At 35.9% G+C, this 144,179-nt stretch overlaps 3 protein-coding genes across 5 annotated transcripts in view; 1 reads left to right on the top strand and 2 right to left on the bottom strand.

The window, feature by feature from the left end:
- Positions 1 to 40,658: 40,658 nt before the first annotated feature.
- LOC149784049 (uncharacterized) lies at positions 40,659 to 100,621 on the bottom strand. Its single transcript, XM_089932136.1, has 6 exons — positions 100,526 to 100,621; positions 91,930 to 92,509; positions 79,887 to 80,045; positions 75,603 to 76,341; positions 71,071 to 71,121; positions 40,659 to 46,902 (listed from the first exon to the last, which is right to left on the bottom strand). Exons 2-6 carry the CDS (start codon positions 92,446 to 92,448, stop codon positions 42,932 to 42,934), a joined length of 5,439 nt encoding a protein of 1,812 aa, XP_089788262.1. The 5' UTR covers positions 92,449 to 92,509; positions 100,526 to 100,621; the 3' UTR covers positions 40,659 to 42,931.
- Positions 68,636 to 116,219, top strand: LOC149784048 (uncharacterized). Of its 3 annotated transcripts, none has more exons than XM_089932138.1 (4): positions 68,636 to 69,011; positions 91,722 to 91,774; positions 107,660 to 107,724; positions 111,194 to 116,219. In XM_089932138.1, the coding sequence occupies exons 3-4, from the start codon at positions 107,701 to 107,703 to the stop codon at positions 113,624 to 113,626; spliced, it is 2,457 nt and encodes an 818-aa protein (XP_089788264.1). In that variant the 5' UTR covers positions 68,636 to 69,011; positions 91,722 to 91,774; positions 107,660 to 107,700; the 3' UTR covers positions 113,627 to 116,219. The 3 variants fall into 3 exon arrangements, with proteins under 3 accessions (XP_089788264.1, XP_089788265.1, XP_089788263.1); XM_089932139.1 differs by having other exon boundaries at positions 68,668 to 68,786; XM_089932137.1 differs by lacking the exons at positions 68,636 to 69,011; positions 91,722 to 91,774 and adding an exon at positions 103,516 to 104,072.
- Positions 116,220 to 136,573: 20,354 nt separating this feature from the next.
- Positions 136,574 to 144,179, bottom strand: part of LOC149784047 (uncharacterized) — a 25,631-nt gene continuing 18,025 nt past the window's right edge. The window contains exon 3 of the mRNA XM_089932140.1: positions 136,574 to 141,592. Within this exon, the coding sequence (XP_089788266.1) occupies positions 139,970 to 141,592 (1,623 nt within the window). The 3' untranslated portion in view covers positions 136,574 to 139,969. The remainder of the gene's footprint in view (positions 141,593 to 144,179) is intronic.

Raw genomic sequence — 144,179 nt, 5'->3', positions numbered from 1 at the left:
CATTGGGGTTTTCATCGAGAAACGATTATTAGATATTTTCAGGAAATCAATCAAGAGTGTAAAAAACAACTAGATCAACTGAATCAATATTTTAACGAACATATTTTTGACATATCAGCGTCATCACGTGAAAAAATCATCACGCGTGTGGAAATATTAAATCAGCTTATATCAGATATGGAATATATTAATAACCGAATAGTTCAGGAGATGCTTAGTCTTTTAAAATCACCTGAAAATTCTGATGCATATAAATGGTTAGAAAAATATAAATTAACAGAAGCCGATGTACCAAATTATAAATTTCCCGGGTATAGTGTAACCGAGTTAAGAAAATCTGTTAGTGATGTCATCGACGAGTTTTTTTCTAAACTACTCGATGCATGGAGAAAATTAATTCCACCTCCAACTGTTCTTAGACATGATAATGATCCACATGGCGGAGGAAGACACGTATCCCCGCGGATCGTTAATATAACACCGACGGTCGCGGTCAATCTGGTTTGTGACGTAATCGATGGCAGCTATCAAATAGATCTCGGAAGATCAAATCAAGCTCAACAAGGATACATCCTATACACGTTCACACCACAAGTTCCCCCTGGAAATTTAATCGTGCAAGAACCAACTAATCCCGTGTATTTGCGGTGTCACAATAATATGTTAACACGAATCAATTTTAAACTCACAGACCACCTTAATCGCTTGATTGACATACGTGAAGAAGAGCTTATAATAAATCTGTATGTAAAGTCGTAAAGACTTTTGTCGTAAAGACTTCCGTCTTAAGGATTTCTGTCGTAGATCTTCAGAATCAAATTCGATCAACTTAAAAAAATATTTTATTATTACTGGCACAAATTTGTGTTTGGTACAAATTAATCGGCCTAGGCAACTAAGGCCTAGGCAACTAAGGCCTAGGCAACTAAGGCCTAGGCAACTAAAAAAGCTAGTCGATGAAAGTAAAATTAAAATTTCTATCACAAAAAAAAATAATATTTATTAATTTTCCTGATTTTACAAATTACTTGATTTTGACTACCAACTACCCCCTCAGAAACATAAAAATGCACGAACTACTTGATTTTGACTACCAACTACCCCCTCAGAAACATAAAAATGCACGAACTACTTGATTTTGACTACCAACTACCCCGTCAAAATCAAGAAAGTTCTAACCTTGTCAAATTGTTCCTAACAAATTTTATTTATTATAAATTAATTTTATTTATTAATAATATTATTTTTACTGAGATTTTTATTTTTTTTTTACTAAAATACAACGAAATTGCTCAATTTTCCTGATTTTGACTACCAACTACCCCGTCAGAAATCAAGTAATTTGTGCATTTTTCTTTGATTTTGACTACCAACTACCCCGTCAGAATCAAGTAATTTGTGCATTTTTCTTGATTTTAGTAAAAAAAAATAAATCCTCAGTAAAAATAAAATTTATAATAAATAAAATTTATAATAAATAAAATTTATAATAAATAAAATTTATTAGGAACAAATTTGACAAGGTTAGAACTTTCTTGATTTTGACTACCAATATACGTGGTCAGCGTTGACTTGGACCCCAGTTACCAAAACTTTCATTTTCATTATCATCAGTAACGAGGTTACCTTGGATCGTTTCACCAACGAAGTTACCTTGGATATTTTCACCAGTAACGAGGTTACCTTGGATCGTTTCATGATCTGACATTATTTTTCTTAATTGTCTTATGCGAGTACTAATCGTTTTCTTTGCCTCATACTCGTGGGATAATAACGACTTAATTCTTTCTACGGCGGTAGAAAGAGGAACGAACTCCTTCACATGATCATCTTCTACGGTAGCTAGCGACTGAAACATTGCCGATTGAATCCGTTTCATGAGCCTGTATTCAGATGATAGTGTGTGTGTCCCCATGGTTTTACGTTCTTGTAAAATCTCAAAGTCAGAAACTATTTTTTCAGGATTAAGTTCATCAGATATATTAATTCCATCTTTTTTTAATTTTTTAATAGCGACAATTACATCATTGATATTTTCATGGTTCATTATATAATATATATAAATCTTTAAAATAAAAAAAAATATCCCAGAATCCCTTCGAGTTCGTCGGGATGTTTCTGGGACAGCACAAACATATAACTTAATTAAGGTACGCTCAGCAAAATCACACCCATAATAATTAATCCAGTGGGTGATACGAAAAATAGGTATCAACAACCAGTCAATATTGTGGTTGTGAATTTGCTGAGCGGAGGGGTTCTTGCGGTTCCCCCCACTATTATAAAAATCGCAATTATGCGCACCACCGACAAATTGTCAGCCATGGGGATTCGATCCTGGACCGCGAGCGCCACAGTCCAATACCATACTGATCGAGCTATCAAACCTTGTTACGAACATATGTTTCGGAAGTTAATATATAGCTAAGGAACCAATATTTACACTAAACAGCGGTTTCTGAATCATAACAGTTTCTGCATTTATAACAGTTTCTGAATAATAGTTTCTGTATTTATAACAGTTTCTGTATTTGTAGCGGTTTCTGTATTTATAACAGTTTCTGCATTTATAACAGTTTCTGAATAATAGTTTCTGTATTTATAACAGTTTCTGTATTTGTAGCTGGTTTCTGTATTTAACAGTTTCTGTATTTGTAGCGGTTTCTGGATAATAACAGTTTCTGCATTTATAACGGTTTCTGTATTTAACAGTTTCTGTATTTGTAGCGGTTTCTGGATAATAACAGTTTCTGTATTTGTAGCAGACCGAAAATCAATAATATAGTGGCATTAATGCACCAGTCAAAGAACTTTCCAGAATTGTAAGTTCAGTGAACACACAACTGCAGGTCAATTACAATGAGTAACGGTTTCTGTTTCACACACAGCTTCCTACGGATCAATAATATTATCATGTGTTGTATGATGGGAAAATATTTAAAAACCATAAATAATACTTATGAGTCTGTTCGTTCGGCACTATACGATGTAATTAGTTAAACTGACTAATTACAATCATAAAAAACCAACCATCTACGAAGAAAACTATATATTACAAAGTAATCTCCCCTTAAATCAAAAATTCAGTAGTGTATGGAGGACCTCTGTGACATAAATTAAAAAAAATTAATTCAATGTGGTGATGATAGTTAATAATGTGGTGATGATAGTTAATAATGTGGTGATGATAGTTATTGATACTGAAATGTAATTTTCTGCTTATATTTTTTCGAGAAAGTAGATCTGGTTATATTATCTGCGACGTATTTTACCACACGCGAGTTAATATCAAAATATGTCGCAGCCGCGTTCATAGACTGAAACATAATTTCTTCACCAGTTTCTATGTTTGTAGAAATTACCGCCCTCTTTCCGATTGTCTTATATCTTCCTGTATTTCCACGTGTATTATTCTCGCTGTAAGAGATAGCTTGTAAATTGGATAAATTATTGTTTTGAGTGTCCCCGTCAATATGATCAATAACAAGACCATCATTGATCACTCCGAAGAAACATTCATACGTAAATCTATGACAGAAATAATGTTTTTTCCCCCCCTCGCATGTGAACCTTAGATAACCAAAATTATTAATACAACCAACTGGTCTCTTCAACTTGCGATGTCTGATGATACCATTAATATTTGATTCATAGTTTGTTATGACAGGATGTGGGACAAATATATTTTGCTCCATTATAATAATATTATATGTTTAAATCATTGTTTGTCTGAAATCTTGATATATAATCTTCCACGGATTTTATAGCGTTTTCACCGCTATTATTTTTTTTGTCATAATATCTTTTAAGTTCTCTGAACCGTTTCCCGCCACACTTTCCACATAATTTTGTCTTTCCTCGCACTCCAATACCACACCGTAGACATGGTATTGGTCCTAGACTTCCTCGTCGTATGTTTTGTGAGTGCATCCAACAATATTCCTTTCTACAGGATTTGTTGCATCGATTTACTGAGCCGATCATCAACCATCTACATTGGGACATTGTATATATATATATAATTTTCTTTATTTAAATATTTGTTTTAGTTATATGAACGAGTTTGAAAGATTATCCCAAACTAGGCCTGTTAAGTATAAATTCAACCTTGACAGATTATCTCAATTGCCAGTACGAGATCTGGTTGATCCGAAAAATAAAAGTTTGATCTCGAAAATTCATGACGCTAAGAAAGAATTTTACACGGATGGTGCATCTCATACATGGTCAACGTTCAAGATTATACGCGCTGACTCCGTCAAGGACGCTGTCACGGACGCTACAATGAATGACAAGCGAGCGGCAACTATCATTAACTACATCGCTGAATACGAGGGCAATCAAAAATATTTATTCAGAGTAAAATTTATTGTATTAACAGAAACAGATAGTTGGATTATCCGTGACAAATATGATCCTGTCCTTGGCAATAATAAAACTATCATATTAAGTAAAAATTCCAGACCGGGTCTATTGACTGGTATTGATAAACCGTATTATGAACGAGCATATCCTGTAACAGCGGTTATTTATGGAATTTATGAGATAAATAAAAAACCTAACGTTGATAAATTAGCGCCGATGAAATTATCATCCTTGACCTTGTCAAGGTTAAATTGTGTAGCTGAACGAGTAATAGAACACTTTACAAACGCGATGCGTGGAAATGGATTAACTGATTTAAGGCGTGAAAAAATAAACTCGTGGGCTGATTCAGTTAGGGATACCGGTGCTACAATAAAAGATGTTGCTGAGTTAGGAAAAATATTAAAATTTCCAATAACCGTAGCAACAATAACGGGAGAAGTACTGTACCAGTCGAAATATAAATCGAAAGGAGCTCCAATAAATATTATCGATCATAACGCACACGCATGGACTAACGCAGTAACAATATTTCCACGTGATCGAACTGTTAGATTTTATCCCACAGAATTATCTGTGGCAGAATTATCTGTGGCAGATATGAGTATGTTTGATTTTATTAACGAAATAAGTAAAACCGATCCTGTATCGGTATGGTTATTCAAAAGTAATGAGGAGGGTGAATTTGATCAGTTTGTCAAACCGAGTGGTGAAATATATCGCACAGAATTCCTCCATGACGAGATGAAAAATCTTGCGACGTTTTTACAGTGCAAGCACGCGGAAAATACTGACAAATTACTAACTAATTGTTTTACCGTTTCATCTGTTGCGGCTCATTTCGCCAGGGAACGAAATTCATGGAAACCAACACGATTTGATTTACTCGAGGACGTACGTGCAAGTTGCGTCGAATATGGACATGGCGGATTATGGAATACCAAATACAATTACAATGATGTTATTTCGGTTGATATGGTTGCATGTTATCCAGGAAGTTTTCTGGGATACGGAGATTGTTCTACGTACTTTGAAAGATTTGGTCACCCTACAAACGAGATGACGCGAGTGGCAATTAATGGACCATTACCTGATTTTGATCTGACTGGATTCGCCTGTATTGAGTCGTTCGAGTTTAACGAAAATCTTCACAAGATTTGTTATGTTTGGTTTGGCAGACATTTTTGTGAAAAACGTTGGGCACCTATAGTTCTGTTGCGATATATGCTAGATTGTATGATACTGACATCGTTGGTGGTCAGTGAGGCAATTATATCATATCATGCACAGACCAAAGTTTGGTTGCCCATGTCAGATTCTGAAGTTATTAGCGAGTTTAAGGACGATATTCCTAATAAACTCAAAACCGCAAAAGATCTCGGTAGAAAAATTATAGGTAAATTTACTCAAGGTGGTGCATATGATTATAAAAGACATCACGCACGATTAATTTTAGATGATGCCGAGTACGATTTTATAATCGCTGATACAACGGCGAAAAATACATTTGTAAATCGAGAAAGTGTTTATTTATCCGACGGAACAAAATTAGGTACGATCGTTAGTTACATAAATGACGTATCCCCGCAATATACTCATCTAAGATCTTCCATGTTGGCTTATGTTTCTATAAATTTATTATCGATGATTAATAGATTTCCTGAGGCCGCAGTCAGAGTCGCAACGGACTCGTTTTATATTTCAAGTAAATATTTAGAACCTGTTATGAAATTTACAAGTAATGATGAACGATGGGGTTCGTGGAGAATAAAAAAGGAACTATTACACAATTATGTAGAATCAGCAGATGTTCCAATGAGAGATGTTTATCGTGAGGGTAATAAAATATCAGAAATGTCGAAGGCACCATCGTTGAGTGATCCAATAACCAGATATAAGACAGTATATCTCAATGGACCTGGTGGATGCGGCAAAACAACTCGAACAATTAATGTTTTTAGAAATTCAGATATAATCGTGCTGACACCCACACATAGACTTGCACGTGAGATGAAACAGCGGCAAGTACAATCGTGTACGTATCATAGTTTCTTCCGATGGCGCGGGGATACATGGACTCCTGAACGAATGGGAGAAAAATATATACCTAAAATAATTATTTGGGACGAGATATGCACGGTGTCATTAGATACATTAAAAATGTTTCTTGATTGGTTGTTGACGAAAAATACCGCTATAATAATGTGTGGCGATCATGGTCAACCTCCGCCTTTTGTTGGACCATCTCCACATGATTGGTTAAAAAATTTCGTTAATTATTACGAAGAAATAGATGATGATCATAGAGCTCTTGATGCAAATTTGAAGGAGTTTAAAAAATTAATCAGATTACAATCAAACAAAATTCAGTGTGAAATATTACGTGGAGTGATCTCAGAGACATCAATGAGTGATTTTTTGAACTCATGGAGACCCACCGATTTGATCGTAGCAAGCAGAAAAATAATCAGAGACGCTTTACAACAACAGTTATTTCAACTACATAAAGAACAATATTCAGAACTACCCGTACCGTTGTGTTATAGACCATCAGATACACGAAAACAGAATATTAATGTTGATATTCCAGGACCCTTGACAGAGTCAAGGAAGCAAAATCTCGTATTAAATGATATTGTCACCGTTGATATCAGTGTGGTCGAAGATGCATTACGCGCTGACAAATCTCCATGGGTGTTGGGATACGCTATGACAATCCACTCGTCTCAGGGATTAACTATTTCTGACACACGAGTCTGGATTGTAGACGATCGCATCGAGTGGTCAAATTTAGTTTATTTAGCGGTATCGAGGGTCAGAAATATATCTCAATTACGTAGAATTATAATTCCTGAAATCGTTGATAAATTTAACATCATCGATGATGATATAATAAGAAAAAAATTAATCGGATACAAACAATCTGACAAAAAAAATAAACGCGACTTTGATCTTGATGTTGAATTTATTATTGAGTTAAAACAGCAGCAGAACAATCATTGCACCAGTTGTAATTGTATAATGTTATGGCGATATTCGAATAATGATTCAAGACAATTTACCGTAGATAGAAAAGATAATAGTCGCGGTCATACACGAGAAAATACCATGTTAACCTGTCTTGAGTGTAATCGACGTCGGGGTGCAGGCACCCTTGGCGCTAGTGCTAGTTAAGTGATCGAAATCACCGAAGTGATCGCGGCGGTAGTTGTGTATCCGCGGGAATTATTTGTAGTTGTTCACGTGTAAATCCACGTTGAGGAGCAGCAGAATCTAATCTGTAGATTGCAGGTCTGGAAACGCCTGCATTTCTTCCAGTGGATCTTGTCACGGTAGATATTTTGTGTGTGGTAACACTCCAAATAGGATCAGTTGCTCTCGCGCTACCACCTTCAAGTTCACCAGGCTCATATAAATATCTGACTGTAACATCACCTAATATTTTTTGTTTTCCAGCATCTTTCCGTTGTGTTGGTATATTTTTTTTTGTGACCGCGCTAATGGGTTTCATGTTGGTTGTTCGTGTGATCTCATTATTTAATGCAGCTATCACGATTGGTAATCTTGCAACCCATTCACGAGATCTTTTATCCTGAATAAATTCCCTCGCGTATTGATATCCAAATAACCGCTCAGCAAGTGTTCGATTAAATCGCTCAACAATTGCTTGATCACGGTGAATTGCAGTATGACCTCGTCGTATTTTGGTATTATGTTGTTTCATCAACGATGATACTGGACCAAGAAATTCTTTACCAGGATCAACCTGTAGCAGCTGTGGCCATCGTAGACCACCTCGTGGTCCGAGTCCTCGTTGATAAATTCGTTCAAACGCATCGGCTACTTCAGATGATGTTTTCGCCGATAGCGGCTCTGCTTCTTTATATCTACTTGCAACATCAACTACGGTTAGCGCGTACTTGTACGTTTTTCCACGCACAGTATCATGCGGTAAAAACAGAATATCAGCTTGATGAACTTCATTAGGAACACTGACATCGAAATACGAGTACTGAATTTGTTTAGGACGTGGTAGATAAATTTGCCATATTGCTTGTTTAGATAACCACGTTTTAGCAGTAGAATGTTTAACCGATGCTGCATCAGCAAGTTTATCAATTGCTGCTTTGCCTCTCCAGTATCCTCTCGGTGAATAATAAATTGATTCCATTATTAATTACCAGCCCCAATCGCTAATTTACCTTTCATCGAGGATCTTACTAACCAATTAGCTAATGATTCTCTAATATTTTTATTTTTTATAGAATTTAATGAATGAATTAATTTTACATCTGCAATATGCCTATCTTGTAGATTTTTACTTTTATAAGCTACATCATGAACATGACAAGCTCGATCAATAGCGTTTATTGGTTCCTCGCCTGGTTTTGGTTGATCTTGATTATCGAGCCTGATATCGAGTCGAGTACCAGGACCGCAATAATTATATCCTGGTAGATGTTTTTCTCCGCTGTATTTAGCCCATGGAGCACCTGGAAACTTTGACATCAAATTAGCAATATCACCACCGTGCTTATTAGGTAAAAATGAAAATTTCTTTCTACCGCATATAGAACATTTTCCACCGTACGCTATTTTTTTGTTTTTTGTTATAACTGTAGCTAAATCAATAGTTGGAGTTTTAACTTTACAGCGTAAACAATATAAATTCATGTTATAATATATATGGATATAATTGATTTCTCAGCAACTCGGCAGCGAGAGCCAGTTAAGCATCATCCTGCGCTACCGAACTCCATCAGAATGATTATCATAGGACCATCTGGATCGGGTAAGACGCAATTATTACTTAATCTGATAATGAGATGGTTGAAATGGGATAAGTTGTATTTAGTAGCACCATCCGTTGATGATCAACGATGTTATGATGTACTTAAAGATTTCAATGAAAACGCGCGATTACTGGATGAAGATACTGATGTTATAGAGTTTATAACCGATATTGATGAAGCACCATCCGTAGATTCCATAGATGGATTTATTAATAATTTAGTTGTATACGACGATGTGATGCTAGATAAACAATCAAATCCAGCCAGAATATTTTCCCGAGGTAGACACAAAAATACAGACGTGATCTATGTTACTCAACGATATACACAAATACCAAAAGTGATCAGAGACAACTGCAACATTTTAGTTGTGTTTAATGGCGTAGACACACACACGTTGCGAAATATTCATCAAACCTGGTGTGGTGGTGACATGGATATAATTAAATTCAAAAATTTCTTCTCACGAGCACAAGCTACCCCACATGGATTTATAACAATAAATTTACATGATCCAAGAACAAGATATCGTGTGGGTATTGATAAAATATTTGGGTAACAGGGGGTGATGATAAAATTAAATTTAATTAAACAGATATCATTAATATAATGAACAACTGTGCGTGGCTGCGTCAAGGAACCACTAACAATTGTAATAAAAAATGCCGTGGAGAATATTGCAAGAAACATAATTATCTTATAAAGAAAAATCCTCATGCTGGTCCACGAAGATGTGTTGGATGTAACAACGGCGTTAGAGGATTATATCAGATTTGCAAAAATTGCGGTGGAGATCGATACAGAAGTTTGATGATATATTATAAACACAGAAAGAACATAAATCCAAAAATAGAAAAACCACCATCAGAACTTGAATATTACTTGAAACATAGAACAAATTCCGAAGATTCAGATGAAGATGATTCAGATGAAGATTCCCATGATTCAGATGATGATTCCCAATATTGATAGCAGCAGAGAGGGGCGTCTACGGTTCTGTTTGGGACAAACAATAATCGTAGACGTGGTAATTGACCTCTATGAGTGGTCACTATTTTTTTTGGTAAAACACAAGGGTGACCATTCCCCTAAGTGGTCTGTTCACCCTCTCTGCTGCTAAGGGTCCGTGACCGTAATGGTGAAAATAAAGGTTAACTCGCCGGATTGGATTCATGCGATGGTCGTCCGAGAGTAATGCGTTGGTACGTCACTGTCTTTTGAATGTATATGTGTAATTTTTCAGTCTTCTTGCGATTCTGAAGCGATAAAAGACTCGTGAGAAAAGTCGAATCGAGCGGTGGGTTGTGGTCACGCTTGCACTCCTTGTGTTCATTTATATTACCAATAAGGTGATTGTCAAAGATTTCGCCGTACGTTATTGATAAAATGTAAATTGATTAACTTCCAGAATTTAAGTGGGGGGGGGGGGACAATGTATAGATTACTGGTGGGGAATGGATGATATTGTTGCCAGATACCCATGCCTGTCAAAGATGGTCATATTTTGGCGGAGTTGTTTTTATGGCCCACAACGGCACAAGTAGAATAATCGTTCAGTGACGTGTGTAATATTGTAGTTTTGTTAGAATTCTCAATACAGTCAAACCCACTTACCTCGACCTCGGTTATGTCGAGAACACGTGTATGTACAGCATTTTGGTCTGGTCCCGAAAAAAATCCTTCTTTGTTATGCTAATTCTTCGCTACTTATCTCAACCCTTGTTAAGTCGATAATCCTTATATCGGGCACAAGTTTCGGTCCGAAATAACCGGTGAACCCGCTTAATTCCACGAAGTGCAACTTTTATTGTCCGTCTCAGAGAAATTTTACAAGAAATGATCGAGCGTTTCCGCTACTACCGGTACCTCGTATCGACAAGGAAGGAAAAAGTTAGTACAAGACGAAATTTTACATGTACAAATGCTAATCAACCAATCTCATCAATGTATGGTTTATCACTTGCATAGATTGGAGAAAATTATGATGTAAACAATACTTTAGAATAAGACAAAGAAAGGAATGCGGTTTAGACCACACATACTAGACAGTGTCACAAGTCAAGCCCACGACAATATACTATATACTTAGCTCCACATAACATCTCGAATTTTAACTTACCTTTTAACTCAATAAATTATCGTGTCAACATCATTAATTGTAGCCAAAATACATAATTCGTTTCACACAATATATTTAAAACAAATTAGATACTTTTGACTGATTTTTTACTGTGATATTTTCTTGAGATCTTGTCAAAAATGTCAGTGAAATATCACTAATATTTTGACCAGACCTTTAAGTAAAAAGATGAAATTTCACTGAAATTTCAGTCACATTTTTACTAGGAATTACTTTTACTATAGGTTGGTAACTTGGAATAGCGCACCGCTCCAAAATTTCAAATTTAAGCTATGCAATCATGTTCTAAAATTCTGCGTATCATATTAAAAAATACCCCACCCATTTCAAATTTGGTGTCCACCAATTTTAAGTTGTAGACTCTGTAAAACACAGTTCCATTTTCTACAATGCGTTATGTTCCCTTATCCCCAGAGTTATATGACAGCAATACATAATTCGATGCACCAACACAATAAGCATAAAATAACCACCCTCATAGTTATGAAAGAATCCCAGTCTTTCCTGTGTGATTCATCTGCAAGTACCTATTCAGTCTTTATTGCTGTCTTAGACAATACTCCAAATAAAGTCATCACATTGTACTAGCAGTCATTTCTCGTTAAATGACATTAGGACTAATTTATTTGAACAGAATCTAAATAAAAGTTATACTATTTTTCTAAATTCTTTGGGAATAGTAAACAAATAATTATATTAAAGTGACACGCTGTTTATCATTTTCGACATGTCCTGGAGCTGTCCTAAATTGAACTGACTCTAGCACTCCTGTGATTGAAACATGTTTCTCAGCATGCAATGCAAAGGCTCAAAGACTATAAGCTTGAAAGATTTTCATGTTCTGATTGTATTGCTCTTCATCAAATGAGATAATGTGATGCAGAAAATAAGTTTCAGAATTGTAAGTCTCTATTATTTCGTATACAAGGTAGAGTTTCTGCAATGTGGATTAACATTTTTACATCTTAATAATGGATGGAAATTCTACCAGTATTTCATCCTAATTAGACGGAATAAACACATTCCATCTAGTAACAGACGGAGTTATGTTGCACATGTTGAGCTATATTCCACCCTAAATCTGCCTAAAAGAGATAAGTGGAATTTTGGATAATTAGGCAGAATACCGGTAAACAGATTCCACATAGAACATGGAATTGACAGATTCCACCAATTAATAGATGCAATAATCTGCATATTTCGGCTATATTCCACCGTGAGTCCACAGTAGTGAAGTGGGACGATTCAGCGTCAATGGGAATTAGCATTAAAAACACCCCTGGGACTGTTTAGCGTCAATAGGAAATTTAACATTACGGAAACCCCTGGGACGATATGGCGTCAAGGGGAATTTAACATGGGAATATGGGACTGTATAGCGTCAAGGGAATTTAAACAGGGTGGGACTGTATAGCGTCAAGGGAATTTAAACAGGGTGGAACTGTATAGAGTCAAGGGAAATTTAACATGGGATTTATTTTTATTTTTTAAATAAAAAAAATAAAAAATAGGGTTGGCAATTGAAAGTAGATCTCTTTTCGAGAAATTGGAGTGGCCCTGAAAAGGGCCTTTGGGTTTCTTCTTCTAACTCCTCCACTTCTTCCACCATCCCCTTATCTTTCCCAAAATTCCTTTCTTCTTCTCCTTCGTGTCTGGCATCCAGTCAGGATGGCCAGAGCTCTGAATTTCTCCTGTATGCTTATCCAGTTATGGTTGAGTTTGTCGAAGTTTTCTTTTCTCTTTCTATTTTCTTCTTCTTTTCTTTCCTTAGACCACTTTTATTTGATGTTCTTCACCTCTTCGGTCAGCACTTTCCTCATTACTTCTTCCGCTTTCTTAAGCTTGTCTAAGCCCCACTTCACAAAAGACCAATCTGCCCATTCTTCAATGTCTTCTAAAAAACACCTTACACTCGTCACATAAACTATGGCTTCTTTCAACTTGCCTACTTTCACATACGATGGGTTAATGAAACCTCTGATTCTCTTCTCCTCATCCTCTATCATTTCTTTCACAATATCGATGGCTAAGTGGAGGCTGGTTACTTGTCTTGAGACGAAGTCTTTTGTCACTGCATGCCTTCATTCATGTTCAAGCCTTTCTGCTACATTCAATCCATCCACCATCCAATACCATCTTCCCATAAGGTTGTTATAAAAAGCTGAAGCTGCTGGCATCTTCTTGTTTGCTTATTCCGTGGAATGGGCTCCAATGACAAACACTGTTAGTTTTATAGTTAAAGTGCGTACGTGAAGGAAAACATCCCCCATAAACATAAAATTTGATATTACCTCGATTATCACTTAAAACGCGCGGACGTGAAGGAAAACATCCCCTACTTTTCTCATTTCATATTATCTACTATCCACATACGTGAAGCAGCAATAAACAAACCCCAAATCTACTATTCACACACGCAAAGCATTAAAATTAAATCCTAATCTACTATCACACAAACCATCTTAAGCTCTTACATAACCCAATAATCTACTATCCACACAAACGTACGTGATCGCTTACAAACAAACAAACACACACACATAAAATGAGTGAGTGTTTATATTCACACTACTCTACATACACACATTGGCAAATCGATTACTATTTCTTTTCTAGAGTATTGGGTAGCCCTGAAAAGGGCTGTTTGTTTTTGAACTCCAGTGACACCTGGTTAATGATGGCACCTTCCAGGCCTGGCACCACATACACATCTTCTTCCCCAGTCTCCTATCACTCTTTTTGTGGGGAGAGCAGAGGCGGGATAAGTGGCTTGAGAACCCCAATCTTCTGTCTCTGGGATTCTGAAATTTCCTCTCTCCTTTTCTTCCTCTTCTTTGTTTCTTCTCTCCTCCTCTTCTTTCTTTCTTCTCTCCTCCTCTTCTTTGTTTCTTCTCTCCTCCTCTTTCATCCTTCCCTCTTCTACTATGGCCTCTGCAGCCAGCTCATTCACTATACGCCTGGCATATTCCAGGTGTACATGAAGTTCAAGCAGTTTAGCTAGTCTGGTGTTCATTCTGGTGGTGTTGATCAATCAACAAGGGTAGCTAGACTGCCGAGCGATTTTTAAATTATACTAAAAGCGCGGACGTGAAGGAAACATTCCCCTGAAACAAAATTGAGTTAGTTAGTTAGTTGGATTATAGTGGTTTTCGTTCTTTTGAACATGTACCACTTTTTTATTCACGCACTGCGTGATTTTTAATTACTCCTGGGGGAAGGAAAAGGAGCCTCATCCCCCAGGCTTTTATGTACTCAAAGAGTACTTTTTAATTTAGCCACTCAGGTGTAGGACTAACTAGTCCTTAACAACCTGACTGAAAGGCTAATAGACATGAGTGGGAATAGTCACACCACACACTCGTGTTTCTTAGTTGGATTGAAATGCCCCAGGTGTCAAACCAAGCAGTATGTGACTCCCGCCACGATTGGTCGGCAGCGATGAGGTCACATTAGGACACCCGGTCTTGTGGCATTGACGAAGTGGCCCGCTTTTTTGATATCATCAATTGCCTTTCCCAGTCCGATATTCCGGTAGACAGAGCCTTCCTTTTATTCCACTCTGTTTAGGTGGTGCAGGTTCATCAGCTTCATCGCCGCTGGATGATGATACTTCCAGGGCCGCTGCCAGCGTGGAAGTTTCAAATTCTTCAGTGTCGTCTGCCAACATTGCCTGGATTTGGCTGAGTATGTTAGTAGAAATAGCTGTGGAAGCTTGATTTAAAAGTTCAGCCAGATGTTGTTTAAGAGACAAGGAGACGGTTAGGAGTATTTTTTTTTTTTTTTTTTTTTTTTTTTTTTTTTTTTTTTTTTTTTTTATTCATCAATTCCTTATTTATTTTGATTCCCTAGCTTATTGGTTTGGAATGAAAACTTGTTTTTATGGTTGTTTGTATGTTATTATGGAGTCCTGTTTTAATTAATTCCTATTTTGCTATTTTAATTTTTTGTGGCCTTAATTGGTTTTTATTATTCGGGGTATGAACGGCTGTGTCAGTTTGTGAACCTACGAGACCTAGCAGGCCGTCATAATTCCCAAACAGTGATTTTGTAATATTCGTCCTTAACTGGTTTTTATTATTCGGGCTATGAACGGCTGTGTCAGTCTGTGAACCCACGAGACCGAGCCGGCCGTCATAATTCCCAAACAGTGATTTGTTATATTTTTAACTGGTCTTTGATTTACTTTCTTAGATTTTTTTGAGTAGATTGGATTCGTGTATAAAACTTATGATATTTTTGAATGTTAGATTAATATTGGGGTTTGTGTTCATCAAGAATTCTGGGTATGTTGTAGGGGATCCAATTTTATGCTGTTTAACTTTAAACTTAGCCCTTTCTTTTTCAAGTGTATGGCAGTTGTTAAAAATATGCTCTATGTCTTCTGGGACCCTGCAGTGGTAGCAGTTAGGGTTATGTGGTTGTGGTCCTATGTACTGTCCGAAGCTGTTAGCCAGCTTGGTTTTGCCCGTGAGTATTCTATTTATGAATTTTTGTTCACTGCCTTTTGTTTTGGGTGGTTTCCTATTTCTACATACTTCTTTAATGATGGTTTTTAGTTTCCTGCCTTGAGTGCTTGTGTTCCATAATTCCTGCCATTTATTATCAATGAGGGTTTTAGATATGCTATTGAGTTCGCATATGCTATAATCTAGGTTGATGTGAGTGGTTTCGTTTAGTTTTTGTTTAGCTGTTATATCTGCCATATCGTTACCTGGTATGTTAATATGGGATGGTATCCACATAAATTCTACTTGTAAGTTATTATTGTTCAGTATTTTTAACAATAAATTGGTTTGCCTAAGATAGTTTTCTCTTGATTTGGTGTTGTTATTAAGTATTGAGTTTATGACGCTTAGCGAGTCACTTATTATTACCGCTTGGGGTTGATATTACCTAGATCATGACCAAACAACGCGCGGACTTAAAAGAAACACTCACTGACTTTTTTTTTTACTACCCATCACTATTCTAAAAAATTTAATTAAATCAATAATATACTATCCACAAACGCAAAGCAGTCAAATCAAACCCAAATATTTACTATCCACGCACGTCAAACAGTAAAAAAAAATCATCATAATCTACTATTCACACAAATGTCCTTGAGCCCTTACAATCACTCACACATATAAACCTATACAATCACACCAGAAATAAGTGAGTGTTTATATTCACACTACTCTACATACACACACTGGCAAATCGATTGTTATTTCTTTTCTAGAGATTGCGGTAGCCCTGAAAAGGGCTGTTTTTTTTTTTTTTTTTCTTTTTTGCTTGCGTCAAGTTGAAGCTACGGCCATCTTTTAGTTTCTAAGAATGCGATGTCCTCTGATGATAGACTTTCTGACGATAGGTCTGCTTCTTCGGAAAGAGAAGAAGAACTCTTTGGTGTCGATACGACAATCGACAAAGCCTCTGTCAGGTTCAAGTTGCTGCTGCTGCTGTTGTTGTTGCTGTTGCTTCTGCCTCTGAAGTCTGTACTTCTCTGTCCATTCTTCTTTCTCCCTGTTCACTTCTTCTCTGAAGAGCTCTTCTATCAGGTCTTCAGTGACTTTTAACATTCTCACATTCTCTATCTCTTCAGGCTTCGGTATCAGACTGTGTCTGACCCTATGCAAATTCACGTAGGCTTCGTTTAGCTTAGCTAGTTTGGAGCACATCTTCGTAGGAGGATGAGTCGACAATGAATGGTTTGACTGGAAACTATCCCGGGTCTTAAAGTCAAAGCGCGGACGTGAAGGAAAACATCCCTACACGGTTTTCGAGTCGGAACGTTTAATGAGTGTCATGAGAGATATAGAGAGAAGTCAAAGCGCATGAATCAAAATTCTTATAGCCAAACAAAAGACCAAGGCATTTATTTTCAAAACACAACATTTTTTTATTCAAAATCACTTAACACTAACAAACAACTCTAACATTTTTAACAATAATCCAACAATATACCATCAAATATTTTTTTCAAATACCAAACATTTTTTCAATTCATACATTATTTTGGACAGGGCTGACAACGTTGTGAATTAAATTGTGATTTCCACTGTTGGAAGTCATTAGGCCATTGATGGACACTACGTTTCCTAGCTTGAGACAAAAGATAAGCATAATGGTCACAAAACCATTGATCTACTTTCACATCGTTTCTAGAAGAAGAACGAGGATCAAACTGAGTCACTAAATCTTCAAAGGAATAGCCCTGACTGCGATGATGCAGAAAATACACGCAATATTGTCCACACACCAAGGAATCTGTGCCTTGTAATTTCACATTATTGAATCAGGTGATCTGAGCATTTCTTCTCATAAAGTTAATGATATCGTCTTCCAAAGGAGGCAATCCATACGAATCGAAATATTCCACACATCCTTCTTGAGGAAAGTAGACGGCTACCCAGTGGGTTCCTGGGAGATGACTGTTGTCCGTGTTGATCACATAAGCTTGATGACCTTGAGGTTTGCGATGAGGGAGTTCATCTTTAGCACAGACGACAGGATTCCAAGAAGCAGTGTACGAGCTGTGGTTCAAAAGGTAATAAAGTTCCCAGGTATCCATGTTTTGTGTGGTTTTTTTCTTCTTCTTCACAGGTAATAATATGTCATCAATTCGATCCTGACTTTTTGCTTGAAAATGTCTGACAAATAAACGTTTCTTCGCTCCGTCTCCCCACTCTGATTCAGGAGAGCTTCGATACGATGGATTTCTTGAGTGGTTAATGGTGGACAAGAATGTTCACGCAAGTCTTTATACCACTGGTGTAACACGACTTCGTCCGAGATGAGACTTCAAGCTTCGTCCAGATACTCGTCCAATTTTTCTTCTTGACTCAGCATCAGGCATTTGTCGTGTTGAATTTGACTGGGATGATCGTTTTGACATCCATAGCAATTTTTCTTGATCAATTCCGTATTTTTTTTGACCAAGTGTTTGGCAAAACAGGAGACTAAATGGGCTTCTTGTTCTGGCCATCTCGACTTCATCATGACAACATCTTCGTCTTTGTCTTTGGATTCTTCCACGGTCTCCTCACATTCCATCTTCAAAGTTTCTCCACTAGGTAAAGAGGGATAACAGTCTTCCACGGCATCTAATAATCTAGAATGACTTCTCTCAAACTGTTGATTTCTATGGTATTGTCAAATTCGGCATACAGTATGACGTTCACTGTCTTGTCCAGTGGCTTTACAAACTGAAGTTCCACACGAATCTGGCCGGATTTCATAGGGTGGAAATGTCCTTCGTCGCTGCCTTGGTCAGGGGTGAAATGGAAAGCCCACAAAGCATAGCCTCCAGCATAATCTTCGTACGTAATGCCGTGACTGGTGTTGGTTCCTAACTGGCTGGTGGCTTCGTACAAGGACAAGTACGATCTCAAGCAATTCATCTGCGTGGGATCAAAGTCCGGTTCGAAAGGTCGGGTACACAAGGTCTTGCCATCGCAACTGACTTCGATTTTCTTCACCAAAAAGTGTTTAAAATCAAAAGGATTTTGATCGAAGTCTCCGTTGAAGGCTTCATTGTCGACCATACCAAAGATTAAACGTTTGGGTAACTGTTCCTGAAACAGATGATCTTCGATCATGGATTGATGGTTAGCGGGAATGGTGAACGTTTTCACTTCCACGCGTCGTATGGGATACTTGGCGGTCGTTCTGCTCAACGTGTTACTGATGTCATTTCCCACTTTAGGTAACACTTCCACGCGTCGTACGTAGAGTTTGGCCTCCTCGATTTTGTTTTTGGGATTGCCGCCAGTAGTAGCATCAGTATCAGCCAACAAATGGAAAGCGGCACTGTTGCGATTCAGTCTCAAGCGAACATTTACATCGTTCAGCAAATATTTCTCTTGCAACCACATGTCCAAATGCAAACGATCCATCAGTTCTAAACTCTTTTTATTTAAGATTTTGGTTCGTCTTTCCTCAAAGCCGTCATTGTCAAATTTTGAAAACTTGTTCGCTTCGTCAGGTTCCCATAGCACACAGGCATTGAGATGAGTATTCTTGGCATCTATTCCGTACGTCAAGAGATTTTCAAGGTAGGCACGGTAAGGGTAGGTATCCATGCTGCTGCTGACCAGTTTGTTATTCAAGTACAAGTCCACTGAGCTGAACAAGGAATGCATGAAATTGTTGACGGGAGCTATATTGTCAGTGCCTTCTATTTCACCATCAGTCGTCTTATCTAGAACTTTGACTTTCAAGTACAAGTAACTGCTATTCAAATCGATGTAATCTTCGGGCTGTCGTTTGATTTCAAACTCGATGGGAGCGGAATCCGTCAAAGAGGAGACGGGGTGAAATTCCACCCATTGGGATTCTTGCATGGTCATCATGGTGGGGGTCATGGCAAACAGGTCCAGTTCTGACTTGGAACAAGCGCAAGACTCTCGGTGCATCATTTTTTGTTCTTTCTCAATAATCGAAAACGTCTAGGTCTCAAACAGTTCTTCTTTTCTTTGCCTTTCTAGCTTTAGAAGTGTGAAGTCTGGTGAAAGGGTGTTTTCTTCGTCGTCTCTTTCTGCCTTGTCCTTGCTGAATGTCTGATTCAGTAGCGTGCAGGGCATTTACAGGTGTTTCTCGTCGGCCCAAAAGGTCTTTACCCGTTTGCAGCAAGACATGTTTGCCTGCCCTCAAGAAAGCTTCTTTGGGGTTTTGTTTGTCGATGATGACATTTTGGAGAAATTCTTTGCCGTGTGTCAATGCCGCATCTTTCAAGGCGTGCAATCCGCGTGTCACCATCGGTTTCAACACCGGAGCCACCGAACGAAAAGCTGATTTTAGCATATCTCCTAAACTGTGTCCTCGCTGTCGAGCAATGCCTCGGTACACTGGATACATGACTTACGAGTCGTGAGAGAACCGTTTTCGAAAATGGAATTTCACCGTGACTTTCCCTTTGGTGAATGGAATATTTTGTCCCAGATCTCCTTTTATAGCAATGTTGACCGTGTCCAAATAAGACTTGCTGACAGGTAAATAATGAGGATGTACAAATTCGCAGTGGACGTGATAAGTGTTTCCACTTTCCTGGTTTTTGTTCGTGGTACTATCCACTTTGAAAGGAATGACACGCAGTAACGGTACGGAGGTGTGTCCCACCACTTTGTACTCCACCACTTCGGAGTACACGAAGATCAAATTCAGTCCCTGGTTCAGTTCTACCGGGAAACGAAAATACCTCGCAAAATGCCCGTTGTTGTCAATGTCTGCGATGCGAATCATTTTGGTATCCTTATCCGTGACCATATTGAGGTCTCCACCCAAAATGTCATACATTTCAGGGCAAAATTTAATACGTATACTTTTTTCCTCACTTTCAAATTTGATTAGTAGACGATGAGATACTTTGTGGTACTCAATGGTGACACGATTTTTTTTTGTCCGGTCAGAACTTTCTCAAATGCTGCATGGAATTTGTCAGCGATTGCCTCCACCAGATGTTGACCACTAAAATAATGGCCTGGGTTAATTTTAAAGTGACAAACGTAAAATGGAGGAGAAGTGTCACTGCTGCTGGGGGATACTGTGTCCTTCGGAAGTAATCTATGTTGATTAGTGGTCATCATGGTTTGCTGCACCGTTTGGTCCAGAATTTCGACGTCAAAAGTGTTTTGAGTTTCAGTGATGTTTTTGATTTGTGTTGGGTAAATCATTTCTACCAAAGCCACTTCCCAATGGGCTTCGTGATCTAATGGGATGGCCTTGGGTAATTTAGCCGTGTAACAGCCCAACGTGTTATGGGGAAACACCTCCATGGACTGTCACTAGGTAAGGTTAAGTAAAATTGGTTTTGGTGACTCATAATTCCAGAGTTCTGTGGCTGTCCGAGGGGTTACTGGACGTCAGAGGCGTGTCTCCACCCAAAATGGGGTTGTTGTTGTTGTTGGAGTGGTGACTGGCACTCTCACTGGACACAAGGTTCCCGTGGTTCCCGTTCGAGGTGAATTTCAGGCAGGGATTGGGAAGCAGGTAACCGATGCAACTGCTCAATAAAATGGTCCACAATTGTTTGTCTCCTTGTTGCAAAATCAGATTGGCGATGGCCGCCCCGATGACACAATACACCACGAAGATTTGGCAGAAAAAGACGATTTGCGTTTTAGGTACACGTTCTCCACACCACACCCACAAGGGTTGTTTCTGTAAATCTTGCAGAGAAGAACTGGGTGAAGGAGTGGTCGACGTAGCTGCGTCTGTGTGAAAGGGCATGATGGTCATTTCTTTTTATAGTCGATGACTTGCGAAGCGTCGATCCAAGAATCAAAACTGGGTGGGTATCCTTTCCAACGTACTTTGACTTCTTTGACACGTCGTTTGCCCACTTTACGGGTTCTGCTTTCGAGAATGCTTTCGATGTCGTACACGTCGTCTTCTTTTTTGGTGACACGTTGTAACTCGGGCAAATAAAACGTTCCTTTGAGTACTTCTCCGTTCATGTCTTCCAATTTATAGACGGCAGGATCACGGCCATGCACTCGTTCAGTGACACGAAACAATTCGGTCGTCCAGTTAGGTAAGTAACCTTTGTCGAAAGTGCGTTTGGTTTTGCCAATGCGTACCCAATCTCCTACGGTCAACACTCCACTTTTCTTGGGGACAGCCCTCGTCGGAGACGTATCAAACAGGCGCTCAAACACCAGCACTTCGTTCTCGGGAGTCACTTCTTGCGGGGCACATCCAATGCTTCGATGGTAAGACTGGTTGTATGCTTGCACCAGGTGCAGTAAGATGTCGATGTACTTTAGAGTGTGGTGATGCGTAAAATATTTCCACATGCGTTCTTTCAAAGTACGTTGAAAACGTTCCACGATGCTGGCTTTGGTTTCAGGATTCTCGGTGGTAAAAAAATGAATGTCACGTTTCTTTAATTCGTTTTGGAAAGCTTGGTTCAGAAATTCGGTACCTTTGTCCGTTTGCCATCGAAGAGGGTGACGACCGCTTTGTTTCAACACTCGTTGCAGGGCTCGCACTAACTCGCTGCTCGATTTGGAAGTCAAGGGCTCGACCCAGGCAAGTTTGGAAAAGACGTCGATGACACAAAACAAATATTTGTAGCCACGATTGTAGTTGGTCAAATGAGAGACATCGGCTAAATCGACTTGCCATTGATGATCGACGCCTTCCACTCGGGTGCGACTTCTGGAAAACTTGCGTCGAATGGGTCTGTGTAAAGTGTAAGTAGCTTGTTCTTGTAACCATCGTTGCACTTGAGGTAAACGGAGACTTTTCAGTCGAGTTTTGGCAGCACGATACAATTTTTGAACTCCTGCGTAACCTGCAGGATGCGAGGGATCGTAGTAAATGCTGGCTAAGACTTTTTTCATTTTTTGTTTGGTTGTGTTAATAAGGCACCCACTCTTGGAAGATACTACTCTTTTTATCCTGGGGTATTTTCTTGGATTGTAATGCTTTGTGTGTGCGACCGGCAATAGGTGTCGAGGAGGAGGAGGAAGATGCCTGAACAGAGGATATCTTTTCTTGTTTCACTTCTGTCTTCACCTTCTTTTTCTCTTCTGATGAAGAAGGGGTGGTCATCATCTTTTTTAATCCATCCAATTCTGGAGGTAGGTGGTGTTGTTATCTTGCGTACTTTTTCTAGTGGAGTTTGAAACCCTTCCTCTTCTTCTTCTTCTCATTTTTCTGTCTTGGTCACTGGTAGTAGTAGTGGTGGTGGCGGTGATGGTGCTGGACTTTTCATCAAGGTCTTAAAATCTTTCAGAGTGGGAAGAGCTGTTTCGTCTAAAGCTTTTTGGTGAAAGAGTTGCAGTCGTTGCAAGAGTTGACCGTACTTTTGCGATTTTTCTGTTTCGGAAAAAATCTTGACGATCCATTAAGGTCTGCAATTCGTGTTGTAACTGGGACATCTCGTTCAAATTGGGATTGGGAGATAAATGCGGGCTGCGTTGTTCTTGCCAACGATGGTATTCCATCCATCGTTTGTAAGGCACTAAAGCTAGTTTTCGTCCTTCCATGGGATGTCAAGGGTCGATTCTGAGATCTTGGGACTCCAGAGGTCCTTTTTATATTGCTCCCATCAGTCCTCCCAACACGGTTCCCAAGACTCCTTTCAGTAAGGGACCTAGCAAGAGGGGTAAAATTCCTCCACGTTGGACCAACATCTTCTTCTTTTGTCGGAGGGGGAATTTCTTTTGAACCATTTGGCGCAGAACGTGACGATGTTTTCCTAAGCATTGTTTCTGGTGTTTGGACAAAGGGATCGTGCCTTTCAACACGTTCGAACAACATTCGCACACGGTATCGATGACCTCTTTGGAGGCCGTTTGAATGAGTTTTTCTCGTATGGGTGGAGAAGCTTTGGACAGGACAGATAACATGTCCCCATGTTTGACTAAACGTGGAGGCAGTCCTTTCCTTTTCTTTCCTTGGGGTTTAGAAGAGGAATGTTTTCTGGAGGGGGACATCTTTGCTTGTGGGTTCCGGGACATTCACCAAACAGACACTAACATCGATGACTTAACACACGCCCTTTTATTTTTTTGGGGGGGACTATCGCTTGGTCATAAAGGTGACAACGTTTTTTCCAAAATCGCCAAGGAATCCTCCCCTTTGTTGACGCCTCTTTTTCTTGGAACGACTGTCTTTTCTTAGGGTAACGTCGATGCTTGGCTAAGCGCTTTCTCGGATGACGAGTCTGCCTTTGTCTCTTTCTTTTTTGACATCTTGGAGGTGACATCTTTTGGAAGTTCACTGATACCCCTACTTGGTCGCAGGTCTTTTTTATACTGGAAGGCGTCGCCACTGATTGTCTTTACGTAGTATCAACTTGAGGACAGGCATGACACGTCGTGTAGGGGTACGCAACGGACTAAATCGAGCCAGTTCTTGCTTGGACAAATCCAGTAAACTTTTTAACATGCCCGATCTCTCTTGGACTTTGATTTTGGAAGCAGGTACTTTGTGATCCGCGGCCACTGCCGCTAAATGGGAAGGTCCTGCCACTGGGGAAGTTCTTGGGGTCATCAACGGAGAAGTTCTTGGTGTGATCAACGTCTCCAAATACTCTTCGGTTCTTGGAGGCCTCAACGGAGAAGTGACTGAACCTGAGGCTACCGGAGACGCAGTCACCGTCGTGGCAGGTCGTGGTTTGCGAGTGTAAGGTTGCTTCCTGGCCGAAGTGCCTCTCTTGCGACTAGTTTTCTTCTGTGGGCTTTTATTTTTCTGGGGACTTTTTCTCTGTTTCTTTTTCTGGGGGCTTTTCTTTTTCCGGGGTGGTGTCTGGTAAGAGGAAGGTCCCGCCACTGGAGAAGTTATTGCAGACACGGGTCTCCTTGGGGACCTGGTCTTTTTCTTTTTCTTTTTCTTCTTGGAGCTTCGCTTGACTTCTTCTTTCTTTGGGAGAACTTTGGGAGCATTAGGATCCCATCTTAAGAGAGAGCGAATGATGACCCTCCTATAGTACCGCTCCCTCCGGGTTTCAAAATGATTTGTTTTTTGGTTTGAGTGTCGATGCGGGGATCGGCCAGTTGGGTCAAAGCGACTTTGTTTCGATCGAAAAAGCGTTTGGTTTGATGAGGAATCTGAATGATTCCTTGGAGTAATTGACGTGCTGTCACCGTGAACCATCGTAAGACTTCTTTGAGACTAGCTTCTAAGACATGAGCCCGTATTTGTGGATTTTTTTCTCGACTGATGCCATACAAGGCACGAATCAATTTGACGGGAAGATGTGATTGAAGGGACGTCATGTTGACACTGTGTGAGACAGACGAAAAGTGCCTGAGGTTTTTATAGATTTTTTTTTTGAGTGAAGTTAAGTCGAAGACGGAGACGTGTACAGGACAGGCCCTCCGTCTTGGCACCAGTGGTGAAACAATTGGGTACGAAATCGCAAATCCTCGGGAGTCGTAGGTTTCAAATCGACGAGTAAATAGGCGTGTGGAGTGTGAGTGGCATCGTCGTACGCCTGAGTCAGCCAAGGCGTCCCTAACTGTTTAGCTAAGACTTGCACTTGCGATTTATCTCGAGGGCTCTTAAACAAGACCACGTAATGCGCATTGAGACTGATGGTGCGATGGGCTTTACTTTGTTGAAACAAATTTTGAGTGATGTAAACGACACTGGCATTACGATGATGCCCTTTGCGCGTGAACCACAGTTTAATTTCTTCTTCGTCTTCTCCTAACATGTCGTCAAAAATGACCAAATGGGTTTGACGGGAGTCAGAGACGATGCCATCGTCTTCTTTAGGAATGCCTTCCACAAACACGATGGAATCGCCTTGACTTTCTCGCAAGAGACTGTACGACGATTGCCACTCTTTGTAACACCACACGATGCGTTGGGGTGGACGATCGATCAAATGATGTTTATGTTCGATCAAACGTTTGACGAATTCGGTTTTGCCTGAACCGCTAGGTCCAGCAATGAGCATGTTAAAGGGATGGCGAAGATACAAAGCCTCCCAACTGGCACGATCTAAGTGTTCGTAGATGACATTGACAGTAGAGGAAGAGGGAGCAGAAGTAGCCATAGTGTTAGGAATGTCACTTGTGACACGAAAAACAAACAAGACAAGAGTTTATAAACTTTTTTTCAGGACACGTTTATTGAATATTTTAAACATGAATACGAAATACAAAAATACATAAATGCCAAAGACTTAAGTACAACGATAAAAGGCACATCGAAATTATCAACGTGGAATAGAAACAAGTGTCTGTACAACAAGTTTTGGGTAAGGTTCTAACCAGTCCTATAGGGGGTAAGGTCACACAAGTGTCCTCCGAAAGGGTCTTTCAGGCATGTTCACGACAGTCTTGTCCTGGGTGATGAGTTCTTCTTCTGGTACCGTCACTAACACAGGTTGAAAAGTGAATTTTTTCCTTGAACAACACTCGTGCATACTGGGCCACTTCTTGGGTCGTCTAATATGTTAATTTTTTTCAAATAAGCAATAGTTGCAATTTTTCTCTGAATTGATTTAAAATTAAATGAGAGAAACTTTGCATCCTTAGTACAAATTTCTCCCGGCATCTCAGCCACTCCAAACTACTTCTATTTGAATTGATTACTTGCATCCATGTTTCTTGCAAGTAGCGTGTTTCTTTTTTGCCCGTTTCAAAAAAGGTTTGTAAACAAACTTCAGTGAATTTTCTTTTTTCAAGTTCATTATTTTAACCTTCTGCTTATCAAAATTGTTGTGAATCAAATGGTGTTTGATTGCATCTTTCCATGATTTTGGAATTCTGTATATTAAGGAAAAGTATTTTAAAAAACTGTCGCATCCAGTTTTTGGTTTTCTTTTCAAAAAGGTATTATATTCCCGTGATCGTCGATTAAATCTTTGAAAATTTCAATGCCGGATTTTTTGAGGATTTGTACTGATATATCATTATAGGTGAAAAAATGAGTATCAAGCCCTCTCCGTTTAGTAACGTCGGCCAAAATTGACGAAGCTAAACACATTTGAAAGATCTTTATGCAAGAGTACTTTCAGTCAAATTTGGTCTTATAACTTTCGATGGTTTTGGAGAGGTCGACTAAAGGTCTTTGTTGCTGAGAAAAGAGGCCATATACTTGTGTCACAATTATGTTTACTATATAGCCTCTGCATTTGTTTTTCACTACTGAACATAGAACAATTTATGAGAGAAAAAAAACAGATATAACTCTTGACGCTTGGCCATAGGTGGGTTTGGTAAGCTTAAAATTGGATGAGTAGTCTTGGATAGGCCCAAGCTTTTCACAACTACCATTTTTCCATCTGGGATAAGTGATCTTTTTGACCGCTGTAAAAGTAATGATTAAACATTTCGCAAAATGAATTAAAAGAAGTCCAAGTAGCTTGTATTTTTTCGAGTAAAGCATAAAGCCATAAAGAGTATGAATATTTTCTCCTATATATCTGCCTTTAATAAAGCATGTTTGATCACTAATTCTGATTAATGTCAGTGTAGATTTAAGTCGATTTGCAATACATGCTGATGCGTGTTTGTATAACACACTATGTTAAAGAAATGGGTCTCCAGATTTTAATAACTGTTTTGGCTTATCCCCTTTAGAAAACCATATTATAGCATCAACTTTCTGATATGATGATAGTTCGCCATTATTATAAGTAAACTTGATCGCTCTTACCATATAATGACCTATATCTCTCTAAAAGACTTTAAAGAACTCGACTGTAAATCCGTCTGATCCTGGACTATTATTATTAGGCATATTGTTATTGTTATTGTTGTTGTAGGGGGTTAACGCCATTTTTCAGCACACGATAGGCTATACATGGCGGCCAGTATTAATGGTGGAGGAAGAACTAGGGAAAACCCCGGAAAGAACCACCGACCCACGAGAAGCTACTGGCAAGCTTTCTCACATACCCACATTGGCGGCATATTGTTAAGACTTGTTGTTGCTTCTGTTAGTGTAATTGGGTTATTGATTGATTTACTTTGTGTACTGTGCAATTTAGGTATGTCTATAAAATTCAATGAAGCTTGAAGATCAAATGGGTCTAAATTATACAAATACAATATTTTATAGTATAATTTAATTCCGTCAAAATTTCTAGCATATTTTAGTGTTATGTTCCATCTTATTTAGCTACATTTGGCATCATCTTACTAGTATAGTGTTTATTTTCAAAAATACAAAAATATTTTAAAACCCTTTCCCCATCTTAAGTCCATTTTGCCCTTCCTTTTTGACACAAATTTCCACTATTGGATCTGAAATTCGGTCATTAGAAATATGTTGGAATAAATTTCATTCACTCACTCACTCTCTTGTCTCGACATGAATCAAATTTCTTTTCTTTTCTGTAAGTTATCAGAGTTTGTATGTAGAACTGAATACATACTTATATCCTTCATATTTACTGTATTTGTTTCTTAAGCGATACTAACTTAGAGTAAAACATACTCTTGTTCACCTGATGTTGTGTGAACATCTATCTTGCCTTTAAACTTGAGCTCCATAAAATGTAGTGAGAAATGTGCCATCATCCGCATCACAGAACCTTAAAGTGAGTGTACTACCACAGTCATAGCTGAACTTATGGCTAAGCCTGAAAAATAATAATAAATAATAATTTTATTATTAAACAAGAGTAGCCGAAAAGAATATCCAGGAATTCAAGATGATACAATTTCTTCTTTGTTATCATACACCTATAGAATCTTACAGGTGAAGTCACTTCCAAAGTCATTGAACTTGTGGATATGATGAGAGAAAGAGAGAAAATATGTTTAATGATTAAACATGAGTACCGTTTATACTAGCAGAAAAACATTTCCATGAATTATGGTTAAGATTATTTCTTTCTTTAATTGCTGATATTTTTCTGTAACAATATTTTTTTTAAATTAGCTGATGTGGCTGTCAGATTGGCACCATTCGCACTTAGGTCCAAACAGTTATCGTAAGAATCATAATATGAAGTTTTGGCAAATGCCCCATGTCAAACCAGAGGAGTAGCTGTAAAAGGATTTGCATGATAGCAATGGTGGCAGTCATACTGGAGATCAAATTGGCACCATTTTCATTTGGGACCAAATATAAGAAGTCTTTTAACGAAAACCCTAATGACCATCCAATTAGAGGAAGTAGCAATAACAAGAGTTTCACTAGTCAGAGTAGTGCTTATATTGAATTTTCAGTTAGGATCAATTCGACCATGGGATGAATGGGTGCTAAACGTTTCATGCCAATCCTCCAAGTAGTTTTGGAGTAATGATAACAAGCTTGTACTGATGGACAGACAACAGATGGACTAAAGACAAAGCACCATCCATAACCTTTTCTGGTCTATGACCAGTATAGCCAAAAACTGGCTTGCTTATGTTAGCTAATCAACATCCTGAAAATTTGGAACTAAACAGTCCGACCAATATGACAACGGAAGAAAAAACTACACAGGAAATATTGGTTGGGATTAAGTCAATATTTAATTGGCCAGAAGTAAATGTTTGCTGAATACAATCTGACTTGAATGCCTTTCAAAAAAATATGCAGTAGATAAACAAACTGACATACATGTACACACATCATATCCATTCAAGCCTTGATTATGCATATATAGATTATAGTATAAAATCAAAGCAGTCAAGCATGCAAAGCACATAAGTGTACCCAATTTCATATTAGAATTTGTATAAATTATCAGGCACTAGTTTTACTTAAGATATATAATTGTTTTGAAACTGAGAGTTTCGATACAAAAAGGCACATAGCTTGGTTGGATTTCGTTAAATAAATTCAATTGGATTGGAGGGAGGCCTAAATTTTAAAAATGAAACATTTAATGGGTGTACAAGTAATAAACTTTATAAATATCCTGAATCCTTTCTACCATTTTTACATGTCAAAATTGTCAGAAATGGTACTATAATGTAAATTCTCAATTTGAGGAGAGATCTTAGAAATAATGAAACTAAGGCATGGCATATATTTTCCCAGAATTTAATTTTCTGAGCCTGAAGCATAAAAAGATCATGAAAAATTGCCACTTTTCTACCAAAAAATCAAAGAGGACAAGACATTTGATGAACACACAAACTGGTTGCTGGTGGTAGGTATCAATAGAGAATAATGGACTTTCTATTTGATGTTATAATTTATGCTAAATTTCCAGAATTTACTTTAAAGTGTCTTTAAAATTCATCTATTCTCTATTGTTGCTGTGTTACAAAGGCATTTTTATATGGTATATTTAAAATTAATCTTGCCATGAATTCAAGATAAAACTACAACAAATTAAATTTCAGCATCAGCACAATGTTACACGTATCAGTCGCTGCAGAATTACTTATTAAAAAGTATTAGTATTTGTACAAGTTCCCAAATATCATACTCTAGTTATCTATCACTTGTCCAGAAAACAAAATCTATAACTCATGGATCTTCAATTCAATAATGAGGGATGAAGCTCATTTATTAAATCTGATAAACAGCCAACCAATAAATCGGGTCCACCAAATAATGGGGTCCACCAATAAATGGGGTCCACCAAATAATGGGGTCCAACAAATAGAAAAATATCACATCCCTGCTTTAATTATTCTCCCTTTACTGACTGTCACAATAGGTGAGTTAAAGTTTCAAAATTTAGAAGAAAACAAAATCCATAATTCAAGTCCCAGGAGGCCAAGTGGTTTATGGGGCTTGCCTTTATATATCACTCACACAAAATAACCTGTCCCCATGTATAACGATCAACCAAAAAATGGAGTTAAACTCAACCAAAAAATAGAAATCCAACTTTATTTTAATTAAAGTCTACAATTGTCCAGCTTTCTTGATTTTCAGCATAATTTTGAGTTCAGTGTTTGAGAAGGTGAAGCTTGAAGCACACAGATTTTCTCTTGCAGGTTCAAAGGCAAGAATTTACTTAGCAGTAACTGATTTTACATGATGAATTATATATGGTTATTACAAGACAAATCATACATGGTTAATACATTATGAATCATACCTGGTTATTACATTATAAATCATATGTAGTTATTACATGATGGATCATACATGGTTTGTCCATCCAAAGTTGAATGGCAAGCAATTATGCTTTGTAAACATTGTATACTCGTCCATCCAAAGTTGAATGGCAAGCAATTATGCTTTGTAAACATTGTACACTCGTCCATCCAAAGTTGAATGGCAAGCAATTATGCTTTGTGAACATTGTATACTCATTATTATTATTATTATATGAATGTACATTGTATGTCCCTACAGCACTGAATAACAAACAGCAAACATGGTATAGTCATCATTATTACATGAAGAATCATACAATATCTGTTTCTTAAACACTGAATGGCAAACACTTAGCAAACACCATATAATTGTTATTATTGCATGGAGAATCATAATCGGCCAGTCCCTACAAAAGTAAATGGCAAACACTTTGAAAACATTCCAGAATCATTATTCTTTCATTCAGACTCATACACAGTCTGTCCCCACAAAAGTGGATGGCAAACAGAAAGCACTGTATAATCATTATTATTACATGATGAATCATACATGATATGTCCTGACAACACTGAATGGCAAATTTTGTTATGACTATATAGTCCTAAACTATGTAACAGAAAACAAGTTTAGTAAAATCAAAAAATTATTTATTTTCGTAAGATACAAAGTGAGAGTTTAATAGGAACTTATATTATTGTGAATAAAATGCCAAAGATTCCTAAATATTCTATCACGGGTCCAAAGACATAGAATGTACAAAAATGATATAACCCAGAAAGTCTTTGAGTGAGTTCGCAATAATCAAAAAATAGTGTTTTAGTCCCAAAAGTCAAAAAGCACTTTGTAATTTCAAAGAATAACTTAAATAGTTCCTCTCAAATTATATATTTACTCAACAGTAAATGATTCCACAGACTGAACTTAAGATATGAATGAAGACTTTATTTACAAATGCCTCTATATATACATCTCCACCTGACCTATTATCTCAATAGCTTTTTCTGAACATGGCAAATTCCAAAATATTGTCAATAAGTTTACTTACAGAACATACCAAACTCATAAAAAGCGTTAGGTCTTGATGTGAATTAGTTCATTTAATGTATTTTGTAAAAATGACAAAATTAAGGTAGGCCAACACTCTACCCTCAATCATGGACAAAGGTCAATCACACAAGTCAAATATACATAACATATTGTATAAGCATTATCACATGATGGTTTCTCATGGTTTATCCCTACAAATTTCACAGGTAAACATAGACACTTGTCACACAATGTAAACTTGTTTTTATAACATGATGATTTGTACATGGTCTGTTCCTTCCAAGTTCACTGGCAAACATAAACACACAGTAAAACATTGTAGAGGTGTTTTTATGCAATAAATCAATCATGTTTTGTTCCCTTGTACTTCACTACCAAGCATTCCCACTTAGCAAACATAATACAATTACTGTATTATTACATGATGAATCATATATTATTTATCTCTACAATGTTAACACTTGTCACACAATGTACAATTGTTATTATTACATATTATTCTCCTTCCAATGCACTAAACACTATGAAAATAATGTGATTGTTATCATATGATAAATGAAGCATGGTTTCTTCCCTCCATCTTTACTGGCAAAACTAAACACTTAACAAAACATTGTGCATGGTTTTGTTCCTTCCAACTTCACTTCCAAATATAAAGAAATATCCTCCATTTTTATAATTGTTATTATTACATTATGATGAATCATTTTTTGTTCCTTCCTACATCACTGGCTAATGTTATTACTTAGCAAAGACTGAATAACTTTTATTACATTATCAATCAGCAACAGTTTGTTCCTACAAAGTTTACTTGAAAATATTTAAACTTAATAAACAATGTACAACTGATGTTATTACATGATGACTCATACATGCTTTGTCCTTCCAAGTTCATTGTACCATTTTTATGTTTGTGATATGGATTGTTCCTTCCAAGTTCATTGTACCATTTTTATGTTTGTGATATGGATTGTTCCTTCCAAGATCATTGTACCATTTTTATATTTATTTTGATATGGATTGTTCCTTCCAAGATCATTGTACCATTTTTATATTTATTTTGATATGGATTGTTCCTTCCAAGATCATTGTACCATTTTTATATTTATTTTGATATGGATTGTTCCTTCCAAGATCATTGTACCATTTTTATATTTATTTTTATATGGATTGTTCCTTCCAAGATCATTGTACCATTTTTATATTTATGTGATATGGATTGTTCCTTCCAAGATCATTGTACCATTTTTATATTTATGTGATATGGATTGTTCCTTCCAAGATCATTGTACCATTTTTATATTTATGTGATATGGATTGTTCCTTACATCTTGAATCATACATGGTTTGTCCATCATACATTTACTGGCAAACATGTACAATTACATTATATAATTGTTATTACATCATAAACCATGTATGGTCTGTCCCTTCAAATTTCAGTGGTAGTAAACATTTACACTGATCAAACACTGCAAAATTATTATTTCATGACAAATCAAAAAGGTACATTTACCAGCTGTCTGCAAAATAGAAGTTCAAACTTGAAAAGTAACTTGAAAAGCTCAAAGCAGTTTCAATGGTTGAGTAATGCTGTCTTCATAAAGTTCAATGCATCAGACCAACAAAAAGTGGTGTTATCAGGTAACAATAACAAACTAAAAGATTGTGGAGTCTTCTTAGTTAAGACTGATAATGAAGTGAAGAGAATAAGACTAGCATCAAGTCATTAATAATGATGATGACATGAAGAGAATAAGACCAGTATCAGTCATTAATAATGATAATGACGTGAAGAGAATAAGACCAGCATCAAGTCATTAATAATGATGATGACATGAAGAGAATAAGACCAGTATCAGTCATTAATAATGATAATGACGTGAAGAGAATAAGACCAGTATCAGTCATTAATAATGATAATGATGTGAAGAGAATAAGACCAGTCTCAAGTCATTAATAATGATGATGACATGAAGAGAATAAGACCAGTATCAAGTCATTAATAATGATGATGTACTGAAGAGAATAAGACCACTATCAAGTCATTAATAATGATGATGTACTTAAGAGAATAAGACCAGTATCAAGTCATTAATAATGATGACATGAAGAGAATAAGACCAGTATCAGTCATTAATAATGATGACATGAAAAGAATAAGACCAGTATCAGTCATTAATAATGATGACATGAAGAGAATATGACCAGTATCAAGTCATTAATAATGATGACATGAAGAGAATAAGACCAGTATCAGTCATTAATAATGATGACATGAAAAGAATAAGACCAGTATCAGTCATTAATAATGATGACATGAAGAGAATAAGACCAGTATCAAGTCATTAATAATGATGATGTACTGAAGAGAATAAGACCAGTATCAAGTCATTAATAATGATGATGTACTGAAGAGAATAAGACCAGCATCAGTCATTAATAATGATGACATGAAAAGAATAAGACCAGTATCAGTCATTAATAATGATGACATGAAGAGAATAAGACCAGTATCAAGTCATTAATAATGATGATGTACTGAAGAGAATAAGACCACTATCAAGTCATTAATAATGATGATGTACTGAAGAGAATAAGACCAGTATCAAGTCATTAATAATGGTGATGTACTGAAGAGAAGAAGACCAGTATCAAGTCATTAATAATGATGATGTACTGAAGAGAATAAGACTAGTATCAAGTCATTAATAATGATGATGTACTGAAGAGAATAAGACCAGTATCAAGTCATTAATAATGATAATGACGTGAAGAGAATAAGACCAGTATCAAGTCATTAATAATGATGATGTACTGAAGAGAATAAGACCAGTATCAAGTCATTAATAATGATGACATGAAGAGAATAAGACCAGTATCAAGTCGTTAATAATGATAAGGTACTGAAGAGAATAAGACCACTATCAGTCATTAATAATGATGACATGAAAAGAATAAGACCAGTATCAGTCATTAATAATGATGACATGAAGAGAATAAGACCAGTATCAAGTCATTAATAATGATGATGTACTGAAGAGAATAAGACCACTATCAAGTCATTAATAATGATGATGTACTGAAGAGAATAAGACCAGTATCAAGTCATTAATAATGATGATGTACTGAAGAGAATAAGACCAGTATCAAGTCATTAATAATGATGATGTACTGAAGAGAATAAGACCAGTATCAAGTCATTAATAATGATGATGTACTGAAGAGAATAAGACCAGTATCAAGTCATTAATAATGATGACATGAAGAGAATAAGACCAGTATCAAGTCATTAATAATGATAACGACGTTGAGAATAAGACCAGTATCAGTCATTAATAATGATGACATGAAGAGAATAAGACCAGTATCAAGTCATTAATAATGATGATGTACTGAAGAGAATAAGACCAGTATCAAGTCATTAATAAGGATGATGTACTGAAGAGAATAAGACCAGTATCAAGTCATTAATAATGATGATGTACTGAAGAGAATAAGACCAGTATCAAGTCATTAATAATGATGACATGAAGAGAATAAGACCAGTATCAAATCATTAATAATGATGATGTACTGAAGAGAATAAGACCAGTATCAAGTCATTAATAATGATAACGACGTTAAGAGAATAAGACCAGTATCAGTCATTAATAATGATGACATGAAGAGAATAAGACCAGTATCAAGTCATTAATAATGATGATGTACTGAAGAGAATAAGACCAGTATCAAGTCATTAATAATGATGATGTACTGAAGAGAATAAGACCAGTATCAAGTCATTAATAATGATGATGTACTGAAGAGAAGAAGACCAGTATCAAGTCATTAATAATGATGATGTACTGAAGAGAATAAGACCAGTATCAAGTCATTAATAATGATGATGTACTGAAGAGAATAAGACCAGTATCAAGTCATTAATAATGATGACATGAAGAGAATAAGACCAGTATCAAGTCATTAATAATGATAAGGTACTGAAGAGAATAAGACCAGTCTCAAGTCATTAATAATGATGACATGAAGAGAATAAGACCAGTATCAGTCATTAATAATGATGACATGAAAAGAATAAGACCAGTATCAGTCATTAATAATGATGATGTACTGAAGAGAATAAGACCAGTATCAAGTCATTAATAATGATAAGGTACTGAAGAGAATAAGACCAGTCTCAAGTCATTAACAATGATAAGGTACTGAAGAGAATAAGGCCAGTATCAAGTCATAAATGATGATGACATGAAGAGAATAAGACCAGTATCAAGTCATTAATAATGATGATGTACTGAAGAGAATACGACCAGTATCAAGTCATTAATAATGATGATGTACTGAAGAGAATAAGACCAGTATCAAGTCATTATGATAAAAAAGTGAATTAAATAAGACTAAACCAAGAATTAATTAAAAATTCTGATGTCTGGTTGGTCTGTAATTTGAAGTCAACTCAATCACCTGGTTTTGAACATAAAAAACAACAAAACCTTGACATTTATGATCCAGGGTTTGGAGAAAATATCAAAATCAGACAATCTATAATTTAGGAATAAAATACACTTATAACTTGTCTAGGTCATATTAAACTATGATTAAGATTAAATATGTGATATTTATACTAAGAATTAAATGCAAATAAATGGTAATTTAAATATGGCAAATACCATGGTAATTTAAATATGGCAATACCATGGTAATTTTAATGTGGCAATACCATGGCAAGTTAAACATGGCAATACCATGGTAATTTAAATATGGCAACACCTTGCTAATTTAAATGTAACAAAACCATGGTAATTTAAGTGTGGCAATATCATGTTAATTTAAACAATGGCAACTCTATGGTAATTTAAATTTGGCAATACCATGGTAACTTCAATATGACAATACCATGATAAGTTAAACATGACAATACTATGGTAATTTAGATATGGCAATAACATCATGGCAATTTAAATAAGGCAAATACCATAGTTATTGCCATATGGCAGTATCATGGTAATTTAAATATGGCAATACCATGTCTTCTTGTTATCGTCAAATTTATCTTCATATTAGATACAAGAAACCTGGAATTAAAAACCACAAGAGATAAAATGACAATAAAAGGATACAAAACATAAAATATGCCAATAATGATTTTGCAAAAGATTTAATAAATGCAAGATCAATACATGTATATGCATATTTATGCATTAGGTTCAGTAAGCTGAGAAAATACAAAAAATAAATGCAATAATTATTATGCCATACAAATACAGGGTTCTGGTTAAACATGACTTGTGTCCAGGGTTTACTGCAATTCTGGATCTGGGTAATGATTTGTGGAATTCTGGTAACCCTGTAAGATATTACCTTTTCTCTAAATATAAATAAGCAAATCATTCATAAACGTGAATCAAAAAGCAAGTCAAAAAAGTAACAAAGAGATTATTAAAGCTATATGTTTCACATAAAAGTCCTAGTTTCTTTTCCTTCCTGAACAGAGACATAATATCTGAATTTTAAATTTGTCACATGCTGAAACTGGAAAACCCTGATATCTTCCATTCTGCAAATGACTGTAAAGATAGAGATGGAATGAAAATGAAATACAGTGTATCCAAGAATTAGGTTCAAAACCATAATTTTCAACTTTATTGTTGAAGCATTTACAAAAAAAATAATCTGAATGCAAACACACGATGGGCTTTAATAAGTCTGTCAAAAAAATTCACGGACAAATATAAAGAAAAATATAACTTAGGTGTCTAGATGAAACAATCCACACATTTTGTGTGTGTAAAATACATGTATCAAGAAGCAGATAATGTAAAGAAATATTCATTTAAGTTCATATGTGAATTATGTATAACTCAACAAAAATGGTATCTCCTTTTGACCTTTCATTATGACCTATAGTAGGATCAGTGTAGCTGTATACATCTACTATACATACAGAATGATCTCTCCATCTCACCTTTTCTTGTGTGCAAAATACATGTATGAATAGAGGATAATACAATGACAGTCTCAGTTGGTTAAGTTCCTATGTGAATTATGTATAGCTCAACAAAAACAGTAATCTGGCAATCTGACCTTCCATTATGACAAATTCGGACCAACTGTGTGCATCTGGTGTGCATGCTAAATAATCTCTCCATTTCACCTTTAATTACAACAAATAATAGGGACTGACTAGCCATGTGCATAGTAAGTGATCTGTCCATTTGACCTTTCATTATCATATGTAATAGAACCTGAGCTGATGTTGTCGTAGGGTTTAACACCATTTTTCCACACACAATAGGCTATACATGGTGGCCAGTATTAATGGTGGAGGAAGAACCTGGGAAAACCCCGGAAAGAACCACCAACCCACGAGAAGCTACTGGCAAGCTTTCTCACATGCCCACATTAGCCGAATCCGAGACTCGAACCGACGCAGACAGAGGTGAGATGGCAGTGATCCGTAACGGAGAGTGCTTTAGACCACTCAGCCACTCGGGGCCCAAATAGAACTCGAGTAGCTGTGTGCATAATCAGTGATCTCTCCACTGGACCTTTCAATAGCATATGTAATAGAACCTGAGTAGCTGTGTGCATAACCAGTGATCTCTCCATTGGACCTTTCATTAGCATATGTAACAGAACCTGAGTAGCTGTGTGCATAATCAGTGATCTCTCCACTGGACCTTTCATTAGCATATGTAATAGAACCTGAGTAGCTGTGTGCATAATCAGTGATCTCTCCATTGGACCTTTCATTAGCATATGTAATAGAACCTGAGTAGCTGTGTGCATAATCAGTGATCTCTCCATTGGACCTTTCATTAGCATATGTAATAGAACCTGAGAAAGTGTGTGGATGCTCAGTAATCTGACAATCTGACCTTTTACTTTAGCAAACAATAAAACCATTCCAGCTGTATGTGCCTAAGTGTGCATGCCCGTTGATCCATTTTACTTTGGATTACAATATATAATAGAACAGGATTAGGAGTCATCTGACCATTACATCTTTCATTTTAATCAATATCAGAGCCTGTGCAAGATATTTTCGAAGAAAAGTCATTAAGATGCATGTACATCAATACATAATTTCCATGTGGACCAGGCACTAATGAATATGTGTGTGTGTGTGTGTGTATGTATGTGATTGTGGTTCTTAATTGGTAAAAGTATAATCTAATAACATAAAAATAAGTTTACTAATTCTTTAAAAATGAAAGTGAATTTGTAAATTAATTTTCAATATAATATGATTAATTATTTATAAAATACTTGATAGTAAGTGTTATGCACACCATATTTTTTATTATATAAATTGAGTTCTGATAACTTCTTTAACAGTTGTAAAGATTATATTAGTATATATATATTCTATATATATATTATCTTTATAATTTTTTAAAATCTTTAATTTTTTATTTTTTTTATCTTTCTCTTTTCTATATATTTATTTTCTATACCTCTAAATAGTGTGCATTATACATAATAGAAATATTACTAAAACTGTTTGTCTCTATTTATTAATAAATTATATATATATATATATATATATATATATATATATATATAATGCCACATAAAGAAAACAATTTCTCCCCAGCTTGACCTCCACCTCGGTAACACACATATATATAGCAGCAAAAACAAACTGCTTCTCAGGCTCTATTCTCACTTTATCGAGAAATGTAAAAGATACAAAACTGACATCTGCAATTAATTTTTCTTCTTTTCATCTGTTTCCAATGATTTCAAACAAAATAACATAAAAATTGGAAACTGTAAATTTTAAAACTGCAATGTTACTGTTAACATTATTGTTTTGACAGTGCAGATCTATACATGCATACTGATGGGTATATTATTACTACAGAGAGAGATCGAGAGTGATCTGTCATGCAGACTGATGGGAATATTATTACTACACAGAGAGACAGACCTATACATGCAGACTGATGGGTATATAATTAACATAGAGAGAGAGAGACCTAGACATGCAGACTGATGAGTGCATTATTACTACAGAGAGAGAGAGATCGAGATCTATACATGCAGACTGATGGGTATATTATTACTAGAGACAGACAGACAGACAGACAGACCAATACATGCAGACTGATTGTTATATAATTACTACAGAGAGAGAGAGAGAGAGAGAGATCTATACATGCAGACTAATCGGTATATTATTACTACAGAGAGAGAGATCTATACATGCAGACTGATGGGTATATTATTACTACAGAGAGAGAGAGAGAGAGATCTATACATGCAGATTGATGGGTATATTATTACTACACAGAGAGAGAGATCTATACATGCAGACTGATGGGTATATTATTACTACAGAGAGAGAGAGAGAGATCTATACATGCAGACTGATTACTACACAGAGAGAGAGAGATCTATACATGCAGACTGATGGGTATATTATTACTACAGAGAGAGAGGGAGACATAAACATGCAGACTGAAGGGAAAAGTTATTGATAAGTATCTGTATCATAATATATCTGGCAAGATCAATTAATTTGCCTTATTTAGGGGTCTGCAATGTGTTTATGGTACCAGTTATGTAACTCACTTATTTCAGGACTTATGACGCAGGAGTTTAGTCCTGTCACTGAAGGGATACATTTAGTCTTTTTAGTGAAATGTAGAAGTCAATTTGATCCAAATAATTTTCGTAACGTGCATCGGCAATTTGTTTCCCTCTATTCAACCATGTTTTGAGCAAAGAATACCACGTTACAGATATAGCCAAGTGCTTCCGTCAAAATGTTCTGCTGTTGTATTTATTTTGAAACATCTATTAATATATATATATATATATATATATATATATATATATATATATATATATATATATAAATAAATGCAGTAATGTGGAAGACACCAGACATACACAATTGTATTTCCAAATAAATAAATGATAAATTATTTCTAAGTTAAGTGATAATTACTTAAACACATACCAATCGCTTAAACTAATAAGTCTACACTGATATTCTCCATGTAAAAATAAAAATATAATATCCCCCAAGATTACTGTCATCTGAAGCAATGATATATGTACCATGTTAATATGGCAACTGGAATGATATGATGGCAATTACAATGCTGTCTTAATGATACAACTGTGACATCCTCCACCACAACTATAATGCCATGTTCATGTCACCAGTATGACAGAGTTTCTCCATCACAAATATAATGCCATCTTCACGTCACCAGTATGACAGAATTCCTCCATCACAACTATAATGCCATCTTCATGTCACCAGTATGAGAGAGTTCCTCCATCACAACTATAATGCCATCTTCATGTCACCAGTATGACAGTGTTCCTCCATCACAACTGTAATACCATCTTCATGACACCTGTATGACCGAGTTCCTCCATCACAAAACATAATTCCAATTTCACAGCACCAACATGACAGAGTTCTTTCATCACAACTATAATGCTACCTTCATTTCACCAGTATGACAGAGTTCCTCCATCACAATTATAATGCCATCTTCATAACACTACTGTGACATATGAATGCAAATATAGTTTAGTTTGTTTGGTGTTTTACATCTCAGCAACACAAGCACATTGTTTAGTGCAGTCAAAGAAAGTAAGTGTACTGTTCAATTAAAAATCCCACTGTGGGATTTAAACCCACAACATTTGATCACAAATCTGGCAGCAAGCCACTGAGTTACAACATCTCCTGCCTCAATTAGTCATATCCTATGACATAAAGAATGGCAAATTTGACATATCTAATGCAGTTGAAGCATATAGAAATTCTAAATATAGAAGTTAAAATTCCTGTATAATACATGTTGGTTAACAAGAAAATAATAAAAGGGTTATAAATCTACAATAGGGAGGGGAAAGCAACTTTCTCTTTTGCAGTATTGGATTTGAAGCCAATTTAAATTTTCCCCAAATCTTAGTTAGCTTACATCTTTTCCACTGCTGGGGTCCTGCAGCCCAACCATAGTTGTAGTAGTTCAGTCAGTAGAAAGTAGACTAATGAATTTATAATCCAAGGGTCAGAATGTTTCAGTTCTGCAAAAGGTATTTAGCTCCTATTTCATCAGGATGACCTAGACAATAATGCACTAAAAATGCCATTCATCCCCACCACCCAAACCCAGCAACAAATAAAATCATACAGATTTAATATGCAAGTTTTCTGTATTATCCGAATAGTGATGTTATTCTTTGGACATTATTTTGTAAAGCTTTTATGTTACAAAATTTAATAAAATGGTTTCTAGTTATTTGTATAGCTTTGTGTTACAAGTTTAATTGTGATGATGTCACTGATGCATGCATCTTAAACAGGGCTGTTGGATTTAATGCAGCCAATGTATCGATCAATATTACATGGGAACCTTGTAGCACCAGAACCAAGAACAGAGCAATTTAAAAAGAGCTTCCAATTCTCTGGTACAGTTCTGTGGAACAAGTTTCCACTACATGTAAAATCTGCTGAAAATATTAGAGTATTTAAGAAGAGATATCATGAGCATGCATGTGTTTCTTAATATTAATGGAATTTAGTATTTTAATACTAAACATGTTAAAATAAACACTTAAATTATTCCTATCTTCATATAATGTGCATTGTTATACTCTCCTTAAGAGGGCCTCAAGGGAGAATAGTCCTTGACTAATGAGTCACCCTCTATAAATAAAGTATTATTATTGTTATTATTATACAGTTACTTATAGTCTATTTTCAATAGTCAGCATCAACTTACTTATCTATAATGAATATTAACCAAGTGTAGATTTGTCATCTGCATGAAATTTGCCTGGATCAAAGTTAACATCTATAAACACCATTAACATCAAAGTAAATATTTCAAAATACAATTAACAGCTATGCTACTAAATCTATTCAATAATTTACAAGTATCTCACAAGTTAAAATTAACATCACAAAACTGATTTTATCACTCTTGAACAAATTCAGAAACTGTTTCTGTATCTTATCTAATTCTGGGTGACAACTCCCTTTTCATTATAAGGCTATAGATATTTTATTGATTAGATGATATTGTAACTCCTTCCTAAACACACACATAACATAATGATTCTCTCTACAAGATACTTTTCTAATGTTTTAGATGCATCATTACACATGAGATCCAAGCTATTTTCCAGACACTTTATTACTTTCTCTACTATATATCAATGATACCTCATTTCCCCCCACCACACCTGAAGGATTGTTTATTGTTAGTGAGACTCCCCCCATAACCAGCTGTTCACAGACATCATGCTTCTGCATTCTATTAGCATCCTCTAATGCTTTAGATGCATCGTGACTCTTGGGATCCCAATTATTAGTATCTTTCAAATGTTGCATCGCTTTCTTAACAGACTCCAATGGTGCGCTGATTGCCAAAAAAGGAAGATTCTTCATTGTTAATGAGATCCCCAACTGAAACAGCAGATCACACACGTCCCACATTCGATGAGCATAAGCCTTTGCTAATGCTTCAGAAGCATCATCACACTTGGGATCCCAATTATCAATATCTTTCAAATGTTTCACTGCTATTTTCACATAATCCAATGATGCAAATATAACCTCAGGAATATGCTTCATTGTTAATGAGACCCCCTCCTGAAACAGCAGATCACACACATCATACTTGTGATCCTTATAAGCGTTTACTAATGCTCGAGAAGCATGACCACACTTGGGATCCCAATTATCAATATCTTTAAGATGTTTCACTGCTGCTTTTACATAATCAGCTGATGCTGATATCATGAAAGGAAAATTCAACATTCTTAATAAGACCCCCTCCTGATATAGCAGATCACACACATCATACCTTTTATTGCGATAAGCATTTAGTAATGCTTTAGATGCATTGTCACACTTGGGATTCCAATTGTCAATGTCTTTCAAATGCTGTATTGCTTTTTTAACATACTCCAATGATACACTGTGTACTAAAACAGGAAAAGTCTTCATTGTTAATGATACTCCTTCTTGAAACAGCAGATCACACAAGTCATACTTTTGTTTACTATAAGCAGTTTCTAATGCTTTGCAGGCATAATCACACTTGGGATCCCAATTATTAATATCTTTCAAATGATTCACTGCTGTTTTCACATAATCAAGTGACGCCAATATCATGTAAGAAATATGTTTCATTGTTAAGGGGACCCCTTCCTGAACCAGCAGATTGCACACATCATACTTTTGTTGACTATAAGCAGTTTCTAATGCTTTAGAAGCATAGTCACACTTGGGATCCCAGTTATCAGTGTCTTTCAAATACTTCACTGCAATTTTCACATCATCCAGTGATACCGAAATCAAATCAGGAATGTGCTTCATTGTTAAGACCCCCTCCTGAACCAGAAGATTACACACATCGTACTTTTGATGACTATAAGCATTCTTCAATGCATTAGATGCATCAGCACACATAGGATCCCAACTGTCAGTGTCTTTTAAATGTTGGATTGCTTTCTTAACTGTTTCCAATGATACCTGTGATGCCCCCACCAAACCAGGAAGATTATTCATTCTGATTGAAACACCCTCCCTCACCAGCAGATTACATACACCATACTTCTGTTGACTATAAAGATAAATCTCTTTTTTAGAAGGTGTCTTGTTATTAGCCTGCAGAGTCCACAAATGTTCACTATCAGTATAAGCATTCTCTAATGCTTTAGATGCATCATCACACTTGGGATCCCAATTACCAGTGTCTTTCAAATGTTGTAGTGCTCTCTTAATAGACTCCAATGAGCGACTGTAATGTACCACATGAGGAAGATTCTTCGTTGTTAATGAGACACCCTCCTGAACCAGCAGATCACACACATCATAATTCTGTTCTAAATAAGCATTCACTAATGCTTTAGATGCATCATCACACTTGGGATCCCAACTGTTTGTGTCTTTCAAATGTTGTATTGCTTTCTTAACAGACTCCAGAGATACACTGTAAACCACACCAGGAAGATTCTTCATTGTTAATGAGACACCCTCCTGAACCAGCAGATCACACACATCATCCTTCTGTATTACATAAGCATTCAAGAATGCATCAGATGCATCACCACAGTGGGGATCCCAGGTACCACTGACTTTCAGATCTTTCACCACTCGGGCAACAGTAAGCAGTGAACTATAGCTTGACACATAAACAAGTATGTCCAGTGGGACTTTTACTTCATTTTTCAGAAGAACATCTGCTATATCAAACCTCTCATTACAGTAGGTTATGTACAATGCTGTTAAAAATGGGATTTCTGCTGTATATGGGCACTTTTCTGGAGGAAAGTGATAAATACGTATCCTTTGCTCATCATGTGGATTCCACTTATTATGACCTTTCAAATGTTCCACCACCTTCATCAAAATATTTATATCTCCATATTGTACAGCATCTACTACATGCCAGCCATCCAGTTTGATGGATTCTTTTAATAAAAGCTCAATCAAGCTCTGGTTTCCTGATACATAGGCTCTGAATAATGCATCTTCTGCTTCCACACATCTTGGATCAAAATCCTTTCTCCTCTTTAAGGTCTCTAGGATGGTCTGAACTCTACCGAGGTCACCATGTCTGGATGCATTACATAGGCTTACATGTGTATAACAGGCATTCATAGCTACTAGTTCATCTGCAATCTGAAAATGGTTGTAGTAGAGAGCTAATTCCAGTAGCTTCTGCTTTTCGCCACATTGCCAACAGTCAGAGCTGCTATACTTATGTGCACATGCCAAGAATTCCAAGAAATGACTATACACTAATCTGACTACATCTTCATCACTTTGTAATATATATTGCATAAATGTGATGCAGTCTCCTCTTGACAAATTGTAGTCAAATATTGATGTAGAGTGTGGTTTAGTCATGAAAAAACCCATGATCTTATTACCTTTGTGCAACTCATCACTCAGTTTCATCAAAAAATCATACTGTTTGAGAGCTGAATGTTTCACAACACTCCTTACAAGTCCTCCCTCTAAAATATCATGAACCATCCTCTCAGCCAGAAGTCCATATACATACACAGGTATAAACATATTCTGAGAAGTACTGTCCTTGACGTCTGCAGTGTAGGTCTTCTGATATAAATATTCTGAGTCGCCATGTTTTACCACCATCTCTAGACAACGATTCCCAAGGACTTGTCCTACAGCCTCACAGACTGTTGCATGTGTGAAGTAGATGTTGGGTTTTTCAAATTGATATGACATGGTTTTCACAACATATAATTCCAAAAAACTGTTATAAGCATCTCTCAGTAATGTAATGGATGCCATCTTCTTTGAAATGTTCAGATTTGAAGCCAGATCCATCAATAAACATTTGCTGGACTCAGGCATGGTTTCAGATGATAAATATTCCTCAGATATCTCACCATTACAAAACAGAAAAGTCAGAGCTAGGAATCTTGAATCCTCTAACTTTGTGATATTTTCAACAAAGAATTTTTCTGGAGATTTGAAAAACTCTGGTCCTCTATCAAATAACTTACTATCCATTGCAAATAGTGAACAACACTGGGGGAAACCAATCAACCCTCTAAAATTAGTTATGCATTTTACTTTTTTATCTTCTTTCACATTTTTTTCATGTCTACGAAGCTCTCTGTTCAAAATGCTCATTTTCTCTGAATGATTTAGTAGTTCTGAGGATAGAGTCAGTGACAAATCATCAGAAAAAAGTTTCATTGATCCTATCTTGGAGTAAGCTTTTGACATTATGTCAACTCTTGTCGTAATAATGACCTGTAACTTTGCTGCATCAACATGTTCCTGTATGGTAGGTAGATGTACCATCCACTCCTGCAAACGACCATGATCAAGGTCAAATTGTCCAAATACATCCTCCAGTATGATAATGTCTACCCAATCTGTGTCCACTTTTTCCCAATGCCTTGGAGAAGAAAGCACCACTCGTCTGTCTCTATACCTTTCATTATCGATCAGGTGGAGGGACGTAGTTGTCTTCCCTTCTCCTGGGTTCCCTTTGATAACAACTGATCTTTTTCTTTCAAGCAGTTTTCTAGCTTCCTCTGCCTGTGTTGTTGGAATGCATTCTAGCCTTCTAAGTGTATCCAGTTTGTCCTCTGTCTGATCTAGTAGAAGAAGCAAAAATAGTCAATCAAAACACAATACAGACCATGTCACAATGAAATTCCTTTGATTAAAAAAAAAACTAAAACAGTTACTTCCATAGTAAATCTGTGTTTTTTTAATATATGTTCTACAACCCACCATATCCTTGACCCCATCCTCCAAGTCATGACACATTAGTCATTTAACCTAAAATGTATGACGAACAACAGACCACTCCAAATAAGCTGTTCTAATCAATGACCAGTAGAGCTAAAGAAACAGAATTCTGTTGCAACAATTAACCTTTAATAACATGAATTATTTACACAACTGAATATATTCATATATGAAGTCACAAATCAAGATTTTGAGTGCAACAAATTAAAAGATACTGCTATTTTAGTGTGAGGACACTTCCCTGGAGGTCGTGTTTTAGCAAAGTATCTCTGTTTATACTGTAAATAGTTTCTAACGCAGGCAGCAAATATCATGTTTATTCATTCATCTATGATATATTCATCCTGGATATTTTTTATCTAAGTACCTGAATACTTTCTGTGAAGCCTCATTGTCACTGATGTTGTAAAAAATGAAATTTGTTTTGAAAATAATTACTTCTGCAAACAAATATGGCAGTAAATCCATCAATGTCGGTAGAAAATTCTGAATGAATCCAGTCTGAGTTTTTTGGATTCATCCAACAGGATAGATGTAGTAAATTTCACAGAAAGGTAATCCCAGACTGTATGCACATCAAGAAACAAATCATGCCACTATCACTAACCATGTCAGTAGCAAATAATCACTGTAGCAGCCAAATGAACTTATCATGATGAAATTTGAGCTCATTATAGTAATATGGTAAAGTTACACTGGTAGACCCATATATACTTATTCAAATTGTAGAAGGCAATGCCACTAATCAAAATAAAAAAAAAACAAATAGTTCTAGCCTAGCAAGACCCCACATATGTACACCTTAACCTGTACAGACAGATGAAAACCAAATAGAGCCTAAATAGATAGCAGCTCCATCTCCCCAATCCCAGGTAAACCATGATACACATCATCAAAGTGTAGAGGACAATTACACTAATCAATATAATAAGACTTCTTTCAAATATAAAGTCAGTCACAGTGCCATGGGAAATTATGTTCTAAATGCCTTGATAGTTATGACCTGGGATCTTAATCAATATATACAGGTGTGTGTATGTACATTGAAGAATCTAAAATTTTAATAGGGACTATTTTTATTTACAGACCACTAGATAAATGTAGAAGTCTTTTGGTGAACACCCCATGTCAAAATGATTTTCAGTTCAAGACCAGTTTTGATAACAATTTTCAAGATGTCTGCCATGGACATCAGATAGAGGCCATTTTTATTTAGGATTGACTACACATCTGAAGAAGTCTTATTGTGAAAACCCCTTGTTAATATAACCATCCATTCAGGATTAGCAATAACAAGAATTTCAAGATGGCTGCAATGACAGCCACACTGAATGACTTGATCAGTACCATTTTCATTTAGAACCATCTAGATATCATAAGATGTCTTTCAGTGAAGGAATAGTGATACAAAAATTTTAAAGATGGTTGCTGTGGTGACCATATTAACAGCAAATGTTTCACCAAGTAGATCACAGGATGGATATATACATGTAAAGTTTCATGACAGTTTAGGAGGAGTAGCAATAACATATATATGCTAGTGGAAGGGCAGACAAAGGACAACATACCTTTCCACAAGCTCTTCTGGTCATAGACTAGAACAGCTTTAACAAAAAAGACAATTACAAGATGTCATTCCCTTTCATTGTTAATTGATCTGTTTATCGTAGTGGCTTAATATCTACACAACACCAACATCCTGTACTTGTAAGTGTACAATAAATACTATGACAAAATGGAATAGTATTATTCTATGCATCAATTAAATTAGAGTAACTACTGTCCAAAACTGTCTTCATATACATTGAAGAAACCTGGTGTACTGGCACCAGACACTGATTTCAATATGGCTGATAACATTAGAATATCAGGTTGATTTTGGCCAATTTGAAAAGTTGCATTGGCCAACTCCACAAATAATCCAGAATAATACTGAATAACATATTTCAATAGTTATATCTTTGTTGATAAACATTCACTGTATTGGGAGGTGAGATATGCAGCTGCTCATATGTGGCACCTCAGCACAGAAGTTACTATATGGTGCCAATTAAAGGTAAATTTAGAAAAACAAAACAATGTAGAATGTTTTTGGAAGTTTTGCATGGTGTGCAGCACTCACCGAAATCTCAGACATTTTATGCCAAGAAGAGACAGTATGATAGTAAATGTAAAAAGTCAATAACAAATTGGTAGAAATGCTGGAAAGTGCATATGAATGGTTGAAGAATGACCCAGGGCAGAATATGATGCTCTGTACATTCTGCACTGAGTATTCGGAGAAATAAGAAAGTGCACAGGGTACTTCATTAAGATTCACTGATAGATGTGAAAACATTGATAAATTCTCTCTTGAATCACATTAATGGTTGTGCTCCTTGACTCACCAGACATCTGGGATTATAACCCATATTAAGCCATAAAGCTGTGGAATGCTGCTTGACCACAAACATGAAAGTCATTGACAAGGCATTTGGACCAAGATCTGATGATAGATAATAACCTAGGTAACATTACCTAATATCTTGAAATTACTGTGTGTTAAAAGCCAACTTGTATTTTCATACCATGTGTTTGTAAGATCACTAAATGTATGAAGTAACTGTTTATCCTTAACCCAGGGTTATCTAACACAGATTGTCAAACTCAATAACAACAACAGTACTAAGATGAATACAACAATGATAAGCGTAATAAAAGTCTATTTTTAAATGTCAAAGTTACAGTATTTGTTATCAGTACAATGACACTAAATGAATGTAGCTCAGAAGATGACAAAAATATCTCAGAAATGCAGGGCTACTGCAGCATCAGAATATGACACTAGATCAGTATCATTTTCAGGAAGGATCAAATACAGTACATCAAAGTATTTGACTGAAATTGTCAGTACATCAATACAATTACCTAACATGATTTGCAAGATCACCACCAAAACCACCATTTTGTAAGTCAGATCATTTTTTATTTAAAACCAATGCTGCATAAAATCATTCTGGAAAATGTTTTAGCAATATGAAAAACATTATACATGGTAGAAAAAATAAGATTCTCAAAAGACAGTGCCCAAAGTATTGTATGGTTCAAACCCAAAGTCAACATGATCATCCATTCAGAAGTTGCATTAACAAGATTTTCAAGATATGGACCATAGCAGCTATGTTTGGATCACAATTTTCATCTAGGAAACACATCTCAAACAGAGTTTTAGTGGCATATAATGTTGATAAGGCTATCAATTGGGGAAGCAATGCAAAACCAATATTAACAAGACCATCAAAGCAGCTTCAGTGGTGGAGATCACTTACACAGTTATCATCTGCAACTTCCTATAAATAGCTCCTACAAACAAAGCTACCTGTTCAGGAGGCAAAGCACATACCTGCCATAATATGACATATCACAATAAAGACACAATTTTGTTTGTACTCCCAAACCTCTTGACGTCACTGCATTTCCAAACAAAAAAAAAATGATTTTTGAGCATATTAAAAACAATCTATTGGGCAGTTTATGCAGCTAATTGTCACTGAGGTAATTAGAAGGCAAGATAATCTGGTATCGTCCAACCACAATTTCAGCTATTAGCTAGGATGACGAGTTACACCATTCGAAGATGCTTTGGGAGAGCCATTAAACTAATTTGCAAAGGTCAAGTTCACAAGGTGGAACAGACCATTTTCAGTTAGAGGTAAATCAAGGAAATGTGTTGAAGAACAAAATTTATTACACGTACATGCCTTGAATATAATGCTTAAGCAATCTGTATTAATAATTATTGACAAGTTCATGAACTGCGACAAAGTTTCTTTCAAGTCTGACATTACTTAATGTATGAAACACAAAGCATGATTATTTTATTCATCAGAAAAGTTTTCAAGTGTGATTAATTTTTTTAATGTCTAAACTCATTCCTTGTTATTCAGAAAGCAAAAAGCTGTCAGCAAAGCATGGAAATCTCTGCAAAACTAAATTCAGAACTCCTGGTTAATGGAGTTTTACTTTGTGAAGCAGGTCTGCAATGGGAAAAATCTAATATTTTGCACATCCTGCAAAACAAATTGCCGTAAATCAATCTGGCATGTACAGTGTTCAACAAAATAGCAGCAGAATCTGTATGTAACAATCGAGAAAAATTAAAGATATATCTGACAAACTAAACTGAACATTCAAATCTTATTTCTCTTATTACTGTTTCACTTAATCTTATTCAACTGCCAACTTTTAATTACCCCTTGCTTTTTGGGACAATTTTAGCCATGAATTAAATTTATTGAAAGACAATAATAAATACATGCTCATGTTTGCACAATTGATTTATGTTGATAAAGTGTTAACACCTGTACTTGACATATGTGTTTATTACTGCTCTATTCCTTGTAAGGCTCCAATTAAATATGAAAATATTATGTCCCCTCCCCTTTCTCCCAGTCAAATTGTCAGTCACAAATGTGATGTATATGTATATATATATTCATTTTTCTAAACATACAAGCATATCTCAAGGTCAATCTGCATCAGATAATTTTTTTTTACAATGCTAACACCATTGGCATCAAGAATAATACAGTTCTGTTCATGATTTCCTCACAGACTCCAGCAAGGAAATTTGAATAATGATACCGTCCAAGCATTACAATGTCTAAAGTGCAAATATGAAAACAAATGCATTACCTTCAAACTCCCTGTGGAACTACTGACACCAGCAAAGACTGTATCTAGATAAGTCTATTTTGTTTGCAATTACTTGTATGTATGTTTTTATTTAATGTCAGCATGGTTGTGATTATGTCAGTTTTTGTGTATGCATATGGTTCTGATATCTGACAATGCTAAGGCAACTATTTTTTGGTTGTAAGTAAATTAAACGATTAAAAAAAAACATACAATTTTTCTTTTATTTACATTTGGATTTCCAATCCTTCTGTATACACTTTTTGAGTTGCAAAACCCTTCCAGCACTATCTAGAAATATAGCAGGTATGGCAGTGACAGCATGATTTTTAAGATGGTCATTATGGCAGACATTTTATGACACGTCCAGCACCATCTTCATTTAGTTTGATTGCTAATATACAAATGTGCTTTCATGAAAACGTGCTTTCATGAAAGGTTTCCATTATTATGCTATGCCCATCCATTTAGGAACAGTAACAATGAGATTTTCAAGATTGTTGATGTGGAGAAGACAGCATAATTCTTATCACCACAATGTTCATTTATGTTCGTCAGTGGCTACATATCAACAGAAAAGTATAAATCCAATGATGACATAACCATCTCTTTAGCAGAAGTAGTAATAACATTATTTTCAACATGGCCACTATGGTTACCATATTAGACATTTTACGTGCACAATTTCCAATTAGGACCAACCAGAAACCAGACCAAGTAATCAAATCGTGTGCCATGTTTCATTACTCTCCTCTATACAGTCCAAAAAAAGGAGTAAATAGATGATTCTAAAGATGGGCACTGTGTTATCCATATTGAAACTAGACCTCTGGATCAAACTTTATGCCATGTGTTTAATTACTCTCATCCATGTAGTCCACAAAATGTAATAGTAACAGAATTGTCAGAATGGACACTGTGGTGGCCATATTTATCACTAGACCTCCTGGTCAAACTTTGTGCCATGTTTGATCACTCTCCTGCAAGATGTTTAGATGAAGTAGTGATAACAAACAACTGTTAACAAATGCCAATCAACATGCTGGACACTGGATAATTGCATTATATCTGCTCATCTTCAACCCTGTACTCCTTATCCTAGAGATTTTTGTACCATACTTCTTAACTGACATGTCCACATCTTTTATGAAAACTGAGCGTAATTTGCTTTGGTCAAGGAAAGATGCAGATGGATAGGTACATAATGGATGAACAACTGAAAGAGATTAGACAATAGACAGATACTACAACTAAGCCCAACACCAATAATAGGATGTCCAAGTGGACTTGATATTATTCACTTGGGTATTTACTACATCAATAAAGTGACACAATTTATGTTGACTCTCCGTTGAGTACGAATCAAAAATTCTCTAACCTGTAAGATAGTATTATTTGTATTAAAACATATATATAATACAATCATATGGTGAAGAACAGTCCTTTCAAATGCACTTGATCCAGCAAGGGATCACGCGTGTCAGGGATTAAGATAAATGCAAAAAACTAGCAACAAACAGTGCAAAACTTGTATCTAACTGGCATGAGCACTTTCAACTCTTAATGGGTCTTTTTCAAAGACAAATACAAAACACAGACAAGACAAACAAATAAAACTGAAAAGACGTTGTGTTTGCAAAACTTTACATGACTATTTCTACAGGAATTAAACCTTTAAATTTATTATATTTTGACTAGTTTATCTCAACTTGTTGTGGATGCTGGAAAACATTTTATATTGACCTAGAAATCTATGAGCCATAAGGACATTATTTTATGTAAATTTATGTAAGTGAAAATTATATCCTGGATATTTCCTTGTTTCAGTAGCAATTATAGGCTACTGGGCGACTAATAAGCAATTTAGAGAATTATTTAAAAGAAAATATAGTTTTATTTGTGCATCACTGTCTATTTCTAGTCTTCATGGTTTAAACTGCTTGGTTTCAATGTTATAAGATGGCTTATCCAGTAAGATTTCTTTCCGTTCCTGGTTTCAGAACTCCAGTTGGGGTAGTGAGCAATTGCAATAAGAGTTATATCAATGAAAGTGTGATCAAGGCAGGAGAAGTGTTCGTAACTGGCCTTCTGTACAGCTTCTTAGTCATCCAATCAGATCTATGAAAGTTGATCCTTTTGTGTAGCTTTTCAGTTTCTCTGACATACTGAATACTACAGATTGTACATGTGATGAGATAAATTACATTCTTTGTTTTACACATTTTGTTTGGACCATGTATGTTCAGTTTTTCTCTAGTCACTGTGCTAGAAAATGTTCTTCTTCTGGGGCCCCGAGTGGCCGAGTGGTCTAAAGCGCTCTTCGTTACGGATCACTGCCATCTCACCTCTGTCTGCGGCGGTTCGAGTCTAAGATTCAGCCAATGTGGGCATGTGAGAAAGCTTGCCAGTAGCTTCTCATGGGTCGGTGGTTCTTTCCGGGGTTTTCCGGGTTCTTCCTCCACCATTAATACTGGCCGCCATGTATAGCCTATCGTGCTGAAAAATGGTGTTAAACCCCACAACAACAGACAATGTTCTGGTCTCTGTCATGCTGACAGGTTTTGCACCTTTTATCGCCACAGGGGCCAGATTGACTAGAGTGATCTTCATTTGTGACTGGCGTTAGCTTCTATACATATATCATAATTATCTCAACATTTTTCCTTCAGAACCTCCTTGCATAACTCCACCAAGATATATTTCTTTACCAAATTGTATAAATGGTAATGATCTCTTGCCATGCTGTATTTCAGTCCTTTGTTCACAACTTAGAAATTCCAAACAAATGTAGATATAAGTAATGTGTAATGAATACAATAATGATACCGATAAACTGAGTGGATGTCAGATATACATTTATGGAGGAAAATAATGGCTTGAGAAGTTTAAAATATTTTTATTGACAGTATTCTGTTATGTAATGCAAAAGTCCCAATATTACCCCAGGATTTATCAGTTGTTTTGGTACAATGCACTTATAAGACAACCCCTACATGAATCAAATCTTCAGTAAAAGAATGCTGACTTAATCAGCAAGTATTGATGGTCTTTGGTATCGTAGGAGGGATTATGTGATATAAGCTTACATACCAAACTTGATAAGTTTTTTTAAGAACTCAAGAATGTTCTTAAGTCCATACAACTAGATGTTTGCTCTCGTCATCATTATGCATGGATATTGTTCATAATCATTCTTATTAGTAAATTTGATAATATAATAATTACAAACAAAATCTCATCAAAAATATGGACTTGTAAACAGAGACAAAGTTTCTTTGAAGCCTGACTTTACTTCATGTATAAAACACAAAGCATGATTATTTAATTCGTCAGAATTGTGTTCAAGTGTGATTCATTTTTTTAAGCTACTGAACGCACACATCCTCAGCCAATCACATGCAAGATGACCTCATCAATATTCATGGATGATGCTCATAATCAAACTTAAAGACATTCATGATATAAACTTACAAACCAGTTCTCATCAGAAACATGGCCTCCTGAGTGCCAATAAACTCAACCAATCAGAAGTAAGGTCACCTAAGTAAGCATGGATCTTGCTCATTATTTAACTCACCAAAGATCTTGATAAAAGCCAGATCAGAAATATGACTTCTAGTATGGTAACAGCCTGATCCAATCAGATGCAAGGTCACATCATTAATATAGCAGCAGGGAAGTTCTACAGACCAGACGTTCCAGACCAAATAAAGCTTCCTACGAGAACTTTCTCCGTAGAAGCCTCAGATTTCAAAAAATAAGCCTTCCTACGAAAATTAATTTGCGTAAATTCACTCCCGACTGCAATTTTTTGTGAACAAAATCAATGATTCCGGACAAGGATTTTGGGGGGGGGGAATTTATTCTGGTGTCGATGAAGTTTGCGAAGATTTGGCTGCCTTTTCATGAATAAATTTGATCGAGACGGATTCGATATCTACTACGCGGATCATGAAGATTAATCGTGATGAAACCGTGCGGTGTTGCCTGGGCGTGGCTGAAGAAATTTTTAAATTTGTTTATGTCCATATCGCCGTTGCACCAAGTCTGATGAATATTTCTCAACGTGTGAGTATCGACGCCATTGAACACCGATAAGATATTACAATTGTCCCTAATTACCTTTGGAATTTGCGTATATCGCTGCGTAACGTAAATAACATCGGTGTTCTTATGTCGGCCACGCGAGAATATCCTAGCCGGATTAGTTTGCTTATCCAGCATAACATCATCGAAAACAACAAGATTATTAACATCGCCATCTAAATTTTCCACGGATGGAGTTTCATTGATGTCTGTGATAAATTCTATCGTGCCTTCATCGGTATTGTCACTAAATTCCTTTAGTACTTGATAACAACGCTGATCATCAACTGACGGTGCAACCAAATACAATTTATCCCATTTTAGCCATCGCATTATCAAATTTAGCAACAATTGCGTCTTTCCAGAACCGGACGGGCCAATAATTATCATCCTTATCGAATTTGGTAACACCGCGTTGTGTTTCACCTGCTCGCGTTTCTTCGTGGCGGAAAAATCAATTACATTCATGTTACTAGAATACATGGATCTATATTGTGTTAAGTGTCGCACTCACACAGCTACGATAAATCCAACCGAAATCGTCACACGCAACAACAGGAACGCAATTGCAGGAGAATGCGAAGTTTGTAAGACGCGCAAGTTCAAATTTGTAAAAAAAAAAATAGAAGAACCGGAGGAGACATTACCGCCTCCATGAAAAATCTACCTGGGTTGCCCTGGGCGAAATATCCCGGAGAAAAGCATCTGCCAGGATACAATTACTGCGGACCCGGCACGAGGCTTGATATAAGACTCAATGATAATAATCAACCAAATCCCGACGAAGATCCAGTAAACGCCATCGATAACGCGTGTTACTATCACGATCTTGCGTATCGTAGCGGGGATTTACAACAAAGACATCTCGCTGATATTAGGCTAATTCATGCAACAGACGCGATTCCTAATAAAAGTTTCAAAGAGAAATTAGCAACCTGGCTGGTAAAAGGCGCGATGAAAGGTAAATTAGTATTCGGTGCTGGTAAATAATAATGGAGCAGATATATTATTCTCCGCGAGGATTCTGGCGAGGAAAATCAGCAATTGCCAAACTCGCCAAGGCAGCAAAAGTAAAACAATCCACCGCTGAATCGTGGCTATCGAAACAGGCAGTCTGGCAAATTTATCTTCCTCCACCTAAGAAAATATCATATGCGAGTTTCTCTGTCAGCGTCCCTAATGAAGTCCATCAGGCTGATTTAATGTTTCTTCCTTACGATACCGTCGACGGAGTCACATACAAGTATGTGTTGATGGTTGTTGATATCGCTAGCAGATACAAGGAAGCAGAACCGTTATCGAATAAAACAGCAACGGAGATCGCTAAGGCGTTTAGCGAAATTTATTTACGATCCCCGTTGACCTGGCCGAAGCTTCTCCAGGTTGATCCAGGTCGAGAATTTCTTGGCGCGGTTACTTCATTGATGAAAAAGAATAATGTTAAAATCCGTCGCGGTATTGTAGGTGTTCATCACAATCAAGCTATCGTCGAAAGATTCAATAAAACGCTTGCAGAACGATTATTCGGATACCAGTACGCGCGTGAATTTATTCAAGATAATCGATCTCATGATTGGGTATCGAGGTTGCCTCATGTGATTAACGCACTAAATAACGAGACAACAAGAACAATAGCAATGAAACCCGCAATTGCGATTACAAAACCGAATATACCCCTAAAGCGAGGTTCCACAATTCCGCCTGTGCTAGGTAGCGTCACGGTCCGGTATTTATATAAAGAAGGCGAGGCCGAAGGAGGAAGAAAAAGAGCAACTGATCCAAATTGGAGCGTAACAACACACAAAATATCAGCCGTAACAAGATCATCGGGAAGACCAGCAATTTATTTCCTAGATTCGCTAGCGCCACAACGCGGATTTACCAAGGAGGAATTACAAATAATACCGAAAGATACTCAACTACCGCCAGCGTCATTAATGTGAAACCGAATTCTACCTAACTGAGATAATTTTCTTACCCTCGACACGGCTAAATAAACTAAATTTGACCAGGAAATTCTATCATCGATGATCCAAACTTGACCATCTACGGTCAATCCCTGCGATGAATGTATCGTTGTTGCATATCCTAGTTTCCATGGCGATCTTTCTGCATTTATCGCGTCATTAACAAGATTAATATCAACAAGAATAATATCGTTCAAGACCAGGATCTTTTCCTCTCCGCAGGGTAAAGTAACACTGATATTTTGTTTCCTGGTATCAGCGGGCCTGTAACACAACGGCACCTGCAATGTTGGAAATTTCTCGCAATGAAGCTTGAATAACATTTCCTGAATAACATCACAAACAATTTTCCTACTAGCAACAATCAGATGATCGGGACGCCACAAATTAAGAAAAATATCCATCGGAGTCTCGTCAATTATTTTTCTCATCACATCGCATTGAATTTTATTCGGTTGTAATCGAATTATTTTCTTAAATTCGGTCAGTAAAATATCATCGGATCTATAATCAGCGTCGATTTCCTCATAATAGTCAACAAAGTTCCTGAGCCATTCGTGAGGAGATTCACCATCAATCGGATCAGGTTGGCCATGATCTCCGCACATTATCACGGCTGTATTTTTCTCCTCCAGCCATGCCAGGAATGATTTTAATACAACTAAATTTACTGTGCAAATTTCATCAAATATTATAATTTTGTTGATATATTTATTTCCCATACGAGCCGAATCCCATAATCCACCGCTGTATTTGAAATAACTATGATACGTACCAGAATCAACGCCGCGTTGCCTTATTTCTCGCGCTAATCTGTGAGTTGGAGTCAACACTATCATATCAGATTTCGCAAATAAATTTATCGCTCGCGTTGTTTTACCGCTACCACCAGGACCAATCTTCGACATCGGCGTCCTCACAGTAATCTAGGATATCCTCGTTTTTTATCCTCCAAGTGCCCCAAGAGCCATCGGCGATTAAATTCTCCAGCCTATACTGATATTTCTTATCGATATAAAACGAGTCCGTTGCGACCCTTACCGCGATATCAGAAAATTTATTTATCATCGACAGTAAATTTATACTCACATAAGCGAGCATCGAAGACCTCAAATGCGTATACTGCGCTGATTCTCCGTCGAGATAGCTAATTACGGTACCCAATTTTTCTCCGTCAATGATAATATTCTCTCTGTTGCAGAATATTCCTCGCGATACCGTATCGGCAATAATAAAGTCCATTTCGGCATCGTTGATAAACAACCTAGCGTGTCGGTGTTTATGATCAACGGATCCTCCTTGAGTAAATTTACCAATTATTTTTCTTCCGATATCTTTCGCGTTTTCACAATCCGTCGGTAGCCACACTTCAGTTTGTTTCCTGTATGATATAATTGCCTCGCTAACCGTCAACGATACTAACATTGACGAATCTAGCATATATCTCAACAACACTATAGGGACCCATCTGCGTTGAGATAAATGCCGACCAAACCAAATATAACAAATTTTATGTAAATTTTCAGCAAACTCAAATGAAGTGACACAAGCGAATCCGGTCATGACAAAATCAGGCAACGGTCCGTTAATCGCTACCCTTGTCATTTCGTTGGTGGGATGGCCAAATTTAGCAAAATAATCCGCACAATCGCCATATCCAAGGAAACTTCCAGGATAGCACGCGCTCATATCAACGGATATCATGTCTTCGAAATAATACTTGGTATTCCACAATCCGCCATGGCCGTATTCGACACAACTAAGTTGAATATCAGCGAGGTATTCGTTCCTTGTAGGTTTCCACGAATTTCTTTCTCTGGCAGCGTGAGCAGCAACAGACGGAACCGTAAAACAATTTGTCAGTAACTGATCAGGATTTGACGAATATTTCACCGCGATATTTTTCATCGATTCATGCAATTTTTCATCACGGTAAATATCTCCTCGAGGCAAGATAAACTGATCATATTTTTCTTCACTCGAGAATAACCAAACTGATATCGGATCAGATGCGGCTAATATTTTGATATATCGGAACATAGCATCAGAATTATCCTTTGCGCCTTCCACGGGATAAAATTTAACAGCGCGATCTCGCGGGAATATCATTACCGACTGCGACCACGCATGTGAATTATGATCAACAATTTCGATTGGTACTCCTCGAGATCTATACGGCGACGAATATAATATTTCTCCTGATAGCGTTTTCACCGTGATAGGAAATTTAAGTTTCTTGCTCAACACAGCAACATCGTCAATCGATGCGCCATCAACAACAGTCTTCGCCCATGAGTTAATTTTATTCAACCTCAACTGTGTCAATCCGGATCCGCGACGAGCGTTTTTCATATGCTCGATAACGCGCTCAGCCACGCAATTTATCATCGGTGATTCTTTCATCGCAGGTAGATTTTTCATGTCCGGGTTATTATTCAGCCGATAAATTCCATAAACAACAGCGCTAGATGGATATGCCCTAGCATAATAAGGACCGTCAATTCCCAATAATAATCCTGGCTTCGAATTTTTATCAAGAACAACATTTTTCTTACCGCCACGCACTGGATCTCGTTTATCGCGAATAATCCAAGTGTCGTCAGGCATTTGTGCGATGAATTTTATTCCAAAGATAAATCGCTCCTCGGAATGCGAGTTTTTTATATGCTCGATTATCTTCTTGGCCCGTTCCAGATTCATCGTAGCATCAACAGCGTTAGTTTTCCATGTCGACCAAACATGAATCCCCCCATCATCGAAAAATTCTTTTTTGGCACGATCAACCTCAGGAATGATATATTCTGCCTCATCAAGATCAAATGTATCCATTATTATATTTTAGACAAATGTTTAAATTATATAATGCAATGCAAATGGATACCAATCGGATCAACAAAATCATGCGACAAATCCTGCAGAGGCGAATATTGTGGCGCTCACATATATGCAATTCGACGAGGCAGTAAAGGACCACAACGTTGCTTAGTTTGCCAAGTTGGCACGCGAGGAAAAACTCGATTGTGTCTGGCTTGTGGAGGAAAGAATTATCGGGAATTGCTCAGATATTACAAAAAAAGATCCTCGTCGGTGATAACATGCGAAGAAGATTATATTAATCGATTCAAGGCAAATTATGATTTAGACAGATAAATATTATATAATGGAAATGAAATCGACGATTCCTGCAATGAAAATCACGCACGAGTATAAATCTCATCCAATCATTGAGGGGTACGAAGCATCATCGGATGGTACCGTCAGACATATCAGAACGAGGAAAAATGTTGGTAGGGTTAATAAATTTGGATATCTCAAATTTACTGTCGGTGAGAATAAAAAAAGAAAAAAAACGAATTATTTTAACCATCGGTTCGTATATGAGTGCTATCACGGACCAATAGAGATTGGACTTGTTATCGATCACATCGACGGAAACAAACTCAACAACAAGATAACCAATCTTCGCGCGGTAACTCCGAGTGAAAATTGCATATCTGGCAATACCGGTAAATATCCGAAGTATGCCAAGGCCGTCAAATCGATAAATCAAGAAACAAATGAAGAAATTATATTCACGTCGATGAGCACCGCTGCAAAATATTATGATATTAATCCAGCATCGGTGCGGCGAGCGGCAGAGGGAATTCAACATGCGACGTTCTCCTACAATCTCGGCGAATGGATCGAATTTTCTTATATTCCGATAATATCAGACTCAGAAAGCGACGAAGATTAATTGAATATTACAAAATTAATATAACATGAATGAACAAACCATAAACAATATTATCGAAGCTATCGATGATCTAAGGAAAAAAATAAATCTTCCATCGGAGTTGGACACGAATAAAATCCGATCCGAATTCGAGGCGATTGTTCAGGGGAAACTCGAATACAAATACACGCTACCATCCGAATACAAATTAATAAAGAAAATCCAGATTGCGATGTATCAATCACTTGCGACAGTCAGTGATGATCGCGTCGAGGATTTTGTTAAATTATCTACGCTAGTGGAAAAAGCTAGGTTGATTTTATCGGACGCATACAAGTCAAAAAAAATTACAAGTTCACGCATCAGACAACTGAAAAAGCTTGTCGATGAGAGCAAGGCCAAGGAAATCACAGACTCTTGAATTTTCCTGAATATTTTCCGCAAACAACAAAAAAAAAACAAAAATTAAAAAAATATATTAATTTTGAAAATTTCCCTGGATTTTATTTATTTTTTTGGCCCGTTTTTCCCGTGAATAGATTCAAGAGTCAGAGACTCTCACGATTTTACCAGTAAATTAATACTAACAGTTTCTCCGCGGATATCAAGCAAATTTCCTTTCTGATCCGTTAGTTTGAAATTTATCCTCGACAATAATCGATTATGACATCGCAGGTAAAATGGATTCACTGGCTCTTTTATTATCAAATAACCAGGAGAGGCGCTAGGTGAAAACGAATACAAGATAAAACCCTGCTGCGCTTGATTTGACTCTGACGAATCAACATTGTAGCTGCCTTCGACAACATCCGCGTGAAGATAAATCGCGATAACTTCCGTTATATTAACGATACCTGGCGAGATATGCCGCCCTTGCCCGGTGGGATCATTATCGTGTTTGAGAATCGATTCTGATTGTATTTTTTTAGTCCACGCGGCATGTAACTTCGGAAATAAATCATCGATGGTATCAGTAACAGATTTTCTCATTTTATCAACGTCATAATCAGGAAATTTGAAATTTGGTAGCGTTTCCTCGGTTAATCCAAATACTCTCATGAATTTTTGTTTTTCTCCTGAATTTCTGATCAACTCGAATTTGCTAATAGGAAGAACATAATCGGCAATTGATATATCGTCGACTATCGCCTGAATAAACATACCATGATAATATTCAACATCATTCGCGAGTTGATTTAAAATCTTCACGCGTTTGATAATTTCGCTACATGAGCCTGATTTATTTAAGATGCATTCATGAAAGGATTCCCGCAATAAATTTAATTGTATTGTATGATCTTGAATAAATTCGTCGAGGGTTCTTCTTACCAAGATACCATCTATGGGGGCTATTATCCTGTAAATGTGGGTAGCGTCGAAGATTTTCACACCGGGGGGAATTTTAGGAAGAGGCAACCACGAGAGAATTCTTTCGTTAATAAAAGTAAAAGCGAATATTACCAGGTTAATTTTGTGGTTATTCATGAGGTTGATGGCGCTATCGATCAGAGGTTTGTGTTTGATATCTCCATACCATCCTTCGTCGGTGGTAAAATCTTCTTTTTTTGGTTCCGGTAGTTCTGGAGGAGCTTCCTCGTACCAACCTGGAATAATAAAATCTGATTTTTTTGGTTTTGCTAGAAGTGCGATTTCAGGCCAACCTAATATGGTCCTAATCGATGATTGGTAAATATCTACCATGTACGGCAATTTCACTTCTATCATCGATGACAGTGTTGGTTCATGCGCAGATATTTTTATTCCCGGAGTAGCATCGCCGGTTATATTTGATATTCTGGTGGTAAATTCCTTATCCAGCTGATCAATTTCGTAACTGCCTGTTGGTATGCCAACGACGATCCAATCAGGCGTTCCATCGGGTTTGTTTTTGTTGGCAAAAACAAGTGAATTATTCGATGATAATTTACCGAATGATTTCGATCTAACATTGGGCCAGCTATTGTAGACACGCAATTGTGTTAACGCAATTTCTTTGACGCTAATTGGTGTTGGAAAATTGATGCTAAATTCTGGCTTGGTTGAGCTTAACGATATTAGTGTTGTTGTCGGCGGAGTCGTGTTTGTCACGATCTGGGCTAGCTCGGACATTATTAATATTCATTTGTTCAATCTCGGAGTAAATACTTATCATTGCCGAAAATTCTAGATCGGAGATAACGCCGTCGTTGAGACTCTCCGAAAGCAGCGATGATAATCTCGAATACGCGTCGTTGACCTTGGATAATTTGTTTTTGTACAACGATAATTTCTCACTCGTGCACGAGGATATCTTTTTCGCTACGATATTGAGAACACCTGCGATTGTCGTTGTTGACGAGATTATTATCGTTGCAACGATTGGCTCAATTGTTGTTACCGCGGATAAAATTATTCCAGCACCAGCGACTACCGCAGATACCGCGTACACGGCGACGTCAATGATAACTAATCTACGCTGGTATTTTTTTATTTTTGTTTGATACTCGTCGAGTAGCTTTTTTAGCGAATCCTGCCATGATCGCGCCTGATTATAACGATAATCCGATGCGGTCATTTATTAATCTACGATAACAATTACGGATTCTGCTTATATTCGGATAAAAATTCGAAAAATATAATATAATACACTGGTCCCATGTTGGTTCTATCTGGTGGTTCTAGCACAAATATGAACTCGTAACCTGCGGTCATAATGTAATTAAAATTTTCATCGAAAGAAGTGCCACCTGCGGCTTTTATTTTAAATTTTATCGGAGCTTGAAGAAATATTCGATATACTCCAGTAATTGGCGGGGTAAATTTAAATATGTTATTCTCGGGTGTCCATGCGCCCCTTTGTGTCTCTATCATAAATGGCACACGGCATTGTAGATTTTTTGTTTCTACCTCCGCTGGTATCGAAATACGCGATAATCTTCCAAGATTCAGTGGTGATATTTTTGTGTTGATATCGTTAATTTTTGTAGATGCGTCGAGAAGATCCTCGTCGATTTTTTTTATTTTCTCATCTGTCGATTCACGCATCGCGTTAAACCCCTTAGTAAATTCGGGAACAACAAGTTCGCTGAGTTTATTAATTTCCTTGTTGATATCGTCGATTGTTGCTCTCTGACCTAACGAGATATTTATTTTGGTAATTTATTCGTTAATGGATTTTACTCTCTCGATGAGATCGTTATGTGATGTTCTATCGGCTTTTTGAAATATTAATGCACGTGACGCTTCAATATCTTTGTTGATTTTGGTAATTTCCTCGTTGATGGATTTTACTTTCTCGCTGAGATCGTTATGTGATGTTCTATCGGCTTTTTGAAATATTAATGCACGTGCCGATTCAATATCTTTGTTGATTTGGGCAATATCTTCGTTTATTTTCTTTGTTTTCTCGGTAAGATCGTTATGTGATGTTCTATCGATTTTCTGACCCATCGCGGTATTTATTTTGGTAATTTCCTCGTTGATGGATTTTACTTTCTCGCTGAGATCGTTATGTGATGTTCTATCGGTTTTTTGAAATATTAATGCACGTGCTGATTCAATCTCTCTGTTGGTTTGGGCGATATCTTCGTTTATTTTCTTTGTTTTCTCGATGAGATCGCCGTGTGTAATTGAGGAAGTTTCGATGAATTTTTTTATATCCTCGTCGAGTTTTTTACTGAGATTTTTTGATGTATCATCTAGTTTTTTAAGATCGTTAGTTAGCTTGGTAAATCTTTTTATCATTCTGTCCTGAAGATCGTCGTGTAATGCTTTATCAGCCTTTAGAAGCATCGCCGCTGATAGCTCTTTGTCGGATTTTTCCACATCCGCGATATTGGCCTTTAGTGGTAATACCGCGATAATATCGGTAATATCAGCAATAGATTTTAATACCATCTCCGATTGGCGAGTAAACTGACTGATATGATCGCGGTATTCGTCTCGCTTGATTATATCAGTTATTTTCACGTTGCTGGTGTGTAATCGCCCTTCGGTATTTTGAAAAACAGCAACTTCGCCAGGGTCCACCTCTGACAGCGATAGAAGATTGTTAATATCGCTCTTGGTTGCGAACTTTGATAGATCGACGTCAGTCACTTCTGCCTTTTCCTTCCTGTAGATAAATCTACCGTAAATATCAACCATGATATTTATCTACGGCGTATTCAAATACAATTTTGTGATACGGACCGGATGATTTTGAAATTGCATCGAGGACGTTAATTGATTCAGGGCCGCATATCGGTGGATCCGCTAATGTCTGCGTTGGAAGTGTCGAATACCAAACCGGAAGTTTCAGCGAAGACACATAGTTGATAAATTCATTTGGCGGTGCTAATCCGTACGAATCAAAATAAACGACTTCGCGAGGATTAATCGCGTATGCAACCCAGTGCGTGCCAGGGCCGGTATTTTTATCGAGATTTATTATTCCTGTCTCGGTAGGGTTTGGTTTTTCTGGTAGTTGATCTCGCATAAATACCCCTCTGAAAAATTTTATTTTTTTATTCTTTGCTTCGCTAAGTAAATCTAAATTTGAATAGGCCGTGCTAATCTTAGGCCTGATCCGTATGGGGGGCGTCTTAGATAAAGGCCTGATCCTTTTTGTTGTTTTTGCAACATTTTCGCGATTAGGGGAGAGAAGGCGGGAAATAATCCTCCCTTTTTTTTACCGTATCGTCCTCCCACCACTTTTTCTCCTAATTTGGAACCTATGCCCGAGAGCGCGCCTAATCCTAATGTCTTTCCAATAATCGGAAGGGCCATTTTTATCAGGGGAAGAAAAGGAAGAAATCCGCCTGTTTTGACCATATCTCTGATGGCGCCTATGGAAAGGCTCACATGAACGCCAGAATTTGCTGATTTGGCCTTGGTAAATCGTTCACGTTGACCTCTAGTTAGCGACAGTTTGTTAGGTCCACCGTGAATCTGATCGTTTTTCAGTGTTAATTTCATACCGCATCGCTTTGATATCGCTGATTGGAGCTTTTTCATCTGACCCGGGGTCAGAGTTACACTGACGTGTTCGTATGGCATATTAATAATCGCTTAGTCTAAATTTGGAATTTGTCACATGTTCTCGACAGGAGCATCGATGACTCGCATTCTGCCGCTGATGCCTTCCAGGATCATTGTTCTATCACTGAGGATTACCGCGATGGCTCTTGCTGCTCCGGCTGTGTTAATTCTGGCTTTGAAATGAATATCAACAACGGATTGTTTTACCAAATCGAGATGCTCCAGGGAAAAGTAATAGATAGGATAACGAGTATTAAAATCTAGCTGTGATATTTGCAATCCGGTATCGATATTTTGATCGCGACCCATGAAACTTAGCAATCGATGATACGCGCGAGCAGTCGAATAGTTGTCAAAATCGATGGCTATTTCCTCCGATGGCTCTTGCTGGCCGTTTATCCTTAGTGAAACGTTTGTTGCATCGAAATTATCAAATATCATATGACTGTGATTTTGATCGTATCTGTTTGCGTTTTGAAGAGCAACAAAGATGTGCCTAGGTGCCGAAACACCTTGTTGTGACGCAATTCGCCAGGTAAATATTCCGTTGATATTAACATCGCAGGAGTCGGTCATCGTTGTCAACCAGGACATGACGGATTTTCCGCCTTGATTCATGAATGATAATAATTTTTCTTCCTCGAGTATTGATGGGGTTATCGCTGGCATCCACAAGGTAAATTTAGTTAGGATTACCTTGCCTGCATCACCGGGATCTCGCCAGATGGCTTTGTCACTGCCAGCAGCGTCTCGAACGAAAGTTATCGTGTGTTTTGCTCCGTAAATAACTTTTCGGAAATGCCTGCAAAATCCAAAAATGTGAGATAGCGGAATTGCACAGGAAAATCTTCGTTCATTTCCCCTTAGCATAGCTCTTCTCGTGGCAAATCCAAGGTTGTAATTGATATTGGTGCCGATCATCACTGAAAGAACATCGGCGGGGGCGGCGCCAGCGGCATTTCTCGGCCTACCGATATCATACGGGGAATGTTCCGGGTCATCGGAGTTATCTTTGGCGAACATCATACTAGGACCGGCTGACCTGGTAAAATCATCCGAGTATCTCGCTAAGCCTATAATCGTCGTTGCTATATCAACGTTGTCCGTAATTGATTCGATCTCTCTTCCGTCGATCATATAAGTGGCGCTCTTGAATAATGCCATGATGCCGTTGTTGACAAACCCAACAGCAAAATCATCGGCATAGGCGGTATCATCTTCTTTTACAATTTTCCCAACAACCTCGATATATGCCTCAGATGGAAGAAAATATCTTGTTGTATCGTGGACTTGAATTTCCAAGCGATTATTTGTATTTGGGTCAACTGCATCGTACGAGAAATACTGGAAATCTCGCACGGATGTATCTCTACCTACGGGCTCGTCCATGTCGAACACTTCATTTGACACTTGTGCGAACATTTATTATTAAGAATATCATCTAAAACGAAGACCGCTGCCTGAAATAAAGCTTGTATTTGCTAGATTTGTCTTAGCAACTTTATTTGCTAGATTTGTCTTAGCAACTTCATTTGCGAGATTTGTCTTAGCAACTTCCTGCGCTATATTTGTCTTAGCAACTTCCTTTGCTAGATCGTTTATTTTTTTATTTGCCGCGTCGTTTATGGCTTTGCTGACTTCGGGTGGCATTTCTCTGGTGATGGGTAATTTGACGAATTGTTTTTTGCGCACTAAATTTAATATTTTACTTTTGACAGCATTGAAGCCTTTACTGGCCAAATTACCGATACCAGAAATGGCAGTCTCGCCGATTTTTCCTATTGCTTTTGACGCGAATTGTTTGATCGTGGGTCCGATTTTAGGTATTACTCGCGTAACGAGACTTCCAATGATATCGCCGAATCCATTGCCGTGTATATATTTGTATACGGGTAATCTAGAGTTTACTATGCGGACCTGTTTGGGTCTGCGCTGATGTTTGTGAACAATCATGTTATTTCAATTGTGTTGTTTTAATCGATGAGCTCATCGACAAGTTCCTTGTAAATGTGAGAATTAATGATGCCACCGCGGAATAACCGCTGACAAATATCTGAGGCTTCGTTGATTACTTCGCGAGAGTTATTTCCGGCTCGTTTTCCTCCGATTAATACCTCAAGGCGAGATACATCGTTGACAACACTGTCAGGGCAAACGGTATATCCGCTTCCTGTTTTTGGTTCTGGAGATTGCAATGGCGTTACGCGGAATACTTCGTCTGACGGCGTTGAAGATGACCCTGGTGATGTCCCTGACGACGTCGGTGGCGACGTCATTGGCGAATATGGTAATTGTTGAGGATCGCGGCTTCTAGCAGCAGGGTGCTCATCTCTCGGGATATCCCGTCTTTCTTTGGGTGAAAGTTCCTGTGGTTTCCAGTTTGTCGATGTTGGTTCTGGAGGTGGGGGGCGCCAAATGGGGCGCTCTGCAGGACTCCCCCTTGGATATATTGTAGGAGAAAGGGAGGGATGGTAAAGATCAAAAGAGGAGGAAGAAGAACTATCACTCTTAGGTAATTGTTCTGAAGGGAGGTAAAAGGAAGGGGGGGGATTATGGGGATTAACGTGTCACTCGCCAATGTAGGTGACAAAATTGTACTTCTCTTCATTGCTTTATATTTATTAACATCCAATAAAAATTTTGCAAAATTTTCATCATAATATTTTATTGGTTTTCCTGAACCACCAAAATAAATTATCGCCATCCAATCAATTTCTTTGACTTTATCGGCAATATCCTTATTCAAAAAAAAATCTTTTATTTTCCGGAGAATCATCCGCAGCCATCTGAATTTTTGAATCATAGTTACTGAGTAAATGCAACAAGTTCTTTTTCAAATAATTATCAGCGGATATGTTAGGATCAATTGCAAACGAACTACTACCCACAGATGGTTTATATTCGCTTGGTTGAGTTACTGATTCCTGATCACTCTGATCTTTTTTCTTTTTTGATTTTCTCTCCTTTTTCTGAGGTGGAATTCTTTCTTTTGGTCTAGCTCCTAATTCTTGTGGTTGAATATCTTCTTCCTGTGGTTGAATATCCTCTTCCTGTGGTATTACTTTTCTTCTTCGTGTTTTAGCTTTTTCTTCCTTCTCCTGTTGTTTTCTTTCTTCTGCTACTTGCTTATTATATCTTTGTGTGTCTTTTGCTGCTTCTAAAAATCTCCTGTAACGCGGATCCGTTACCATACTCACATGTGTTTTTCCCGAGTAAACTTTATATATCATGTTGTACCAATTATCACGAGTTCCGTATCTTTTTTTTCCTATTGCAGTCAAATATTCATTTCGAATACTAAATATATCTTCCGCAAATTGACCAATTTGATCTATGGTATACAGTGTCGAGAGCGGTCGTGATATTATTTCCCATCCCTCATCGGTGAAATTTTCTCTTAAATTCTCGATACTAAACTTCCCTTTTATCATTACAGGTTTTCCTCTTCCAGGTTTTCCATTACTTGCTCCAGAATCAATTGCAGGTTGTTGCCCTTGTGCTGCTGCTGCTATTGCTAATCGATCGGGTAATGTTCGTGATTGTTCCTCAATACCTTTCAACATGGGAAAAATTCCCTTTTTCCTGGTATCTGGATCTTTTTCGTCACCAAATACAACTTGCTCGATTGTTCCGGTAACTGGCTTCAACCATTTCGATGATTCCTCGGCAATTCCATGTTGCACATCTTCGTAACCACGAACATTTCTCTTAAATAATTGTTTTGTCGGGATAAGCTTCTTTAATGCCGCTAATTGCTCTCGCGCTAATCTAGCAGAATGAGGCTCTCCAACTGTACTAGCTTTCGGACTCATATTATTTTCAAATATATTGTTTTAATGCGAGGTAAAATTAGGATCCGCAGCCAAACTTCGCAAACTTCGTCGACACCAGAATAAATTCCCCCCCCCCCCTAAAATCCTTGTCCGGAATCATTGATTTTGTTCACAAAAAATTGCAGTCGGGAGTGAATTTACGCAAATTAATTTTCGTAGGAAGGCTTATTTTTGAAATCTGAGGCTTCTACGGAGAAAGTTCTCGTAGGAAGCTTTATTTGGTCTGGAACGTCTGGTCTGTAGAACTTCCCTGCTGCTTTAATATGCATGGACCCCACTCAATATTGAACGTGTCCAAGATACCCCATGCTGACATATGATTCAATGTCTGATCAGAATCAGATTACAAATATGGACTCCAGTTTTGCAGCAAGCTCAGCCAATCAGATACAAGATAACCTCATTAACATGCTTGGATCTTACACAATATCAAAATTTTCCAAGATCTTCATGGTCTGAGAATATGAACCATAAACTCACTTGGCCTCATGGACCAAGTGAAAGAAAGAAAGAAAGAAAGAAAGAGAGAGACAGAGAGACAGAGAGAAAGAAAGGCAATGAATGTTTGAATGTTCTGGGGTTTAAAAAAGCAGTTTATAGGAACTAATCTCCCATGGAGTACTTGATGATGGAAGACAACACACCACATACATTCAAACAATATTGAGACCAATGAGCTTAATAAAACAAGTGTGTGTGTGTGTGTGTGTGTGTGTGTATGTGTGTGTTTAGATTTACTTTTAAGCTGTCGCAGGCCATCACTCTCTGGTCTTCTCTTTCTTGGGGCATCTGAAGATACAAAAGATAACAATTTTCTTAAATAAATTTTGTTTTGCTTAAATGTAAGATATTTTTCACAAGATAATTAGTTCCACAGAAACATTATTTACCTTAAATATAATGTTTAACATTCCACTATATATAGGTTGGTTTAATAGCTCACATAATAGTTAGTTGTATGGAATTGTTGATTCTCTCAAATAGAGAAATTCCACATAAGATTGATTCTATATCTCACATAATATTTAACTGAATGGAATTAAAGATTCTCTTAAATAGAGTAATTCCACATAAGACTGGTTCTGTATCTCGCATAACATTTAACTATATGGAATTATTGATTCCCTTAAATAGGGCAATTCCACACAAGACTGGTTCTGTATCTCACATAATAATCAGTTCCACTGAAACACTGATTTTCTTAAACAATTGCGCTTAAAATTCCACCAGTCTGGTGGTCTAGTTCACATAATAATTAATTGTAAAGATTTGTTGATTCTCTTGACTAGGGTAATTCAACTACCTAACAGTGGATCTATAATTCACATAATAATCCACTGTATGGAAACACTGATTATCTTAAAATGGCTACTTAATATTCCACCACACTTTGTTTCATTCCTTAGCTCACATAATAATTAGCTGTATGGAAACTGTGATTATATTAAATAGGGCATTTAATATTCCATCAACTGGTTATACATCTCACATAATAATTATTTGCATGGAAACATTCTCTTAATAAATTAGTAATACTGGCTGGTGCCATACCTCACATATTAATTATATGCATGGAAATATTGATTCCTTTAAAAAGTAATTTACCTCAAACAGGCTGGTTCCATAGCTCACAGATCAATTAGCTCTATGAAAGTGAGTGGAACACAGTAATGATGTTTTGCCAATATTACTGTGATCCAGCAATATGAGAAATCAAGGGGTAATGGGTCATTGTTCTGTAAATGTTCAAGTCATAACTTAATGAGTATGAACTGGAATTTGTGTACGTAAAACACATATGCCCCCACTGATGTAATGTTACTACCAGATTGCTTTTAGGACAATTCATGTTCAAAAAGTAAAATGTTATAATTGCAATATTTGACAACATTATTGCACTGGACTGAAAATATTACGAATTTATCTTATAAATATTCTTTATAAATTTAGTTTCTGTACCTCAACTTGGCTTTTGCTTAACCATATAAAGTTTTTGTCAATTCAGACTGCAACAGTTTACATTAAAATAAGCAATGGGAACCAACTGTAAAATTATTCAATGGGCCTCAAAATCGAATCAGATCATGTATATCACATTGTTATAAAGGCCTTTTAAATGAAATCAGACCATGTCAAGTCAAAATTTGTTATATACGCCTAAATAATTGAATTAGATCATGTATATAATAATATTATAAAGGCCTAAATAAATTGAATTAGATCATTTATATCACATTGAAATATGTCCGCCAAATTTCACTTGTCTACCTCACCTTTTCGCTAATCACACAAGTAAGGGTTTCATTATTAATCAAAAATGTCAAAAATATATTAAAACAGAAAACGAAATACTCTTGTAATGACCTTAAAACATCAATATATCAATACATTCATACAAACAAGCCTAACAACATTCATTTGTCTAACCTGGTTTCTGCTTTAAAATGCTAAAATGTACATTTTTAATCTACTTCTTGATACTATAAAAATGCATTCAATTTTTTCCAGTACACCTTCCGAACCAAGAAATGCATTTAGCATTTTTCTAATAATCAACCCAAAATACAACATGACAAGAAAACCACAAATGGTGGCATGGACAGATTGCATCCTATGGCTTAGTACTTTTATCATGCATTCTGTGGCTTAGTACTTTTATCATTCATCCTATGGTTTAGTACTTTTATCATGCATTCTACGGTTTAGTACTTGTATCATGTATCCTATGGCTTGGTACTTTTATCATGCATCCTATGGCTTAGTACTTTTATCATGCATCCTATGGCTTAGTACTTTTATCATGCATCCTATGGCTTGGTACTTTTATCATGCATCCTATAGCTTAGTACTTTTATCATGCATCCTATGGCTTAGTACTTTTATCATGCATCATATGGCTTAGTACTTTTATCATGCATCATATGGCTTAGTACTTTTATCATGCATCCTATGGATTAGTACTTTTATCATGCATCCTATGGCTTGGTACTTTTATCATGCATCCTATGGCTAAGTACCTTTATCATGTATCCTATGGCTTAGTACTTTTATCATGCATCCTATGGCTTAGTCCTTTTATCATGCATCCTATGGCTTAGTACTTTTATGATGCATCCTATGGCTTAGTACTTTTATCATGTATCCTATGGCTTAGTACTGTTATCATGCATTCAACGGCTTAGTCCTTTTATCATGCATCCTATGGCTTAGTACTTTTATCATGCATCCTATGGCTTAGTACTTTTATCACATTTTGATTTGATTAAACATCTAAATGCCAAGTCATGTGATTCTTTGAGCAAAATGGTCTGAAAAACTGACAGTATTCTGTTATGTACTGCATAAGTCCCAATAACTTATTCATTAAGACACATCTCTATATCAGGTTCTTTCATTCTGCAGGCAAAAGTTTCTGAGAAACAGCTGAATCAAAGCCAATGCAAGTGGCTGGGATGTTAAATATTGGAAATAGTGACCTAGATTTATCTTTCAAATATCTTATCCTTCATGATATATTGATATATCAAGTTACATGACTCTTTAGGCAATAGTAAAATCTAAACTAAATGCAAACTCCAACCATGAGTAACCGCACTTAATGCAACAGTAAATACAAATAAATGAATCATGAATACTTTTTACCAATGACTCTAGCACTCCTAATGAAACATATAAATGCTAAGTCATGTGACTCTATGAGCAAAATGGTCTGAAAGCTGGCTTAAATGCAACCATACCCTGAAGACTGGCATTAGACGGATGGATGGACAGTCATCATTAATCCATAAGCCAGAATAAATTTGGAATCTGGACAAACATATTGTGATAAATATCATATCTCAATCATAATATTGTGATATATATCACATGAGACACCTGTATCATCCCCCACCTAACAGACAGCATGTGATATGTATTAAACGAATCACCCATATCATTCCCCACCCTAACAGACAGCATGTGATAAGTATTAAATGAGTCAACCATATCATCCCAATCCTAACAGACAGCATGTGATATGTATTAAATGAGTCAACCATATCATCCCAATCCTAACAGACAGCATGTGATATGTATTAAATGAGTCAACCATATCATCCCAATCCTAACAGACAGCATGTGCTATGTATTAAATGAGTCAGCCATATTATTCCCCATATCATCCCCATCCTAACAGACAGCATGTGATATGTATTAAATAAGCCACCCATACCATCCCAATCCTAACAGACAGCATGTGATATATATATTAAATGAGTCACCCATATCATCCCCATCCTAACAAACAGCATGTGATATGTATTAAATGAGTCACCCATTATCATCCCCATCCTAACAGACAGCATGTGATATGTTTTCAATGAGTCACCCATATTATCTCCATCCTAACAGACAGCATGTGATATGTATTAAATGAGTCACCCATATCAACCCATCCTAACAGAGTGTGTGATATGTATTAAATAAGTCACTCATATCATCCCCTTCCTAACAGACAGCGTGTGATATGTATTAAATGAGTCACCCATATCATCCCAGTCTTAACAGATAGCATGTGATATGCATTAAATGAGTCACCTATATCATCCCAATCTTGACAGCATGTGATATGTATTATATGAGTCACCCATATCATCCCAATCTTAACAGACAGCATGTGATAAGTATTAAATGAGTCACCCATGTCATCCCAATCCTAACAGATAGCATGTGATATGTATTAAATGAGTCAACCATATCATCCCAATCCTAACAGACAACATGTGATATGTATTAAATGAGTCAACCATATCATCCCAATCCTAACAGATAGCATGTGATATGCATTAAATGAGTCACCTATATCATCCCAATCTTGACAGCATGTGATATGTATTATATGAGTCACCCATATCATCCCAATCTTAACAGACAGCATGTGATAAGTATTAAATGAGTCACCCATGTCATCCCAATCCTAACAGATAGCATGTGATATGTATTAAATGAGTCAACCATATCATCCCAATCTTAGCAGACAGCATGTGATTATGTATTAAATAAATCACCCATATCATCCCATGTGGAAACAATATTGTTTCTCTTTTATCATCTTTTAAAGCTAGAAATCGACATTATAACATAGATTCTTGAAAATTTACGGGTCTTGAATTAAATAAACTATAATTAAAGTATATCACAACACCGGGCTTTTACAATAAACTGCAAGCCTTTTTTAATATACATTTATAACATGACCACACCAATCATGTAATGTTTTGTCTTCATACCTGATGAGCTACAGTATGATTTTCCTTCTCCATCTACTTTTCTTTTCCTACTAGAGTTGTTTTGCCATTGTGTTTGCATCATCTCCTCAACTGTATCAAGTTTTGATGAGATCTGTGTTACTTTCTTCTCCTGCTCCTGTAGATTTTCCTCAACTTTTCCAAGTTTTGTTTCATGTAGGGCTACACTTTCTGACAAATGTGTTACAGTTATATCCATCTCCTGGTGTTTTTTCTCCTGCTGCTGTAGCACAGTGTCTGTATTTGTTTTCAATTCCTGCAATTTCGTATCTAAAGATTGCAAATTATTCTCTACTATACCAAGTTTTGCTTCATCTAAGGCTACACATGCTGACAAATGTGTTACAGTTGTATCCATCTCCTCGTGTTTTTTCTCCTGCTGCTGAAGTACAGTGTCGGTACTTGTTTTCAACTCCTTCAATTTTGTATCAAAATACTGCACATTTTCCTCAACTGCATCAAGTCGTGGTGCTTGATGCTGTACATTACTTTCAATGGTGTCCATCCTTGTTCCATGTAGTTCTAAATCCATTTCAAAATCATCAACCCTCATCGTTAGTTTTTCTTTAAGTTGTTTACATTCTTCTTTCAAGGAGTCAGCTGTCTTCAATGCATTCTCCTTCTCCATTCCTAGTTCCAATCTGAACTCACTCACTGCTGCCTTTAAAGCTGTCATCTCAACATTTAGATTGAAGAAGACGTCCAAAGAATCATTTTCAATCTGAAATGGGACATGTAAGCACATTTAGTCCAATGAATCAGTATTAATCTGCCATGGGACATGTAAGCATATTTAGTCCAATGAATCAGTATTAATCTGCCATGGGGCATGTAAGCACATTTAGTCCAATGAATCAGTATTAATCTGCCATGCGACATGTAAGCACATTTAGTCCAATGAATTAATCTGCCATGGGACATGTAAGCACATTCAGTCCAATGAATCAGTATTAATCTGCCATGGGACATGTAAGCATATTTAGTCCAATGAATCAGTATTAATCTGCCATGGGACATGTAAGCACATTCAGTCCAATGAATCAGTATTAATCTGCCATGGGACATGTAAGCACATTTAGTCCAATGAATCAGTATTAATCTGCCATGGGACATGTAAGCACATTCAGTCCAATGAATCAGTATTAATCTGCCATGGGACATGTAAGTACATTTAGCTAAAAGTACTGTGATAAACTTAATTCTAACACTTCAGCTATATTAAAAATATTCCAAACTTTTTATATGTACCTCAGAACGATACTAGACCCTAAAATTAAACGGCTTCTTTCTTACCTCAAGTATGAGCAAACCACAAAAACTGGTAATGCTGAAATGTGGAATGTTAACCGACAGACTGATGATCAATATCATAACGTAATATGCTTTGCCTTTATACTGGTGTATAAATATTACACACTGTACAATCGTTATCCCTAGAATTAATACTCTTGGGGATAAAAATATAGTTAATGAAGTGGCATCATTCAGGGTATTCTATATAATTATCCACAGTGTGGGTTTGAAAAAAATGTATTCCTATGGTATATGTTTTTGTTGTCATACTCATGAGCCAGTGCATTTATAAACTGGAGTCAATATCTATTGCTGTGAAATCATTGTCAGAATGCTATCAACTTGTTCATTGAAATGCAACTAAATAAAAATGTATTTGACCAGAAATATGATTGTGATGGTAAGTTCAGTGAAGTACAAAAATGCACACAATGGGCTCTGACTTGATCCCAAGGTAAATGTTTGGTTGTGACTGTGGTGTTTCCCTTTACCCTCATGTTTGCATCAGTGACAAAATATTTTTAATTTGACTCTCAGTTGTGACAGCAAGGTTGTTTTTTTCACTCACTCTCATGTCCAGTTGGGACACCAAGGGAATCATTTACTCTCAGTCTTGATGGTATTATTTTTTCAAAATTCCTTCACAAAAAGGTGGATACTTTGGTGGCCATATCTGCACATTTTCATACAAAACCCGATGACATTGCTACCAGGTATGCATGCACAGTAGAGATAAGAAGATTTTTTAGATGGACACTAATGTGCCATTTCGTAGAACAGATGAGCACCATTTCTATTCAGAACCATGTTAACATGTTCATGAAAACACTACGGCATGATGATAATGATTTTCTACATGGTATCTATTTTTATTTAGAAAAAGCAATATATTACAAGAATTCAATTCAGGAGATCTGAAGTGGTAATAACAAAGATTTTTCAGATTATCACCATGGCCATGAAGATTGAGGTCCATTTGGGACCATTCACATCACAAGAAGTCTTTATTCTAAACCGTATTGTAATGTGTTATATGCAATTCTAATATGGAACCAACCAGACATCATAAAAAATCCGTTTGAGAAAATCTATGGAAATTTGACTATACAGTCAAGAAGAATAGGGATAACAAAGACTGCCATGGTAGCCATATTGGCTGTTGCATCGGTACCATATTCATTTAAGACCATCCAAACATCATAAAAAGAATATTAGAAATTACTTCATGTCAATGCAACCATCCATTCAGAAGAAGAAGCAATAAGATTTTCAAGATGGCCACCATGTTCGTAATACAGATCCTGAGGTCATACTGAGACAGCTGACCCAGGTTGGCCTAGCAGGATTTTATTTGTGACAAACCAGATATCATACAAAGTCTTTTTTTGAAAACTCCAAGTCATTATTAGCATCACCACAGAAGAAGCTGCAATAACAAGATTTTCAAGATGGCCACATTGGCAGACACATTGGATGTCAAAGGGCCACTATTTTTTCATTAAGGAACAACACATCATAAAAGACTTTTTAATGAAAACTGCTGATATGATTATATGTTCCAAAGCACTAATATGAATTGCAATATAACTGATACGTTGGTCATACTAAATGTACAAATTACAATATCACTGATACGTTGGTCATACTAAATGTACGAATTGCAATATCACTGATACGTTGGTCATACTAAATGTACGAATTGCAATATCACCGATACGTTGGTCATACTAAATGTATGAATTGCAATATCACTGATACGTCGGCCATACTAAATGTACAAATTGCAATATCGCTAATATGTTGGTTATACTAAATGTACGAATTGCAATATCATGGATACGTTGGCCATACTAAATGTACGAATTGCAATATCACAGATACATTGGTCATACTTAATGTACGAATTGCAATATCACCGATATGTTGGCCTCACTAAATGTACAAATTGCAATATCACCGAAACGTTGGCCTTATTAAATGTACAAACTGCAATTATCACCGATACATTGGCCATACTAAATGTATGAATTGCAATATCACCGATATGTTGGCCATAATAAATGTATGAATTGCAATATCACCGATACGTTGGCCATAATAAATGTACGAATTGCAATATCACCAATACGTTGGCCATACTAAATGTACGAGGAGTAACATTTTCATTTAGGAGCAGCCTGACATCAAAGAAAGTGTTTTAGTGAAACCATCATCAGTGTCTGGTCAGGAGGAGTAGCAATAAGACTTTTCAAGATGGCCACTATGTTGATCATAATGGATTTCCAAGAGACATTATTTTTATTTAGTACCCACTAGTGCTTGCAATGAATGTGTATTTCACATTTCAGGGCATTCCATGAGTCCTGAATAAGAATCTGGACTCTATTAACCTGTAAGGGACTCACACAACAGAGGTCTATACCTTAAAGTCCAGTACAAAAAAACTAGAGGTTTTAGAAGCTGTAGATTCAATGCAGAAGTCCCAGAGGCTGTGGGATTATTATAGAGGTCTTAAAAGCTGTCGTTTCATAGTAGAGGTCTTAGAAGCAGTGGATTCACTATAGAGCTCTTAGAAGTTGTGGATTCACTGTAGTTGGTTTTTAAGTAGTTGTCGATTCGCTGGGGAGGTATTAGAAGTTGTGGATTCGCTCTATTTTTTTTTATTGTATGTATACGTACTATTCTAATTACACTACTTTGTGTTTTGACTTTGCAAAAGAACTTTGCAAAAGAACTTTAAGAAACCTGAAATTCTAAGAGAAAAAGATAATTATGCATGCAGTTTCCATACAATGTAGACATGGTCATGCCAGGATTGTCTCTAAGACTTCATAAACTGAAATGCTCAAAATGGACTCTGAAGTTACGATACTGTACACATCTGATCTAAGTTTGTTTCATGCAGTGTTACCGCTTGACCAATGAAATCATCTGCTCAATATACAACAGCAAATATTACTCAAATAACGATACCTTGCGGATGTTGATAACAGAAAGCTGACAATCCCCCACTGACTTCAGGCTGACATGATCTTCTAAGAACTTTATGATTTCCTGTATGTAATTCATTCTGTCTGCATCAGAAAGTTTCATTTCACCATCATGTATTATCTTGTTTCTTATCATGGAAATCTGGAATTAAGACAAAGTATTATAGTCCAGTTTAATTGGAGTAATGGTTACCATGTCATCCAGTGCCAGATTTACACGCTCTTTGCAACTACAGACGAAGCATATGTTGTACTTTCAAACCAATCATACGAAATGTTGCACTTTCAAACCAATCATATGAAATGTTGCACTTTCAAACTAATCATACGAAATGTTGCACTTTTAAACCAATCATACGAAATGTTGCACTTTCAAACCAATCATACGAAAAGTTGCACATTCAAACCAATCAAAAGAAATCATGCTTTATCTACGTACATGTAATCAAGCTACCGTATTTTCCGGCTTACAAGTCAATGCGGAGTATAAGTCGAATTGACCAATTTTGTAAATTTTCCATCCTTCGTCCATATATAAGTCGATTCAGAGTATAAGACGAGGCCAGGTCAATAACTTGGCTTTGTATTTTATACTAGTAACTTCCGGTTGCATGAATATTGATGGTATCATTGTATGATATTCCATATTACTGGCAATCGTGAAATTGCATTACCGATGCTAACATGCTTGTGATTTTACTTCTGAACTGCTATATTTTGTTATCAATTGACACAGCTGAATAAACAGTCCATGCTTGTTTTATTATAATTGAAAGCACATCCATGTTGTAGTTCATTTTATTACCTGTAGTTACGAACGTAACTTATACAAACTTGTCATTTTCTATCGTAAGTTTGAAAGTCATGGACTCCGTTAAATCAATTCGTATATATATATATATATATATATATATATATATATATATATATATATATATATGCTATTTTTTAAGTGTTTGTTCTGTTTGGACTTGGATATAATTAACATTTTATTACTAATCTATTCAATGATATACCCCACTATTATCTTTATCGGCGAGTTCGAATACAAAGTAATGGGTATGATCTCTTGTCCTTATAACAAATTTTGTATGGACAATGACTTCAATAAAATGTTGACAGATTTTCATTTCCCTAAAAAAAGCCTCATTTCCCTACTGGCAGCCTCGCTGATTTGACCTATTCTGTCGATTCTTGCCCTCAATCTGGTTTCAATTATAGCCAAAGCGCTAAGCATGTTTAATTACCGTGTAAATAACACTGCATAGCCATGTGGTTGTTGTGACAATGTACATCGTAATTAAAACAAGAATGGATTGTTGATTTAGAGGTGTTTATTGATAATGGAATATAGTAGGCTCGTAATACATGAGGATTATCACAATCGTCAGGTAACTCAAAATACCGTCTTTTTTCTCTTTGCAAAAGCTACAAATAAAAACCGCCCTGAATAAAAGAACAATCTTGTACACGGACAATTTCTTGTCATCTCTCACTCTCTCTCTCTCGTGCGCACACACACAAGCACGCGCGCGCTCACAATATATCTGATTTTAGTTTAGTTTAAACCATATTTGTTTTAATTATGATATCCATTGCAACAAGAGCCATGTGGCTGTGCATGCTATGATTATTCCTTCCAGTTGAAACCAGTCTTGAGTGCAAGATTCAATAGATGAGAACTTTACAAGTTCCAGCTTAAAAGCCGCTGTGTAAGACTTGCGTGATTTGACTGGAGGCATTGTGAGATAAGTTGTATGATTTGTACGGGGATATTTATATGAATGATTATGACTGAAAAGATAGATCAAAATATACCGAACTCATTAAAATGTGCCAGTACTATAGCAATGAAAACAATGCCCATGGCTAAATTCATTATTTACATCTAGAGAAGGGAGTGGGCATCATTTCCTGTTGTACTTAATCCCATTGATATTAAAAACGGGTAGCGTAATTGATGCGGATTAATGATAAAGAACAATGGGGTACCGGCAATATGGTAACTAGTATCGGTAGCTAAAGCCAATATCAAGGTCTGAACAATTGCGGCAACTGGCTTTGATTGTTGTTGGAAACCAAAGACCAATTTATCAACAACCAGTATAATCAAAGAGAGACACTGAATCGTCAGCTGGTTAAGAATGAATATAGGTGAAGTGTTGACATTACAATTTGCTTTAAACTGAATTGCGAAACTAAAAATCATGGATCACTGATGATCTATGAGTACTGGTAGTCCATCTATATATCTGATTTTAGTGTAGTTTAAACCTAATTTATTTGAGAAACTTTGTCAAATACAATTAGAAACATATGATTTGGGGGATTCAGTAGAATGCATGATCTACATTATTTTATAAATAATCATAGAACGCTCGAGTTAATATGGATTACATCCCTTTGTAGGATCAATTGGATCAATCAAAAAGCTATGCTGGTAATTGCTCACGTGTGTCCAACATTATACTGGAAAATCAAATATTAATGGACCAGTTATTTCATATCTTTTTTTTTAGGAACAAACAATATGCTTTGAATTAGTACAGTACACTATAGAGTATAGACCGTAAGTGTGCTATGCGGCCCGGTGAAGTTTTTACCGGTACGGTAAATTGTTTTCTTTTATTTTATGTTTGAGAAATAATAAAAAACACGCAGAATGCAAAATAAATAATGACAAAACTTACAAATATAAATGCAGTCATATTAGTTTATGACAATTTATTGACATAGTAATTTAACATGAATTTGTACTTCTATGTGACCTGTTTTCGATTATGCCGATTATAGAGCAATGTCAATAGCATACCGGATACTGTAATCCATATATAAGTCGATGCAATTTCAATGACACAATCCATATATAAGACGATTCGGAGTATAAGACGAAGACCGAACTTTCAAGTCAAAAAGTATCGACTTATACGCCGGAAAATACGGTACAAGTGACAAACTGTAATGTTGATGATACAAAGATATTTGGAAAATATGATGAATTAAACTAGATAAGACTTTGAAGGCAATTTTGCAGAAATGTTGGCAGACTTCTTACATACTATGGGTGTGTTTAATTTAACTTTATTGTCTGTCAAAATCTTGCATTAAAGGTTTATCTAGTTTTAATAACACCTGCTTTTCTATTTGTAGCAGCAGCGGCTATATTTTGATGCCAGACTGGCAACATTTGTACAAATTTGAAAGGTCCTCCTGTCATGATACCTTTCTGTTTAATTTGACCAAATTATGTTCAGTTGCTTTTGAGAATATGTCATTTTAATTTGTTTTGTGTTTAGTAACTGATCATAAGTGTGATACAACTGAAAGCCCTTGATGACTGATGCTTTCTGCCATTGGTCGAAATAAGTATGGTGGACTTTGGTTGGGTTTAGTATGGTATTTTAGGGTTGAACGCTACTTGTCAGCACATCATTGGCTACAAACAGCAGCAAGTATATTTGGTGGAGGGAGAACTCTGGAAAACCCATGAATAATTACCAACCCATAGGAAACTGTACCCATGGTTGTCATGCCGAGACTTGAACTCAAGTAGACAGAGGTGAGATGTGTGAGTGAGCTGTCAAGGTGAGTGCCTTAGACCGCTAAGTGCCATATGAAGTACCTATTTTAGGGGGATTCTCGGAAGAACTTTAAAATTTTAACTGTTGACAGATGTACGAGACACAACAGATGTATGAGACACAACAGATGCATGAGAGTCACAACACATGTATGAGACACAACAGATGCATGAGTCACAACAGATGTATGAGACACAACAGATGTATGTTGTTGTTGTTGTTGTTGTTATTGCAGGGTTTAACGCCATTTTTCAGCACAAGATAGGCTATACATGGCGGCAAGTATTAATAGTAGAGGAAGAACCCAAGAAAACCCCGGAAAGAACAACCAACCCATGAGAATTAGCTACCAGCAAGCTTTCTCACATATCCACATTGGCTGAGCCCAAGACTCAAACCCATGCAGACAGAGGTGAGATGGCAGTGATCCATGATGGAGAGTGCTTTAGACCACTCGGGGCTCCAGAAAAAGTTGCAATAACAAGATTGTCAATATGGCCACTGTGGGGAACATAAGGGATGCTGAGTAACACCTTATTAATCTTGGATCAGTTTGATCATGGATGACCGTGTGTGTGGGTGTGTGTGTAAAGTTTCATGGCAATTCTCCAAGTAGTCTAGGAGGTGTAGCAATAACTAACATGTGCTAATGGATGGATTATAAGACAACAGAAACTCCCATAAATTCTTTTGGTCTCTAACCAGTACAGCTAAAAATGAAATATCACTATATTGATATGGCATTAACCAAACTGTCCATGCAAAGAAGATCCTGACTGCCCTTATATCATATTTTGTTTAGTTCCCGAGTGCCATGAAGTTGTTTTTATCTTGTCTCATATGAACATGCTCACAAGTATGTGTATTTTGTTATCTATTTAATATACAACAATTTAATCTCTCATTTCCATGCAGCCACTGTTAGAGTAAAAATTAGAACAATTATACTATTTTACTTTTCTTTTAGATAGATAAATATTCTTGACTGAGTTTTTGCTTTAATTGTTTACACTTTATCTTTAGGAATATGTGAACGTGTTTAAGTAGGTGCCTCCCATTTACCCACTGTGATATCTAACATCTAATTTGCATGCAGCATATCACTTGTATTTTGTCCTTCTTTCTTACTATTTGACAACAGATATGGCAATCGTACAATTAAACACCAAAGTCATGGGTGATGCTAAACTACAATTTGAACTGAATGAGGACATGTGAAATAAGCTGTGATTTAAATTCTGGTTTAACTTTAGGACTGGAAGTAAAAATGTTATAAATTTCAGAAATGGCAACATGCTTAAGGCAAGTTAGAAAATGTAAAAAAAACTCATAAATTTGTTTGTTCAGTAAAAAATAATAGTTCTTTAAAACTTAATTCTCTGAGATTATACTAACAACAGTTCTTAAATTTTACAATCAACTAGATTTCCGTATCCCTATATACACTTCTCCCTCAATAATACATGCTGAAATAACCTGTAAACCTGCTTATATTGTGGGATCAGTTGTGGATATCAGTTTTTCCCTTAGAAAATAACTCAAGAGTTAGCCCTATTTATCAAACGTGAAGAAAACCATGATAAAAAATTAATGAAACTGACATATCACCCGTTTTTTGTTTTCGGAAATCTGGTTCAGCTTGATGAAATTCGCACATTTAAGTCATATATTTTGTGACGTTTTCTGTATAAAAATGTGTCAGTACACTGTAAATAACAATATTTGACAGTATTTTGATTCATGACAATATCAGTAGTGCCTGCTGGTTGCAGCATTTTAAGAAATAAATACCGATTAAATAAGCTTTGTCAAGTGAAGATCATGTATTAACTCCCCTACTGTCTTATATTTCGGATTTAGTGTTATCATCTTAAATGCTGACCTCTTGTGTTCAAATGTGAAAAGTGTCAATCTACTATCATAGGCATGTCTGTGAGCATTTCCAAACATCTAATTAAGTGTCAGCTTTGTTTTGAACTTCAGTCTGCTTTAGACTGCTTGTTGCATTCTTACAAACAACTAAAAGGAGTCACCTGCTTTGTAATCGCACATTAATTACATCTTTTGTATTTATTAAATAAAGGGAGTGGAATAGTTATACAATGTTAAAATGCTTGCAAATCATGTTTGCAATTTGTTTAAGTAAATTATGTTTCTCCGATAAAAGAGTTTTCAATACTCTGGTACAGTTCTGTGGAATAAGCTTGCGCTACATGTAAAATCTGCTGAAAATATTAGAGTATTTAAGAAGAGATATCATGAGCATGCATGTGTTTCTAACAGATAATGGAATTTAGTATTTTAATACTAAACATGTTAAAATAAACACTTAAATTATTGCTATCTTCATATAATGTGCATTGTTATACTTTCCTTAAGAGGGCCTCAAGGGAGAATAGTCCTTGACTAATGAGTCACCTTCTATAAATAAAGCATTATTATTATTATTATTATTATTATCATATAAATAATTACCCAAACATAATAATATTAGGATTACTCTCTGGAGCCTCCAATTCCAATCTTTCATGAAAGGTTAAAAATCATCTTTCCATTTATAAAGCATTGACACAAAGGGAAACAAATCTTACATGTTAACTCCCTTACCAGATGTAGCCAGTTTCAGCACAGGAGTCTGACGTTTTATCAATCAAGTACAGTGAAATCTCTGACAACATGAAATCACCTTATCGGTAATATAAATGAATGTTCATTTATATTCCCGATAAGGTGATTTCATGTTGTCAGAGATTTCGCAGTATTTCATTGATAAAACATCACACCCCTGTGGTTTTAGCTTCAGTGAAACCTTTAACAAAAATGCAGAGATGGGTAAGAAGGAATTTAGTAATGAAAGGTAAGTATTACTAGAGTAACATAATTTACTACAAAATTTGCTTTCTCTGCTAAATACATTACCCAATCACAAAAACAGTAGGAGAATAGGTTACAAGAGGAAGAGGAAATGATAAACACCCTACCCCTACCTACATCACCGTGTGGGATCATGACTGATCTACTGAACAGATGAACTTCACCTTATGTAACACAGCTAAAGACGATATATTTATACATGTGTGAGAGGTAACCCTGTGGGTTCCTGCAACCAATTTATGTCTTTCATTCAAACTTTCACAAGTAAGTCTAGTGAAAATGTTAAGCTTATGTCTGGGTCTGAGGTTATGCATGGGTCAAATGAGATTCAGCTTTCTCCTTTCTGAAGTCATGTATGATTCAAACCGACACTGTAGAAATTAGACCGTGTGTGTTTGTAACTCAATTCTGTCTGGTTCATCTCAATATCTGCTCCAGAAAACTTCAAAAAGTTCAAAACACAGCTGCTCAGATCATACTTAGAGTACCACAATCAGAGCACACCTTCCCACTGCTCTGTACCCTACACTGGCTATCCATTCGATCCAGAATCAAACATAAAATTTGTTCTCTGTGCTACGTTTCACTGTCTGACTCTAGTCCAACATACCTATCTGATCTCACCCATGTGTACACACCAGTAAGATACTTACGCTCCTCTTCTGACAATCGTATACTCATTATTCCTACTATGAAAACAAAGTCATATGGACAGCATTCTTTTGCATACCAAGGCCCAGCAACGTGGAATTAATTGCCCACTGAACTTAGACACAAAGAAACAGTGATCACATTCAAGAGGGCTCTCAAAACTCACTTCTTTCGACTGCAAGAACAAACTTAAAGACCTAATAATGTTTCCTACCTGAAATATTCTCAGCATGCTTCTTATTTTTTAATGTTTTTCTAATTTCATGTTGTTTGTTTTTGTAATAATATTATTATATGTTTTTTATCTTATAGGTGTTGTCTAATGTTGTAAAGGGCTTAGAGCTTCTAAAGATTAGGCGCTATACAAAGTCCTCATTATTTTTATTATTATTAGGCCAGCGCAACTGACTCCACTATGCATTGAATGGGAAATCTAGAATTGAAAGTCCAGTATGGCTGGCAAAAATTGACTGTACTTCATAAGCTGAAATCTTTATTAGCTGACCCTGTGAGTTCAGAGTATCTGATTTAAAAACTCCCTTTAGCTTAAGCAGTAGAAAAAGTCTTTCGTAACACTTTGTATAATCTCAGATAGCACCTTAAAAGCCAAATATAAGAACCTTCTCTTGACAGGTCAGTGCAATTGAGAGAGATAGCAAACATTTGTGTTGGATCCACTAACAGTACATGCAGCTCACTCACCATGCATCTTGTAGCTAGCACTGTCAGGAATAGAGTCTTGTTCAATAGCTGCCTCAGTCAGGTGGAAGACTGGAAGGGCTCCATTTTGAGAAGAAGGTGACTGAGGGTGGTCTGCAAGTTGGATTATGGTCCTGGTGGACCATACTGTCCAATCTATTATGTCTGAATATATCATGGACCATTATCCTTAAATTGTGATGGTGGCAACTTCTTGTTCTCAGTGTGATTGGGAAATAAGTTAACCAAATGGAGATTGTAGACTGAAAGGATGCAGATTCAGTTGAAGGCTGATGGATGAAGAGACCACTTAAGCAGTTGGCATTGCTTGATAATGAGTTGGCCCAAACACTGAGCCTGCCCTGGATGTTGGTACCATGAGACTTATTTCAGATAATATAATGGCCTTCATCTCAAAGAGGTTAAATATGAAGGGCTTACTCTTGAAGCATCCACACTTGCCACTGACTCTCAAAATCCTGTACAATGTGCTCTTCCCAACCTGAGAAACTGGCAATGGAACAGAGTTATTTCTGTGTTTGTGATTTCTCTGGATATTCCTGCCACCAACCACAACCTGTCTTGACATTGGTGAAGAAACTATATGATTTTGGTTGAAATCATAACATGGTCATTTAAGCAACCAGAGATCAGGTGCCACTGAAGACATAAGGCCATCTGCAGAGGGTGCATGTGATGGCAGCAAAAAAGTAACAGGTCCAACACTGAAATTAACACTGGGCAAGGAGCTGAAAGAAATTCCATTACCGTAAAGAAATGTCTTGGATGATGCGAATTTCTCTGAGACATGAATGATACCTAGATGTGACTAGGAGTAAGGCACTCTGAGGTGATATGACTTTTTCTCATTTAATGTGTACTCCAAACTGTGAAAGAGGGAAAGAGGGTTGTTCATCTTATGAACTGAGTTTTTTAGGCATGTCATCCATGTGTTGGATATGTGTTACTGGAGAAACATAATTTATGGTACAATTTTCTTTCTCTATTAAATACATTATCCAATCAAATAAACATTAGCATAATATGTAGGTGGAGGAGGAAGAGGGAATGCTGAACATTCAACTTCTATTTGTTTCACCCTATGAATTATAATAGATATATCCGTGGCTTTCTTTTTGGAACAAACATTTTGTTTCTCTATTCAAAAATCCGATAGGAAAGTGTGCTCTAGAATAATGGAGTATTCGCTAGCATCAATTGTTTGCCCATGTGTAACAGACATGCCACTGCATTAAACAGACCAAGGAGTTAAAGAAACTCACTCTCGATAATAAATGTCCTGGTTGGTGCCATCTCTAACACATGACTGATACTTCGATGCATCTGGAAGGAAGACACATCAAGCTGATATGTGTTATCAGTTCTGTACCTAGATGGACAAAATGTTAAGAACGGATATGGTCCGACTTCTCCACATTATATATCAATCCAAAACTGTGAATGAGGAAAAGAAGATTGTTAAACTCATGAACCAAAACAAACTTACCAAAATATTTTTTAAGTACATCGTCCAGGTATGCACTATGCAAGGGATAAGATGCAGTCCAATGTTTTGGTGAAGGCCAAATAGCTTAGAATGTGGCCAAATGAAAGGGTGCAAAATTTGTATATTACACCACTATATGCAAATTAAAGATATTTTGCAAGATGCCATATTAATTGGTATCTGAAAGTATGCATCGGAGCTTTAAAGACTGATCGTCAAACGAGATGGACTGACCTAGTCATCTTTGAATTTCTAGCCTTAAATGTATTGACTGAGCTTGCTAGAATTTATCATAGGTTTAAGCTTACTGTTGGATTTTGCAACTAGGAAGAGTCTGGAGCAAAAACCTGGTATATGTGGTGTTCGGACCATCTCTACTGCCCATTTCATGTGCAGAAGCCATATTTCCTACTGTACAATGCCCACCTTTAAGGGATTGCTCTATTTCCTACTGTACAATGCCCACCTTCATGGGATTGCCCTATTTCCTACTGTACAATGCCTGCCTTCATAGGATTGCCCTATCTCCTACTGTACAATGCCAGCCTTCATAGGATTGCCCTATTTCCTACTGTACAATGCCTGCCTTCATGGGATTGCCCTATTTCTTACTGTACAATGCCTGCCTTCATAGGATTGCCCTATTTCCTACTGTACAATGCCCACCTTTATGGGATTGCCCTATTTCCTACTGTACAATGCCCACCTTCATGGGATTGCCCTATTTCCTACCGTACAATGCCCACCTTCATAGGATCACTTGGGAGCTTTGTCATGAATAGGAATGATGATAGTGGAAGGGGCTGGATGAACGACAGTGCAGGAGGAATGGCAAGACAGTGATATTTGATGGAAGACCCAGAAGAGGATACCCTGTCAGACTTAGAAAATTAGTAGGATATGGCTGTCCATAATTTGATTGGCCAGGTTAATTCTTTTGTTTCTGAGAACTGCCTCTGTAAACTATAGCAATGACTTCTTTGACAAATTCTCTGGGGTTTTTTGGCTCTGGGATTTAATGCCATATTTGGCAGAGACAGGAGGAGGAAGATCCATTGACCCACAACAATACAAGTTTTCTCACTAAATTATGTTAGTGATGATGTGACTCAGATGCAGGCATGAGTGATCTGTAAAGACAAAGACCTGATCATTTAGAGATAGAGGCCTGCACTGAAAGATGGAGAGGTAGTTCTTGTTGTTTTCTCCCTCCCTCATTTGGATCCCACACAGAAAGGAAGAACAAAATGTTAAGAAGAATAAGGTCACCATATGGTGTGGTTTGAGAGAACACAAATGCACGAGTGGATCTCTTCTAAAGAAATTCATGTTACTAGAGGCCATAGAAATGGTCAGTGGCCCTACTGACCAACCTGGTGATCTGGCATACCAAATGATAAGCATGGTCACTTCTGGCATTTACAGCCCTACAGCCAGAGACATGAGACCTATTATTGATCATCCTGGTCTTGGTTTGGTGTTTAATGGCACAGCAACACAACTAGGTTATTTATTACAGAGGAACTTGGAATAAACTGCCTTGTCTAATTACACAATATGGTAGCTGACCCAGGCTGTTCCGATGGAGGGATTCGAACCTGCACCCTTTTGAGCCATCATGGCAATAAGGCCTACCAAATTATAGCCATAGTCATTTCTATCAATTACAGCTAGGCAAAAGATTATCATAGAAACAAAGCCTATTGACCATCCTGGTAACACGACCTACCAAATGACAGGCATGGTCACTTCTGTTCTTTACAACAAGGCAAAAGATTGCCAGGGAAAAGAGCCCTATAAACCATCCTGGTGATATGGTCTACCAAATCACTAGTATGGTCACTCCTGTCCTAAAAATTAGAGGAAAGATTACCAGAGACATGAGGGCAAGTAGGAAGAAGTTGAAAACATTCCTGATTAGCTTTCATGTTGCATTAAACACATGTCTGTCCACTTTTTTAAAATTTGTGCCTGACTGCCATTTCTGTAATGAAATGGAAAAACATACAAGTGCATACAGCAAATATATAAATTGTTGAAATAAAGGCATTAGATAGCTTGAATTACCAAGACAATCTAATAAATGCAATGCACTTAAATATGACAGAACAATTATAACAAGAAATTGCTTGTTACTGAATGAAATAACATGGATAATAAAGACTGGAACAAATATGCAAATAAACTCACCAGCATTTTCACAGTACAAATATTGTATGCACAAAGCATTAACAGGTTGGGGTTTATAGGACTGGTCAGCTTCAGCTGCATAAATTGGCTGACCATTCTGGGCACAATAAATACTGGATGGTCAAAATTAAGTAAATAATTAGATGGATTACAGGAAACACTTTCATAAATTGGAACCAAAAGCTGAAACTAATTACCCCATGGATACTGCACCAGGTAATAACCTATTGTGAAGGAGGGGGAAAGTTGCATGTCAGAGTTGCTTCCCTTTATCTATATCTTAATTTGACAGAAAATATTTTCTTTCATTTTTCAGGGATGCCTGGTTTCAGAGGTAGGAGAGACAAATCCTAATGCTGATGTGATCCGGTAATGTATTTGATAAAGAAATATTACATTGTGTGTGTGTCTGTCTGTCTGTCTGTTCTCCATAAAAATGTCACTGTACGTCACAACAGATCCTGTGGAAAAGTTATCCTTCAGTAATTCAAAATCTTGACCAAACGTTTTCATTCTTAACTTACTGAGTGTGTAAAACTTAGGCCTTGTGGAGAAAGTTTGGAATGGAAGTGTGTACAATTTGATAGCAGAGTCAATAATGCCTGGGCATCACATTTAGCTGGTCCAGTATTGGAAGACGGTTGTCCCCTTGGCATAAAAACCTTGGCACATTCCCATGGCTGGAATGGCCATTCAGTGACAGTGCTGTTATTCCAGTATATTTTGTCTGATTTAGGATTGAAGTGGAGTAGTAACAAATGACAAAACCAGTCATCACAGTATGATCTACATTGTTTTTGGAATGTCCAAGCTCTAGTGTACTTGTTTCTATTCACATGGCTAGCATGACATATGGTACAGGGTGGTAGTGGGACTGTTGGACCTCTATATATTTTGTTTACAAGGGACCGATGAAGACTATCAATCTCCACTGTTATGAAAGTGTGCAGTCCCAGTTTCATGTGATGCAGGGCCAAGGTCACTTTCAGCCAGTTTGCATACTCTTTGTCCTTGACCTGATCTGAGGGTGTTGGTGCTGCCATTTCAACCTTGGTACAACCAATCTGAGGTTATGTCAGCTGCACGTCTGTCATCACCAAATGTCTGGAAAAGAAATAACAGAAAAAAAGAGTAGCAGGTGCTGAATACTGATCATTTCCACATATCAACATTCAACAGATGCTAACACTGATTTAAAACAGTGTAATGACTTATATTCAGTTCCACATACCAACATTCAACAGATGCTAACACTAATTTGAAACAGTGTAATGACTATTCATTTCCACATATCAACATTCAACAGATACTAACACTGATCTGAAACAGATTGTAATGACTATTCATTTCCACATATCAACATTCAACAGATACTAACACTGATTTGAAACAGTGTAATGACTATTCAGTTCCACATATCAACATTCAACAGATGCTAACACTGATTTGAAACAGTGTAATGACTATTCAGTTTCACATATCAACATTCAACAGATGCTAACACTGATTTGAAACAGTGTAATGACTATTCAGTTCCACATATCAACATTCAACAGATGCTAACACTGATTTGAAACAGTGTAATGACTATTCTGTTTCACATATCAACATTCAACAGATGCTAACACTGACCTGAAACAGTGTAATGACTATTCAGTTCCACATATCAACATTCAACAGATGCTAACACTGACCTGAAACAGTGTAATGACTATTCAGTTCCACATATCAACATTCAACAGATGCTAACACTGACCTGAAACAGTGTAATGACTATTCAGTTCCACATATCAACATTCAACAGATGCTAACACTGACCTGAAACAGTGTAATGACTATTCAGTTCCACATATCAACATTCAACAGATGCTAACACTGACCTGAAACAGTGTAATGACTATTCAGTTCCACATATCAACATTCAACAGATGCTAACACTGACCTGAAACAGTGTAATGACTATTCAGTTCCACATATCAACATTCAACAGATGCTAACACTGACCTGAAACAGTGTAATGACTATTCATTTCCACATATCAACATTCAACAGATACTAACACTGATTTGAAACAGTGTAATGACTATTCAGTTCCACATATCAACATTCAACAGATGCTAACACTGATTTGAAACAGTGTAATGACTATTCAGTTTCACATATCAACATTCAACAGATGCTAACACTGATTTGAAACAGTGTAATGACTATTCAGTTCCACATATCAACATTCAACAGATGCTAACACTGATTTGAAACAGTGTAATGACTATTCTGTTTCACATATCAACATTCAACAGATGCTAACACTGACCTGAAACAGTGTAATGACTATTCAGTTCCACATATCAACATTCAACAGATGCTAACACTGACCTGAAACAGTGTAATGACTATTCAGTTCCACATATCAACATTCAACAGATGCTAACACTGACCTGAAACAGTGTAATGACTATTCAGTTCCACATATCAACATTCAACAGATGCTAACACTGACCTGAAACAGTGTAATGACTATTCAGTTCCACATATCAACATTCAACAGATGCTAACACTGACCTGAAACAGTGTAATGACTATTCAGTTCCACATATCAACATTCAACAGATGCTAACACTGACCTGAAACAGTGTAATGACTATTCAGTTCCACATATCAACATTCAACAGATGCTAACACTGACCTGAAACAGTGTAATGACTATTCAGTTCCACATATCAACATTCAACAGATGCTAACACTGATTTGAAACAGTGTAATGACTGCTGTGTCTAAATTTCTGAATGGGAAATGATACATACTTTTGCATTATACCTGCAAGATTTTAATGTGTAATATTTATAATACACATAAGTACAAATACACCTAGAAATATTATGTAGTTACTGGCATTAAACTAGTTTATGTTTATTCAACTCATGAAGGAAAACATGCTTGCCAAAATGGTTTTAACAGTACACCATCCAGGTTACATGCACTCAGTACACCATCCAGGTTACATGCACTATGCAGCCATATTATGCTGAACCATTTTTTTTAGCTAAGATTAACATTATCTTGTTTGCCCACTTTTAGTAATTCCAGACATATTTGACAGTAGAATGGGATTGACACTCTACTGACCAAGAAGAATTTCAAGGAACTCAGGATAAGAGCATTTCTTCTTATTAACGTTTAGTAAATTTTTTATTTAGGACCAACTAGACATCATAAGACGTTTCGTTTGATGAACAGCCCATGTGAATATGAACATTCATGAAGGAGCAGCAATAACAGGGTTTTCAAGATGGATGTTATGTTGGACATACAGAATGTTCAATCAGCACCATTTTCATTTAAGACCAACTAAATCATAGCAAATCTTTCAGTGGAAACCAAATTTTTATTTATAAGGCATCTATGTGTAGCAATAAGATTTTTAAAATGGTCACCATTTTGGCCATATCAGAGTTCAAATTAGCACTATTCTTATCTAAGACTAAGTTAAGTTATCACATAAGCAGTGCTGGTCTATGACCAATAGAGATAAAAATTTGAAAGGCTTTGGAGGATTTGTTTTAAAAAGTTTTCCTACTTTAGCTCACTGGCCATATGTGATGGCAGATTGGCATCATCTCTGCTAAATATGATTTTAAATTGGTCAAGTGGTGTTTGAAAAGAAGTTGGAATGCAAATGGTGACTGATACTTAACTAGGGACACATGGTTATACATCAGGATCATCTGAACATAAATACACTACCAAAGTGTCTGAGAAATGGACCTATGAAGAAAACATTACCAGACAGAATAGATTGGTGATGGTAGTATGTGCCTTTGGAAGGATCTATGTACAAAACATAACCAAATGGTAGGGCAGACAGGTGTAAGCACTGTATGTGCCTACCAAAATGACTTTTATACTGAAAATAGCCAGATGGACAAATAGACTAGGGTAGCATGGACAAATAGACTATTAGTAATATTGACAAATATCTGTACAAGGAAATTGACATATGAACAAAATATGACTAGGTGGCAAGGGTTTCACTATTTGTACCCACAAATGGACATGTATACAAAATATAAGGATGGGCATACAAGCTAAATATTATACATGCTTGAGAAACTGAGCTATTATAACGCAGAACATAACCAGGTAGACAGACTGACATGTCACAATACGCGTGCTAGAGAAATGGACTTATATACAAAATATAACCAGATGGATAGACAGTCAAGCTAAATATTATACATGCCTGAGAAATGGACCTCTATAAAAAAAATATGAACCGATGGACTTGGATATCACTATATGCGCCTGACAAATATATAAAAGTTAACCACATACATAGGTGGGGAAGATGTAACCGATGTACAATGGTAATTACTGTTCAGACCCAAGAAATTGACCTATTTACAAAACATATCAGGAAGGACTATGGTATTATTGTAACATGCCCAAGAAATGGACCTATATACAAAACATATCAGGATGGACTGGACCTGGGTATTACTGTACATGCCCAAGAAATGGACCTACATACAAAAACATAACCAGGCGGCCAAGGGTATCTTTTCTATCATGACTTTGCATGGCTTTGTGAGGTTTAGCAGCATTTATGTGATGTGACGGGTTGTTATGCCGCCACCGTGGTAGGTGTGTTATGGTTGGGGTCGGGTGCTCCCAATATTCTATTTAAATTTTTATAGAAGTCCCACCCAGGCTCGATTTTGGTTGGAAGTTAAATTAGTGATAGATGTAAACCTCCGAGCCCCCAGTCAGCAATGCCGACCATTAAATGATTGAATACACAAAAAAGTGAAATTGAACGAATAACAATTTAATGACAACTCAATAGTCAAATTATTACAGTTTCCCAAGTAGTCTCCTTCCGCTCCACCCTGTGATAGCCTATTGCATCATTTCATCAGTGTGAGCTTTCCCGCTGTCCTTGTATTCTACTCATCTGTATTCTTCTCTCCTATTCCTCCAATTCCTTCTCCACTTCCTCCCGAATTTCGCCAAATTCCTTCTCCTCCTCGACTTCTCTATACTTCTCCTTCTTCTCCACTTTCTCATCCTCAACTCCTTTCCCTCCTCCTCCTCGACTCTCTCCACCAACTAGACTTATCGACTCAAGGACAAGTACAATATTTTCTTATCTCACACTACACCCTGCATATCATCAGATAACAGCTATTAAATTTCTTCCATCACGCAGAATACTCGTACATTCTTGCATAGTAAACCAGAAACCTCGCGTACGCAACTGTCAACGGAGAAGGTGCCACCCTCTCCTACGACATTGGGTATAACGTTCCCGCCCTTGTCGACAAGAAGTATGTTAAGCCTGTGGACTACAAAGGGGAGGTGACTGAGGTCCAGTACGCGAACTGTGCGCGTGACTCGTTGTCAGTGTCGGTCATTGACCTCGATTCACTGTACGTGAAGGGGAACATTGAATTGCGTGCTTGGATGGAATATCACATGAATTCATACTGCTATGTCGTTATGTGTTGCCACAACCGAACCCCGAAACCTGCAAACCGATGCCGGTGAGTGCTGTGGAAACCAGGTCCAAGAGTCGACAGACGAAACCGACTCCGATGGAAGTTACGTCGACACCAGTCAGTAACGTACTTCCAGCCGAATTGAGGAACCTTCAGCAGGAAGATGCAAATCTGACGCAATTGCATAAATACGCTAAAGAAGGAACGGAGAAAGAAACTCCGAATGGCGCAGTGAACTTCGTATACAAGAAGGGGATATTGTATTGCCACGCCAGGAAAGGACACGAACACTTCAAGCAAGTCGTCTTGCCCACGGAGAAGCGAGGTGAAATGTTGAAACTGGCGCATGATAGTCTCATGGGAGGACCCGTCCCCTTGGGGAGTACACCCCTTATGGATGAACCATTTCGACATATTGCGATGGATTCAATCGGACCGATAAAACCCGCATCGGCACAAAGAAATCGGTATATTTCAACTTTCGTAAATTATGCCGAACGCTATCTAGAGGTTGTCGTGTACAGAAGCCGGAAACTGTCTGCTGCCGAGAAAAACTATTCCGTATCGGAGAGGGAATGCCTCTGAATCATGTTTGGGATATCACAGTTCGAGCGGTACTTATCCGGTGCTCTCTCTCCGCCTGGAATACTGTCAAATCGTGACGGTAAATACTCAGGTCATGCTCCTTGAGTGTAACCTCGCGAAACCCGTCGTACGATCGTTCGCCTGTTGCCATCTTTATCCACTTCTCAAATAACCCTCGAACACGAGTGTGGAATTGAGAGTGGGTTTCCGTTGCCTTTTTCATCCAGTCCCGAAAATGTTTACGGTACGTTTCGGTGGTCAGCCGATAATGACAAAAAAAGGGCCTTCTTGAGGGAGTCGTAGTCTTTAGCTACATTATCTGCAGCTAAGTTGTGGTAAACTTTGCGAGCTGCACCTTGCAAAAAGGCTGAGCCGTTAATAGCCCAATGTTGCTCGGGAATTTTATGAACGCACGCGAGTCTCTCAAACTGCATGAAGAAATCGTCAGTGGACTCTTCGTTGTCATTGAACCGCGCCATAATTATCTATACCATTCGGTGGTCGATAATCTGTCGTTCGCTCCATCCAGGACCCAGTTTCGATTTTGCTTGGAAGTTAAATTAGTGAAAGATAGATGTAAAGCTTTAAACCCCTAGTCAGCAATGCCGACTGTTAAAATACTGAATATACAAAAAAGTGAAATTCAGCGTATAACTCAATGACAATTCAATAGTTCAATGATTAAATTTCCCAAGTACTCTCCTTCCGCTCGATCCTGTGATAGCCTATTGCATCATTTGATTAGTAATGTGAGATAGCTGTCCACCTGTCCTTGTATTCTACTCATCTGTGTATTCTTCTCTCCTATTCATCCTCCCGAATTTCGCTAAAATCCTTCTCCTCTTCGATTTCTCTATACTCCTTCTCCTTCTCCACTTTCTCATCCTCGACTCCTTTCCCTCCTCCTCGACTCTCTCCACCGACTAGATTTCTCGGCTTTGCTCTGCTAGTCTCACTTCCGTCTACCCTTTTAGAGACTCGAGACTTAACTGAACTGGAAGTTCTGTCCCACAACAACCTTCCCGTGAAAACACAAGGACGGTACAATATTTTCCTAAGCCCTCTCATCTCACATTACACCCAACCTATAATCAGATAACGGCTATTAAATTTCTTCGGTCACGCATTCATTCATATTGAACTACTCATACGTTCTTGTATGTTAAAACAACGTCTTACTAAAAGCACGGTATCAATTACTTCTCATATATACATCAATAAATTGCGCCACATCAGTACATATTCATAATCCCATTATTCTAAACAATATCACAACAATCATATACATTTCTTTTCATTACAACTCATACAAAGTACACAATTATTCAAATATCCATGCATCCATGTTAACTAATCTTACACACTTCAACCATTTTCCAAATTCACAATTCAGGCATGTGTAAATTCTAATATATGACATGAACAAATGCACTAGTTTACTACAAATTAACTTAATTGTGGATTACAAAATTAGTTCTGACCACAAGCTACCAATCTACATAATTCTCCACATATTACTCAAGCTGCGTTCTCAAATACGCATGTAAATTACACACTAAAAAGGTAAGTCTATGTACTAAACAATACTAGTAATTAAGTATACATACTACACATAATTACAATTACAATGCCGTAATATTCTGCAAAAATCGAGCAAATAACTTATTGATCTTTACGAAGTTTTGTCTTTCCTTAGAATCTCCTCTCTAAGTTTTACCGCCAAATTACGAGTAGATTTCTGGGAGTAACCCTATATTTCTCAGCAATCTTCCTAGGCGAGACTAAATTTTCGCTTGCTAGTTAGAAGTTATAATTCGGATCAAAACTGTTATCACACCCTCTATCTCAATTCCGATATGGGGTCGCTGTGGCCCGATCCAAACAAACTTAGCGGACAATGCCATTCTCGCTGTCTGTCCACGTGGGGATGGATTTATAACACGACCCATTTCCCCCTCGCAGGCTCCTCTGATCTTAGGACTAAGTTGTATCACCTAGGTGGGAAGTCACTCGATCTAACGCCTGTACGAATTCAAGATGCCGGGTCTTCTCTCTGGTCACGGTAACCTTGCGCAGGAGATTAACTCTAGCCTGCGGCAATGTTTCGACATTAAACCATGACTTGTAATAATACCTTAGTTTATACACGACTTACGAACTGGGGCTGAGCAACGTAACAGTTTATTAGGACCGAACTTTGACCAGGCACTTGCCATTTTCATTGCTAGTCACATGACCAGACAAATCTTGCAACCTATATGTCCATGCCATGTCAACTTTCCAATAGTCGTGTGATATCAACAATAAACCACGTTCTGATGTTGTTGCATTAAAATTCATATTAAATGAAAGTCGCATGCTATTTGTAAAAGAACGAAAGGACACATAGTTCTTAATTTATTTATTCCAAAAACAAGTACCAGAAACATGTTGCTTTCGCAACAATTTGGAAAATGTCAGATTCATCAAGTGTAGGGCACGAGTCAATAATGGGTGTGTTGTATCACGTGACTGCGGCTTTGACCGGTGCTGTCTGCTTGATGAATTATTTCTTGGGAGAAAATATTGTAAAAGTGCTGAACGGGTTACTATAATGCTCAGAAATGTACACAATGTACCCATGAAGACTATTTTTTATTTGTATTTGATTGAAAAATAATAATATGAAAATCAAAGATGATTTATATGATTTTGATTCTTATCTAGTTGTTGCACAATTCTTGAAATGACGGTACTCAGTCGAAATTTAACAGAAAGTATAACAAATAGCGAATTGTGATACATACACAAAATGAAAGGGTAGGCCTCTTTCAAACGTAAAGATTAAAAAAAGGGAAAGATTCATATTTGGCGATAATTTTACTAATAGTGTGCATTATATGCAGATTAAATTAAGGTCTTCAAATCGAAAGTGAATAATTGGTGTCAGTGGAGACTCTTAATTTACTTCCATCTCGACTTAATATACACCATCAGTTGTTTTATATCTATACGATAACTTGTCTAACACATATTGTCAAGCACAGCTTATGTTACTTACGCAACGTTGGTTTATATCCAAATAAATGATGATGCAAGGCTTGGTTAATTTTCCATTTCTGTGTTGTACCCTAACATTCGGCCGACTTCGTAAAAGATCGAAATTACACTCCGCAATACTATCGGACTATCACTCGGCCATTTCCGGCAGATTGTGAAAGATTTGACAGAAAATTGTTGGTTGATTGGTTTGAGGTTCTACTCAAAAGACAGAATTGTGACAGAAATGTAACAGACACCGGTGCTCTCAATGTGCAAACATAAAAGAAAGTACTTCTTTCAGTAGTGCTAATACAAAAGAGGTATTTTCTCTACGCGATAACACTAACTGCATATCAACTGATGTGATTTGTTTAATAACCTGTAAAATTGTAAAATATGTAGCATGCAATATGTTAGATAAACACTACAACAAATTTCTAAGAGAATGAATAATCATCGCTTTCATATAAAAAATTATAGAGATCCTCAGTTTTCCTCTAATGTTTCAACACACCAATACTCAATCTCTACTTGATTTTTATTTCATGCCAATTAATATTGTGCATGGTGACCTGAATAGACTCATAAAAGAAACTTATTGGATTCATAAGTTAGATACTTTGTATCCTAATGGACTTAATGCTAATGCACTTTATAAAATTGTATAATTTAAATTGATATATTGTATATCCTTTATAACAATATAATTATATGTACGACTGACTGTCTCTATTTTATTTTATTATTTTACTTACTCAAAAGACACAAATTCAAAGATAACAGTTATATACAGGTTTAATAATAACAGAGAATCACGTGATATTATCGAATTAAATATCAATAACTCTTTATATGTTTTGTAGTAAATATAACGCAAAAAAAAAACACGATTGGCATGAGAAATCAATAAATACATTGTGTTTATTTATATTCATTACTGTTTGATAGTGTTGATACGCGACTATTTAACTTGGCAATTACTTTATTGAAACATTGGGATGCTACTTTGGTTATTAAAAAAATATCTGATAGCTCATATCTATTTTTTTCGGCTAGAAATTTGCTAATAACAATAATATGATGTACATTTAAAAGCTGAATATCATACTATGCTTGCGAAAACCGTAATAACTACTAAAATAAATCAGGTATGCGTGTTCCATTGTTTTTCTTATGTTTCACATGGCCGGAATCAGCCTGGCCCGTAATTTGGGCCGAATCAGTCACGGTCCTAATCAGCCATGGTCCGAATTAGTCGGATAAATCAACCCACCCACGCCCAAATCTGTGTTGATCATCACGGGGGGGAGAGCCTGATTTATCGGCCTAGGTCCAAGTCAGCCAGCAATCCGCATTAATTTCTTAATACAATATACAATTTATTACGTATATTTGATTTAATATATATTTATTTTAATTTAATTTGTTTGTTTGTCAGTTTAATTTTATTTTATTTTTCTTACATGCTATTGCAATGTAAATTTATTCACTGGAGATGATATTATTTCAGAAAATTGGTTGACCTTAATCATTCTTTAATAAACACCAGGTGTTGGCCCGGAAGCTGACCTTGATTCAAAATAATAAACAAAGTTCTATTTTATTTTAAAATGATTGGTTGTTGTCAAGGTCATGATGGGGTTTGGGGTTTAAGATGTAAACAACTTATTTCATAGAGAAAATGATTGGTTTTCGTCAATGTACGTAACATAAACGATCACGTGACCCTCCCCCCCCCTTGATTTGGTTGTTTTGTTTTGTTTTGTTTTTTTGTTGTTGTTTTTTGTTTTGGCCATATTTTTAAGTTAATTGTCTTCAGATCATTTGGATTTCCAAAGGAATAATTCTTTATTCTCTGGAAATATTTGAAGAGTGCTCATATAGAATTTTCGGAAAGACATTGCTTATAACTTTAATTTGGACTTCCAACACCGGAGTGCCATTGTTTGTATTTCTACAAGGAACTGTTTATAAGCACAGTACTGACTACATGCTTACGTCATCGCCTTCCATCTTTGATTCTTCGTCGGGATTCGAACTTGAATTCAGTAGAACATTTTATTATTAGGATTTTTAGAATTTTATTCGTGGATTATTCTTGGATTATTTTTGGATTTGAATCTTGAACCTGAAGTTCTTATTTTAATTCTCTTCATTTTTACAGAATTTTCCCAGGGAAGTAAATTATTTGTTAAATTTTAAAAAGCTTGTTGTTTTCACTCTTTCTGTGTTACTGTTTATTCGAGCCCAAACACGTAACAAATTAAATAAAGACAGTATTTGCTGCAACAATAAGGGTTTACGATTTGAAAACGCTCATGCGATATGTATTTATTACGACTGCAACGCTTTTTCTGGAATGTCTATTGGGCGTTTCTTGTAACCGATAAATTACGCGTACGGCCTAATATTGACCTTAATCTACTCGAACATTTACCTTTTCATAATTTTCTATAAATGGTGACCGTAATGGTATTGTACCATCATCATTAATTACTTGTTAAGTTTCAGACATTATCAGAAACTTGGGGGTGGGGGTTGTTGTTTAACTAACTTGTATGTGAGAAAGCTGGACAGCAACTCTCCGTGAGTCAGTGGTTCGTACCGGGTTACCCGAGTTTTTCCTCCAATAGTTATATACTGTCCGTCAAGTATAGCCTATATTGTGCTGGGAAATGGCGTTAAACCCAAAACAACAACAAAAGTGCTAACTGAACGACAATCGCGACCTTAAAATGTTGACAACCGCGTGCCAAACAGCACGTGTACCCTCTTGACGTGAGTCAACGCTGGCTATTTAGACTACTATATTTATGTTCGTAAACAATATTTTATCTAATGTGTTTCTAGGTACACATCTAAAGGACACACGGTACTAATTATACGGAAGAACTGTGAACCAGTCTAGAAATGGGTGAAGAAATGATAGAGTATTTACAGGTTTGGTGGTCCATAATTGGTTAATAATGAAAATTAAAATTTTAGGAAAAATATCTTTTGAGAACTTGTCCTATATGTAATGTAAAAAAAATATTGACAAATTTCTACTGATGCAATTTTAGCATTTTTACAGGCTTGACTCAGGAGTACTCAATACTGAAAGTAGCACCTGATTCATTTGGTGCAGAATCAATAACACGTGTTTCATGCACATGTATGTAAACAAATTGCCGCGGGTCATATGGTGTTCTCCACACATAAGCTTGCACCAAGGTTAGATGTGCACGAAAAATTATAGGTGTCATTATCAGCACCCATAAATTTTAAGTTATTGAATTTTGAATATGGCAGTGTTTCCATATGTTTACCATTGGAGTGGAATTAGTACCGTGAGTCCTAAAGCTATCCAAAATGGCTGGTCTAATTTTAACCATGTGACGTCATTGGACAAACCATTCGGCGTGCGAGAAATTTGGTCGGTGTCAATATGTTTATTTACCAGACGAAAAAATGGAGGACCGTGTAGTTAATTTTATATGCGAAGAACTTGTTTAATATAATATGCACAAAAACGATAAAATAGCAAAGAAAACACTGCACATATACAGACTGAAAGTAAGGCAAAGGTGAGTTTGAGATTAGCAAAATTAGCATCAGTATAATGAAGACTTATAACGGGAAGCACAGGGGTTCGACACACGTTGTAAAAGAAAATTAAGAGTATCCGGCAATGAATATACTGGGGGAGGGGCTTGTCTTACATGTAACAATATAATGCAAGGGTAGACACGAGTCCTATACCTTGGGTATTTCTTATTTTAGTCTCGTAAGCGCTAATGTAAAACTTAAAGATCCAACAAGGAGTCACCGTCGACAGCGACGAAAGCAGTGTTATACATGTACACACACACACCAACGCTGAATGCCTACCGGTATCACGCTACCAATTGTTTTTATATAGTCCCTAATGTTAATGTTTGGTGAAATAAACATCGGACTACTTTCTTTCCTACTCGCGACATACACTGTCATAGAGAAGAAAGTTCTATCGACCAAACTAGGTCAGCCATTGCATTTAAGAGAGATAACTCTGCTGCAGCTAAACAGGGTATGAGTTATCCAGTCACAACAGATGCATTTTCAATGACATATGTCACATTTTTAAAAAGTATGATCCACATATGAATCAACATAATCTAACATGTTGCCAAGAGACTCAACTTTTTTTAAAGCTTGATGGAAACTACAACTGGTACCATTATACCTATACCACTCTTTGTTCTTAACCTAGGACCAAAGGCCCGAGGCATTTAGTTTGGAATTTGTTTCAGAACCTAACTATATTTTGAGGGAAAGTAGCTTCAGTGGCAAATTTTTTTAATGTACATTAGCTAAATGTTCTCATTCAGAATATTGTCAGATATTATTATTGTGACAGAGATCAGGTGGGTAGGTATAAAGGATGCTTATATCAGAATTATTCATTCCAATTTAAACATATATGTAGTGGAAACAGTCTTTTAGTAATGAGTTCAGTTGTAATTTGAGATGAATTTATTATTAAAAAGTGCTCGTTAATTTTATGACTAAATCAATATTTGGGATTATTGTGAATTCATATAAGGACATTCTGGATTATATCTGATACATAGTTTCAACAATACTGGCACATCAGCACATTCAAGATTAGAATATTTTCCCCTGTTTTTCCAAGAAAATGGAATATCTTTGCATGGTAGTTTAGATTTTTTCAGGGTAAAATTTTCCAGTAATCCACAAGCAGTGGCTTGAATCGATATAATAATGGTAGATGGCAGTATTTATTTATCTCTTTAGTTTCCTTGCAAGGGGCCCTCATTGGCCGAGTGGTCTAAAGTGCTCTCCATTATGGATCACTGCCATCTCACCTCTGTCTGTGGCGGTTTGAGTCTTGGATTCAGCCAATGTGGGTATGTGAGAAAGCTTGCCAGTAGCTTCTCGTGGGTCAGTGGTTCTTTCCGGGGTTTTCCCGTGTTCTTCCTCCACCATTAATACTGGTCGCCATGTATAACCTATCATGTGCTGAAAAACGGCATTAAGTCCCAAAACAGCAAGTTTCCTTGCAAACCCCACCACCCATATTACACTCATTTTAAGTAAAGTAGAAACATATCCTTATTTTTCCAGCTGTATGGCGAAATAATTCTGCAGATTTGCTGCTTAACTGTTATATTCACTGAGCCTTTACAGCAGCAAAACTAAAATTAATTCTCCATACAGGTAGAAAATTGTAATATCTAGTTTAATCAAGAGATCTTTTGTTGAAATAAATTTAAACAGTATTTTCCATGAAGCTAGTTGTACATTCAAGTAATCTTACAGCCCTATTTAGAAGAGGTTGTTCCTGGTTTACCATGAAAACAAACATTAACAGTAATAAGTATATTTGAGATTTTTTAGTTTAGTTCAATATCTTGAAATCTCTTGAATGACTTGGATCAGCCATGTGATTCAACAGGAAGAATAAATTGACTGAAAGAGCAGATATAACTTTCGCTGTACTCAATGATTTCATTAAATGTAAGTGACACTGCGGGTTTTACATTGTCCTCATTGTATAGAAAAGAAAACAGTATTGGATATTTGATCGAGATTTATAAATAACATTATTGACATGATACAGTTATCTTGCCTTTTGTAACTACATGGTTATTTTTGTAACTGTCCATTTGTAGCCATACAGTTATCGACATAACAGAGAACAAAAGGAGGCTATGAAATAGACTATACAGAGAGACTTTTAAAATGCAACAATTGCTGGGAAACAATTCAGACATAGAAATTATCATTATTTATTCATATTTAAATGTCATTCATTCTCTGGAATCAGATTAAGTTGTGTTCAGATATAATCTGAGAGGTATCACTTATTCAGATTTTTCATTGGAAGTACAAAGTGCTTGTTGGTATTTTGGACTAGAACAATTCTTTCGGATTATTGTGAATTTATTCAAAGATATTCCAGATTATATCATTGTGACACATCAAGACTATTAGTACATTGGCACATTAAAGACTATTGGTACATCAGTACATTCAGTACTGAAGTTCATTTGGAACACTACATTTTTAGACTTGTTATAGAACTTTTAGGATTATATGGGATTTAATTCACAATACTGTACATTTCTTTAAATTTTCACTTTGTATTCAAGGAAAATAAATTGTTTGTTGAATTTTACAGAACTGGTTGGATATACTTCATTTTTTTAATTTAAGACCAAAGAGTAGTAGCAGGAACTAAATAAGTATGTAAGAAAACTGCAGAGTGATTTCATCCATAAACCCATGGAATTCATTCCAGACCAGAAAGCAGTACATGTATCTGCAAACATATCAGTACTCATTACGGTAGAAAAGACTACTGACAGCAGTAACCAAAATATTGATAATAGTTTTCCCACCATTCGACAAATGCTCTTAAAGTGTTACGTGGGCACTTTTTAATTAATAACGAAGCTTGATTCTTTGCTAGTGGATTCTCATTTAATTAAACTTTCTTTGTATTATTATTATATATGATTGGTTTTGTGGGTTTAACACCATTGTTTAACAAATGATAGGCTATATAACCCAGCCAGTATATTTGGTTGAGAAAGAAAAGACCACATAAATAACTTTTTATTCATGAGAAGCTATGGGAAAACACGACACATTACAGAAAAGCTTAAACACAAAACTGTCATTACCATTATAGCACACTTTGGAAAATTTTCTTGAAAAATAATAACATGTAATAATACTTTGCAAGATAGAAATGTTACGTCACATTCCACATTGATCCTAGTGATCAATTCATAATGTAAACAGGGTGTGGATGTACTAACATATTCTGGTGTAGCACAGGCTCATAATATATATAATCCCCAGATTCTCAAATACAAGTCTTTTGTCACATAATTCACAGTAGTGGTCAATTATAACTGCAATCCACAGCATAGTTTTTCAAAGGAAAAGAACTATAGAAGTAAACCCTCAGACCAATCAAGCCATGACATTCCTGAGGTAACAGTTCCTTATCTCATTCGCAAGGCATTTGTACTCAAGAATTCACTACATAAATCAGTTCATGGATTAATACTGTATCAAATAATATTGCAAACCAATATTGTTGTACTTGTTTTTGAAACAAAATCATGAATATATTTATTTATGAATATTTTATATTTTCTAGGATGTTTCTTAGACTGTCAATGTTTGAAGTGACGATCAAGTATGTCAGAGGTACAATCAGATAATGTAAGTACACAGCTATAGAAGTTTGTGCTATTCCATTGGTAACTCTTGTTAAGAATTTATTGCATACACTTTGTATTTTGAAATATATGGTCTTCATGAACAATATGGGTCATATAAAAATAGCCACCCCACCCCTTACACTTACATGAAGTTAAAAGACATTTGGATGGGGGTCGTGGTGTTAGTTAATTGGGAATATGGCACTGGGCCATAACTTGGGTTGAAAAATATAACCAGTTGTGAACTCTTTTTCTTTTAGAGTAAATCACTACAAACAAGACAATATTCCATTGGGTCAGAAGACGGGTTTTGGACCCTGTGGTCCCATAATCCTTCCGCAGCCATTGTTATTTGTTCACCTCAGTGATGTATAGGGTAGCTGTTGAACTCTTCCCACACGACTGGTTAATAAGAATATTTATTGATGTGTCTCTTATTGAATCTTTATACTTGATTTAAGTTATTGGATTTGGATATTTACATTTCAGATTCTTCCACGTTTTTTGGTATAACCATGACTCCTTATTAGATGTGCATTGTTACTGAGCAGTTAGTACTATACCTGTGAAGCTAAGATAGGTCATTCTGATCAACTCTTCACTTTTCGCTATTATTATCCCAACACTTTGGTGGGTAAAAAATATTGGGATTGTACTATTTATTCTGCCTGTGTGTGTGCATGCGCAAGTCAAGTTCAGCGATTCCTACTGCACCATTTTTGAGATAAAGACTTCAGACAAGGGATATGATTGGGGACCTTCCGTAGGTATGCAAAGAGGTTTTTCAATTAACTTTGATCCCAGAGATTGGATCCAAATGCGGTGGTAGCACGTATGTATCTATGTACAAGGAACTCAGGGTGGCATTATAACCAAGAAAATTGTGAAAATCATTGAGCTCTGCAAGTTGTGTGAGTGGTTGTGTGGACAATTTACATATCAGAAGGTCATGGATAATTATGACTGACTTGTAAATTGTACCAGTGGTTGATGTAGACAATTTACATTCCAGAAGTACATGATTGTAGATAATTTATATGCAGGCAGTGCATAGATGTGGATGGCTGATTTGCAAGTTGTGGTTGATTTAAATAATTTACATGCTGGAAGTGCATGGATATCAAGTTGTTGTAGGTAATTTATGTAACGGAATGACTGATTTGCAAGTTGTACCAGTGTTTGATGTAAATAATTTATATGCTGTAAGTACATTGACATTTATGACTGATTTGCAAGCTGTACCATTGTTTGACTTAGATAATTTACATGTCACAAGTGCACAGATATGCATGTGCGAGACAGTATCAGCATGATGGGAATATTTGTCCTTAAACTTTACCTGCATTCTTTAGTAAAATTTTAGTTATTTAGATCTTTAAAAATTTTCATTATTAAATTGTATCACTAGCTCAGTCCCAAAAATCCATTAACCTTATTTTTACAACATTAAATGAAAGCAGATTAATTATTAAATTGGAAGTTTCTTTCATGCGTCACTTCTAAATTCAAAGTTACTCTGAAATTAAAGCGTCTTGTTGTTTTGACTTGGCTAGAAAGAATGCTTCTTATCCTTGACCAATCACAGCACATGTGTAACATACTTTTGTCAAGAAATTGTTCCAAAAATGTGACCTGAGGAAAAAAGTAAAATCGTAATGAATATTTACACTAAACAGATTCTTGATCCTGCAGTGTGTTGGTTAAATTCTCCAAGCTGAAGCAATGAATAACTCAGTCCTCTACATACAATTTTTAAAATAATTTTCTTGAAGAAATTTTACAAAAACTGGTCAAGAGGAAAAAAGTATAACCTTATTATCCATCTGCCCACATCTAGCTTACAGCATATAATAAAATCCTCCAAAGAGTGTAAGAGGAGAAGCGAACACCTGTGATTAAGGATCTTGGTATATGCATTTAGCTCTTTTTGTAAAATTGCACTGCATGTGCCATCATGTAACTTGGCATGTACTCATATTTTGAGAAATACTATACCACTCTGTGAAAAATAGGTCACTATGTGTTACATTTCTTGGTTAATTCATTTGTGTCAAACTTTGGCTTTTGTTCACTGAGACACTGCTGCCATGTCCAGCAGTGAAAACCAGGCCATTGTGTCCTCTTTTTCACTATACACTAATCTGATAACGTTTGTGCGAAGTTGTGTTTCTTAGATATTAAATATCAACAATCATTGAACTCAGTAAATAGATGTGGCAAGAATAGTACCACTCACTGCTATCTGAACTAGGTCAGTGAAACTATATTTGATACTTGTTATCTGTGTTGATAGTGAGCTTTTAGCTCAGTGTTTTAGGTGCCAGTGTCTTTGATTGTTCCAATCAGGAATTTTGCATTTTTTCACAGGGTTCAGAATTTAAAGAAAAGTTACTCCTCTCATATTCCTCTTGGGTAATCTTTAAAGAACCAACTTTTTTGTTATTTTGATATCTGAATGATCATAGTTGATTAGTTGATTTGGTCTGTTGTTGTTGTTGTAGGGTTTAATGCCATTTTTCAGCACACGATAGGCTATGCATGGCGGCCGGTATTAATGGTGGGAAAACCCCAGAAAGAACCACCGACCCACAAGAAGCTACTGGCAAGCTTTCTCACATACCCACATTAGCCTAATCTGAGACTTGAACCCACGCAGACAGAAGTGAGATGTCAGTCATCCATAACGGAGAGCGCTTTAGACCACTCGGCCACTTGGGGCCCCTGATTTGGTCTGAGAGTATACAGCTAGACCTTACTAATACATACATACATACATACATACATATATATATATATATATATATATATATATATATATATATATATATATATATATATATATATATTTTCCAAAAAGACACGTTCAGAAAATAGCACATAATATCTATAAAGTGAAAAGATGTCTCCATGTTTCAAGGACTGGCAAAGTTACTGTGCTTTGTGCTTTTTCATGCACAATTCCAAAACACACAAAAAGAGTTACTTTCCCCATTTGTCTGCTTGGGATAGCACATGGTTTTACAAACAGTGATAAAAATTAATGGCAATCCAATTAAATGAAAGATATGTGCATGTATATTAGCCCTCTGGATGTGGTGTGAGTTGCAGAGCAAATAACTTTGCCATGTACATCTCCTGTTTTTTAGCATTGTTCAAAAATCCCATAGTGGAGCCAGAGAGACTGACATGCAGTTGCGTCATGAGGACTTCATCATCCAGGAATCCAAATTGGGTCACTTTGACCCTTACTTTATACTCCTGTAATCTACATTCACCTTTGTGCTTTGCATTAAGCTCAGTTTCTTAGACTCTGTTGCCAAAGGAGTTGTGTTGCTTAATTTGAAGCTGTACCATGTAGAAAATATTAAATTTTTTAGACAAATCCAGCCATACTGTCTTTGGCATTTTCTGTTTGCAACATCTGATTTGACGTTTTATTTAAAATACAATTCATTTTATTGATTTTTCAGATGGAGTACAAATATTCTGATGCAGTGTTTGAAGACACTGATAGAATCAGAGATCATGAGCCTTCCAGTTTTTGCCAAACAGTCATCCATCAGAAACAGCATGCAGAGTTCCAAAATAACCATATAAAAGAAGAGGATATTTATCAGATTGGGAACCATGGTGATTATAGGAACTATCCAAATTTTAGTATCAATTCCGATGGGATACATCATTTTGGTGTTGGTTGCCCTATAAGTCAGCAGAATAGTTGTTACATCAGCAGCCATAGTCATTACAAGAATCATTTTGATATCTGTAACCATGGTGATAAAGTAAATCACTGTAATATTTGTCACAATATAAAGCAAAATAATGACTGTGGTGCAACAATAAATCATTGTAATGTTGGTAAATGTGGCAATGACAGGACTGCTTTTCAAACTGGTGGCTATGGTGATTGCACAAACCAGTTTTCTGTCAGCGACCATTGTGATGAAGTGAATCAGTTTGATATCGGTAATGATGTAAAGCAAGGAGATGATCTTGATGTCAATAAACATGGTGAAGACAAGAATCATCTTGATTATGGTAACCATAATAATGACAAGAATTATGTCCCCTTGCATGAAAAGAAAGAGGACAACTTTGTTCTTGGCTACCAAGATGATGTTGGTAACTGTGGTAAAGAAACAGGTCACCACGGAATAGAGAGTCACATGGATACCGAAAATAATGGTGGTAAAAAGATTCTGTGTGATAACATTAATCGCTATGATGGAAGCAATAATTCTGATGAAGAGAATCGATTTTATGCTAATAACCAAGACAACAAAAACAATAACATTAAATCTGGAAACCATGGTGAAAAGAACAATAATGTGGATGTTGGTAATGACAGAACTGCTTTTCAAATTGGTAACCAGGGTGGCAGGATATGTCATGAAAAGGAGGAATACAAAGATCAAAGTCCATTAAATCCAAGGGTACTGGATGTTGAGTGCCCAAGGAATCCCCATGTACAGGATGTTGAGTGCAAAGAATGTGGTAAAATATGTCGCAATCATTACTATTTGACTCAACACGTAAGAATTCATACAGGTGAAAAGGTATTTAAGTGCAAAGTTTGCGGACATTCATTCACATTTTACAATACTTTGAAGATGCATGAAAAAATACACGAGACAGAAAAACCATTCAAATGTGATGAATGTGAAAAGTCATTTCGTTCGAAGTCATCCCTAAAACACCATCTCAAAACTCATAGTAAAGAGTATGCATACTTTTGTGATTTATGTAACAAGTCTTTTAAGACTCGTGATGGTCTGTTGTCGCATAATACAAAACACGAGGGAGCCAAGTCATACAAATGTGATGTTTGTTGCAAAAGATTTTGGTTTGCGGAAGATTTTAAGTCTCATTATAGGGTGCATTCTGGAGAGAAACCATACAAATGTTCAGAGTGTAATGTAGCATTTTCTCACTCGAGTTCACTCAAGAGACACTTGTTGAAGCACAGTGGAAGCCAGCCGAATAAATGTGAACAGTGTGATCGTACATTTTTAGTGGTAGCAGATTTAAAACAGCATCAGAGAAGATGTCATTCAGGCAATGGACCTCTAGTTTGTTACATTTGCTCCAGTATTTCTAAGAATATTGAAAGTTTAAGAGCTCATATGAAGAGGCACACTGGTGAGAGACCATACAAATGTGATGAGTGTGGTATGTCATTTCTGCTAAAATATGACCTTCTTGAACATACAAGAATACACACTGGCCAAAAACCGTACAAATGTAACATCTGCCAGAAAGCATTTCGAGTGAAGAGTTCTTTAAGGCGACATGTAGTTATTCATACAGGGGAAAAGAATTATGAATGTTCCGATTGTGGAAAAAGGTTTACTTTGTCGTGTAATTTGACAGCTCACAGAAAATTGCATGGTGAAAAGATATACAAATGCAATCATTGTGGGAAGACTTTTGTGCTCAAGAAGTTTCTCAAGAAGCATATAGAAACTCACATTAATGAAAAGTCTTACTTATGCAAAGAGTGTGGAAAGGCTTTCGCCACGCAGGCCAAGCTAAACCTCCATGAAAAGGTTCATACTGGAGATCGACAGTTTTCTTGTGAATTCTGCCCAAAAGCATTCACAACCCAAAATATATTGAACTCGCACGTGAAAATTCACCTAAGTGGGAGACCTCACAAATGTGAACAGTGTGGGAAGACCTTCAAGCGTCACTCTCATTTGATATCACATGAACGTCTGCACAGCATTATTCGTCCATTTGAGTGTCTTGATTGTGACAAAAGATTTCCGGATATTATCAGTTTGAACTCTCACAAAAAGGTTCATAGTGAGGAACGACCACACAAATGTCATCTTTGTGTTAAAAAATACAAAGCCTCATATGACTTGAAAAAGCATATTAAAAGCAAACATGGCACTACATAAATTTGCCAAACAATATTCTTGTTTTGCCAGTCTTGATGGTTATTTTTGGTAACTAACAATTCTGAAATTTATTGCTGAATAAATTTTATTCATTTACGAGTCCGGACTTTATGGAATACATAGCTTTGTTGTAAAGACTAATGGCATGTATTGTTGCGATGAAAATTAGCACCAGACAGTAATATATGTTAAATTATTTTCAGAACAAAAATTGCAGTCTTCAGTGCAATAAATACTGCAGTTCACTTTCATTGCAGTTAGTTAAAATTATGGTGCCAATCTGTTTCAAAAATATAAATTCCCACTGGAAGAGTTTCCAAGGGAAGTAAACATTGGTGATTCTAAAGAATCCCCTGTCAGTGACCAACATTGCCATAACAAGTCTCATTTTCCGCAGTAGCTTGATATGAACAATTCATGTTAAAACAATTTGAATGAACTAATATATACACTTAAAGACATTCTTTGTGGTAAATGTAGGTTGTGATCCAATAAACCATTAAAATAACTCACTGATCAAATTCAGCTGTGACAGTAAACCTACGGGAACGCCATATTAACTCATTAACCCCTGGTGCCACGTTTTCGTGTCATGACGTAGTAGCCTACTGGCAAGCTTTGTAGCGTCAATGTCATGTATGATACACTACAGTGGTGGTATTATAGAAAGGAAGACAGATGTAGCTCTACAATGATACAAAATAATCTGGACGTTGTAGTTGCACTACAAAAAATACAGAGAAAAAAATCAAATTTTTTGGACCTTGTTTTTTTTCCCATCCAGAATTCACCTGTGGTCAAAGTTTGATTTTACGTCCAGATTTTAGACTTTTTGGCCTCAGATCTAAGGCAGACCGATCTGAACTGGTCATGACAGGCAAAATGTTGCAAAAAGTAGGATAAGATGGGCATTTGGAATAAAGATTGGTCTCGATACAAAAATGATGGGTCCATGATGCAACAAAAAAAAAACGAACTCCAACTTTTACCCTTCTGCTTCTGCATGAGTGAAATAGTCGATGAAAAACGATGTTTCTAATACAACTAGGCATTAAGTTAATGGGAAATCTCTTGAAAGTCGATGTATTCAGAAACAGCCACTGAAAAAGTGTTTCCTACTCACATTTTGGGCAAAACCGACAAAAACCTCCAGTGGGTAATTAGTTAAAATTCAAGGACACATTTCTGGATGCTCATGATCAAACATGTAGACCCATCCTTCCTACAAGTTTACGTGTCATTCACTACAATTCAATTTTCTGAATGCAGTATTCCACATCTAGATCAAAAGCCACATGTCCTACTGCATTTTTGTGAGTTCCGTGTTTTAAATTTTTTAAGTTTTGCAACTAAAGAAATGGGTGGAAGTTTTAATAATGAGTGTTTCAAAGTTAAGTCTGTACAGGGATTGAAATCCCATCAATAAAACATTCTCTGTTTTCTTCCGTTAACAATAGGATAAGCTCTCAAAAGATTCATTTTACTAAAATTTTATTTCCATTTTGAACCATTTATTTCCAGCTAAACCCATACTGTTTCTATTTTGTCTTCAGTCATTTTTCAGATATAGATAGGATAAACTCACAAATGATTCCTTTTACTAAAATATTACTTTTCATTATCAACTCGTCATGACCATATAAACCCATATATATACTACTTTATTTTCACCCATTTCTTGACTGATTCCCATTCTTCCATATATTTGGCACAGCGAGTCCTGTATTGTGTATAATAGTAAAATGCACCAGTAAATTGTGCACACAGTTTTAATTATCGAAGATTACATTATACTGCACACAAGGAATAGTGATGGAACATTTCAGGCAACATTGAGGTACGTGTTTTTGAATTTCAATTAAGAAAATCAGAATAAAATATTGATATGTGTAATCAATAGACATCTTTAAATCTATTGTCATTTATTTATTTTCAATTCAAGATTTAACCATATTATCAGTCTTGTGCAATAAAGGAGTAAACGGTCATGGCGAGAGTGTGTGTGTGTGTGCATGTATTGCTTTACAAAAGAAGATTTAAATGACAACTTATTTAAAATTCCTCCAGATCAGATATGATTTTAAAGTAATGTAAGTTATACATATGCCAGTTAAAATGGAAAATATGAAGTTCCAAAGTGTTCAATGACCAAAATTGGTGGGAAACAAAGTGATGAGGGGACATCAGAATTATGTATGTTGATAGAGAACTAAGTCATGATATCTGAACCATAGTGTTTTAAAATGCTAAGAAATATATTGCTGACTAAGCAAAATTACTATATAAATGGTATTTCTCAATTTTTTTAAATATTTGATTGCAAAAATAGTAACAAATTGATGTATAAACAAACAAAAAAAGAACTTTACAATGATATTAATTCATAGAATGACTTTGTTTACACTGTTATAAACATTGAAAAGTATACAAAGTATATAAATGTGATGGCTTTTATTTATTTTGTTTCGATTTTGTCGAAATTTACAGAGAACTAGCTTTTGTAAATGTATAAGTTGAAAAGCAGCCTTTTACATTCCCTTACTACGTTTGTGAAAACAGTGAAAGCTGCAAAAAATAAACCAATATGCATGTTGGTTTTTTTGTGGTTTTTTTAGTTGTTTTTTTTTATTATAGAATATTTCAACTTGCAATCTGATCAGAATCAGACAGGATCCAAATGAGTAATGCTCCGATCCATCCATCCTTTATTTCAGCTCACATGGCCAATAGACATAACCCAGTATTCGTAGTTTATGTCAACAATTGCTATTTTAATTTGTTATTCATCACCACTTGACCAGTTATGACAAATTTTGGCAGAGATAATCCTGGCTTAAAGGTCATTGAAGCTTGTAGAAATGAGGTCAGTCGGCTTTGAAATATTGCCCCATGTCAGTTATCAGTTCCAGAAATATCTAGCAGTGGGGGAGGGGGCAGGGCTAAACAGGAAGGTGAGGGGTCTGTATGATGAAACCCCTATTTGTTGTCCATGGAACGAAGCCCGAAAACCTCCTGAATTCTAAGCATTTACAATGCACAATTTTAACCCTCCTCATTCCCTGTATAGGACGTGCACATGGCTATTACCAAACTTAGTAACTCTTTAAATGCCTAATAGATTTTGGTCAAATGTGACAGAACGAATAATGGCCCAAAAACCTTTCTAATTAATACAATTCATGCCATGCCAACCCCAACACCCCCAATCAATTTTTACCACAGTTACTAAAACTAGAAAAATCTGAAACGACTTCTAAATAAAAAGTGCAAAAAACAACACGACCAATTTCGACATAAAGTCTTACAGTATATAATGTTTTTAAATTATTTTACAGATGATACCGATTCGCTATGAAATATGGCAATCATGATTAAAAACAGAAGCGAAAAAAACAAAGCAAGAGAAAAAACAAAAACATAACACCTTTTAACAATTTCTCAAATTATGCCCAAGAAAACTGCAGAATAATTTTGATAAATTTCACAGAAAGCATTTCAGTATCAAAAGGCTTTGAAATTATGTATTTTTTTAATCAACTCTGGCCACAGACAGCAAAATTAGTGAAACAGTTACATGAATTCTCCCCCCCCCTTCCAAAAACAATAATGGGACACAATTTGATACAATTTTACAGAAAAGCAGCCTGAAGTAAAGACTTCTCAGATATATATAAGTAAAGCCAAATATGGCTGCAATTCATTACGAAAATAGAAATAACAAAAGTAATTCTTCTCAGAAACTGCTCCAAAGAATCTGATTGAAAAATTACAGAAAGTGCTCTGGTATGAAGGAGAGGTAAAATATAACAAATAGATGAGATCCACCATAAATATGGCAGCCATGACTGAAAAGATGAAAATCACTTAAATGACTAGCTGAAAACCATGGAAACAAATACGACAAAATATCACATAAATCATTCTGTTTTCCAAGGGGTTTTAAGTTTGTTCCTTGACTCTAAACTGTCTGGAAATATGACTGTTATTCCTAGAATATAAAAAAAAAAATTTATAGCTTTTAAGGAAGAAAAAAAAAACGTTTCAGAGATGATACGGTTCCACTATCCAAAAAATCACTGTCGGAATCGTAAACTGAATATTCCATAAAAAAAGATCAAATTTCCCTTTTAGTTCGCTTGTTTGTCATAATCTAAATATCCAGTGGTAATGAATGTCAGCTTGTGGTTAAGTGCTGTGTTTAGATCATGCCTTAATTTGTTTTTACATTTTTTTGGGCACTCTGTATACATACTATTATGTCGAGAATCATATTAAAAAATTCAACGGGTTGTACTTCAGTAGGATAATAGCTTTGGAACCAGATGTTAGGAAAAATTATGTAAATAGTGATTTCTGGTTCTTATCAGTACATTATAGTACCTCCACTTTGACATAATGGAAAGAATATTGTCTTCTTTTGCCATATTACAGCATATACGTACATATGTCGTTTAATCTAAACTAAGCTTAATAAATGCTATACAAGTTTTCAAAATAACAAATTTATTATCTGATTGGAATAACATTTGTCAAGAATCCACCAACAGTTGTGACAAGCTTCCATTCCAAGTTTCATCAAACCTCTACAACATACAACAACAAGATAGAAAACAGATGCTTGATCCAACCAACAAATGTATATTTTGAAATCAGAACATTTTTCCATTTAATATCTGTATTTATTGGAATCAATAATGCAAATATAAGGGTATTTAACAATAACGCTTGTTTCACAAGAGATTTATGCAAACGTTGAATAATTTTTATCGTTATCCAAACCTTGGTTTGGAAAAGATTAAAATCATTTTGAATTTCATATAATTTCACTACATATGAGAACAAATGCATTTTATAAACCTGTTTATCTAATGATAAACGATGTTAAATGCATTCAATGAAACAGTATAACAAGCGTAAAAATGTATTTTGACAATGATCCAAAATCTGGGTTATAATGCCTTACATGACATCTGTCATTATTAAATTTTATTACACGTAGCAAAATATGACACTGTTGTATTACCCTCAGTAACTGAACAGTACTATTACACAGGCGTGTGATAAAATATTATTTACATAAATGAAGACTTCATTGCTGCAATCATACTGTATGGGGGCCATACAGATTTGAAAACTCCTTGAATTTTTGGGGTTACCATGACAACTCATTGATTTAAAGTGGCTGTCTGGACAATTCCTTCATAATTACAAGTCTGACAAGAAACTGATAAGAAATTTAGTTCTTAGAATGTTGAAAAAGAGGTGCAAGATTATGTTATCAAAACACGAATTTCAGTCAAAACTCCTATTCAACCGAGAGCTTTAAGAAGTATGCATAATTACAAAGTTTGATCAAATCTCTATAAAAAAAATTGACTCTTTCAAGGTGTAAAAACACCTCAATTAATCATATGCAAAATCACTTCATCAATCTGCACAGATCCCACTTGTACAAAAAAATCTTCCAGCACCTTAATGTTATTTGCCTATTTTTTAAAACCAAATCTGATTTAAATCCGGTCTGAAATACAGTATAAATCTGTAAAATGATGAATGCAAGGTCATCTCATAATTATGATTATACCTTGCTCATAGTAAAACATATTTCTTGATCCAAGCCTATCTAACAAGTTTGATCAAAATATGATCAGAAATACAGACAGTACAGCGTTGAAGCACTCCATTAATATGCATGGATCTTGCTCATAATTACGCTCATATGCAAGCTCAGCCAATCAGATGCAAACTCACCTCATTATTATACAAGGATCTTGCTGATAATTGCACTCATATGCAAGCTCAGCCAATCAGATGCAAACTCACCTCATTGATATGCATGGATCTTGCTCATAATTGTACTCATATGCAAGATCAGCCAATCAGATGCAAACTCACCTCATTAATATGCATGGGTCTTGCTCATAATTGCACTTGTATGCAAGATCAGCCAATCAGAAGATGCAAGCTCACCTCATTAATATGCATGGATCTTGCTCATAATTGCACTCATATGCAAGCTCAGCCAATCAGATGCAAACTCACCTCATTGATAGGCATGGATCTTGCTCATAATTGCACTGATGCCAGCTCAGCCAATCAGATGCAAACTCACCTCATTGATATGCATGAATCCTGCTCATAATTGCACTCATATGCAAGCTCAACCAATCAGATGCAAACTCACCTCATTAATATGCATGATCATAACTGTACTCATATAAAATCTTACTAATTTAAATACAATGACCAAGCAGATCTACAATGGATCAGAAATAGTTTCTATAGAATAATAGAGGTTTCAAGCTCAGCCAATCACATGCCAGATCACCTCATTATTATGAAAGAATCTTGCTTATTATCAAACTTGTCCAATATCCTGATGGCTTAAAGCCTGATCAATAATCAGATCAAAAAATACTGCCTCCAGAGTGCAAAACATCCTCTGATAATTGAGTGCAGGATCACTTCATTAGCATACATGTATCTCACTCAATCTGGAACATATCCATGATCTCGATGATTTTCACAATTATATAATCCAAGCTGAGTAAAATCAAATCCTAAATTTAGCAATCAGTCTTAACAAAGTCAACCAATCAGATGTAATATAACCTCATTATTATCTCGTTCATTATCCAACCCATTCAAGATCTTGATGATATAAGCACATATATGTCTGATCAAAACTGTATCAGAAACATGGCTTGCGGAGTTGTAATAACAAGCAGAACAGATGCAAGCTTACCTTATTAATATATATTATCTCGATCACTATGGAAACCATTTAAGATTTAGATGATAAAAGCACACACACACACACACACATATATATATATATATATATATATATATATATATATATATATATATATATATATATAAAGTCTAATCAAAATCAATTAGAAATATGACATGGAGTTGTAACTAGCTGAGCCAATCTGTTGCGAGATCTACTGATTAATAAGCTTGTTTCTCTCGCTCATTATAAACTCATCCAAGATCTTAAAATTATAGGCATTTATTCCAAGTTTGATCGGATATAGGCCACCATGGTCAGCCAATCAGATGTAAATCCACCTCATTAATATTCATGGATCTCACTCATTACTGAACTTGTCCAAGAAGTGGATGCTGTATCACCACATTCCAAGTTTGGTTGATATCAGATCAGAAATATTTATTCCATAGTGGTATAAAATATTTGTTTACATGTGAATGATGCAAAAGGCATGAATCACAAAGGGCCATTCTGCAAGTTTTTACAAAATTGTATCAAATGACTTCTGTTTTGTCTCGGCTGACAAAGATGCAGAATATCTTGACTATATTAAATAATGTGAGAACATTTCATTATGTCAGAAATGATATCATAGTATGATGTAATGCAATATCATAATGTCCAAGGCATCCAAATGCGTTTCTGTGTCTTTCTCCAACATTATATTACAGATACACTGAATAAAATCTTTACAATCTGTCATGTTATAAATACAATACTTTTGTGCTCATTTCAAATTAAATTTACAAAATGCCTGCCATGCATTATATGTTATTTCATACATAAAGAACACTTGTATAAAAGCTTTTATTATATGCTCATTTCTTTCTCCGTTAACTTTACATTGTCAGAATCGAGCAGTATTTTTCCATACCACATGGCTTCATACTGCAAGACTCTTGTGTGTCTAAAGATAGTACCGTGTATCAGGAACTACTCTGTAAACAAATAATGCACGCTCATGTAGCAGACGGTTTAGTCTTTGAATTATTATGTTTGTGGATGAACTAAACACGCTGTTTCGTCCTTTGAAAGTAGAGATGATAATGAGATCTATGTGGAAGAGTTCACAGAGTCAGAAATGAAACTTGCAAACAAGCAAATGAATGAAAGTTATAATCTCGTATGAACGCGAGACACAGTAATAGAAAATACCATTCTGATCATTTAAACATCTATTCAAGAGAAATATTCATAACTTTTCTTAAATATAATGTTTCAGCCAATGACCAATGCTCTTGAGTGTCTTTAAAAATAGTATAAAAAGCATACTGAGGTTAAGTGCAATCAGTGACATGCCTTTTAAAAGTCAACCAAAACACTAAATTGACAGAAGAAAAAATTCAACTAAAGGTTTTGGTAGAAACTAAGGGCACATGAGTCAATAAGCCAGGATGATGAAGAATTCTTAATTCAGCTGGCTAAATGGATTGTCACATACCAGCTGTATTGCAATTTTCCCAGTTTAACTTTTTTGATACAATGTTAGGCTGGCGAAAGAGTCCAATAAAGGTAATTCAAACACAGATTATGCAAGTAACTGGTCATAAAATGTATGACTCTTTAGCTAGTAATAAGAATGGCAATAAAGTATACTTTAATGCATCCTAAATTTCCTCAGAATGTGAAATACAGAAACAGATGCAGTTGATTCAACTGCTCAAATCACATGCATTCTGAATAGAACTAAACAAAAAAATAAATTCAATCACAAGCAGAACCGAGCTGGATCAACAGAAAAACGTCCATCCATTCCAGACCAAATGGAAAAGTTGTCTCAATGCACATTCATTCACAATATGACTATGAATTTCAATTTTAAGGAGATAAAACAGAATTTCTTTAAACCGAAGTTCAAAGGTCGATTTGCAGTGTTATGTGCACATTTATATCGTTACTTTGTACTGATGACAATAACAGTTGTGCGTTTATTTGGGAATAGAGCAGAAACTGAATTACTTTGTTTCTTGTAGTGCATTTTTTATAATTAAGCGTTATTTAGAAAAACAAATTGAGGAAATGATAAAAAGGTTACTGCATTTGTATGGGAAATTATGAACTTGTTTTTTTTACTAATTCTCCACTCCTAAGGTCATTCAGTTTTACTAGAGAAAAAAAAACTTGTTCGTATTTTCCAATACAAATACAGTAACATATAAATACAAAGAGAATTTACTCTTTTTGTGTGATGTCAAATTTCTATGATTTTATGCTTGCTACAAAACCACAACTTTACAGACATAATGAACAATGATTTTTCTGTAGGAGCAATAGGACCACTTACCCAGTCCATAAATTTTAAAACCAGAAAAATGTAATTTTCATGAAGTTACAAATATAACCCCCACATAAATGAATGAGTTCAAAGTAATTTATATGGTATCTGTATTAAATAATTATTTCCCAGAACACCCTCAATTTTTGTAGTTCAAAGTCAGCAATTGCTCTATTCTTCACATTTGCCCAGAACAAAGATCATGCTATAGGGTTTATGCATAAACACCTGGGCTAATAAGTCTTAACGAGGAACAAGCCATTTAGAAAACCTAGTTAATAACAATTTTCAAATCTGTAAAATGTCTGGAAACTAAGATCACTATTCAATGAAAACTATGGAGAAAAATTTGCACCTTGACTTATGCTTCTGTACAGCTGTTTCTATTTTTTCTTTTCAGAAATAGAAATAAAAAATGTATATTTATAGAAACAGAAATAAAACTATTAAAAGATGCATATTTATAGAAACAGAAATAATACCAAAATACCATATTACCATTCAAAGATGTTTATATCTAGAAACACAAATAAAACCAGTCAAAGATGTATACATCTGTATTTTTAGAAAAAGAAATAAAACCATTCAGACATATTTGTTCGAAAAGAGGAACAATTTCTCTAAAGATTATGCTACTATCAACTTAAAAAAAGAAGCAGCTTTTGCTCACATTGTAGAGCATAGAGCTTGAAATTGCATGGTCATTGGTTTATTGTCCCACCCAGTCACCCCAGGCCAGCCTGGGTTGGCTGCCTTTTTGAGTCCTTGGTAAAGGCACTTAGCTCCCATTTCCAAGACATAATCCAGCCAATAATTTGTTAAAAATGCCATTAAAATAAAAACATAAAAATGTAAAGGCTTACCACATATATTTTTTATGTAAATAAATGTAATATATAAAGGGCAATAGCTTCTGTCATTTTAGTACCAACCCACCCCCACTATTACTACCCCAACTCACCCCCACTATTACTAACCCAACCCCTTTTTCCATTAACACCTTATGGGATATAATAAAACTGAAATAATTCTGAAAATAATAGGAATTAGTAAGTGTAATTTATAAATGTACATATATGTAATAATATTATTAAATATGATGAGAAGTTGCCCAACATTTGTAAAACAATTAAGTTGTAAAAGGTCAAGGGCAAGTTTTTAAAAAAAATCTTAAAGCATACTCATGATATAAATTAGTATTCAAATACAAAATATTACAACTACATATCATCTGAAACCTTTCTTTCAATTATAACCAACTTCTATCCAACAACATTTATGGAATCCATATCAAAAATTACTTTAAAATAACCCAGACTGACTGATTTCTTGCATTATCATTAATTTAACCTATTCACGTGAAGGCTTGGAAAAAAATAATCCTGGTCATTTAGAAAAAATACAAGGTCAGTGTGACATGACATTAAATTGTTATAAAGTCACTCAACATACTTTCAAATGAAAACATAAAGAATAAATGAGCAACAAAATCATTAAAGTCTCCATTAGGATAAATTCACTGCATGGTTTCTTAGTGGCATTAAACCCACAACAATAACAATTGCAACAAATATGAGTTATGTCCCCTAACAAAAGTATGTTCTTGCTGTTGTTGTGGGTTTAACACTATTTTTCAGCACATGATCAGCTATAAATGGTATAAAGTATAACTTGTGGAGAAAGAACACAGGATAACCCCAATAAGAACCACTGACCCACAAGAAGCTACTTGTAAACTTTCTGACATATCTACATTGGCGAAGCCTGGCTCGAAACTCATCCAGACAGGTGAGAAGACATTGAATGGCAGACGTGCATGCTTTAGACCTCTTGGCCTAACACTAGTATGATAATGCAGTATGTTGTAGTTGTTTCAATTATCACTGCAAATTGTATGCTGCATCTGAAAACCTGAAAAATGGATCATGTTCCTGTTACATGAACTTGGATCACTCCATTCCATCCATGCATTCAATTCTCCTCCAATCATAAGATATATTCAAGCTGTTACCATGTTTTTTTCCCCTATGGTTTTTTCCTTGAAGGGCACGCAGGATACAACATTCCAGCTATTTCTAGTTAATTACTCTTTTAGAAATTTTTAATAAAATATTTCATTTGGTTTTATGAAAATATCTACTTTTAGCAAAATAATTTAAACAACCATTTTATGAAGAAATGATGACTGCCCAAAATGACACAGATAACAGTATCATGTGACAGTTCAAGAGCAAACCATACCTCCTGGGTTAAACCAACTTCTGTGCAATCTTTTTGGATTCAAAAACTTTATATTATGAGAACCTTTAACTTCTGAGAGTGAATTAAATGCATATAAAAGAATGGTATTAAACAATTGACGTCCATGACAGAGGATCCCTCTGAATCCATTTTTTCAGGCTGTTTGCATTAATAGTTTTTTTGTAGCACCCGACACCATTTGCAGGGATATTTTTAAACAAACTATGACTATTCAGAAACAGAAAAAGACAGCATGCAATGGTCTCTGTAGGGACTTATGGTCCTTCCAAAAAAGCATGCAACATACTCTGTAGGGACTTATGGTCCTTCCAAGAAAGCATGCAACAGACTCTGTAAGGACTTATGGACCTTCCAAGACAGCATGCAATGGGCTATGTAGGGACTTATGGTCCTTCCAAGACAGCATGCAATGGGCTCTGTAGAGACTTATGGTCCTTCCAAGGCAAAAATGTTTTGAGGAGAGGAGACGACTTTTTAAAGTTAGTAATAAGCAGTGTTATATGTTTGGTGTTTGTTTTTGAATTCTATGAGGCTGTTGTTTAGGGTTACAGTCCATCAGAACAACACTGGCTCTATGGTTATGCTATTGTATTAGCATATACATCCATCCATCTATCCATGCACACACACACACACACACAAAGTGTGAAACAAAATCTTATAAATACAATGTGTCCATGTGTTTGTGTGTGCATGTGTGTGCAACAAGTTATTATATTTAGCCATATTTACAAACCCCATAAAATGTTACATGCACTACACTGTACATATAATAACACCCATAAGAATTGACAAAATTAACACAATCCTTTTTATGCTTATACAACATGCAAAATATTTTCTAACCCATTAAAGAACTGTTGACAAATATATATTGTAAATATCAAATATATTTTAATGCACATGTCTAACCAATGAATAAAACCAATATAAAAGTAATACTTACCCATCAATAAGACATGACTTGTGATAACTGTACAAAAATTCTACCATACAATATGACCATATTGTCTGAAATATTCAGTACACTTTAATTTGTCAAAAGCAAAATAATTCATTGCTCCATAAAAGTCAATATTATTTTTTGTCATCATATTTTTTCTTTGTATAAAGAAAACAGACTATTTTTATTATGATTTTGAAACTAAATTGACTAAACAATTAGATGAATATTATATTTTATATCTTCAATTATCTGTTAACCTCATAACATAAGTAATCAAAAGTGTACCAATTTTTTAGACAATAAGACAATAAACTTTCTATTAATTTCTTTTAGAAGACTGTTGGTCACATGGAAATATATTGTTCAGTCTTTTTGTAACAAGCTCTGTGCATATTATAGAGATAATTTCAGCAACACATATCACTTACATGTTTTCATATCAAATTTCAAAGTTAACACTATTTCAACACAAGAAGTATAAACTGTAATTTCAATTAAAGTAGCAGTGGATTCAATTTCATTTCAACTATACAGTGTTTGGTATTTCTGTCCTAAAGCATTATTGAAAGCTATCAGCACATAATCTGGCTCTCTTTTGCCAAACAGAAATAAATCTTGAACGAAAGAAAGTATCTGAACATTATTCTCCTTTGATAAGAAGAGTTATAAACGTCTGAATACCATCAAATTAGCTGTTTGGCGGTGCCGACATTTATCCATAATTTATTCACCTTTTTCCAATTCTGTTGAGGTTATGTTATTTATGACTAATGCTAGGATTCTTTAGGATTGCTATTCATGGCTGTTTGTATTATTAAAATTTTTATCAGATTAAAAGATGATACTTCCAGCTGTTCATGGACCTTTTCAATGATTATAAATTTTTACTCTATATATTCTTAATAATATTTTTCGAAGTTTATTTCATGTCATATGAGAATTTATAACAATATCTGAAACATTATTTCATGAATTGTTTGGTGATTTCCGTTCGAAAGCATGAAAGGAAGACAGCTACCAGCCAGTATAATTATTTAACTGAACTAGAGGTGACTCACTTGCCATACCAAATTGAAACGAAAGACCATGGATCTATACTCTGCTACTCATTTTAGTAACACCCTCAAGTCTGTTACTGTTATTAGTAACACAGACTATATTTGGTAAAAGAGAATGGACACTATGCCATGAGCACAGAACATCTGAAGTCTGCCTAAGTCAAAAACTGCAAGACTATAACAATGAATACATTTCACTATATAAAACACTCACTCAAATAAATTGTCTTAAGGAATACAGACAGATTAAATCCACTTGCACGTTTATCTGAAATGGGTCTGTGGAATGCACTGTGATTGTGCATAATGGACTGAATCTGACATACAAATCTGAACAATAATTTCTAAGCACGGACATAAAGTGTCTCACTTAGGTCTGAATAGTTTCTATCATATTTTATATGAACAACTGTCTACTTCTGCATTTAAAGAAAACATTAGGTATTTAGAGCAATGGAATGGAAACTTTTCATGCTTTTCAAAGATTACAATGATATTTAGTATCTATTTAAAAAATCCATTCAAAGAAAAATGCCAACAAGTTTGGTCACCATGAAATAAACTACATGTAACAAATGCCTAATGTTACAAGTAGCAATCTGTTTGGCCTGGTGGGATTCCAATCCCTCCATGTCTATGGCACAGTATCATTTCTCTTTAACTAAATATTACTAATAATGGTAACAACTCTATGGCATTACAAAAATGAGTAGGAAAGTATAGATCCACTTGTCTTTCAGGTCAAGTTTTTGTCAAGGGAGAACAGCTGTAGCAGTTATCTCCCTGGACATACAAAAGAACATGAGTAGCAATGTCTCTGGAGTTCTGGTTTTTCCACTGATCTTGTGTTAAATAGTATTATGTCAACTTTTGAAACCATCAGTACTGTTTTTAAGACAAGGCTTTAACACAATTAAAATATTTTTAAATAAATGCTATTAAATCATGTATGTATGTGTGTGTATTTGTATTTGGTGTAAACCAAGGACATTAATGAGATTACACACCAACATACCGAGGACGTCCTCATTTGGAAAAATGGTAAAATCTTGCTTCTCCCAACTATTTTAGCCTAGAATAACGTAAAATCATTATTTGTAGGAAGGTCCCTGTTTACATGCTTGGTACTTGTTTGCAATTTTGGAGTGTATCTTTCCTCCTAAGTTGGTGATACACATGCCCGAAACCATGTCCTCGATTGCCCGGTGGAAAACTTGTAGAGAGATCTCCACTATCAAATTACACATTGCGAAAACGTATTATCTCCCTTTAGATCCAAGCATCACATACCAACTACTAAGCTAAACTATAAGATAAGCTGGTACATATAACAGTCCTTGGTATTTTTATTAATATTTCATACATGTTTGACAATAGTGTTGGGAAACTAACAATACATTCATACCATACATGTCCAATCTATGACATGTACGAAAGAAGTACATCAAAATGCTATTGGAAATATGCATGAATTCATTGTAGAGTTGGAATGAAATTGCTAATTATCCGACCCATCTGTAAAGTTAAAACGTCCTGTGTGCGGTGAGATTTTACACACGTTAACGATACTGAAAAGACATCCTTGATATGCAAAATTTATTTTGTGATTATTAAATGAGCTATATCCTGCCCTATTTCATAATTTGCCTATTTAGTATTCAAACAGGACAGAACAGATGTGATTCAAGTAAAAATCTTGTCACTGTGAGATCGAATAATCACTAACCGAATTTGGAAGTTACATGCACAGAACTTCAGTAAATATATAGAAAGATAAATATATTATACAGAGGTCAAACATTTATCATCAAGACGATCAGTCCCAAAATGAAACATTTAATTACAGCAATATGTTTTTCATTATCATGCTCTTAAGACCTGCAACTAAATGTGCAAGCAATCATACACTGTTGAATGCATTAAATGTTCTTTTAAATGTATTTACTTGCTTCCATTGGTGATTGGATGACTTTGCTGAACTTATCATGGATTTTTGTATCGCTATTTCTGTTGTAAACGAAGTCTTATTAAAACAACACACAACATGTAAATACAAGACATCTATCTATATTGCTTTCCCAAACTTAAAGAGGTTCTTAACATTAGCCAAACTGCTCAGGATGTTCTACTGGACCAACTTGTATTTATAACTTAACAGAACATTTACTTAGAGCTGCATCAGACTGTAATATTCTTACTCATTTAGTCTTTTTTCAGTATGTTTAATACAGAAGGTGACGCGGGGAAAAAACTGTTTAAAACTTCCAATCAGCGATACAAAACACCTTTATGTGGTACCTTGAATTAGCAAATGCATAAACTAAATGATTCTGAAGGTGAACCAAGAGAGTGTTGTACCATTAAAGTATATTCTTGTTCATTCAAGGTTCCAAAACAATAAAACAGAATAAACTGTTTGTAAAAAGGTATTAGACAAGTATCCCCATCCACCAAATTTATGCATACATCTACTCTCATAGAACTCTGTTCTTCGCCTCTGCAATTACTGAACTTTAAAGCATTTTAAGAGGTTTCGATTCAGTTAACATAGATAAGTTGTTGTTGTTGTCGATGTTTTAGTCTATCATTATTCTTTGTCTTGAGGTTGAGATAAAACATTATACAGATTACAACAGAAATAATGTTGTACGCATCATCGATTTATTCAACCAAAGTTACTTGAAAAATAAAAAGTCTCCATGAAATCCACAATATGGCTAACACAAACATTCGTTCTTATTTTCAACTGCACATGCCCGAGAGAGAGAGAGAGAGAGAGAGAGAAGATTCCTATGCGTATTATGCAACAAAGATATTACTATATTTTGTCAAAAAGCGAATAGTCATTGCCAATATGGCGAGTTTCCTTCCATAAATGATCTAATCCAGCCAAATAGTATTGCTATAATCCAGGGGTAATTGCTTGACCGAGCAGTATCAATCCCTGGCACGATTCCACTTGAAGTCATAAGTTTACACCAAATTTCCAAAGACTTCTCTACAACTTCGATTATAAATTAGAAAGCTCGATGTGTCCATTCTATACATATATTTTTCGCTAATCAATGCAAGACCACATATCTCGAAATTTGCCAAATATCTATCAACCACACATTTACATGGTTTCTCTTCATCAACTTTCCATACTGTCAGCAGTTCACGCTGTAGAAACTATACAACTATCGTCTAACACAGGGAACTATTTTTCCTGTGCCACCTTAGACCAGTCAATTCATGGTTTCAAGGCACATTTCGCCAGTACAACTGCATCACATTTGCCACCATGGCGACATAAACGGTATCTACCGAGTCCCTTCTTGTTTATTCTTTTGTGAATTTACCGGTCTCTTGCCATAAATACTGCCACTGCAGTCACACAACCAATGTACACCATTACGTTTTAATAGGGACTATATTACTCCAGGGACACCCATGCAGTTTTGACCTGAATTCACTAAAAGTCAACCATGGCATCATGGAAACTCGCTAACACTTCACTCCTTGACATTTGCTCCTAATCAATGGCTAATAATTTAGGCTAAAGAATGTTTCGATTGCATCGAGTTCCAATAATCAAACAAGTAATCACACAAATCTAAGAATTCCTTAAAACGGGGTGCTATAACCAAATGTGCATACTCCAAATTTATTATATGATCTCCAAAGCGATCGATTAGTCCAAAGCGTGTTATGTCGTACCAAAGTCTAATTGCAGGACAATCAGTCAATCAATAAATTCATCAGTCCATCAATAACAACAAGATATATATTCAAAAAATAATATAATTGCCCTAAAGACCAGTTGTAGTTGAAACCCTTATAGAGGTTACAGTTACTTAATAATATGTGATTTAGATTTGATTTTAATGTAGCTTTAACAATCTTTCAGTCATATCGCTACATTGTCTGCAGTGTGGCAGTTTATAGTGATGTCTATCATTGGGGCATTACGCCACATACATGTAGCATGATGTCACACGCAGTCACATTATTTTTACACCAGGCTGACTAAGTCATAACACTAACCTCCTAATGCTGAGCGCCTAGCGAGGCAGCTGTTAGTACCATTGTCATGTCTTTGTTATGGCTCTGCCTGGGTTCTAACCCGCAACCTCCTGCATCCGAAGCAGACGCTCAAACCACTAGACCACCTCAGCAGTCGTACCGATTGTTAAGACTGGATAAGATGTGCAAATATGTCCTTGTTGGTCATAATGTACAAATGTCCACGGTCTCCATGATTTTGTCAAATAGTGTGCGTCCTTAGTTTGTATGGATTGTACAGAAAATTTGTGTAAATGTGTGCTTCCTTGCTTGCATTGCTAAATTTCATATTCCTTTGAATTGATAATACAGTTCCCTCCTTGATATATCACCATCTCCTATTAATGTACTGCCTCAAACAGTATTTGTTTTTCCTCTAACATTACCAGAACAAATGTCCTCGGTACGCGGTTCCATACACAAGTCCTCTATATCCACCAAATACAAGAATGTGTGTGTGTGTGTCTGTGTGTGTGTGTGTGTGTATATTTCTGAGAGTGAGAATTGTTTGACACATTGCTCCAATAATACATATCAACAAGAGTTTATATTTGGCACATCTATGTTTACTCATTCCCAATACTAAAATATACGAGTCCAATTGGGTCAACGTGTTCTTAACTACCATTAAATTACACTCCATAAATGTCAACTAGACCGAATAAATAATTCCTGTCTACTTGACAAGTATAATATCCCCGAGTCAGGAAAAATGTGTACTGTTACAAAACATGTCCCTTAGTTTGCCAATTGGAACTCAAGAATTTATCACAAAGTGTACTAATTTCTCCTGGAACATCACAAACTTATGGAAAAATCTGGAACACAGGAACGTTTGTTTTTTTAAATGATCTGAGTGGCTTATCATGCAGTGTCAAGAAAACTGTCATCAACTGAACACAATTTTTGAAAGAAGTCTTAAGAAGCACAGAACGAGTCCCATCTTCAAACTCTATGTAACATACAGGATTTTCAAGCACCCTGTCATCATTATTCTGATTACAACTATGTTAACATAGTGCTATTTTCCCCAAAAAATCTTGCTTTAACTGTTTGTGACTTGTTTGTTTCATTACAGACATCTCAATTCATGACGTGTCCATATCACTACTCATCCACATCCTGAGAAGACTTGCAAGAGAACTGATCTTCCACATCTACATCCTGTGAGGGACTTGGTATTTCAAAGTCCAATTTCAAACGTTCTTTCATTTCCTCTGTCACCATTCCTTTATCTGCTTCTTCACAAAGCCTTCGGTACTAAAAAAGACAAAAAAAGCATTGGGTAGCTACATTTATGTATATGCAACAACCCACACTGACTTTTTTTTTACTAGCTGCTAATGGGCAGTGCCAAAAAACTCCCTGACGGTTAGATCCGGTATAGCTGCTTCAAAGTTGGAACATTAAAACTGGGGGCATTTAAGACTGGTAATGGCTGTTATAGGTGAAATCAATGTCTTGTTGCATTCTGTAAAGACATAACATTAAAGTTTGTAAACAGCACCAATTATAGGTTGATTTTTGGTGTTTTGGGTGTTTTACATTACAGCAAAATTATTGAAGACTGCAATATGCTGACCCAATTTGAGTAAATGCCATGCTCAAGATACCTAAAAGTACTGGATCTGGGCCTAGCCAATGGTAGTTATCTAACCCGCAACTTTCTGGTCAAAAGTCAAGTGCCTAAAAAAACAGCCATCATGTCTCCCAGTTTTGAATACAGACTTTGAATTGCATTTTCCAAATTGTCCATGCTAACTGGGTTAATAATGCATGCATTAAAATGTGCTTTATATCTGTACCATTATTAAGCTGAAAAGTAATACTATTGTGTCTGTCTACTTACCTACCTACCTACTTGTATACCTACCTACCTACCTACCTACCTGATCAAACAGAACAGAATCCAAGATCTGAGTAAATTTTGCCTAGTTCTCATGCACCAGCACCATGACCCACTTGCAATAAGGACAAACAGAGAGGGATGTAAATGAATGGCTAACCATTTTGCTAATTAAAGAAATACAAAAGAGGATACAGGTGAATAAAATTCTATATTTCATTGAAAGTGAAGTGTCTGAAAATTATTAGTACTATTTTGCATGCAAATTCAATGATTTCTCATGACCTTGACCTTTCATCTTACAGTTTAGGCATGGCTAACCCTGTAGGCAAATAAGAGATACACAGGATAAAGATCATCGTAAATTCTGATGTATCATAATAATTAGTCACAGGAAATTTACTGCAGTGGAAATTATATTCTGGTGACTTGACTTTTGACCATAGGGTCAATCAATCTCTTAGAAACCATATGACTGTGACTTTTGTTCTTAGGTATATTAATCATTTAGAAACCAGATGACCTTGACTTTAATCCTTAGGATCAATCAATCACTTAGAAACTAGCAAATAAATCAATACTGACAATACACTGAAATAAAATTAACATGACACTGCCATTATGGAATTGAACATTCTATGGATGTTTTAGCAACTGTTTATTTTTATTGGTTTATTCATTACATTTTTTAAACAGGCACAAAGAGAGCAAAATCATAATTTGTCATGTAAGTTAAAAAGCATGGCACTATCATCTCTTCTATTACCAGTTCCCACCTCTTCCATTCCTTTTTGACTTTCATAGAAATTTCAATATCTTTAATAAAGAAAAACAGTAAAACCTGAATTGAAAGACTACTGTTTGGGAAACAGTATTTTACATACATGAATAAACTTTGTTGCTTCATAATCTGATTATCTCTAATTACAGACCATGTCTTCAGAGACAGATTCAACAAAACACTTTTAAAGTATGTTCTGTCATAACTGGTTCCAACGTTAACACTTTTAAAGTGTGGTATGTCAATGCTAGTTTCGATATAACACTTTTTTCAAAGTTTGGTCTGTCATGACTGGGTTCAACAACATAAAACTTTTAAAATCACATCTCATGTAAATAAACCATAAAAATAATTTTTAAAAAAAGCTATTTCATAGTGGAATTATGAATGGATGGGTTGACTTGGTCTGGATATCATATTACACTGTGTCTGAACTTCAGATTCAGTATCAGCCAATCACAATGAATTTACTATTGAAACATCACTTTTGATTCGTTGGCTGACAGTGGAGACTCAAACTCTGAACTCAAGCTAGTTTTATAATTTGTGCCAATTATCATTATCATATTCTGCTTTTTAACACAAGCCAAGTGCATAAATATGTGCAGGGAGATGTATGAAAGAATACTGTACCAATATATATATATATATATATATATATATATATATATATATATGCATATTGATCACTTTATTCAAATCTTATACATCAAATTCTATCTGTTAAACAGAAATTTATTTTACATCCTGTAAATAATTAAAGACACTTTTAAGAAATTTCTACAAAAACATGTAATTTAAAAAAATCACTATTCTTTAACATTGTGTACGTTTTCTGTATCTTCTCTATCAGTTTTTCCTCAGACTAGGACATTCAAACATAGCATCTCTGTGGTTATGGTACAGTTTTCACAATAATTACAACATGGGTTTAAATCCTGTCACCATCAGGCCAGGTCAGGCACCAAGGTTTGTGTTCAATCAAGGCACTTTACTCCAATTGCTTTGACAATGTACATCTTGATTTTCATGTCCTACTGTCCTACTAAACATCAATCAACCAATCAATCGATTGATCAATCAATCAGTCAACCAACCAACAACCTGTAATGAAAGAGGTCATACCACTGAAGGTGTGAAACAAAAATACATACCTTGCAGACTTTACCAGATATGTGCAGCTTTGGGAACGATCAGAACCCACAACCCACTGATTGCGAGTCAAACACCCTTACATTTCATCTTGTTAAATTTCTCTAATTATAACTCTTTCCATGAGCATACCAACTTAATATGAAGTAAATGACAATGTAGCTTGAATACTACTCAACAAAATGGGCTCCACAAACATTAATAGAGCTGGGGACCTTGAAAAGTCTTGTCCCATGCAGTACAGTACTAATGGGGTGGGGTGGGGGTGGACGGGGCAGTTGCCCTGGGCACCAGAGTTCTTGGGGCACCAAAACTCCTTTAAGCCATCCTCGTCATCCCAGGCACCATTTACCCTGAGTGCGCCACTTATTCTATGGAATAATGTTGTCTTTCTGAACATGTCGCGATGCATACCATTTACACAATTACACTAGGGTCCAACAATTTAATCTTTCGGGGCAGATGGTCATCAGTTGGACATCTGATTAACTAACAAATGCACAGGTAATTATAATTAGAAAACAAATTCATAATAGCGAGATACCCTCTGTCAAGTTTCTTCAAGTTCTGTTGACTGATCATGAAAAATTTAATTTATTTTAAGTGACTACAGCCATATTTAATGGCACATATTTATTTTAATTTATACTATTTTGGTAAAATCTGGACCATTGAAAATTTGGTATTATTTAAAGTCAACATTTAACAGCTTTTTTAAAGTAAGTAATGGTGACAATATTGGATCGTGCATGAACATTATTTGTAAAATATTAAAGGTCTTTATGCCTTGATGCTTTCTGTCAAAATGGGTAAAATTCTGTTCAGTTCTGTTCGTTGTTTTGAATAAACCATTCTAATGTTTTTATTTTTAATACTCATGGCTGTGTTGTATGACTTCTGTCAAATTGACTAAAATAACCTTTGAGCACTTCTTAGAAGTAACTGAAAGATTTAATATTTTCAATAACTTTAGCTGTACAAGACAGCTGTTCTGTCATTTGTACAACATACAATACCTTCACAAATGTCTCCTTTCTGTCAAATTTGGTATTTGCCACACAAGTCGGTAATCTTTATGACATTTGTATCAACTCTAAACCTTTATATAAAACATCACTTTCTGTCCAATTTGGTTTTATTCGGTTGAGTAGTCTTAGATAAGTAGTCATTCGAAACTTTTTCTATTTTTAGAAATGGTATCCATATTGGATGGCAGAGAAGCATCTGTAACAACTTAAAACATCTTTATGCCAAGAAACTTTCTTTCAAGATCTGGTTCAATTTTGTCTTTTGTTTAAAAGTGTTTTTAAGCTTTTAATGATCTGGCTTAATGGATTGCACAATGGCATTATTTACACATGCAATGATGTTTTTAAGCTTTTAATGATCTGGCATAATGGATTGCACAATGGCATTATCTACACATGCAATGATGGTTTGAAGCTTTTAATGATCTGGCATAATGGATTGCACAATGGCATTATCTACACATGCAATGAAGGCCCTGGTATCCAGATCATTTCCGTCAAATTTCACCATATTATATGAAGTGATATTTGAAGAGACATTTCAAAGTTTTAACTCTAGTAATGGCAGCCACATCAATTGGACAAAATTGAAATCCTTCATGACAGAATGTTCTCTGTCAATTCTGCTTAAAACTGCTCTAGTAGGTTTTTTTTGACAGTGATACTGTCACCTATAGATGGATGGACAACAAAACTGAATGCAGATAAAAAGAATATATTTCATGTTTAACATTAAAGAAAACAATAAACACATTATGAACAATTTCACAAGTTTATTTGAAATTAACAACATATTCTGGAACCTACATAGCATATACTATAACAAATGGATTTGTGTACCAATATATATAAAAAATTACAAACATCAATATCTATATTTAAATAAATACACAACTGACTTATGATGCTTATCATTATCAATTATTTGAACAAATAAAAAATAAACTAAATTGTGTGAATTTTCCTGAGTATTGCATACCCTCTTAAAAATAAAACATAAACAATTATTGCAAATTCAATTCCACTGTATTGTAAATACCATAAAAAATGCAGGAAAATGTAACTGAAATTGAATTTTCTTTTTCATCTGAGTTTTGACATATTCTGGGGACAAAAGGAATGAAACTCAAAATAATACCCTCATTTTGAAAGTGGCTTCTACAATAACAAGATAGCTACCAAGTTTTGGGAATTTCAATCCCATGTTTATAAAGAAAATTATATATGGCAAGAGACAGACACATGGACAATTTGCTAGTTGATGCATAAATTTCTTATTGTTTGAAAATATCAACACTGAAAGTGTCGTATATGCATTCCGGATGTATGCACATTGCACATCCAAGGTAAGTGTGATAAATTTTAAAAAACTTGTATAAAAAAAAAGTGATGCGTTTTTTTCTTTATTTTAAATTTATTCAAATTCAACATTCAATTTATAATTTATTACACATTTCAACGAGACTTGTCAATGTTGTCATATTAAAAAAAGTAATGTCGTACCTGAGGATATGACTCCTATACTTACTTTATCTCTACCTGGTTCTAACTATACACCTGTCAACAGGTGTATCTTTCACTCAACTTAACTTCAAGAGTGGATTCTACACCCTCTCCCCATGTTTGTGGATTATCTCTACAGCCCAAAAAGGTGCACGGCAGATGGTAACATTAGGATCACAAATCAAGCAAGTCCATTACCCATCAGCACAGTACATCAAACCTGACTCCACCTGTAAATCCTTTAGGTTTCCATAGTGCATGCTATACAGACACCAGTGGAAAAGGGTCAATACACTTTGTGTGTACTCTACAGCCAAACCTATCAATGCAAGTTACCCTAAGACTGGCTAAATCTGACCTTTTTATGAGAAGATTAACTTTATATACAGGTGAATTTACTCCAAGTTTTGTACAAACAATACTTTGTGCAACTGACCATTATGTACATAAGACTGGTATAAAAGGGCATCCACTATAACCAGTTTGAACATGTTAAATACTGGTCAAACATTTCTACAATGAATAAAAAGTCTACAAAAGCAGCGACCAATGAATAGCAGGTGATCAGCACCAAAAGTGTATCACTGTCTCTCTATTACCATGCTATGACACCTGATCTTGTAAAAATTTACCAACACATGTTAAAACGTTAATTTGCAACAATTCATGATGGTAAATAAGTTCACACTGAAACAGAACAATTTACACCATACATGTTAAGGGGGTGCTCACCAGTTATTATGTACTTTGAGAGAGTGATGTACGTAAAGTGAAGTTGTTTGCATTTAAAACATGCACAGTGGAGAGAATGTTGGCATACCTCTATGCTACTTTAATGTAATGTGGCTGACATTTGTTTGCATATTGTACATGATCTAAGCATACTGCTAACTAAAATATTGCTCCCTTATGCTAAAAAAATCGGCCTGAATTAGTATAAAGTACACTATCCATAGCAGCTATCAAAATAAGGAAAATGACTTTTGCCGGAATAGATAATACCAGCTTCTGAAAATGCAATGAATGAATTACCAAATATATAAAATCTAAAAGTTATCGGCTCTTTTTTATACAATTTACCTCTGAAGTTCATCAAGTAAAAATGACCAAGTAGAGCTAGCACTTTTTGAAAGGTGCACATCGGGAGTAAGGACAAGCTGTATACTCTATACCCCATATTACACCCATCAATCAATCATACATCAAAATAAAGGGAATTAAAGGTTCTTTGAACTATACCTAAGATATACAAGTTTTCTTTTAATAGCCAGTATAACCAGTGAGAAAAGCCAGGGAAATTCTTTTTCTTTTAAATTCTAACCCTATGCAAAATATGAAACTGTAGAGTGCCACCTTATGCAGTATGCACTGGTCATTATTAACAACAAATTATATTTATTTAAAAAAAGAAATAGCAATGAAAACATTTCTCAAATTCTGTGTTACAAACACATTAATTACATGACATTAAAACATTAATTATCTGACATTAACACATTATTTACATGACACTAACACATTAACTGCCTGACATTAAAACATTAATTACACGATACTAATAGATTAATTGCATGACATTAATGCATTAACTACATGACACTAACACATTAACTGCCTGACATTAAAACATTAATTACACGATACTAATAGATTAATTGCATGACATTAATGCATTAACTACATGACACTAACACATTAACTGCCTGACATTAAAACATTAATTACATGACATACTACAGCAACTGCAATGACATGCCATTGCAGAACCCCATTCTTTTCATGCGTATTCCACCCCCACCCCACCCACTTTCACAAACTGTGGGGATAATTATATTATAAATTATTAGAGTGCCCAAATTGCAAGAAAAAACTTTACATCTATTTACATATTATACAAATTTGCAATCATATTTATTTTGAAACTACATATATATACATGCTTATAAGCAAAGTCCTAATGCAATTAATTAACACAGACCCTGATCTGCCATTGCATATTATGTACCTGCAGTACAGGACCTATTTAGTTAGCTCTACTTAATACTCCTAACAAACCAATCAGACTCAGATCTGCCAGTGCATTATGAGAAGGCAGATCTGGGTCAGTGCAGTTTGCAGCTTCTCTTGATTTATAAGCAAGAATATATGGTAGATCTATTTGCATATTGTCAATTTTCTCTACAGTACACAAACGATCTTCAGTTAGAACTGACATATTTCAAACTAAAATTACTGTTATACAAACAGCACCATGAGCCTCTAACACACATATGTACAGTTTATATACATTCTACTAAAGCCATTTAAGTGAAAACTGAGCAATATTATCTTTCTTTCTGATGGCTAAATCTTTCCTTAAGCACCATTTGAAACTTTTTCATCCACCTCTTTAAAATGATAATTAATTAAAGCCATGAGGCTGTGGGCTTAAAATCAGATATATGTTTAACTTAATTGTTCACTGAGGCACATTTATTTTTAATGTCTTCTTTGACAATCTGACGTCATTTTTGTTCATGGTAATGTTATCTCTTGATCTTTCAAATTAAGAGAAACTGCAATATTAAAAGAACAGCAAACAAACTTCAATAGTCAGAAACTGTTTGGTTACGTTTTGGATTTTGTTTCCTTTTTTGTTCTGATTGGAAGATGATTCGTTTCATTTAATGGTCATTTCGAAAGTAGCCGTTTTAGTACTGGATTTCTATTTCTACTCTTTTCTTTACATGATAAACTCCTTTTCACCATATTCACTTTCACTTTTTCATAAGATTCATGCACATCTGGCCAGGATCCTTTCCAGTATCCCATTTTCGACAAAAAGGGTGATGTCTCTGGAATGGCAAACTTTCCATTTATCTGTGAGTTAGATGCCATTTTGTTGGCATTTATAGGCTCCAGAACTTGAATATCCAGTCTGTCAAGGTGAGAAATCAATCCAGGCAACTCCATGGAATTTCTGTAACGTTTCTGATCTGTCCTGTTTAGTTCCAGTAAGGCTGAATTCATTCTTGGCTGATCATGACCACCCTGTCCAAAATTAATCTGTGTGTAAGAATGATCATGGTAAGCCCAATTTCCTTCCAGAAGATTGTGGTTGGACACTGTCTCTTTTTCATATCCGTGCCTTGAAGTTACAAGACCACTATTTGCAATGAACGGTTGCTCTGATGATGAGATATCTGAACTGGACACACTGTCTACAAGTCCTGCAATGTTTTTTCCATCATGTCTCAGTAAAGCATCTACATCATGATCACTGCTATCCGGTTCTAATAAAAGAATTGATTGATTATCATTGGCAGTTAATTCTTGATCAACTGTGCCAGAATTACTGTCCAAGAAGTATTCAAGATGACTGGCAATGAAATCTTCATCAGTCCCAAAAAGATCCAAGCCATCACCATAAATGTCATCATTGGCCCTTTCAGATATATCAGTCTTGTGTAAATCAGACTTGGAACTGGAGGTAGATGAAACAGAGTAACAGCTGGAAGGACTCCTGGAGGAGGAGCTACTGGTACTCTTTGAAGGGTCAGGCCGTGCATTTGCAGAATCTGCTAATGGCATGTTCATCATCCAAGAGGAAGCTGATGAAGCTGACCATTCCCAATCTTTCCATGATTGTGGCAAGAGAGATGCTGATGGCATGTAGCTCTCTATTCCTGAGGAGAATGTTTCTGCTACTAATGAATTTGATGAAACCATGGAATCTCCTTCTTGGCTGACTGCTTGATTAGATGGTGAAGCAGTTGTTGAACTGGAACATTGTGTTCCTGTAGTGAAAACATGTCCTGATGAATCTGCTGAATGATTCAACATCTCTGTTCCAGATGTGAACATTTCTGCAAATGGTACTGATAGTGCAACCCCTGATTCCATTCCTGGAATAAATGTTTGAGTTGATTTAGTTGTTGATGGAACTAAGAACTCTTCATCACTTGTGAATAATTTAGGAGATGGAGTTGTGGATGAAACTGACATCTCATTTGATTGTGTTAGCATTTTTGATGTATTTGATGAAGTTGGAATAAACTTGTTCCATTTGTCTGTTGTTTTGGAATTCATGTAACATGATGACAATCCTTGATAGACATTGGAATCAGAAGAAACTGCTAGGTGATCACTCGATGGTATCGAATGAAGATCTGAAGTACTTGTTTGTATTTCCTCTCGGTATGCCGTATCACTTGGTTTTTCTCTTGTAACTTGTTTTCTCTTGGCAAGAATTGCAATTGGTTGCAATGCCTGGGGCATTATGCCAGCATCAAGTTGCACACACCATTTCTTATACTAAATAAGTAATGAAAAAAAGTACTGTGAGACACCAGGTCAAACATACTACGTAATTTTTTAATTGTAGAAAAATATTACCACCCTGTACGAAAATGACTGACAGAGTATCAAACAGAGTAACACACAAAGTTAAACCGAGTCATTACTCCATCAACAATTTGGGAACAACACTACTCTCAGACCTAAGCAAAGACTTTTAAATTTGTATTCTAACAACATTTACAAAGTTGTGGAGCTGTTCACATGTCTCATGCCAAAATTTTTGAAGCTGAAAATTCAAAACCAACGTTGAGTTAGCAGTGCTCAATACATTGCAAAAGGCTCACAAAAATTTCCTATGCAGTAAAACCAAACTAATGTTTGATAATCAAAGTTTTGACAACAATGTGCAATCAGAGGACACAACTCATCCCAACAAAATTTTACAGCGTTGAGATATTGGAAGTTAAACCCACTTTCTTCTCAATATAAAGCTAAATGCTAAATACTGACAACAATACTTAACTTGTGTTGTTGAAACCAAACTCAGATGGATGGGCAATCAAGGTCTTTGTCGAAAAATTTCTGACTTTTCCCATGAAGCACTACATATGTATATAGTTACCCCAGCGTAACTGTTCAAATGTCTAACATGGGGTGTGAAAGGTCAGAGGAGCTCACATTATCAGCAGCCATAGCTTCTGTTAATTTTTTAGGAATGGTGAAAATTAAGGTCTTTACAATCTAAAGCTACATATCAAATTTGATTCTAGTTCAACAAATTTTGGTGAAGCTATTTTGCAGTGGATTAAATGTAAGAGCTGGTTAAAATGTATGAACAGACAAATAGATGGACTGCCAGACAGATGAACAGAAAAGGTGATGAGTGCTTCTGCATCTTGATTCAGAGCCACTAATAAATAAATAAATAAATAAATAAATAAATGAATGAATGAATGAATGAATGAATGAATGAAGGAATGAGTATGGTAGAAATTAAGATACCTGGCTTAGAATGGTATCAGAGTTCTATTTTCACATATGACTATTTACAGCTTTACACATACAGGTACAAATACACTAAGTATGGACAGAAAACCAATTAAATCAGAGGTCCCATTTACCAATGTTCCATGTTAAAATAAATAAAATGTAAGGTACAATGAAGCAGTTCTGAAAGGAGGTTTGATTACTGAAAGGTTTGTCACAAATGTCCTGCATACAAAAATGTAGACCACCACATTAGTTAGTTATGAATACACCTGTAATTGGGACTCTGCGATTACAGGGATACTACAGCTAAAGTTAAATTTAGAAAGTTTCAATTCCTGCTTTTACGTACATACAAATATATAACAAATTGTTTCATCAATTGACACATAGTTGCATACAAATTGTTGAAATATGAATATTATAAATTATTTCATATATAAACATATAACAATACATTTTCTGTACATTAAACATGTAGTGGTTAGCTATTAAGTTTTACAGATGTAGGACAGAACATGTCTAGAGATGAAATTGGGGGGCGGGATCATGACTGCTATTTTATCATGCACTTTCAAGTTTTAATACACTCTAGTTTTTCTAGTTTCATTTTTTTGTCTACTTTTTCAAACTCAAAGTTTAAATATACTCTAATTTTCTTCACTCCAGTTTTTCTCTAGTTCTTATACACCCTGATTTTCTACACTCCAATTTTTCTCTAGTTTTCATACACCCTGATTTTTAATGCTCCAATTATTCTAAGTTTTTATAAACTGTGATTTTTAATGCTTCAATTTTTCTATAGTTTTTAAACACCCTGATTTTTAATGCTCCAGTTTTTCACTAGTTTTTATACACCCTGATTTTTAATGCTCCAATTATTCTAAAGTTTTTATACACTGTGATTTTTAATGCTCCAATTTTTCTAGTTTTTAAAAAACCTGATTTTTAATGCTCCAATTTTTCTCTAGTTTTAAACACCCTGAATTTTAATGCTCCAATTTTTCTTTAGTTTTTCATGTATTAAAATGTTTCTCCTTTTCATAAACTTTCATTTTTCTATGACTTTTCATACACTGTATTTTTCACACCTAATTTTTCACAATCTAATTTTTTCTCCAGACTTTCATACCCTAATTTTTTTCCAAGTTTTCATAAATTCTGTTTATTCACAATCAATTTTTCTCCACTTTTTCATACACTTTGTCATCTTTTTATTTTCATACACTCTAGTCCCCAAATGTAATTTTCCTCTAATTTTTCATGCACTAAAATTTTATAATTTTTCATATTTTAGTGATTTCTCTAATTTTTCACACTAATTTTTCATACTCAAAGTTTTTCATTTGTTTGTTAAATTGTAATTTTTGATGCAACTTCATTCCATGAAAAATTTAACTATTATATGAAACTGGAACAGTTTTGGAAGAGGCAACTGTGTTTCTAAATTAAAAAATAAAGATTTTAGGTACCAATAAAAATCTGAAAAGCTGAACACAATCTGAATGGAGAAAAACAACAGATAATAGAATGCTCATGCACATTGGAGATGCTTAACTTACAGGCAATGCCTTATACCTGATCTTTTAACAAAAATATTTAACAAATAATGAAA

Source organism: Sinohyriopsis cumingii, chromosome 14, assembly GCF_028554795.1.
Source record: "Sinohyriopsis cumingii isolate HCF-2022 chromosome 14, ASM2855479v2, whole genome shotgun sequence".
Taxonomy (NCBI): domain Eukaryota; kingdom Metazoa; phylum Mollusca; class Bivalvia; order Unionida; family Unionidae; genus Sinohyriopsis; species Sinohyriopsis cumingii.
The sequence above is the reverse complement of the archived record's forward strand: the minus strand, read 5'-3'. Positions and strand labels throughout refer to the sequence as shown.

What these genes read in the sequence shown, in the direction of transcription:
- LOC149784049 (XM_089932136.1), bottom strand. Translation starts at nt 92,448, where the DNA reads ATGGCAGCACCAACACCCTCAGATCAGGTCAAGGACAAAGAGTATGCA. An exon ending in GCCTAAGTTTTACACACTCA is followed by an intron (nt 80,046 to 91,929) that starts GTAAGTTAAGAA and finishes TCTTAATTCCAG; the next exon opens with ATTTCCATGATAAGAAACAA. An exon ending in CTGTTATCAACATCCGCAAG is followed by an intron (nt 76,342 to 79,886) that starts GTATCGTTATTT and finishes GTCCCATTTCAG; the next exon opens with ATTGAAAATGATTCTTTGGA.
- LOC149784048 (XM_089932138.1), top strand. Translation starts at nt 107,701, where the DNA reads ATGTCAGAGGTACAATCAGATAAT. An exon ending in CAGAGGTACAATCAGATAAT is followed by an intron (nt 107,725 to 111,193) that starts GTAAGTACACAG and finishes TTGATTTTTCAG; the next exon opens with ATGGAGTACAAATATTCTGA.